A 144,179-nucleotide genomic window follows, 5' to 3' on the forward strand; every position below is an offset into this window, starting at 1 on the left:
CACCGCGCCATCATCCCTATTCGCTGTCGAAGTGGCGTAATAATCGGATTAACTACCATAGCAATAGATGAATACAATTTTTGAATAGACCGCCCTGCACTACAAGCAGATTGCACAAATCACCTTTGTATGTCTGCAAACATAGATTGAATACAATACCACTCTTTTCAAAGATACTAAATATTACAGGTGCGAGTGATCAGCCTTTCTTTGACATCTATGGTTCAATGCATAGGTACCGCGTGAACGTTGTAGTGCAGGGCGATCTATTAAAATGTATTCATCTATTGCTATAGTAATTAATCCGATTATTACATCACTTCGATGGCGAATATCTTCGTGTCAGACGCAGGCTAAGCACACCACGTGTACGATAGATACGTTTCTTTCCCACTACGAATGCGTGCGCCACTGCCATTTATCAGCTGAAATGACCCATTTTTACGATCTGCGCAAGCTAATTACGCATCTTCAACGCTGCCAAGTTGAGAAAATTCGATTTTTGTCAGTGTTTGTTTTCAATACACAGACGGGAGGTTCAATATAGACTGGAGCTTACCACATTCCTTCAACACATATATTCAACTGCAAGTCAATCAATAGGTTTTTACATATACCAAAAATAACGGGATATAACGCTGCTTACATATTTTTCTTTTTCCAATTATAGCTAGGAATAAAATATCTCTAGTGGCGGCCATTTCAAATCATCTCATTGCAACTTATTTATAAGCTTTTGTATGTATACGCCGTAGAAGTGACGTAGTTAATCGGATTAACTACCATAGCAATAGATGAATACAATTTTGACTATACCGCCCTGCACTACAACGTTCACGCGGTACCCATGCATTGAACCATAGATGTCAAAGAAAGGCTGATCACTCGCACCTGTAAGATAAGTATCTTTGAAAAGAGCGGTATTGTATTCAATCTATGTTTGCTGACATACACAGGTGATTAGTGTAATCTGCTTGTAGTGCAGGGCGGTCTATTCAAAAATTGTATTGATATTGATAAGTTAAATTCAAATGCCTTCTTCTTGACTTCATATAGAAAACCATGAATATATCCCGTTATTTTGGTTTCTATAAAACATATTGTACGACTTACACTTGAATATGTGTCCCAGCCTGTATATTGAAATCAAAGACTGACAAAAATTCGTATTTTTTAGAATTGTTAGCATAAAACATGCGAAATCATCATGCCTGAAACGTAAAAAAATGAGTCCGTAAGCTGATGAGTGGGTGTGGCGCATGCCCCTGCGTATGCGTAGTCGGAAAGAAAGTCTATCGAAACTATGAAACATGGCGAAACAAAATGGCCATGCGTGGCTGTCAAAGAACTAGTGGATTCGGTTTTATATTTACTATAATGGCGATTTCTCCCATGTAGATATCAGGGCGATAACGCTGTGCGATATTGCCTCTTATGAACTCTCACTCTCCTGAAATAATGTTAAATTTCTCTAGAATTACAATCCAGGTCTTTGTGCCTATTCTTTAATAATCTATGGTGCTCTACAGATGTACAGAGTACGTCTAGTACAAGGTGTATCAAAATGATTGGTACCCATCAGTTCTCAGTTATATAAGGTTTCAGCAAGTTTTACATTAAAATAGCTACAATACAGAATACAAAATAAAAGCAAAACTGAAAAATGTTTACATTTTTACAAGCAACATGATACAATGTATTATTTTATAAAACAAAAATTTTTAACAAACAGGATCAGGAAGTTAAATTTAGTACTGGTACAGTGGTGGAAAGATGTGAATTATATATTTATGCTGGATTGTAACATATTTACATTCATTGAAGAACAACAGAAGAAAGTTTGTTCCACACCGAGCCACTTTTGTAAGAAAAAGTTCGTTTGCCTGAATTATTATTCCAAGATGACAAAACAAGTGTATTGCAAGATTGACTTCTGGTACATTTAGAATGGATTGAAGTAAAAATAAATTGCCATGAAGGGTAAGATGCAGCATCATGATAAAGACATTTAAAAACAGCTGTTTATTCCATCTTTCATTTAATATGTACCAGGAAAGAGTGCTCATCATAATTATCAGAAATGGGTGTTCTAATATACGCAGACATAAGCAAGTTTGTTTTGAAGAATCTGAAGAGAATTGCAATGTTCAGAAATGCAGTTTGACCAAACAGGACTGCAATAATCAAAATGAAGGAAAACCAATGCATTGGTTAGTATATCTAATGTGACTGGAGGAAGATAGGACTTAACTCTGCGAATGACACCAATACGTTTAGAAAGACTGAGTCAAATAATGGCCCCAAAATACTTGAATTTATCAACCGTTTTGATAATCCTTACCATAGATGAGTGGAATGTCATCAAACTTGTTCAAAGTATGATTTGTTCTAAAAATCATGCACTTAGTTTTCTTAATGTTAAGAGCAAGTTTGTTGAGACTGAAGAGCATTAGGGTCTGATGATTTAAAAAGCGAAGTTGTATCATCAGCAAACACAACACATTTACAATTAATACAGCCAGGAAAAGAATTAACATAAATTACGGTCTAAACAACATTGTACCCAAGATCGAACCCTGTGGAATGCCCAGATTTACATAATAGAGTTAACATTAATTCAGCATTTCTTCTATACAACTCCAATTGAAACACTTACTGTATGGGACGTTTCAAGAGCTAAGGTCTGCTCTTTTCATCACACAGGTGCCTAATTATTCAATTAAGTAATACAATATGCATGAACTTGTGTAATATATTCAGTTTAGCGCTGATGGTTTAACTATATATAAATTTTTAAATTACAACCTTCTAAGGCAGTGAGTGTTTCTAAATATGAACATGTATTTCTCAAGATTATCTTGACCTGACAAAGATTATCTTGACCTGTCCAAGATTATCTTGACCTGCAAAGATTATCTTGACCTTTCCAAGATTATCTTGACCTGTCCAAGATTATCTTGACCTGTCCAAGATTATCTTGACCTGTCCAAGATTATCTTGACCTGTCCAAGATTATCTTGACCTGTCCAAGATTATCTTGACCTGACAAAGATTATCTTGACCTGCCCAAGATTATATTGACCTGCCCAAGATTATCTTGACCTGTCCAAGATTATCTTGACCTGTCCAAGATTATCTTGATCTGTCCAAGATTATCTTGATCTGTCCATATTACTAGTTCATACATACGCGCTATATAACAGCATGCGTGATTGGTCGATAGGCGGGCATAAACAACGTTTATGCCGGCGTTCCGGTCATAAACAAGCCGCGCGAGAACCGATGGACGCTCGCGAGTAGGATATTACGCGTCTATGTTCGCGTGCTGTTTACGCAAAGCGCGAGTGATGTACGCGATGTTCGCGAGCGTCCACGCACGATGGACTGAGCAAGTAAACGTTTTCTTACAATTAAGCTGAATTTATACTCGATCGCCGAGCGATTGCGATTAAACGCTTTTGAAAAGCGATGGGCAATCGCCGAATTTTGCGATACATCGCCCGTTGCTTTTGCATTTATACTTATCACGGCGATAGAGATTGCAGACGACAATTAAAATATTTTAAATGCCTCAAAATATTTTTAAAACATCAGTTGCTGTCAATAATTATTGTTTTGAAGTAATTCCTCACCAAAAATTATTAATCGAGAAAGGTAAATTAATTAGCAAAATAATATATCCATTTGGTTGTATATGATTGGTTGACGCATTCACGTGTCAAGCGATATCGCTGAGAAGTTGAGATTTCTTCAACTTGCAAAAGCGACGTCGTTTTTGCCTCGGCGATTTGAATCGATTGATCGGCTTGACGCTCTGGAAATGTAAGTAAACATTGAGCATGCGTGAGAATGTTGCGTATAATAATGTATGAACGGGGTTCATATAATGGATTGGATTATACAATGGATAATGCAACAAAAGAAGAGGGCTAGATGTATATCAATGGATAAAGGAGTCCTATGGCTAGGCTATTCATTTGTGTCAAATATTTAATGTAGAAATTCCGGTAGTTCTTGCTGTATATTATTCAGTACATCTATACATTGTATGAAATGAATGTTATAAACACTATTCATTCAGAATGTTGATGTGTCGATTAACAAAAATAGGATAATAAAACGCAAATTAAAGGGAGAGCAGGAGTAAAAAGAAAAAAAGAAAAGGAAAGAAAGAAAGAACGAAAGAAAGAACGAAAGAAAGAACAATAAAAGCGATAAAGAGAGAGAGAGAGGGTGAGAGAGAGTGAGAGAGATAGAGAGAAAGAAAGAAAGAAAGAAAGAAAGAAAGAAAGAAAGAAAGAAAGAAAGAAAGAAAAAAGAAAGAAAAAAAGAAAAGGAAATAATGCGGAAAATGACAAACAAATGAAAGACAAAAATGGATGAAGACAGAATGACAGAAGAAAAGAATGAAGAAAAGAATTTAGAAAGAAAAGAAGAAAAATGAAAGAAAGAAGAAAAAGCAAAAAATGAGGAAAAGGAGAAAACATACAATGAGAAAACACAGGGGAAATGAACAACAACTATCTGGCTGTTTGGATGCGGTATTAGAACGTGGTCCACGTCCTGCAGGTGGAAATTCGGTTCCTGTGTCAGATTGACCACGTGCAAACCACCGTTTCCACACATCACGGGTTTCCTTTGGACGCACACAGAGCAGCAAACAGATAAAGGATCCTTGCAGCGAATTGAAGATACAAAACAGGACTTGAAAGGTCAAATTGGACTCACGGTTTTCAATCATTGTAAGAAAACCAAAAACCCAAGTTAGTCCTAGGAGAGTTGATATACCTACTGCCCTAATACCTCGGGTAACAACTTGTTTTTTATCGCCACTAGCGGTTGATCTGCCAATATCCTTGCGACCACATGTCAGATTACAGATAATCAACACGAACATCACAAAGTTGAATATGAAGACGAGAAATATAATGAGGAGATCCGTGAAACAGAAGGCATAGCTTGGCTGCATGAAACAACTGTAAAAGGAAAGGATACATAACATGAATTAGAATAATAATGAATCTTAAGTTTTTATACTCACAACATATTCATTTGGTCTTCCAAACTAATGGAAATTGTGTTATAAAGCAGACACCAATAATGATTCCAGTTTTTTTCCAATAAAACAAAAGTTGTAACAAAAACGACAAATGAAATAATCCACTCAAAAGGTTCATTATTCCACGTTAAAGGTATAATCTTAGATAGAATTAAAAAGACTAGTTCTTGTCAATCAAACTCCACATGACCCTTGATTTGTTAGTAGAAGGAAGGTTGATTCATCTGGTGCCGATCGGAGAAAAGGAATTGTAGAGAATGGCGAAAAATTACAGTACGGCATTGTTGACATGGTACCTTCAGGGGAGAACCCTATTACCAGTCAAGATTAACAGGTAAATTTTCACGGGAAAATTTTCTGGACACGTGACTAATGCGAATCAATGTGAGTGTAACCTCGAGCCTGATCCCTGACCCCCGGCGGTGACCTCGCTATACAAGTCTTAGTTATTTTGGATTGGAATAGTATTTTTTGCTGCAGTTTCGATAGAAATTCGTGCATTGCAAAATTATTGAAAATGATGTAATCTTAATTTTTTCACAATATCATCAAAACGTAATTTCAAAAATATCTACCTGCGGAAAAAAATATTTATCTACGGAAACTCTTGTTATAACATTATCAACATGCGACAAGTAACTTATTTAGCACCCAAGGAGAAATGTTTCCTATTCAAATACATTGGAAGACTACCCGCTGTGCTCGGGGTCACGTTCCATAATGCTAATATGTCTGCGCCCATGGGTGTCACGTGTCCAGAAAATTTTCCCGTGAAAATTTTCCTATTAATCTTGACTGATTACTAAGAGGTCATTTAACAAAATGCTCTTTTTCTTTCGGTAATACTGAATGTACAATAAAGCATGTTAAAACAAAAATACAGGTTGTAGAACAAGCCACATATCGTGTAACATTACAGCATCCCGAACTCACCATTTCAGTAAAGTCTTTGAGGGTAGACCTGAGACGTTGTCATTTGACGTCATGCCGGTGTGCACATCGTGTAACGAACATCGCTACCGCGAATTTGAGGGTACAAACCACAAAATAGCTTTCCATATAGACTTTAAGTGTGGGTCGCGTTTTAGACCATAAGTCGAGTTACCTTGAACTTTGAATATTGATATAATCTTAATCAGCACAGAATTATTCATAATATATCTGATTTTCCCGTCTACTTTTTGAGAAAATTAGCGCTATATAAAAAGGCCAGATTTTTCCGTGTTTACATCCGACTGTTAACCGCGTTTTGACCTCGCGTCCTCAAGCACACATCATCATAAACATACAGTCACTTCAAATTTTCGCGTTTCCTTTCAAATTAGTAGAGACCACGTTCACAAGTACTAGTAAAACACGATTTTCAACACAAAAATGGCTAATATTGAACCGATTTTGCACAATTTTTAGTTGGGACTATAAACTTTTGCCGGAAACCGTTTGACGACATCAGAGGTTTACCCGCAAAGGGTTATGGGATTTACAAAAAAGTGAATCCCAAATATATAATCATGTGATAGTATTTTCCTTCCATAGGATGCCATATTGCAGAGGACATAATTACCAGCATCCTATTTTGGTTATTATGTATACTTACTGATGTTCATTGACATACTGTGTGTAATCGACGACAAGCACAATGGTAACAGGAATGAGAGGAAGACCTGTATCGAAGGCAAAATACATACATTTTAGATAGTAAAACAATTGAGGTACCAGTTACTCTTTACCCCTGTATATCCTAAACAAAGACAGATTATGTCATAATTAGAAACAGCAGCAAATAGATGCATTTTTAGCTCGGATTTAAACCTCATTTGTTAAAATTGTTTAATTTTTGGGCCGAACTTGTATCGGGGTGAAACGCCGTCTACGTCTACTACTACTACTACCACCACCACCACCACCACCACCACCGCCACCACCACAGCCACCACCACCACCACCACCACCACTACCACTACCACTACCACTACCACCACTACTACTACTACTACTACTACTACTACTACTACTACTACTACTACTACTACTACTACTACTACTACTACTACTACTATAGAGTGCACAACTTATAAGTTCCCCCTACTTACTTTTTAGAATAAATCGTAAAATACTTGACGAAATGCAACCATGTAAAAAGGTGTCGGTAGCCTTATTTGTTTTACACATGTGGGCCAAATTATAGCGTCACACATCATTGCGTTCAGTCACAATGGGTTATTATGTAAAAGAAAAGACCGTTTTAACAGTGTTAAAAGTTGCATCTGAGTCCATAGGAGTCAACTCTCAAACAATACAGTAGGCCAGGAATATTCATGTGTTTGTTAAAGAAAAACTCAATCTTTGGTTTTCAAAAGCCAAGCAGTTGTTTAAATCTTTTCTTTTTAAATGATAAATGGCTGAATTAGGCAGGATATGTACTGCAGTGAGAAAAGACCATACATCGCCAGTTCATCACTTAAGAAAAGTCACATTTTAATCATGCCACGTTTGTCCGATTTCCTTCGCGGTCGAGCAATATGTTTGCAGGATAAAAATGTACCAGTGAAAGAAATTGCTCGTCGTATGGGAGTTGTGCCTAATGCAATTCAAAAATTGAAAACAAAATTTCAGGTGACAGGAGAAGTAAAAAATCAGCCGAGAGAACCTCGTTGACGTGTCACGTCTGTTCGTCAGAAGATATCAATAGTAAATCTGGCTGAAACCAGCAACGGATCCGGACTTTCGTAGACAGCATGCGCTGACGTTGTAATGCACTTGTTAACAGTGTAGGAGGACACATTTCCTACTGCACATCTTAGACGTTAAGTTTTATTTCCATTACAAACTCATGAACAGGCCTGACATACTGTATTGTTTGAAATTTGACTCCTATGGACTCAGGTGCAACTTTTAAAACTGCCTATTTTTTTTACATAATGAACCATTGTGACCGAACGCAATCATGTGTGACACTACAAATTAGTCCAGATTTGTAAAACAAATAAGGTTACTCATATCTTTTTACAATTTTAAATTTCGTTAAACAATTTTCGATTTATTTCAAAAGTATTAGGGGGAACTTATAAGTTGTGCACTCTATATTACTACTACTGCTACTGCTAATACTAACCTAATGAGAAAATAAAAAAAATAATATAAGTTTCTTACCCCAGGCTGCAAGAGATGCCTTCCACATAAAATGTGAAACATGTGCATTGTATACTTTGACAAGCAGTAAGTACAGCATAACAGCCTCGACTCCCATCCACATGGCTGATGACAGAGTTAAATAGTGCAGTATTGCTGCTACTACTAAGCACCCTAAATATGATTCTGTGCGATCTATTCCGGCCACAAACACGATGTACAAACTCAGGAGAGTGAAGGACAGGCAAATTAATATTTGATGTGGAGTTTTCGTCCTCAGAGTCCTAAGGAAAAAAAGGTTGTGTTATTATTATTTGTATAAATTATATAAATTCGTATTCTAGGCTAGTCTTATATATCGTTATGATAATAAATCATAATTATTGTAAGATTTTTGTATTTTTAACAGCTCTATAACGAACAAATTTAGATCTACATTTATTGAACAAAACACAAGTATTAATTTTATCCGTATTTCTTTTCCTGCTGTATTAGCATGATTACGAGAAAGTATAATCAAAGACAGAATTAAAAGGCTAGTTTGCGTCTGACGTCACTGTCAATCATGATTGGTTAGTAGCGCGTAAAAGAAAGGCTGATTCATCTGGTGCCGATCGGAGAAAAGGAATCGCAGAAAATGGAGAGATATTACGGTACTGTTACAAGGCAAAAGGCATCATTTCTAGGCATTGTTGACATGGTGGCCTCAGGAAAGAAAATTTCCTACTATTAAGACGAAAGTTTTGAGACGGGTTGTATATTAATTTTGAAGGTGCAAAATTAACCATAAGCCACTCTGCTGCACCGCGTGCAGCAACTCATCATGACGACACTTGTAAACAAACCATGCCTGAATGTGGTTGACAGATGACGTCAGACGCAAACTAGTCTTTTTAATTCTGTTTTTTTTAATTAAAAGAGATACTTACTTGGTGGCCACATATGTAATCAGTGTGACAATCAAAGCTGCTATACTGATGCCACACCCTATTCTACTCAAGACATCAAGAACGAGGGTCGAGTACTTTTGACCGTAGACGTCCTAAAAAATTGAACAAGTGATGATTCGTTACAAAAGGACAAACTATTAGTTATTATGTAAATGATTTCGAAGTTGTTTTGGTTCGAAGGCGTGCCGACTGATTGGAGCTTGGTCCATTTAACCCTGGAACTACTGAGGCATATTTTGTAACACGGAATACAAAGGGGGGGGTATACCATTATATTTGGTCCCAATGTATGACTATGGGTCTCCTCTATTCAGTGATACCAAAATATATAAGTACAAATATGCCCCATATAATATCGCTATGATGCCCATGCAAATTTTGGCTATGTACAAAGTATAGGCAAAATTTATTTTCGGCTAAAAATTCTACGAACATGGGATTTTCAGCGAGTTTTCTCCTAAATATAAAATAAAATCACTATTTTAACCTAATTAACAAGTACAAAGTCAGTAGCTGTTGGAATTATTTTACAAGAGCGAAATTAAAATTACTGTAGAAACCAATGGTTAGCCTCACCAACACCTCAACTCCCTCTATGGTCATCTTTGATGGCCAGTCCTACCCCCGGGTTAGGTAAAATTTTATCAAGAAAATGAGCAAACAGGATGGAACTACGATTAGCAGAACCTCTAGTATTTGTAGCGCCTCGAGAATTCTACAGCGCCGCCAACGTTTTATCAAAAGCTGGACGACGGGCGGCTAAATAAATCATATGAAAATTTGAATACTTCCAAAACTTCAAACTTGTTTGCGAATGATACAAGAAGCAAATGGCCTTTACAATTCTTGGTTGGCGTGCTCTCTTATGTTTTTATATTTTATCTTATAATTCTTGGCAAGATAGTTAATGCAGTTTACTTCGCATAATTGTGAATCCCTTGTTCTGAAAACCTGGCTACGTGACTGCTCTCGCCCTCTCGCACATTTATCAGTGATTGTTTTGTGGCCAATAGAAACACTAAGGGTACGCTTAAACGACTTTATTTATATTTAGAACGCATATTTGAAAATGATAAATCAAGTGAATGTTACATCCTGACCCAGACAAACGAGAACCTAGACAACTGACTTTGTTGCGCGTATTGAAGTCAATACTGCATATAAACAATTTTGGCAATTACGCAAACAAGCAGACATATTCGTGTCCACGGAACATGTTGCACAGGCGCGTAGCAAGCGGGGGGACTGGGTGGACGAAGTCCATGGGCCCCGAGGGTTCAGGGGCCCCGAGCACAAAAGCAAAAATTAAATAAGGGCTGATAATGGAGAGCAGGGCCGGATTTTTATACCATTGGGCCAGATGGGCCTGGGTCACCAAAATTGCCCTATGCATCTTTCTTTTAACCCCAATAACAGCATGTTTTTGGTCAAAATAGGGCAAAATTGTAAACTTTTCCTCGCTTTGCGCGCATTCAAATACCAAAATTTATGTTGATCCGGGGCCAAAGTAGTCTGAAATTGAATTGAACAAAATATGTTAGTCCCCTTTAAGTTAAACCAAAACTTGGCCACTGACTTCCTCGGCACGTGAGTTCGGGGCCTACAAATTTTGGCCTGGTCCAGGGCCCATAAGGTAGGCTAAATCCCGCCCAGGTTAAAAGGGCCCGTACTTTTCCTTGTCCATGGCCCCTAACGCTCTTGCTACGCCCCTGATGTTGCATTTGAAGCGCCGGGCGTTAATGGCGCAACAATCACGCAAACAATCGCGTCTTTCTTTCAAGATATTGAACGCGATGTTTCTCAGCGCCTAGTAACTCGGTCAATTCGTCAAAATCACAATGGATAAATGGCTTCACCTCCCGCTGAAATAAGTGATAGGCGCTCCACAGTGTCATCACCCTGTATCATATTCATTTTTTCCCTGCAACTTAAGTTAATACTCCGTTGGTGAGCGACGGGCGATTGGTATGTCACGGAACGCAAGAAAAGGAGTCTCTTACACAACTCTAGGTGCTTAGTCTTTGCATCCTGAATAGACTACTGCCCTCATTCGTCAACTGTCTGGGATGAAGACTAAGTTATTCAGTTGTCACTACGAAGAATAACACAAATACATGCGCAGTGCAGACGACTGAGGGAGTTAGTCTACTTCCTAAAATACATAAATAAACCTGGTTGGTTCTTGAGCAGTTTCACCGTGCAATATTATCTGCGTGCGTAGTATTTATCATTTATGCTTTCTTTTGTTCTTATTCAATGCATATTTCACGTTTAAACCATGCTTTTTTTGCTCTCGATTGCTATCGCATTTTTTGTGCATTTCCCCCCGTGAAATATATGCATTGTAGGCCTAATGTGTTATTGTTTTGCCATTTGATGTATATTCCACAGTGCTGTTTTCTGTTCGTGCGAAACATTTGCCATACTGCATGGTGCAATATCCATTGATGTGCTTCATTCTCTCTGTATTTTAAATGCTAGAACGTATTTTTATTATTGTATATTCAAATATCTTTTAATGTGTTCATGTATAATGGTTCCCTGTGTTTTAAACATGTTAAATAAGCTTTGCTGTATAAATATATTTTGTTGTCAGTTAAAATTGATCTGTTTGGTTTTGAGCAGTTTCACCGTGCAATATTAACTGCGTGCATTGTATTTATCATTTATGCTTACATTTTTGTTATTATTCAATGCATATTTCACGTTTAAACCATGCTTTTTTGCTCTCGATTGCCATCGCATTTTTGTGCATTTCACCCGTGCAATATGCATTGTAATGTGTTATTGTTTTGCCATTTGATGTATATTCCACAGTGCTGTTTTCTGTTCGTGCGAAACATTTGCCATACTGCATGTGCAATATCCATTGATGTGCTTCATTCTCCATGTATTTTAAATGCTAAAACGTATTTTTATTATTGTATATTCAAAATATCTTTTAATGTGTTCATGTATTTTATGATTGTAAAATGTTCAGCGCCTTGAGATTTTAATGTAATGCGCTTTATAAGAATAAAATATTATTATTATTATTATAATACTTCATCGGTTGCAGAGTTTGATATATGGCCAGCACTGCAAACTGTACAGTATGCATACTGCTTAATGTAGGATTTCAGATGGATTTTGGAATTAATAGTGCATTCTTATTCCATTCAAGCGGAGATGTGAACTTTTTACAAACTGAATAATAAAATACTTACTATTAGTACAGCAAAACTGGTAAGATGGTCGCAATGACATACGCTCCTACCAGTGTCATTGGTTTCACGAGTATGCAGCCTTCATTGGACCAGTCACCTGTCCCATTCTCCAGATCAAAATCCCAAAATACGCATTGAAAATTTTCCAATATTGTATTTTCATCTTCAGACTGTAAGAGGTAGAAGATTTTTTTAGTCATAAAATCATAGTTATTACATTTAATTAGTTGCAATGCATTTGCATTTTATGATGATGTGTACGGCGCTTAAGGCCCAGCAAACACAAAACGTTTTCGACATCATTCGCAAAAGGTTATAAAAGGTTGTCAGAAAACGTTTAAATGTCGGGTTATATAAAGGGTACATTAATGGTATAAAACGTTTTCATAACATTAAATAACATTTGTTGGTAATTTACTGCACAGCAAACACAAATGTTTTACAGAAAACATTTAAATGTCGGGTTATATAAAGCGCATAAAAACGTTTTAATAACATTCAAAATGTTTTTTTGAAAACTTGGTACAAATCATTCTAAACGGAATGTTATTTTGGGGTTGAAAAAATATTTTGCAAAAAATGTTTGCCCAAAATATTTACAATAACGTTTTTAAAATGTTTTCACGACCTTTATATAACCCGACATTTAAATGTTATTATAACGTTTTGTAAAAAACATTTTAAGAACATTTCTGTGTTTGCTGGGTGCAAATATTTTAACGTAATGTTATTTAAGTGTTGACAAAATATTTGGCCAAAAATGTTTGCAAAAATAGTTTACAATGACATTTCGAAAACATTTTTAAAATATATTGTTGCAGTGTGTTTTCATACAAAACGTTTTAAAACGATTTCATGACCTTTATATAACCCGACATTTTAATGTTATTAAAACGTTTTTACCTAAACCAAAACCCAAAATATAACTTATTTAAAACGTATTAAAAACGTTTTTGTGTTTGCTGGGGGGTTAATTGATTTGTAATATTTGTTTAAGAAAATGTAAATTTGGTATTTTTGTCTTGATTAGAACATGAATGCTCTGCGTGATAGTCACATGATTCAACATAAAAAGTCCAAGTTAGCTAGTAGTATGCGTACATAATGTTCGTGAATGGTCCGGGTTCGTCAAAGTGAAATTTACCAGGGGCGGAGCGTCATAGGGACACGAGAGGCACGTGCCCCCCATCGATTGCAAAATTTAGAAAATACCATAGGAAAATTGCCAAAAAAACGGCTTGTGCCCCCTCAATCAGACCCGGTGCCCCCAATCATGGTCGGTGTCCCCCCTCCCCATATGATGACCCACGCTACGCCATTGAAATTTACCATGTTTACTGGACTTACTTTTGATTTGTAGTTGGGGTGTGACATTTGATCAGGAATGATACCCTGATATTGACTAGTATGGGTCATGTGACAAGAGTAATAATAGATACTCATTCACATTGATAAAGCTATCGATTACACAAATTAATAAAAAAAAGTACCTTATTAGTGAGTTGTGCTAATACTGAGTTGTTTAAGCTACAAAACAATCACTTAAATGACATCGTTGCACAGTGTCATCGCCCCGATATCTTCATAGCAGAAATCGGCATGGTAGGTTGAATCCACAGCCACGCATGGCCATTTTGTTCCGACCTGTTTAATAGTTTTGAGACGCATATAGTGAGCCGAGGGACATCCGACTAAGGCTACTGACAATAGCCTGGTAATTGACCTCTCTGTGTGAGTGAGCATGTATACGCCATGAGGTCGCCTGCTTTTAGACTGCCTTCACGCACGAGTGCAGCTAGCCTACGCTGCGCTATAGTTCGGCACATATAAAGTCAGAATTTTTGTCAGTTTTGAGTTCAAGACGCACGGTTCTTTCTCAAGACGCAAGCTAACGACTATCATATCCGTTCAACACATATATTCAAGTGCAAGGAACAAAATCTGGCGTCTTTAGAATAAATCAATTACGGGAGATATTCATTATTTCTATCCCGGTATCCAAAGATTTATCGTCTGAATATCAAATCGTACATAACACATTCACGTGTATCGATCCCGGGTATTGATTTTAGTATCTCTGCTGTGCCAAGTAATTATTAGCCAGGCGATGTCGGTGTGCGTTGATGAGATGTTTGGTATCATACAAAATAGCATACATTTTTCATTGCAATCCTGAAATTTGATGTTCCAAATCCGAAATCGTGGAAAAACCAGTGGTTTTGTTGTAACCAACTACAAAGACGTTTTCACACACTAATTGTGATGTGCATGAGTATTTATTCTTGTCACATGAGCCACACTAGTCAATATCATGGTATAATTCCTGATAAGATGTCACACTCCAACTACAAATCAAAAGTTAGTTAGCTAACCCTATGAGACCAAAACATTGGAGTGACCAAATACCTGTTTGTGAAGGTATGATGAAACTATTGATTGATTTGGAGCAAGGTCATACACTTGGAGTCCTTCAATGGTAGCAGAAATGACACGGGTGCCAACCAATCGTACTTTGTTAGTCGTAGGCTCGTTCCTAAGTCGTCTTGATTGGAATAACTTGCTATTCTGATACACAATGAAGGTAGCTGGTAACATTGCGGTTTCATTGACTATAAAAGAAAAGACACGTATGTTATTTTCATTGAAGTGAGTGCCCATCTCTCTTTCACTGGCGATTGGGACAGACTCCTCCATGAAATGGTGCTGTCAAGGGATCGTTACACATCCTCCGCAGTGAGTCTGTTACCATGGTTACCTTCCCAGCATTAAGGGATGTTGGTACCCATTTATACACCTGCGTGGAGAGGGGTAATCGAGAAAAAGTGCCTTACTCAAGGGCACAACACGATGGCGCACAGTGTCAACGCCCCGATATCTTCATGGTAGAAATCGCCATGGTAGGGTGAATCCACAGCCACGCATTATTTCGACCTTATGAGAGGCATAATTAGCCAAATGAGTGAGTGACCTGACTAAGGCTACTGACAATAGCCGGGGTAATCGATTTCTCGCTGTGTGTGTAAGCTTGTATACGACATTGCGGTCAATGGTCATACTGCCTTCATTGGATCAGTGAGTGTAGCTATAGCATGCGCACTGTACTCCATACAGGACCAACGCAATATTTTGGTCAGATTTTGAGTTCAAGACGCACAGCCTTTTGTCCCGGGCTTTTGTCAAGCCGCAAACTAACGACTATCATATCTGTTCAACACGTATTTTCAAGTGTATGAGACCACATCTGGTTTCTTGAGACGAAATCATTTACGGGAGATATTCATCATTTTCTGCCTCGGTGTCCGAAGATTTTCGTCTGATATCAAAATCGTGCATAGCAATTCACGTGTATCGATCCCGGGTATTATTTTAGTATCTCTGCTGCACCAAATAATTATTATTGAATAATGTAATTTACAATAATGTAAGGTACGGCAAAGTGGCGAACCTGTATATAAACAGTGAATGGAGTGCCAATTTCTCCTCCATGAAATTTATACACCTGGGCTGAGAGCAGCAACTGGGATAAAGCACACGCGTGGGTACGGCGGGGCTCGAACCCACAATCTCACGATCATGAGTCCTGTGCTCTACCGTTACACCACACATGCCCTCTTAATAGCACAATAAATTAATATGATATTAAAATCTAATGATATAGCATCAAATACTTGACCTTTTGATCCAAATTGTGAGATAACATCCGATGGCAACTGAATGGACGCATCTACTTCACCGTCTGGTATAGCCTCCGCATTGGTGAATATTTTAGTATTTCCTACATCAGCAGAACTCTGCATAATACTTGCAAATCCAATTCCATTTGGTAACCTCGCCTGTGGAATCTGAACAGCCTGAACATCAATATTTGTTCTGCTTCCTGTGAAATTCGTCCCTTGTTTTTGGATTATTGTCAACTGCTCCTCTAAGGAGCGCACAATACGAGATGGTGCATTGTGATCAACAGTTGCCTCAAAAACGTCTTCATCAATGTTGAGAATGTTGTCTATTGTTTCAACGACGGAAAGAGTAACCTGAAATAAAATACAGGGATAACATATTTTAATATTAAAATATGCTTCATTATAACCCCATAGGGCAATGGAAATCTTCAATTAGGGATTCAATCATGTTTCACTGTTGTTCATCACCGTTTAACAACGATGCGTTCGCGTCGTCTGCGTGGTTTACTTCGCGAGGGCAGCTTTAGCTGTCCGAGCGAAGTAAACCACGCAGACGCGCCGTATGCGAGTTTCAACAACGAAAACAAGCTAAAGATCGTATAATTCACATGATTATTTCATGCCAATTCATTGCCACTCAGCCTTACAAAAACGTCGATGATTTCTCTGTTGATATCAGCAATTAAACTACAATTTAAAACGTCAATGTTTTGTCGCTACCTGAAAAATACTAAATTCAACTTGTAAGCTTGCATACGCACACAGGTTCCAGGTATGACGAATTTTACGCGCTCTCGCGTAACGCGTAGTCTCGCTTGCGTTCGCGTATACGCTACAGTAAAAGTGTGGATTCATCACGGATTAACAATGGTACAAAGGTATTGGAAGAGTTGTTGAATATATAAGGTGCACAACTTATAAGTTCCCCTACATATTTTTTTTTAATAAATCGAAAACTATTTGACGAAATGCAAACCTGTAAATTGATATGGGTAGCCTTATTTGTTTTACACACGTGGACCAAATTTTAGCGTCACACGTCATTGCGTTCAGTCACAATGGTTCATTATGTAAAAAAAAGGAGACAGTTTTAAACAGTGTTAAAAGTTGCATCTGAGTCCATAGGACTCAATTCTCAAACAACACAGTAGGCCAGGGAGTGTTTGTAAAAGAAAACTTAATTTTTGGTATTCTTCTTCTTCGTTGGGGTATGGGATTAGCAGCAATGGAAGAACCGATCTGGTAGAAGTTCCAGGTCGACTTAATGCCGCTCGTTATGTTAATGAAATCATCTCACAACATGTTGGTCCCTACCATGGTGGTATTGGTGCAGATATCATATTCATGGATGATAATGCTACACCTCATCGTGCTATGATAACGAACGCATACCTGGAGAATCAGGGTATTGAAAGAATGGATTGGCCAGCAAAATGTCCTGGCATGAACCCCATTGAGCATCTTTGGGACCATGTTAAAAATGAGGTTGAAAAATCAATGAAAACACAACACTGCAAGAGCTAACCCGAGCAATCCAACATGTATGGAACAACATGGACCAGCAACGGGTCCGGAATTTAATAAACAGCATGCGGCGACGTTGCAATGCACTTGTCAACAGTGCAGGAGGACACATCCCCTACTAAACATCAACACTTTAAGTTTTATTTCCATTACAAACACATGGACAGGCCTAACATACTGTATTGTTTGACAATTGACTCCCTATTTTTTTACATAATGAACCATTGTGGCCAAACACAATGATGTGTGACACTACAAATTGGCCCAGATTTGTAAAACAAATAAGGTTACTCATAACTTTTTACAATTTTACATTTCAATAAATAATTTTCGATTTATTCCAAAAGGCATTAGGGGGAACTTATAAGTTGTGTACTGTATAATACATTCGAGATCACAATAAACAATATCTTAATAATCCCTAAAGTGCTTTGGGGGGATTCGCCGAGCGTGGAAGCGACCAAGTAAAAAATGGCTTTACACTATACTGCACCCTGAACGGTTGTTTCATGTGATCATTTTCAATTCTAGACCTTTACAATACCAAGAACTATCACACTAATAAACACATGTATTATTAAGCTATATTTGTGTGCAAATTGAGGGCGCTATTTACATAATTTTAAATTAAATTGAGCCCAATAATATGAGTTATTCCTTTTATTCCATGATAAAAAAAATCCTTGCTATATGGAGGGGGGTTTTGGCAGACATTCAAGGGGCACCATTAAATTAAACGCCATAAAAGGAAATGCTAACAGTACGGAAATGCTTAATATGCAAATTTTCCTGCTCTGTACATTCGCATTATATATAGATCTAGACCATTTAAGGCTTGCAAATTGATCAGATATTTATTATCACAATTCGAACACTACATGCTCAACACAGTTTTATGTTTATCCTAAACTGAGCTCTAAAAGAAACTTATAATTTTTCACAAGGTCATATCTTAAAATCCTGTCCATCAAAATGAACCAAAATTACACACAGGTTTACTCCAATACTCTACTCTAAACACATGTCAGTAACCAAGCAGTTATCCAACTGACACAACAACAAAATGCACTGACATGGAGCAGCTTCCTTGACCACATTCACAGCCCAACAATTGGCACCCAACACAAGAAATCTGCGAGAATGAGTACAAAATCGTTGCACATGTGATAAGTCCCAAAGGGTAAGTGGAATAGTGTTGAACAAGGCGCGTTTCTTGACGAAAGGGCGTGAAAAGTAGAAAGCAGCACCGTTTCATCATCTGTGCCAGGATCTTATATGCATTCTCACAGATTTCTTGTGCTGGGCTGTAAAAGTGGTCCAGGATACTGTTCCGCATCAGTGCGTTTTGGACAACTGCTTGGTGACTGACATGTGTTTTGAGTAGAGTATTGAAGTACTCCTGCACACCGACATCGCCTGGCTAATAATTACTTGGTGCAGCAGAGATACTAAAATAAATACCCGGGATCGATACACGTGAATTGCTATGCACGATTTTGATATCAGACGAAAATCTTTGGATACCGGGCTAGAAAATGATGAATATCTCCCGTAAATGATTCCTTACACTTGAAAATACGTGTTGAACAGATATGATAGTCGTTAGTTCGCGTCTTGAGAAAGAAGCGTGCGTCTTGAACTCAAAATCTGACAAAAAATTTGATTTTATATTGCGTTGGTCCTGTATGGACTACAGCGCGCAGGCTATAGCTGCACTCACTACTCCCGTGGAGGCAGTATAAAAGTCGATGATCATTGACCTCAATGTCGTATACAAGCTTACTCACACTCAGCAGAAATCAATTACCCGGCTATTGTCAGTAGCCTTAGTCAGGTCCCTCGAATCATTATGCGTCTCAAAGGTCGGAACAAAATGGCCATGCGTGGCTGTGGATTAAACCTACCATGGCGATTTCTGCCATGAAGATATCGGGCGATGACACTGTGTCCTGTGTGTATGAAGAATTACAAGTTTCTTTTTGAGCTCAGTTTATTAGTAAGTGTTTTAATTGTGAAATTGATTTAGGATTGTATTTCTCTGAATAAATGAGGCTTATGGCAAGATTACATATTGTCCCTTTAGTATCACTTACTTCTGGTGAAGGCAAATCTACGCCGATGATACTTTCTAAAGCCAGTGCAACTGCTTTTAAACCAGCGGCATTAATATCTTCCGTTATATTGGTTGCTTCTGCTAAATCATAGGAAAACTGGGTTACGTTCTCCTTCGTTACTGTATTCTGAAACGCGAACAAGTATAAAAGATAATAATGTTTTCTTAAAGGATATGCAAATATGTGACGAAAACAAAATTAAAAAACACCTTAATTATATTGGATTTTTCTTGTGCGATCTTGAATATTCGAAGGTGCGTTATCGAAGGAGCGTCATTCTCCTGAGTACATACTCAGCAAACGCAAAACGTTTTACAGAAAATGTTAAAATGTTGGGTTATATAAAGGGCATAAACCGTTTTAATAATACAAAAACAAAACAACAACAAAAAAACCCATTATTGCAGTGTTTTTTTTATATAAAACGTTTTAAAAGGGTTTTATAGCCATGATAGCCTTTGTATAACTCGACAATTAAGCAAAACACTTTGGGTGTATTCCTAATACATTTGTGTATATCCCTATTACACGTGGGTGTATTAAAGCATTGAGGTGTATTCCTTATACATTTGGGCGTATTCCTTATACATTTGGGTGTATTCCTAATATAACTCGACAACTAAGCAAAACATATACAAAAAAACATTAAGCAAAACACATACAAAAAAAATTATTGCAGTGCTTTTTTAAAAATATATAAACCGCTTTAAAAGGTTTTCATGACCTTTATATAACTCGACAATTAAACAAAACACTGGTGTATTCTTAATACATTTGTGTGTAATCCATATACATTTGGGTGTATTCCTATTACAATTGGATGTATTTCTAATATATTTGGGTGTATTCCTAGTACATTTAAGTGTATTTTTAGTACATTTGAGTGTATTCCTTATACTTACCTCAGATAATTCTGTGAGTACTGTGTTGATATCTTCCCCTGCATTAAGATTTAAAAATGACCAAAATATGCATGATTTTGGTTAAAATTTGGAAAAGTCATGATTAGCAGTGTCCAATCCTGCAAGTTTACCACGATGTGGTAGATTCTGGAAACCCCTGCCCTTTTTCTGTTTTCTGCCTAGAAACTCTAGCATGATTTTGAATAGAGAGTACGCCCCTGTTTGATATCTTACTTTAGACACATTTTGAAATTCGCCAGAACGTTGATGAGATAAAAACTCAAAATGTAACGTTTACATCCTAGTCATAATTGGAAATTGAAGTGAGCATTTCAAGTTTATATAAACCAATCAGAAATGCTGTTAGATGAACAGCAGTGTCTAGGGGGTTAAGAATCTGACCAGGAGAGAGGTATTTCCAAGATTGGATCCCATTCCAATTCCCTGTCCCATTCCAATTCCCTGTCTCATTGCCTATCCCACATAAACGGGATTGAGGGATTCGTTATTAATGCAATCTTTATTTGTTAGCATACTCATGTTACTTATTTCAACTCTCTCCACGTGGGTGTTGACAGCAGACAACAAGTTTACATACAAAAATTTCAGAATTGAACATTTTCATGACCATATTTGGAATCAACACGCAAAATACATTAAAATGAGTACAAACAAGCCTAGTATTTTGATAGCTTTTGATATTTTGATAAAATGTCTTAAAACTTGGACTTTTTATGCTGAAGCTTATTCGCCATTTGCACGGATCCGCCATCTTAATACCAAAACGATTTCCTCCTGCAAACGCATGCACAACATGTCCATTTGTATTTCTTACGCTTTTCTAGCACCGCACCAGAAGATCTTTGCAACGCGTATGCGGTAATTAAAGCACGCGTTTGACAGGCGTACGTACACACACTCAGTACGCACTTTGCGGGTAGAACCGCGTTTTGAGATGACCGTGCAATCGGCGAATGGCTAGCCATACGCAGTTCATTTAAGAATAGGTAGTCATACGCATATACTTACCTGCTACAATAGTTGTATAGGCGTAGGAAGATGCACAACCTTCACATATTGCATATACAGTAACAGAGAATTTTGCCATTGGGTCGCTATGAGATACGGTATGATACCCAATAGACACAATACTACGTAAACAACACATCGAGTTATCAGGTGTACTGAGTGTATCCGTGGTCTTCAAAGGTCTTTCATCCAAGAGAATGCCATCAATATAGTCACATTCTAGTATTATATTGATGTAATTTGTGTGCCCATTAGAGTCTGTGTATTCAATTACAGGGAATGTTACTTCAGCAGTGAACGCTGCGATTGGTGTGACGATAATCATAGATGGTTCACCACGACCAGGATTATTGGAATGCCAGCCCTTCATGTACTGTGCCACCATGACGGGTTGGTCTGATGTAAATGATAACACGGTGTTCCCTCTGACATCTTCTTCATGAAAGGATTCAGCTGCGATATGTGTAATGCTGCCGTCAGACATTTGCAATGTAGCTGAGTGGATCGTAGTAAATACTCTATACACGTAACCAGAATTCAAACTTAGAAATGGAGTCAAGGCAAAGTTGTACCCCCAATTACGTACTGGTGGCAGTTGTTCTATTAAGCCATCACCATACAACACACCTTCAGGTACTTGCGTGTACACACCCGATATCACTGCAATTGGCTTATTACTCTGTATAAAGGTTCCGGACAGATCTTCATCTTCACCTCCATCAAATCGGTAGCTCTCGTAGCGGTTTAGAGTAATTCGATGTGTTTGTCCCGCAGGTGTTGTGATTTTAACCCACGTATTTGAGTAGACTGATGAGATGCAAAAGCATGATGGGGTGGCTGTGCTGTAAGATTTGTAGGATGCTACATGGTACTGTGTCCCTAATCGCGAAGTTGGGGACACCAAATAAGCATCACCCCCTGCGTAGTCATTGTCTATAACAAACGGTAAAATCTCAGCAGATGATTGGATAATGATCGTTTTGTTATGTTGTTGATCTCCAGGGTTAACACGCACATCTCTACCAACCACGTCGATTGATAATTGGATATCAGCAGGATTGTATCGGTTAATTGTATTGTTGACTTCATATACGCCTGGGATTCTCAAAGTAGTCAGGATCGGTTCCCTTGACGTCGACGTAATAAACACGTGCGTAGGGTCAGCGATGTCCAAAGAGGGTATACTAAAAACATATTCTTGTGGTACAGCTGTGTCCGTACCACCTGTACCTGTTAAAAGAAAAAGGTAAAGAGAAAATGCAAAAAATTATATGAAAATGTTTGATTACAAAAACGATTCTCTTAGATGCATCTACCCACAGTTTCCACCTCGATACTACAGACCACGAACTCATCCGTTTATGCGACCTTTGATTCTCATCCTGACACTGACTATTAATCGCAGCAAGTTTAGTTTGGCCCTTGAACATGGATAAAGCCTTGTAGGAGTAGACTTTATATTGAAGAGGTTGCTTCTTCCATGTTCAAGGGCCAAAAGTACATGCAGGAGACACCCCATATTTACTTTTGGCCCTTGAAAATGGATAAAGCCTTGTAGGTGTAGAATTTATATTGAATGGTTTGCTTCATCCATGTTCAAAAGGGCAAAAAGTACATATCATGCATATTATGAGGTTTTTCGCACCCAGTGATGATATGATGATATGTCATTATGTGCTTTGCTGTTTTTGGAAGACGTGGCATTTGAAGGTATTTGTATACAGTCGCGTAGCCAGATTTTCGGAACAGGGGGAGGGGGCGGGGGGTTGGGCAGAACTTGTAAATGTACCGACGGAAATATTTTTGTTGACGGAAGTTGTGAATTGTTGACCCAATTTCTTTTTATCCAGTGCGGTGCTCAAGAATCTAAAAATGGAAGGGAGAGGGGGGAGGAGGTGGTAGGGGGAGGGTTATAGATAATAATTTCCCTAACAAATTTTTACACGCATTTAGGTTCATATATCAATATCATTAAATTTGGTCAGCAGGCAAAAAGGGAAAGGTTACATATCCAAAAGTTGAAGTATTTGGGCTACATGATTCTTATTGCCTTCACTCTGCATAAGAAGTGCACACTAAATTGTCCCGCCAACAAAAACGTTTTGTACCCTTTATAAGTCCATTATATAACCCGACATTTAAACGTTTTCTGGCAACCTTTTATAACTTTTTGCGAATTATGTCGAAAACGTTTTGTGTTTGCTGGAAAATTCATGTACACGCAACCTATAAAGTTAACTTGTTTCTCACAAGATGAGTTTGTGAGAATCCCATAACCCTTGCGGGTAGACCTATGATGTCGTCACGCCGATGCGAACATCGTTACAGCCATACCGCGGAAACATGGCATGTTGCCTCAGGGGATCGACACTAAGTCAGGTACCGCGTGAGCAAACTCAAAATAGCGCAAAGAGCGCGAGCGTACACAAAAGAAACTTCTCCCTTCAGCTGAATTCGAGTACGCTTAGAGGGCACAGGCATGGAAAATTCCAATATGTGTATTAATAATCTATAAGGTTACAGCCATATCGCGGAAAGTAGGCATGGGGGTCGACACTAAGTCAGGTTTGCGTGAGCGAACTCAAAAATAGCGCAAATAGCGCGAGAGTACACAAAAGAAACTTTGTGCGTATGATAAGCGATGTCTCAATATCTGAACGCTGTTCCGCTGAATTCGAGTACGCTTAGAGGGCACAGGCATGGACATTTCCAATCTGTGCGCTTATTAATTTATGGTTACTGCGAACATGGAAATAGCTGCGAACTTCACGGCTGTGAAATACGCAGTAGCGATGTGCGCATCGGCGTGACGTCAAATGACGAGATATCAGGTCTACTCGCAAAGGCTTCTGGGTTAACCGAGAAGGTAAATTGAATCACGCAAAGTTCGACGAAACGTGTGAACAAAATTCTGATTCAGTAATATTTTAACCAAATACTCTTAGAAATAGTTTCATTCAGAATAATGTAAGAATTGCAAACAAACTTTTCAACTTTGATTAAAACTAACCTTTGAAAATGGGAAAAGGTGTTTTAGACCACCTTGTAAAGTTGAACAACAGATTGAAGCGTGTAAGACCAGCAACTTTCAACTTTGACAATTTAGGCAAAATAAAATAAAATATTATAAAGGGGGTACCAAAAATATGCAGAACAAATGTTATTCATGGAACGCGCATTATTATTGATTCTTAGTCGTGTAACTATGTAGTATTCTTAAACACTTGAGAATGTTCTTGCAATCTTATTGGTTCTTACCCGTGTGGTATGACACGATATCATACACGTTTGCGCGTGTGCGTCGACGCGATACTCGTACTCGCTATTTGAACCAATCGGAGGTGCATAGTAACAACGGGACTAATCGATTTTAAGCCCAAGATAATTCCTTGTAAAATGTAGGATTTAATTTGATTAACATTTGGTATACTTATGATTAATATATTTATTTGAATGCAAGTGTTTAAGAATGAGAATAAAGGTATTGTTTTTAGCCGCTGTCGTGCATCTACCGTCTCATATAACACGCGGCATCATTATTTTTGGCGTAAAACAACTCGGCTTCGCCTCGTTGTTTTACTTAAAATAATGATGTCACCCGTGTTATATGAGTCGATAGATAAAATACCTTTTATTCTCTAAATATAGAACACCAGCGAAAGACATTACCACTTTGCCAACCATAAAAACGGTTCTTTAACTAAAGAGGAACCATTAATTCTTGAACAAATTCACCAGGACTGTTCATATAGAAGAATTATTAGTTGTGATTTCATACGACTAGTCCAATAAAAAATCGAAACGTCTGCAAGTAAGTGGATACGCCCATGCGTTTAAAATACATAATAAAGAAAATAATTACTTTATATAACTTACCTATTACGACAACACTGCTCAGAATCAACGCAATCCTCAGAAACATAATCCTCGTCATTTTCAATTTCATTAATTTCAATTTTTTCGTAAATATTGAGGAAGCTTTATTGACCCGTCCTTAATATTGTACAGCAACAGTGAAAATGGGCTAGTCCATTTACAACCCACACTACATTAGCAGCTCTGTTTGAAACTCACTCTCCCTCAGGGGAAGATTCAGGTTGAATCTTTCTCAGGGGGTGTATAAAATTCATATGGAGCAGCCTAATGTGCTAATTCCATCTGACATTCATACTCCCCCTGTGGCAGATATTTCCAAAATCTTCCACAGGGGTAGTGTGGGTTTTAAATGGAATTTCCAAATACAGTTACCTGTTGCATGGACGTAATTCAGTACGCATGCCCGTTCATATGTAAATCAGCAGCAACAATGAAGACAATGATTTTGGCCGGCGGGAATGTTTGTAAGTTCAAGTTTGTGTATTTTCATTCATCTTGATAGTATTGTATACTTTCCCTTATTCGCTGCTCACACAACTCCACTCAATAAGCTCGTGTATGGCAAGCTTGATGTACAATAATTCGACAAAAAAAATACTGTTTATCGTTGATAAACAGCTATAAACCGTGTTTGCGATAACTGCATGACAACTACTGTTTAAAGCGAAAAAAAGCACACAAAAAAACAACAACAACGTTTTTCGAGAAACTGTGTTTATAAAGTCTGCACAAAAACTAACGCAGCTATTATAAATATGCCCAGAGCTTCAGAACTAATAATTGTTTCCACAATATTTCTGCATAGAAAGACGGATGATTTATTTACGCGCATTTATATATCCCCATAATTTTGTCAAATGTCGTTCAATATTAACAACACAGTAGTGCTTTCAAAGAAAAATCCCCGAATTTAAAAGTTGCAGTTGCAGGGATCAATGGTTATTACGCAAGCATAAAACGCTCCATTATCTTCGCATAGACTTCAAATCATTACAAATAGCAGTGCAACTTTTAAATTCGGGTATTTTTCTTTAAAAACACCTCTGTGTTGTTAATATTGAACGAAATTGGGCAAATGGGGTATCAAAATGGGCGTAAATAAATCATCCTTCTTTGTATGTTGAAATAATGTGAACACAATTATTAGTTCTGACGCTATTGGCGTATTTATAAGAGCTGCGTTACTTTGTGTGCAGTCTTTATATCGCTCAATATGCCTTTGAACTAAATGATAGTCCAAACCTTCACGTTATCAGCACAGCACCAGCACATGCAATTTTCCGTTAGATGCCCCATTCCTTTTTAAAGGAAATTTTATTATTATTATTACTATTTCATCTGATTGTGGTTACAATTTCATTCTAAAATGCAGAAAGGAAAGCTGAAACCAGTAAATTTCCGTAACTCAATACTAGGTTCTCTAAAAGCAAAAGGTCCCTGTGTTATTTCAATACAAACACAATGTCAGTGACATAACATTCAGGAGAATGCCCGCCGAAACCTTTGTGGTAAACTCTTCATAGAGGCAGTCAATCAAGATTTTCTGACAATTTTTTGTTTTCAATCTTATTTTGTGTCAGAATTTGATTGAGTAAACTTAAATGATTCTGAACATGGAAGTACTTACAAGCGCAGACTGGTATATTATAATTGAATTGGTCTTTGGCAGATTTGGTAAACACTCACAGAGTGTAGGGGAGACCGGGGCAAAGTGGACCACGGGGCAAAGCCCATTAACTTCTTTGCTGCCCTCAATCTTCAAGCTCATGGATTTAGAACACGGCATGGGTCCAGCATTGTTTGTGATAGGGGGCAATCGAGTGAGTCTGGTATATGTGATTTTTACAGAAAATGTCTGTTTTTCATTATATTTAACCCGATAATTTATAGAAATATCATTATCTGCCAAATCACTGTGCTTTTGCTGAATTACGATAGCCATATTAATGATAGATGGGCTTAAGCCTAACTGTAAATAGTAACAGGAATAGCATAGGCCTACATTAGCGTACAAGATAGTGATGCATGTCGAGAAAAATCTCACCTGGTCGGGCAAAGCGGACCCGAGCAAAGTGGTCAATAGTCCAACGTGGATGGGGCAAAGTGGAACACCGGAAACAGACCTCACTCGGAACTATGCAATAGAAATTTATCCGGCCATAGTAAACTGATATACCAAGAGGTAGGCCCTAACTTAAGTAGTGTTGACAATGAAGACACACCTGGAGAGAGTGCATTTCTGTAATGCCCCGTCCACGTTTCACTCTACCCGGCCCAATGAACCTGGGGCAAAGCGGAACGACCTTTTTCAAGTTCACACCATTTAATAAAGCTGCATTTTTGATCTACTTCATTAATGTCATTTGTTAGTTGCAGTCCTAAGGTAAGATTATAAACCTTTTAAATCCTGTTTGGGCTAGACAAAAAAAAATTGGTCCACTTTGCCCCGGTCTCCCCTATATTGCATGTTGCTGATCGAAAATTAGGACCAATTAATAGGCTACACTTGAACGAATGACAACGATTTCCATTCTTAATGCTCCGATGGCGTAATATTTAATATAATAACTTAATATAATACAATGGGCAACATAATATGGACACATGGACGTGTCATGTCAAAAGGAGACACTTTTGGGCAGGTTATCAATTTTGAGGTTTTTACATATCTTAAATATAGAGATATTTTGCTCCACAACGCCGTTTTTCCAATGAAATCGGACATTCCTAAGCGAAGATAATTGAGTTCATAAGTTGTGGTATTTTAAAATTGGAAATTGAGATATCGGCCTTTAAAAGTATTATTGACAATGTTGAGAGTAGGAATTACCTTAAAAAATGTCTCAAAAAAGATGTCAGTTATATTCCGGTCTGAAACTATCAGACAATATTTTTAACATTAATAACATCACAAATTCGCAACAAACCCAAATTGTGAAAAATCACCCCTGGGTGCTATAAAATGTAAATCCAAGTGTACTGTTTATGGTTTCTGTAATACTTTTTAAACACTGCTATATGCGTTTAATTCTTCATTTACAGCCATTATAACATTTGCTGAGGAGAACGCCCTCAATTTTTTTTTTAAATTCTGGTTTGTAATGCACTTTAGTCAATAAAGATACTCTGCAAATATCAAGACTTTAGGTGCTGCAGTTTTGTCAAAATCCGAGATTTTGAATAAAACGATGGAACCGGCGTTTTATTATTACGATGGAAATATTAGTCGAACATGTATGCACAGTAAGTACACGGCGTGTGGGATACACATACACAAACGTGGGAGTAACATGCATGGGCGCTAGTAGTAAATTCCAATTTTGTGCTTTACCTCACTTGTTCGGCTCAAAATTAAAAGGGGACATATCTGACAGTAAAAGCTAACATTTTATGGAAAATAAATACTAATCTATTTTTACAGAAATGTTATAATATGGCTTTAAGGTATAGGACACCTAAACACCAACGGAAACACATAAAGACGAAGAGTAAACACATGAGAGTATTTAGATTCTAAACTTAACATTCAACTTGTTTACTTTCAAATCGTTTGGAAATGTTTACAAAAAGCATTTACTTTCCGAACAATATAAAGTAAACACGTTGTTATAATTTAAATACTCTCATGTGTTTCTGTCTGTCTTTATGTGTTTACTTTGGTGTTTAGGTATCCTATACCTTTAATGTGTAAATTACTGTCTTAATTACCACTGGACCAATTACTAGGCTTGTGCTCATTTTAATGCATTTTTCATGGTGATTCCAAATATGGTCATAAACATTTACAATTCTGTTATAGCGTTATTGTTGAAAATAAAGTCGTCTGCATGTGTAGTGAGTTAATACGAAATACCAAACGAAAGTTGCCACAATGTGTTTATTTTGAAAACATAAAACAAACAAAAACAGCACGTTTTGTCATTATCGGATATTTGTTTCATAATCTTTTGCACGCCACTCAAACTTTAATGTATATCGTCAGCCTACTACGATAATTGCCTAAGTAATTTTTTGTAATCTTGAGAACAAAGTACAAAATAAATTATGGTTCAAGCATGCATTTTTAAATTTTAATTAAACATATTTATTCACCAATCTTTGGACAAGAACAAAATGATAATGATACAAATTAAAAGGAATAATCCGAAATAATTTGGGTGATTTGAACCACATTTTGTACTTTGTTCTGAAAATTACAAAAAATGACTTTGGCAATTATGGTCTCATGTAGTAGTAGGGTGACGATATTGGACTGTCATTGTGTTTGGGCTATTTTGCTGTAATACCAGACATTTGAATTGGTTTTATATACAGTTTTAAAATATACATCTAACATAAATATCATCAACAAGCACTTTGAGGAGTTCAGATGCAAAAATCGATATAACTATTTGTCTGAATTTGAGATATAGGCAAATACAACTGGTGAAGTATTAAAAAAAATGTGTGCTGAGGCCTACTCTTGATCTTAGTTTCAAATATTTCCCTCTGAATTGTTAAACCTAACTCCCCTTAGCAAACGGAAAGGAAAGAAGGAAGAGAGAAGATGAACGAAGAAGTTGTTTGTTTCCTCTGATCACTCGCACCTGTAAGATAAGTATCTTTGAAAAGAGCGGTATTGTATTAACTCTATGATTGCAGACATACATAGGTGATGAGTGCTACCTGCTTGTAGTCCAGGGCGATACAGTCAAAATTGTATTCGTCTATAGCTATGGTAGTTAATCCGATTTATTCGACAGTGAATAACTTAGGGTGATTTAAGTGCATCATTTGTGATGCATACTAGCGCAGTTGCTTCGTGCTGTTTGATTTTGTTGGATCAGAGAAGGTGAGAGCTAGAGTAAGGTGTCAATATAACGCTAGCATAATAGGCAGATGTTTGTGTCCTTAGGCACCACACTCAATTTGGTCCTATAGAACTATCGGTGCCCGGTTAGGTACCGATGACTCTTAACATCACTCCCTGGAGATGTAATGAATTGTAACAAGCATAATAATTAACAGTTGTAAATGATGCATAGTGTTATTGTTTTTCATTTAAATAAAACACGAATGCACTGTACAAATGTTCAGGGTAGGATAAAAAGTACCAGCAGTACTTCTTCGGGCGCCGAGAGCGCTATAGGACCAAAACAGATGTTGTGCCTTATTTCAAAATGTTTTGATAATTTATCGCTTTTTGCATGTGAACTCTTCAGTTACCATGGCTACAAATATAATATATACATTATTTAATATATACACTTATTTAATTTAGTACCATAACGACATCATTGGCTATTTAAAATAAAAAACAAAAGTGTGAGTGCAGTATAAGTTGTGATCATAGCAGACGGTGAACGGCATGATAAACAAAGACGGCAACACGTACTGCGCAGTCGTATGACACGTATTTTGCGCAACTTAAAAAAGAGAAACTGGTTTACTTGGGTGTCTTGAGCAAAAAGTTAATTTTGCAACTGATGTGATCCTTGGCACACGCCGTGCAATGTTCAAGCCGAGTTATCGGAACCTTGACAACACGGTGTATTTAAGACTCGACCACCAATATTTAAGTTTGTACTGATTAATTTGAAGGTAAGTTAGTGGGTTCATTGTCGAACCCAAACGGTTAAATTTTAGTAGCCCCCCCGCCAATATTACTTATAAATATACTCCCATTCAATACACGCCCGACAAAAGGGCAATCCCTCAATTTAGTAAATTCGTTACGACACCACCTGGATCAGATCATATAGCCAAATAACGCCCTCTACATACAAACATGGTTAACCACGTGTATTGCATTCCGTCAACAGAGGGGATAGACGTCACCGATATTTTTTACAGTGAAAACTTGTTTTTGCCTAGGTCGCTATTAGGTCCTATGTCACATGGGAAAACACGGTAAATCGCCCAAAAACCGACAATTGCTGGAAATTGCAAGAAATTATGCTTAACTGTGACTGATCGCTATGAATCGCGTTAAATTTTGACAAATCACAGCAAATTGAGGTCAATTTGACAGAATTGTTTCAAACTTTTGTCAAAATCACCATTGAATCTCCTAAGAAAGCTTAAAATCTGCAAAATGGCTGGAAATCACAGTAAATTGCTGAAAATGATGCTAAATTGTTCTAAATTTTGATCTACACAGCAAACTGAGGTAATTTACAAAATTGTTTCAAATCTGGATAGATCGACTGAAATCACCAACAAATTCAAAGTCCAACAGAAAGCTTAAAATCCCCAAAATGGCGATAAATTTAGCAAAAATAATGTGCGATTTACCGCGTTTTCCTAGTGACACGTGGCCTGCTATTGGCGCTAAACGATTCGCGTGGAGCACTATATATAATACGTGTTGGATAGGGATACTTTACAATCATGACAATAATCTGTTATTTGGCTTCATGCAAAATCACATAACAAGAATCTGGCTCAAGAATTTTCCATAATTATCACCATGAGCTCCAAAAGTGGAAACAAGTGAACACTCTTTGATTAATTTAGACATCTTGAGATGTATGTATGAACAATTGCATATCGTCAGCCTGCTACGCTTTTTGTCTAAGTCATTATATTGTAATTTTGAGAACGAAGTACAAAATATGGTTCAAATCAAGCATACATTTAAACATATTTATTCACCAATCTTTGAACATGAACAAATGATAATGATACAAATGAAAGGTAATAATCCGAAATAATTAGGGTGATTATGTAACTGATGCATGCTTGAACCCCATTTTTTTTTTCTTTTTCTCAAAATTACAAAAATGATTTAGGCAATTAGCGTAGCAGGCTGACGATATGTGTACAGATCTCTACAAGTCATGTTGAAAGGGGCTCATGATGATATATAAAAAGGTGGCTGTCTGTAATAAAGATGTCAATATTTGCTAGTCCGAAAAATGTTCGATAGTCCGAAAAATAAAAAGGGGTCGATCGCGAGTCCGAAAGGTTAGGGTTAGGTTTAGGGTCAGGGTCATGATTATGGTCATGGGTAGGTTTAGGGGTACGGTTACGGTGCTACTGCTAGCGACCTCTTTTTAGTGTTCGCACTATAGCGAACATTAGGACTAGCGCACCTTTGTAGGACTAACCCACCCGTCCAGATGATAAAAAGAACTTTGATTGACATTCGGTCATTTCAAAGTTATGGGTTTTAAGATTGGTTTTGGTTTCGGTCACGTGATTTCCTATTTTCTTGTCTAAACTCTTGACTGACGTTATTACCGATATCTTTATCCGTACCCTTTGATAGAAACTTGTAGGAAGCAGAAAGCAGTTTCGGTTTTCATTTCAGTTCGTTACATAATCGTGTGACCGCAGAATATGTTGGTTTGAAGTTAACTTAATCAAAGTATACAAAAGAAGTGATTAGGAATAAAGATCTGGATCGTAATTCTAAGGAAATTTCACATCAATGTCCGTTTCATTTACGCCTGAACGATTGTGTTTTCGAAAAGAGCGGTATTGTATTCAATCTATGAGTGCACAACATGTAATGAGTGCAGCCTACTTATATAGTGCAGGGCAATACATTGTTTTCACCTATTGCTATGGTAATTAATCCTGTTACATCACTACCTCTACGGCAAATACATACAAAGATGTTTTAACCTAAGACCCTTGACTACAATAAGCATATCGTGTCATGAAAAACACTGGGCCTCTAATCCACTGTGTAAGCAGCCGAGATTCCTTGGGCATATCCTCCATCTGTCAGAGGAAGAGTCTGCTGAAAGATACTACAGTCAGGACATAAAGCCAAAGTGAGGGTCGATTTCAAAAATCCAGATTTTGTTTTAATTAGAGAAATCAGTGACGGCAAATGATGCAGAAATCACCATTGAAACTAAAACCAGGTACAGATTCAAAACTTGCAACCCTATTGTGCAAAGGACAATAACCTTATTCATTCATGGTATCATTTTTAAACGCCGCAAACAATGGGCTTTGGTATGGTAAACGTTGATGGAAAGTGAAAATTGCAACTTTTGAATTTGTACCAGCCATCGGTTTTAGTTTCATAACTTGGTTTTATTCTGCATCATTTGCTGTCATTAATATCTCAAATGAAAGAACACATCCTTGCGGTCAATTGGTCACCTTGAATTTCACTTTGCCTATAATGTCATGATTCATGAACTTTATATATTGTGTTGAATACTGTTGACTGCAGTATGCTCTCTAAATACCAACTCATGGTAAAATAAGACATGGACATCCACTATGTCCACGCATTTCCTTTACCGCAAAACCTTGTCTACAAGCATATCCTTCTAAACGAGGGTTTTTTGACGAAAGAGACGACGAGAGGCAGACACTCTTCACAAAAACATAATTTGGAATTTGAACTACTATATTACTGATACAGGTAGCTGTACAAACATGTATTATTGTAAGACCAATCTATTGTAATATGTTTGTGGATGGTAATTGCCTTTCGTCTCTTTCATCAAAACAACCCTCGTTTGGAGGCATTATGCTTGTAGATAGAATTGGTCTGTTTCAGAAAAGAGATGCACATTTATAGAGGAGTTCGGATTTCAAGATTTTTTGCCCAGTCGTGATTGCTGGAAATCCAGACTTTTAAAGTGTCCAAACTAAGGCGAAAAACAAATCCAGCAGAAAATAGTCCAAAGTCAGAAATCCTGAATTTGAGAGCTCATTTTAGGCATTTCCGTGATTTTCCCTTCATTTGATTGGATTTCCAAGCTTTTTCAAGGGACATTGGCAACAGGAATTTCAGTCGTTTTCAGAAAGCAGACTTGGAAATCCAGATATTTCTTTGATTAAAAAAAGTTATTCCTCTATAGGGGGTGTGCATAATCGTTTGTTTCCAAAAGGCGCTAAATCCAATAGCTGCCTTGTGTCACATTTTTATGGTATATTTTAACATTTTTAAAGTTTAAATGACATTTAACAATTGGAATGGATATGTTAGTAACTCTAGCTTATTTTCTAACTATTTTCAAAGTCATTTTGTCCCCTAAAAATTCTCCAATGCAACGTTTAAAAATAGCTGCCATTGGATTTAACGCCTTTTGGAACAAAAAAATTATTTTCTTTTATATTTATTGTTTTTGTCTTCGCACGCGGGAGGTTAAAGAGATTTGCAATTATTTTTTAAAGATATCCAAAGAATTGTTAGAACTATTCTAGTGGTCCAATGTTATTAGATTTGCAAGGTAACTGCTACTCTTAGGAATATCTGCAATTGAATTTTACACAAAGCAGCCGTTGGATTTAGCGCCTTTTGGAAACAAACTCTTCTTATATTTTCTGGAATAGCCCATTCTATGGTATCTAACTTAATTTCAACGTGCGATATAGCTTGTATGATCATGATGATGAAGGCTTGAATCAAGCAAAACCCGATATTGAGTCACTCTTGCCAAAGATCGCAGTGCATTGAGAAATTTTGTAGTCGCACCGCCTGCTCCGAGCTGAAGAATGATGATGACGATGATGATGACGATGATGATAATGATGATGATGACGATGATGACGACGACGACTACGACGACGACGACGACGATGATGATGATGATGAATAATTCTCTTGCACTCACACTTTTATAAAAACTAAAAATCGAAATCAATTTGCTATTGTTTGGTGCAGCCATCCATAGAATGGCCTAACATCAATAATTTTAGTCTCCTCCGGTAGTGTATCCGTTACCACGCCAACCACAAACCACGAATCTGAGATATGAGTTACAAGTGGCGCCCCCAAGTTAGCATCCACGGCATATCTGATGTTCCTATGGGTAGTTGCCTCAGTACATACATAGTCTCGATATGTAAGATGTTCTTCACATACTGGCGCTGAGGTGAAGTTAAAACTTACAAATCTATAGGGAGTTCTTCTTGCATAAGACGCCCAACCTGTTACAGTCGTTTCTGTGATCGGTACATCTTGATCTGCAGGACATATTGGTATCACGTAAGAACTGACAGACGCTAATGAGCTGAGTTCCATCAGGATCGGTCGATCCCAGTCACCATGTGTCTGATCTCCTGGGGGAATATGAACATGTATGACGCTGTATATCTGCTCGTGAGCTTCAAAATTATTCAGGTTTTTGCTTTTACCAAGTTTGATAACCCAGTGTCTTGGGACAATTATGGTGCCTTTTAAGTGACCGGCTCCTTGGTGTGTTTCGTTGACTCTACCAAATGACGTGTGAGGTTCCAAACAACGAAGACTTGATAAGACCCAGTTGGGACCAATGAGGGCGCCGTTACACATCGCTTTGCCGGATATAGTATTCCACAGTACTGCATGCCATGGCCATACACCAGCTTCTGAGGGCAGTCTGTGGAAGAGACAAAGGGGGAAAAAGTTACTTTTTGTTGCTTGAAATGTTTCCACAGTAGAAGCACTTACCAGTCAAAATTCTGTCTGTACATGTATCACTATGGACCACAATGACCTCATCCCAATGGCATAGTACAATAACCTAAATTAAACAATCATAGTGTAAAATTTGACCTCAATTTGCAGAGTATGAGTGTTTGTACCCACATTTTCAGGTCATTTAATGAATGTACAATTGTATTGGTGTTAAAGAACTGTGGCCTGATAGATGAGCATGTTGTGGATCCTAGTGTATGTGGTGGATGCAGGGCATGCGTTCTCGAGTATCGTTTCATATAAGTAGGCCTAAATAATGTCATTTTGGTTCACTTTTTGGGACAGCCATCAGGGTTTAACAAATCAGGAATTTTAATATTAATTTATCCGAAATAAAGCTAAATATGAATATCTTTCTTTATTCCATAATCATTCTCGTATAACATTTAAATATCAAAGTCCAACATACAAGCCAGAGATTCAAGGTTCCTGAGTATCTCTTCATTAAAGTAAACAATGTCATTTGGTTCAATTTTGGGACAGCTATCAATTTTAAACAAATCATGAATTTTTAATATAAATTTATCAGGAATAAAGCTAAATATATGACTATTTTTCTTTATTACATAATCATTCTTATAAATTTGCATTAGTTATTTGCATTATTGCATACTTTACACACTTTATTCACGTAACAAGTCTGAGTATTGATAAATATCCTGAAATCCACACGAAGACCTGAGCGCAAGAAGACCGTAAGTCCACTTGGCCCCTCACTAAAGTTACGTAAAGTTTCTTAGGCTTTTATAATGTTTAATACATGTTCCAGGGTGAAAACATCATGAAAGGTTGTGAAAGATTTGTGTTGGCCCCTGAACATTTATAAAACATTACCAAACTATACGAAACTATACGTAACTTTAGTGTATACATGTTGAGGCGCCAAGTGGACTTACGGTCTTCTTGCGCTCAGGTCTTCACATACATAGTGGATTTCACATCAATACCCAAACCATGTCAGGATATTGAATAATGTGAGGACTTTTTGAGGAGCGTCCTCGTATTTGTTTAGTGAATAGAGTGGTAAAATATGCAAATAATTAATGCAAATTTATAAGAATGATCATGGAATAAAGAAATATATTTATATCTCGCCTATATATAAATTAATATCAGAAATTCCTGATTTGTTCAACCCTAATGACTGTCCCAAAAAGTGAATTTTTCGAAAGCATCGATCTATCACATAAAACTCGCTAGAAAATCAGGAAATCGGTGTTTATTTTTAATTTGTTGACCCCTACAGTGCTTATAAAATAGTGACCAATGATTTACTCAAGTTTCCTTTCTCTCTCATATTGTTTAATTATTAAAATCGCTTCTAAACATTTTAATACATCTTTTTAAATCACAGAAACAAAGGAAAATAATATTAGGAGTCTTGTTTAGCGGTTTGTAACATGAGAAAATAACTTTTAAATGATTTTTTTTCTCTAATTGAACGAGGTTTGGGTCAAAAGAAGTTTGTTTTGACAAAAAATGGATGCCCTTAGCTATCATGCATTGCATATCTTCGGGTCAAAAGTATTTTAATATTTCGTAATTGTATTATAGTGTGCATGTTATTTCCTGCAAAAAATTGCCACATTTCATATCCCAACATTCTACTAGACTCTTAAAACAACGTGGTCAAAATTGACTACGTAGTAGTTAACTATGCACCTTACGCCTAAATTGTGCTCAAATTTTGACACTTTTTGGGGTTAAAATTTGACCACAATTTAGGGGCAAGGTGCATAGTTACCTATTATCTGGTCAATTTTGACCACGTAGTTTTAAGAGTGTAATGAATTCGAAGGTAAGGTGATTACCTGTATGTTGTTTGACATGGAGTGTGCGTTGTCTCTTCGTCTGGTGTTACTTCTGCTGCATCTGTATGATCCGTTGGGGTATCCTGGTCAGAGCATAACTCGTCAGTTGGCTTTAATGTATACAACTGAGAACAAAAAATGCATTTTTTTAAGAACAATATTAAACACGAGAAATATCCATGAGCAATGAGAAAAAGGTTAAGGGGGCGCAACACTAAATAAGCGTCCCATAAGATAACGTGTGATTTTGGCCTACTTCGAGCGCCATTCCTGGCGTCCCTGCAATACTTGGCAAAATAAATTTGGTATCAAATTAAAGCTCTGTTTCTGTAGATTCCAAAACTTTTGTCGGCATATATCGATGACCGTTGACTTTTTTTCGCTATTTCGCGGTGCAAAAAATATGGCCTAAAAATTTACTAAATTCACCACTCACATTTCAAAATCGGAAGTTGTCTTCATCCGCCACAGAGATTTGCTTTTGAGATAAAATGTCAGTTTTTTTCTACATGTTATCATTGAAGACACTTGTCGAAATCATAAGAGCTGATATTGAGTGATTTAAAATGAACATGTCGGTAGCTATGGTCGCTACAATCTCATACTCACTATGGACTATATTAGCCGAATTTCGTTCTTACATAAAATGCGTAGTGATTTAGTGTTGCGCCCCTTAATGTTTGAAGGGTCAGTAAAACCATAAACATGATAGACATCATATACAAGAAACAAAAACAAAGAAACCAACAAAACCACGATTTTAGCACATGGCTACCCGAACCCTGCGGGGCTCAAAAGAGGTGTTTGTATGGTCGGACACTAGGCGTAAATCGCAACCTCGGAGGTACATCTCTAACCAAACCCTGCGGGGCTCAGGAGGGGTGTTTGTATAGTTGGACATGCGTAAATCGCAACCTCGGAGGCACATCGCTACCCAAAACCTGCGTGGCTCAGGTTTTTAAGACAGTCAAGGATATAGAACATACGAAGGAAAGTCTACTTTATTATTATGATCCTTTTTGTTTGTAACAAATCATTATAATAAAGCTACAGACTACAGCGATGTGTTAAAAATTGACTTCATTTATACGCGTTGTTCATACGCAGAGATTGTCCATTGAAATGTGTGTGATACTTTCCGTATAAAAATGACATTGCGCGCGATTTCACATTTTGGACACCAACGTCGTATAAAACACACGTGCTACGTTGAAATACGGTATGCGGATTTTTAAAACAAGTCGAGGTTCATGCAACGCGCCTAATTTCCACCAAGAAAAAGTCTCATTTTGAAAGTAAAGACATGATATCGATGCATCGGTCTTTAATCTTGTAACTTGTTTTTTAGCAACTATAATACATTTATTTGGGAAGCACTGAAATACAATTAATTTTAAGCATCATGTTAACCTTGGTTTTTAATCAAAATCAAAAGCGACCAGATCAGATGTTAGTCTTTGTTCCAGCCGTCTTGTTCTACTTCGTGACGAATAAGCACAATCCAGTTTGGAACCGAGACTAGCAATATTTAACACCGTTTTGAACGGCATCACGTATGTAACATCGCAATCTCTATAATATCTTCCATGCGGGATGTTTGAATCTCAAATGGAACAACCCAATGGTCATAAAGATGAAGAAAATTAACGTTTTTGTGACTTTGGTTAACACGCGTGCTTTAAACTGCATTCCGGTATTACTACACTAGCAAAACGTTGAGCAAAATTGGCGCAGCGAGTAAGGGTCGAATACCAACATGACCAACGATCATACAGTGTTCGAATTGAGGAAACATAAATGGTTTTCCCACGACAACCAGGTTACAATTTCTGGTTGTCCGTCTAAGTTTTTGGTTGTCCGTACTAGTTTTTGCTATTGTACTTGAATATCAGTGTATAGGTAGGTGAGGTGAGTTTTGGCTACAGATTTATGGTTGTCCGGAGGACAACCGAATCAGTATTTTTAGTTGTCCGGCGACTTTTTTAGTTGTCCCGGACGCTGCCAACGATCTATATGCATATAAATAAAAATCTCTTAAAGATCGAAACAATTGTTAATAATATACTAATTTCTTACCAAGCTATATTGATCACTTCGTGGTGTTGAACACGTGGTCTCGGCAGCATTTTGAAAAGTCACCCGCCAAGCAGACTTTAACTCATTCACTACCGTCGCCAGTGCGCAGTCGCAGTTCCATGGATTATAGGATAAATCGAGTTTACTCCCCGGCTGTAAAAGACGCTGTATATCCTGATCAAATCCGCGTATTTCATTGCTAGCCACCGATAACTTGGAGAGTCGTACCCGGGATTGTAGGGGAACGTCTATCCGTTCGATCCCATTTTGTGCTAAAGTTAACGTTCTTAAATTATTCAAGTTTAAAAACACTTCTGTTGGAATTCTTCTCATGGCGTTTTTGTTCAGATTTAAAGCCTGCAGTGATTGCAACTGTTCTGTCCAATCAAAGCTGTTGCCGTTGAGGTAGTTATCTTCTAAGTTCAACTCTCTCAGTTTATTATTCAGTCTTTGGAATGACCCGGATGTAATTGTTTCTATACCATTCTCAGATAAATCTAACGTTTCCAATCGAGTTAACAAATGAAAGTATCCATTATCGATTAATCGTAAGTTATTCCTGTTTAACATCAGCGATTTTAAACTTAGCAGTCCATGAAATGAGTTCTTATCAATCATATTAATATGGTTATTAACTAGATTAAGGACTTTGACGTTAGGGGCGCCGTAGAATGCGTGCGGCTCTAGGAACGACAGTTCATTACTTTCAAGATTCAACCAAGTTAGTTTCGAGGTGAAACTAAAAGTGCTGACTTTAAAAGCTTCTGGAGATAATGTTTTAATCATGTTATCGGAAAGATGCAAATCGGCGAGTTCTTCCAATCCATAAAAAGTATGCGCCTCTATTGTTTCAAGATTATTAAATGATAAATCCAACACTTGTAGCAGTTTTAACCCTTGCAATGACCCAGGTGCAATGGTGGTGATATTATTTCGCGTCAAATTTAATTTTCGTAATTTTGGCAGCTCATCAAGCGTGTCAACATCAATAACATCCAGTGTGTTATAACTAAGATTCAATTCCGTCAGATTTTCTATTCTCGCAAAGGCCCCGTCTTCAATATTTGAGATATTATTATAAGACAAATCCATCCATAACATTGCTTGAGAACCTGCGAATATAGTGTTTGGTATTTGCTCAATCTGATTTCCCGAAAGATCTAATCTACGAAGTTGGTTCTGATAGTAGAAAGCGAATTCTTCAAGAGTACGAATGTCATTGTTTTTCAAAGATAGTACTTCAATTTTGTTGTTTTTACGAAACATGTCGTATCCTAACACTCTAATCTTGTTATCATTCAGGTGAATATCCCGTAGATCGATCAAATCGATAAGTAATCGATTCGGTATATCCAGTAGACGATTGTGAGATATATTCAATCTCTGTAGATATACTAACCAGTGCAACGAACGCTCAGGAAGATAATTCAATAAATTATCGCTCAAATCTAAATCAACCAAATTTGTGCTGTTTCTGAATAAATCCGCCGATACATGCCGGATGTTATTTCCGGACAAATCAAGGGTTGTCAATTTTGACAAATCCTGGAAAACACCCTTTGGTAGCTTCTTTAATCGATTGTGACGCAGTGATAGCGCCTCCAAACCTCGCATTTGATGGAAACTATTTGAATTCAGATACGTCACTTTGTTTCCACTCAAATCCAACTGGACAAGATTGCGCATGCTCTGAAACGATTCGTCAGCAACGGTTTTAATTTGGCGCCATTTACGTTGTGGTTGGGAATCCACTGGACTGTTGCCTTGTATTGACTGGATGGTTCCCGATTCCTTTTTGTCTTCTTTGCTTTTATCTCGTCGTTTAACTTTGCCGTTGCCAAGAAGTAATAAATACTGGGTATCTGAAATGAAATAAACGAAGTAGGTACAATTTAAAACGTTTAAAATTACAACATCAATTATTATTACAATATTATTATTAACAATTAATGGTAAGCGGATTTAATGTGTATTTCAAGGCAGGGTTCCAGCATACGGAAAGCACAGTTGCTTATATGGTTAGGGCGCGAGCTTCATAATCGAAAGGTTGCGGGTTCGAGCCCCACCACGGCCAGTATGTTGCGTCCTTGAGCAAAACAGCTTAATTCCCAATTGCTTCACTCCATGCACCCAGGTGTAAAATGGGGAGCTGCTGGTGGTAATCACAATCTAAGTCGGCCTACCTGCGCATCAGTTACAGACTTGGTGAAGCGGAAATGATTCTCATAATATCATAATGGCAGCAAAATAATTGGTGAAGTGTGCTGATACTTAGGTGAAGCGCAGGTTAAATCACCAATATTTATTTTATTGTTTTTATTTTTATTTTTTACTTCAGCTATTTCTTTCGCTGACACATCAGAGTCACCGATTCACCACAGCTGCACTTCGCACTGATAGTGCACTTATCCCATAACAGCTCCCAGTTACACCTGTGTAAGATGAGGCAAGTGAGGTGAAGCGCTTGGCTGAAGTCCACATCTCGCTACGGGGATTCGAACCAATGACCACACTTCGCACTGTTAGTGTAATTATCCCATAACAGCTCCCCATTACAACTGGATAGGATGAGGCAAGTGAGGTGAAGTGCTTGGCTCAAGTGAACATCTCAGCTCATCTCGTTGGTGCTGCAAGGATTCGAACCAATGACCACACGTCGAGCTACCATGGTATTGAGCCAAAACCATTGCCGCTGCGTCAGATAAACTTTTATGCAAGTTGCCTATTGTTTTAAACGAATTAATGTTGTTACTGTATAGTACTGAGCACTAGGTTCTTAATAATATTTGTACAGTTTTACAATATATACGCAACCCTTATTTATAACAGTGATATGTCAGTGCGTACTGAAAACTACTTTAGGAAAACTATATTTCAACTCACAATTCACCTTCTGAACTTCACTGGATCAAACTCGTGTCCTCTTTTTACCTGAACATGTGTGGTTTCATTTAAGATTTTATATTACATGTATGCTATGATCATATTCGTGTATGAGTAGTTGAACACGTTTCAAACTATCATTTACTGATAATGAATGTGATATTGATTGGTCGATCGGTCAGTGAACCGACATTGAGGCCTAAATTTCATTTTAAAATCCACACTCTCACTGTAGAAGATTTAGCAAAGGTCTTCCACATGGAGCATGGGTTTCAATTATAATTGACAGGGCCGGATTTACCTTTTGGAGGGCCCTGGGCCAGGCAAAATTTGGAGGCCCCACACACACCATGAGGAAGGTATGTGCACGCAAGTGGCCAAGTTTTGGTTTAGGTAATAGATCGACAGTGGCGGCAGGAGCGTTACAATATACATGATATAGAGGCAGACGAGCTTAGATTTTACTAGGACATTTGCCCGCGAAGCGCGCTAAAATAATTATTTCAATGTCAGACTATTTTAGCCCATAATGAAGGTGATCTTTGCTACATCGCGGGCTATCACGCAAGCAAAAATTTGCAATTGTTTTACCCTGTTTTGTGGCCTAAAGAAGGATGCCGGCACAGGTCAATTTTAAGTTGTTTGATGTATATAGAATTGGCTTCATTATTAACTAAATGCAAACTATAGATGGCGCTATTTATCCTAAATCATATTTCTTTATTTGCAAGGGGTAGGTGAATAATACTGCCATTAAAACAGCTGGAAATGTGAAACAAGCAACAAGGAAATTGTATAAACATATTTTATCAAACTATAAAAGGAGTTGTTTGTATTAAAAGCTTGAAAGAGCAATTTCCAGTAACTAAATAGCGCCACCAATTTTGTCATTAATAGATACATGTTATATCCGAAAAAGCTATAAAAATGCTATAAAAGTGAATAATTTTGTGAATGAGGGAAAATTTAAGTTGAGAATGACTCAAAAGCATCTGTATACATTAGCATGATATCACATTTAGCTGTTCAGGACTAACATGTTTTGTTTGAAAAACTAATAAATGATCCAATCAAACAACCGTGCGCGGGAGCCCCCGAAATTTGGGGCCCTAGGCTTGGGCCCATCTTCGATAATTTCAGCTCCAAAAGACCCCTAAATGGCTCATTCCTAATATTTCTGCTTTTTAAAGACGTTTCTCAACCAGAAAGCCAAGAAAAACCCTTGATTTTAACCGTTCACAGCCCCTAAATGTCTAAAGACATCCGGTACGCCGTCAGCTCCCAAAGACCCACCTCCTTGGATTGCATTGTAACATCATCATGTCTAATGAAACGCCCTTGCCTAACCCCTTCCCTGATCCCTATCGTACAGGTCTAATAACACACCCTTGTCTAAGGGATGCCTAAATGGTGAGTTGTGCATTGGCGAGTTGTGCTTGGGCGAGTTGTGACGCGAGTTGTAGGGCGAGTTGTATAGCGAGGTTTTGTTTTTTGAAATTGTATCTATTGTAGCCATTGCACTATGGATCACAATAGCCTCATCTCAATGGCATACTCCAATAACCTTAATTAAACAATCGTGCAAAATTTGACCTCAAGTTGCAGAGTATGAGTTTTTGTAGCCAAATTTTCGAAGGTCATTCAATTAATGTACAAATAATGTATTGGGGTTAAATAACTGTGCCCTTGATAGATGAACATGTTGTGTATCCTAGTGTTGCCTGCATTAAAAATCACATACACAACTCGCTACTAAGGCAATCCCCCTTGTCTAACCCCTTCCCTGATCCATAATATCCTATAGTAACGCCGGTGAAGGCACTCAATTCACGCCGTATTGCATGAATGACACCGTTGTTCGAGGGTTGGGTGGGATTAAACGGGTCACCTCCCGGGTCACCTACGGGGTACATTATAAACTATTGACTTTTCCTTTTTACCCCACAAAAGCGAACACGCGAAGCGCTCTTGACTCTTCAAATTAGATTATGATTTATTAATATTTATTTAGGCTTCAGATCAGGCTTAATAAATAAAAATGGTTTGTTTCCTGGGAGATGGCTAGGAAAACAAGTGCAAGTTTATTTTAATTTTTGTTTATTTTTAGTTAATTATGCCTTAACTTTATGCCTCAAAATATAAAAAAATATCAAATTTGTATAATTTGCCATAAAATTTATGTTATATCGCGAATTTCGAAAAATCTAAATTATTTGATATCAGAAGGCCATTCCTCGTTTTCAAAATGCAATTCGACATGTCTGATGTGCTCTCATGTCCCATAATAAATACGTGAAAAACGTCGCTATCCCAGCCCTATAAAGAGATAGCATAGACAACGTAACACAGACATCTATAGATTAACCTTTAACGTATTTTTGAACACGTGATTTTTAGGCGTAGAAACGGGGAATAATACTGAGCTCTTGATTCCCTTAAGGGGGTACTACACCCATGTGGTAAATTTGTGACTATTTTTGCATTTTTCTCAAAAAATTATTACACACTGGTAACAAAAGTTATGTATATTATTGGGGCAAGGAATCCAATTACTACACTGAAATTTCAGTGACTCAAGACAAGCGGTACCTTATTTCTGATCATAAATAACAAACCGCTTGTTCCTGGGTCACAGAAATTCCAGTGTAGTAATCGGATTCCTTGCCCCAATAATATACATAACTTTTGTTACCACTGTGTTATTAGTATTTGAGAAAAATGCAAAAATAGACACAAATTTATCGAGGGGTGTAGTACCCCCTTAACGTACGTCAACGACCGACTTGAATGCTAATATACCGAAATTCCCACATTTTTTTTCATGTTATTATTTTGAGTAGATTATCCTATCCCTGCAAGCAAGGCAAGCGAAAGAATCAAATTAGCTCCAATCTTTCACAAACACACTGTACAGCCGTGTTTCCCATGCGTAGGCATGTATGGCCTAAAAGCTTATTTAGTAGCTAAAATAATTATTACCCGCTATATTTTGTGATTGAGTAGACCTATAATAGTTATCAAAATGTCAGTCAAATGTCATAGTCACAGCCTTTTAAAGCATGGTCAATTTGATACATCCAAACATATCCTGTTATTCAATAATATTGCAACTTTAAACGTGGTGATGATCGCATCCATGGTGATCACATCCAAACAAAACAAAACTTAGGTTAGCAAGTATTTTAAACTGTTGCGATGTGGTAGTTCACAGCATCTTGCGAGTGGTAGTGAGTTTTGGCAAAAATTGCATTGATCATTGATCGTGTACCCTTAAGGGTAGACTATGTATTGTTGGTCGAAGCAACAAAAAAAAAAATCGATTTTCATTATCTAAATCAATATATTATTGACAAATAACACTTTGATGTTTTGCAAAAGATCATTCTACAAATCATGTACTTTGAAAACTTGCTTGATTTATTGTTGTTAATTTTTAATAAGTTACGTACGTTCTACAAAAGTGTTATTGTTTCAGCCCTCTTTACAGCATTTATAACTCAGGAACCAGGACCCACAAAAGTATCTGTGATATTTGAATTCATCTGAATACTCGTTATGAAACAATCAATGCAATTTTTGCCAATGCTCACTTACCATTTGCAAGATGCTGTTTACTACCAAATCGCAATAGTTTAAAATACTTGCTAACCTGCATCCCGGACCTACATGTAATTACCATGATTACGCCATCTAGGTGACGTGACGTCATTATTTTTCCTGACAAATTAAAGTTTCCTTCAAAAGAGAATGCCTTGCCACAAGATAAGATCATCTGCAAATGCAAGTTTGACCATAAATTGTTTAAACAGGAAGCCCCGCTTGCCCAGTTCTCCACAGAAGAACTGACAATACACCTGTTACTTTGATGACAGACAGAACAGAATTTACATGGATAAATTTTAACCTTGACTAATTCCCTAAGGAACTTGAACCAAAAGTGGGGCTTCCACTTTAAAGCCTACTGACAATATAAAATGAGCATTTCAAGCTATCAACCAATCAGAAATGCTGTTAGATGACCAGTAGTGACCAGAGGGTTAAGCATATTCTTCTTGACAGCTTTGTAAGCTCACAAAGGAATTATTTTCTATCCCTAAAGATGACCACCAGTTTGTATTACAAAAACTATGCCCGGTTTTTATTTAATTTTAAATTTGATATATTATTGTAATACACAGTAACAGAATGGTGAATTTCTTTTCAGTGATAGTGAAAGTGTTGCTCATGTAATTTTTTTTCTTTAATAATCTTCGATCCCCTGGAAATCTAAAAGTGCGTCCCTGAGCAGGATGAGGGTTAAATTCAAATCTATTTCATCACCCGTTCAATTATTATTAAGTTCTAGTGCTTATCCATAATAGTGACATATGGGTGTCAAAGCTCTGTGTCAAAGCTATAGCGTTAAGGAAAATGAATTCAGACTAATTAATTACTTCATGCATGCACTATTAACACATGTCAACCCATTAGCTTATCGTGGTTATTAGCAGATGTGATGATAGGACATTATAACGTTAAATTAATTATCAATCATAATCAATTAGTTATAATTTGGACGGTGTCAACATTGATGTTATTATAACATTTAAATTATAGTTTGCTTAAGGATATAGGCCTGCGAGTGTAAACCGATTCCATCTGGTGACATACATTTGCACGCACGCTCGGGACGCGTTTTTTTTTTCTGTAACCATATTATATACATGTAACGGGACACAAAATTCTGTAATCATGTAACCCTATAGGCCTAACGCTAACGCTAACCCTAACCCTAATGCCTTTCCTAGGGTTTGGATAATGTGCGAGTTGCGAGTGCGAGTTGTGAGTTGCGAGTTGCGAGTGCGAGTTGCGAGATGCGAGTTGCGAGTTCGAGTTGCGCGTTGCGAGATGCGAGTTGAAATCTGCGAGTTGCGAGTTGAAATTTGCGAGTTGTCAAAGGAAGTTGCGAGTTGGATTGCGAGTTGCGAGTTGACATTTGCGAGTTGAAATTTGCGAGTTGCGAGTTGAAATTTGCGAGTTGTGAGTTGAAATTTTGTGAGTTGCTAAGAGGAGTTGTGAGTTGAATTGCGAGTTGTTCACAAATTCAACACATGTCAACATAATATTCTTTACATTCAAAGCCATAATGTGTGATTTGCTTACAACTCAGTTTTTATAAAAAAATCTACATGGCATGGTTAACACTTGGACTACATTGAAAATTAAGTATACAGGAATATGCAAAGGGTAAAGCAGGGCAAGCATTGAATCTGGGTGTCACAATTGATGCTCACCAGTAATTGTTTATGAATTGCACACATCCCACAATACATTGTACTGTACTTCAGAAATGAAATCACCTAAATTTGACTATTTATATGGGCATAAGACGACTATACATATGAGAGTATTGACAGTTGCTTTGAAAATATTTCTCCTTAATCCTTATGATATAAGACCTATATCTTTAAAGTAAAAATTGCAGCTGACTTTGGATGTTAAAAGTACACGTACATTGTGTAGCACTACTTTCAGGCTCTGTGAATATACTATCAAGCGGGGATGCATTCATCGCGGTTGCTCGCGACACACACTTGCTACTTGTGTGAGGGCCACAGACTGTGGCTAACATTGTGGAGCTTGAAACTAGTCAATTCCACTGCATAATGGGATGAACAATGTATTTACTGTGACCAGGTTTATGCCATGTGTGGTGGCATGACAGAGCTCTAAGAGCTGCTCAAAGAACACCATAATAGGCCTATAACATAGGAAAGAGTTCTAGTGGGGTTATGGATCATTGATTCTCCCACTTCTGCACAAACAGGTTATAAATTAGCTAGACTTGTACCCGAGTCTATACCTCATCTGAGTCAAACCGACTTGAGTATACCTCGTCTAAGTCAAGCCGAGTCCTTTTGTGTCTGAGTCCGGACTCAAGAACAGGGTGCCGATCGAGTCTGAGCTAAATCCGAGTCCAGCAAAACTAAATGAAATGAGTCCGGCTCAAGTCCTGACTTACTTTGAGTTTATGTTCAAAATAAAAGTTATGAACATTTAATATAGGCCCTATCAAGGATTCCAAAATCCAAATAGAGATGAATATGAACCAATCCCATTTATGTATATTGTACACAGCTACAATGTGTGCAAGTGTTATTCCCAGTGTTATTATCTCTTGATTTCAGCTCTTTGACTAGAATAATAAGGGTTGTGCAAAAATAAATTAAAAAAGGAAAGTGGAAAAATTGAGTGAAGCACTGGTTTGGAATGAGGAATAGGTTACATCATGGATTCGGATAGGGGCCCTAAATTTTAGCCTTTAGCCTGGCCAAGGGCCCGGAAAAAGGGTAAATCTGGGCCTGACTGCAAAGGTGTACAATTTGTTACATCCTACATTTTACATGTACATGTAACAGTATGAAACCTGTGTGCTATTTGTGCTACCTGCTACATGTCCCATTCACACCCTAACTGATACACATTGTCATGTATTTTCCGTGTTCACATTTCATCTAGATTTTCATGTGGCTGGGTCTAGTTCAGAGATGTTGTTTGAATGTGGAATTCAACAGGACCTTATTCATAAAAATAATTTGAAGTGTTAATGCAACACATCTCCAATATTTTGCAAAATTGTCGGAAATTATGCTAATTTGTGACCAATCGCTATGAATCATGTTAAATTTTGATAAATCACAGCAACTTGAGGTAAATTTTACAAAATTATTTCAAATTTTGATCAATCGGTAAAATTGCCAAAATTCTGCTAATTAGAAAGCTTAAAATCTACAAATTGCTGGAACTTATGCTAAATTGTGACCGATCACTATGAATCGTTCAAAATTTTCATAAACCACAGCAAATTCAGGTAACTTTTACAAAATAGTTCCAAATTTTGATCAAATGGCTAACATCGCCCAAAATCGCTTAAAATCTACAAAATGGAGATTAATGAGCAGAGATTATGCAAATATATTGTGCGATTTACCACGTTTTCCCATGTGACATGGGGTCTCTTACATTGCGATAAGCCGGATGATTTTGTATGTAAAACTCACACATATGTATGTTAAAATGATCTGGTTTTAATGGGTAATGAAGGTCTAATTCTAATAGGGGATAAAATAGGGGGGGGGGGGGGGAAAACAAGGTCTGTATATTTTGACAAATTTGAAAAATAAGCAACTCGCAACTCAGAAGAACTCACAAATGTTAACTCACAACTCGCAAATTTCAACTCGCAACTCGCAAATTTCAACTCGCAAATTTCAACTCGCAAATGCCAACTCGCAACTCGCAAATCAACTCGCAACTACCATTGGCAACTCGCAAATTTCAACTCGCAACTCGCAGATTTCCAACTCGCATCTCGCAACTCGCAACTCGAACTCGCAACTTGCAACTCGCAAAATACCTTTACCCCTTTCCTATGGGTTATATATGATTATAGCCCGGGATTATAGCATTTTTGCGTCCCGTCATGGTTGCAGAAAAAAAATTAAGCGCCCGGGACGCACACACAAGTTAACATGTTAAGGTTTGACACTATTTTAAAGTATTGCGATTTGGTAGTTCACAGCATCTTGCGAATGGTAGTCAGCTTTGGCAAAAATCGCATTGCTCATTTCATAGCAAGCGAAGGTGTAGAAGAATTCAAATATCACATATATACTTTTGTAGGTCATGTGGTTCCTGTAGGTGGAATGGTCCCGAAACTGCAACTAAACCGAACTGCAATAAATGAAACCACAGTTTGAACAACTGACATAGCAGCCTATAAAACATATAAAATAAAGTAAATCGCTCATTCGTCCGCCTTCCGGCAGCCTAAAAACAATTGGCGAACTGAAACTCATGAACTGGTGGTGTAATCGTGATCTATGAATTCGAGCATCTAATCCAATAACCAGATGGTGTTCGCTAAGCAGTAATCCATCATGTCCACAGGCAATACCAAGGTGGCATTAAAGTATGTTTATATAGCCACATATGTGCTGGTATCGAGTGCATAAAATATCATTCGAATGATTTTTGCTTTTATTCAATAAAAGTTTAGAGTTTTGAATAATATTGCATAAAAGCATTGAAACAAAATTGAATTTGCACAATGTGTTAACTATTGGTTAGAATATGTAGAAGGTAGCTGCGATCTGTGAGATATATTTGAAAATATAACGACAATGTTATTTATTTTCAAGACCGCGCTACTTTTCAACTCACCGTTTCGGTATTTCCCAGAATCCTTTGCAAAAAACCCGAATCTACGTCATCCTCGATGCGCACATCGGCATAATTAATTGCGCACATTAGTCGAGCGAGCGCAGTATTAATTCGATGACGTGTTTTCGGTGTCATTTTCATAGGTTTACGGGATATTCCGATATGATCATAATTTTTGTTAATGCTCTGCGTGCCAGCCCAGAGGATGATTTAAGCACTTCCCAGCCAGTCTTGCGGTTAGCACAGCTGTGTGAGTGAACATGACACCACTGCCCGCCCACTGCATACACACGTGCATGGTGAAATTTGAATTTGGACAGATATATTTACAATAAATACACCTTCAAAAGGTTGGTCGATTTCACATTTTATGTTATCTACAGAAGGTGTGAATTATCCTTCATGCATACATCACTTTAGATCTGAAATCGACCAGGTAATAATGACACACGGGCAATTCTAAAACAACATCTTTTGCACAGAGTTCAATGGGATTTGAAAAGTAAAGTGGCAGTTGAAACTCTAGTGATAACACTTTTACAATGCATGATGGGGCTTCCTTAAATCATCCTCTGGTGCCAGCCATAAGGCTTCAACATAAAAACCCAAGTTTGAGACATTTTCTAAAGATATTATGAGCTATCTTAAGAACAACTGAACCAGTGCTAGGCTTGTTTGTACTCATTTTAATGCATTTTTCATGCTGATTCCAAATATGGTCATGAAAATTTAAAATTCTAAAATTTTTGAAGTTTGATTTTTTAAAAACTTGTCGTCTGCAGTCAACACCCACGTGGAGAGAGTTAAGCATTCAATCTTGTCATTCTTGTAGCAGTATTCCATCAATGTATTAAGTGACATAAATAAAGTGACATATGTTGCCCATCTTTCCTAAATGATGTGGTTATTAATTATGGTCATGGAGAAATTGATAAGAGGAAATGATTTGACATATGGGATATAGTGTTGTGATTCAATTGCATTCCTAAGGTAGACTGGTAGTCACGTTCAGAGAACTGTTGGCTGGTATGCATAAACATGATGAACTACGAAATAAAATCATGATACTATCCCAGCAAACACAAATACGTTTTAAAAACGTTTTAAATAAGTTTATATTTTGGCTTTTGGTTTAGGTAAAAACGTTTTGATAACATTAAAATGTCGGGTTATATAAAGGTCATGATATCTTTTTAAAACGTTTTGTATGAAAACACACTAGGCCTACAACAATATTTTGAAATGTTTTCAAAAAATGTTATTGTAAACTATTTTTGCAAACATTTTGGCCAAATATTGTGTCAATACTTAAATAACATTATGTTAAAATATTTGAACCCAGCAAACACAGAAATGTTCTTAAAATGTTTTTTTTTTTTTTTTTTAATAACATTTAAATGTCGGGTTATATAAAGGTCATGAAAGCGTTTTTAAAACGTTATTGAAAAGATTTTGGGCAAACATTTTTCGCAAAATATTTTTTCAACCCCAAAATAACATTCTGTTTAGAATGTTTTGTATCAAGTTTTCAAGAATGTTTTTGGAATGTTATTAAAACATTTTTATACCCTTTATATTACCCGACATTTAAACGTTTTCTGTAAAACATTTTTAACGGTTATATAAAGGTCAGGAAACCGTTTTTCAAACGTTATTGAAAATATTTTGGGCAAACATTTTCGCAAAATATTTTTTCAACCCCAAAATAACATTCTGTTTAGAATGTGTTGTATCAAGTTTTCAAGAATGTTTTTGGAATGTTATTAAAACATTTTTATACCCATGCGCGTATTTGGGGGGGGGCTTTGGGGCGCCAGCCCCCCGGGATAAAAGCAGGGGGGCGGCCAAAACGAAGGGGCGGCGGAAGAAGAAGGGGCGGCAAAAACAGGGGCGGCAAAAACGAAGGGGGCGGCAAAACGAATTAGCAAAGAAAAAAGGGCGCCAAAAATTGAAAAAGCATAAAAAATTTTAGAAAAAGGTTGCTTTTGGGACGCTAGCGCCTAAAATCCTTGTTTGCTGAGCAGTAGATTATCAAAAAATGTTTTTAAGGTTATGAAAACGTTTTATACTCTTAATATACCCTTTATATAAGCCGACATTTAAACGTTTTCTGACAACCATTTATAACCTTTTTTGAAAACGTTTTGTGTTTGCTGGTATACCATTCTAAACATAAACATCAACAAATCAACTCGACATGTGTTTTTAAAATTCGACGTGGTTTTTTTTGACTCGACGTATGTTTTTTAAACACGACGTGCGTTTTTGTAAACTCGACGTGCATTTTAAAACTCGGTGTGTTTTTAAAACGCGATGCAATTTGAACGTTGTGGCGTGCCATATAAATCGCATTTTCTGCATTCGGGTATGTGGATTTACCTTTTGAACATGTTGAGGTAATCCCAGGTCAAGCTGCGTCTTATTTTATAAATCTACATTGCAAATTGTATGCAATTCGTTTGTATTTGTGAAGATCAAGTTGTATTACTAAGTTTAGTAAGCTGGAATACTCAAACTTGGGTCTCACTCTGCACCCGTCCTCCACCCCTGGATATAATATGCGGGTATACCGCTATAATAGTTTATGGGTCGCGGTCTATATTAAGTCGGGCAAAAAGTGGGTCGCGTGTGGTTAACAACAAGAAGATACATCTAAATAAAACGTAGTTGTAAAAGGAGCCGTTTCAATGCCGGGTTTCAAGGTAGAGTCGTGTCATTTCTAGCAATAATTATGCCTATAGCTCGAGTCTTATCGAGTCCATAGTGCACTTACGTCCACGGCGAATTCACCGTGACCTTTCCAGCCATAAACCCGCTTATTGAAGATTAAACCGATACATGCAGTACTAAACCATTATATAGTAATCTATTGTCCAATGCAAATTTATTACCACCTGATAATATTGATCCAATGAGCGACCGAATTGTCCGCTACGGACGACTAATCCAATCGATAATGACTCTATTGAATTGACATGTACGAACGGAGCCCCACTGACCAAGTTTTGGGATATTGTTCACTGGTTTGCAGCTGTTTGCTGTCATTTACTCATCAAGGCGGAGTACCGTTATTATAAGGACTATGCCAATTATTTAAAGATTGACATGTAGAGAATAAGCCATAATTGATTGACAGAAAGTACTAAATTTGTACCTATGACGGTTTTATGACGCCAATCTTCAAAATACGATCAAAAAATGGCTGCCCGGTGAAGTAAAATGTGTATTGGAATAACACGGCGAGTTTGGATAGATGGTAGGATTTCTTTTTAATAAAAATGTATGTTCCCCCGTTATTAAAGCTTGTACCGGGTTGAAGATTCAGATATTTGGAAATGAATAAGTAATTGAAACAGAGAGAAAGTACTAAAATCACAGCTTTTATACTTTTTGATATATGATACTAACTAGTTCATCCCCAATAGCTACGATACAGCGCTACCAGTAGGGTTCAATTGCCTATTGTGAGTGCCCCTGTGTTGTGTGCATACATGTAGTTAACAATAACTGCATGATGCAGAAGACTTGAGCATTGTTGAGTCACCGTATATCTGGATTGAGTCATTTCATTTTTGAAGAGTCGAGTCGAGTCTTAAGGGGTATTGAGTCCTTAGTACAATTCTTAAATGAAGTTGTTCATTAGGCTATTCCAGTTGAAATCCATACTAATGAAAGAGATGGCTTTAATATTCCACAGAGGGGGTGTGAATTTCAAATAGGGTCAGGCATTCAGGTAATTCCATTTGAAATTTAAACACCCTGTTTATTTGTTCATAAATACTCACTTGATGATACAGTGGGTGTATTTGGGAGCTATTTGGGTGTATTTGGGAGCCATTTGGGTGTATTTGTTCGTAGATAGGCCTACTGCATTTTTACATTGGGCGGGAAAATACTCACATGGTGATACATTGGGTGTATTTGGGAGCTATTTGGGTGTATTTGGGAGCCATTTGGGTGTATTTTTCGTAGATAGGCTTACTGCATTTTGATTTGGGCGGGAAAATACTCACCTGGTGATATAATGGGTGTATTTGGGAGCTATCTGGCAGTGTATTTGTAAGCTATTTGGGTGTATTTGGAAGCTATTTGGGTATATTTGGGTGTATTTGATGATACAGTGGGTGTATTTGGGAGCTATCTGGGTGTATTTGTAAGCTATTGGGTGTATTTGGAAGCTGTTTGGGTGTATTTGGAAGCAATTTGGGTATATTTCGGGGCTATTTGGGTGTATTTGGAAGCCATTTGGGTGTTTTTGTTCAATCATAGATACTGACCTGGCGACACATTCTGTGGTATTTTGCCTCGTCCCCAGCAACCGACCACCTGTGCTCCTTCTTCCCATTCATACTGGTACATGTACTGTTTGAGTTGCCTATTCTGTGGCGGAGAACTGTACGATACTGTGAAACATTCGCAATGTCTCGGACAAAATGATGATGACGTCACAAGTTTATCTTCTGATGATGAGAGCGCAACGAAAGCTACGCATAGTACAGATGTTAGCAGTACCGCGGAATGGATGGATGGTAAATGATGATTGGTTTGGTGCATTTTGAAAAATCTGGAATGATAGTGAAAGAACATAATAATCAAAAATTTTGATGGGGGGGGGGGGAAGATTTGCACATATTTGCCCAGAAATACATTGCAAAATAACGGTTCTGTGTTAAGTTGATTTATTTCGTATAGACCGTTGTTTTTTAAAAAAATTTGACCAAAATCGCACATAGGCTTATGAGGCTAAGGTAGGCTACGTGCTACTGGGGTCCACATATTGCAAATATAATGCCTTTTTTTCTCATTGGTACGTGGTAGAACTTACCACAGTCTATGCATGCAAGAGTCAAATTACACGCACAGTGAGTGGAAAGTGACCAAGCACACAGGCAACGCACACTGGAATACCAAAGTCGATCTAATTCAGAAATTTAACTTTTGCTTCTCCTAAATGATGATTGATCACCAAAGTTCTGTGTTATTCCCAAAGCTAACATCTTATATCTGTAAATACAAACCGAACCAGGTCAATACCCCATTTCTTTGCCAAGTTCTGACCTTGTAAAGAGTGAAAAATGAGAAAAATTATGACTTTTGACTCCTTCCTCCATAGAAAGTATTTCACACATGTTGTGTTTAAATCCAAATTTGCTACTCTTGAACTTTTGAGTATTTTTATCTAGCTAAAAGTACTGAATGTAAACATAACAAATTATCATTTATCGAGCAAACCAGATTGTTACCTCAAGATTTAAGAAAGATACGGCAGTTTTGGCACAGTATGAACGCGTTTTGGAGTGTCTGGTACCGTGCTAAGTAGGCGCTGGAAAAAGTCTAAGAGGCAAATGAGAAGGTATTTCCTTAGCAATTTGCAAAATTGCTAAGGTCTGTTTCTGTCAAGTTCTTTGTTTCTTTCTTTCTTTCTTTCTTTCTTTCTGTCAATCTTATAATGAGCCACCGTAGCCATATGCTTTGAGCCATGTTGACCATAGTTGGTCATTAGGACCATTGGGTGGGGGACAAATGAAACATGGTCAACTTCAGGTCAAAGGTCATCCACTTCCGGTCAATGGCCAAAAACGTGATTTCACTAAAATGCTACTTCTTCCACAAATTATACAGCACGATGATGGCACTTGGGTACATGCATCAGCTATACCCAGTGTCTAAAAGTTATTGTCCAGAATTGGGGTCAAAGGTCATTAAGGGATACTTCCGGTATATGACCAAATACCATAAAATGCTGCTGCTGTCGCAAATATATATGGTACAACAATGTTACTTGGTCATCAGGACCAATAGCTGGTGGCACAAATGTCACGTGACCAACTCAAGGTCAAAGGTTATGGAAAGGTCATTATGGCCGAAAATGTTATTTCCTGTTATTACTAAAACTGCTACTCCTTACACGAATTACACAGCAAGATGATGTCACTTGACACATGCATTAGCCTTGAGGTCAACCGTCAAAGGTCATACGAAGGTCATTATGGCTGATGTGATTTTCTGTTTTGTTACTAAAAATGCTAAGTCATTCCACAAATTATAATATAGTATGATAACATTACACATTGTATTCATCCATTGGGGTCAAAGGTCATTGGGGTCAAAGGTCATGCAGATATTACTTCCGGTATGTAGAAAAATACCTTAGAAAGTCGCACTCTAATAGCGCATGACCAAAGTTGCACAGAAATATTTACATGAATATTGAATAATTTTGGTTAACAAAATGATTTCACAACTATGGAAAATAATTATGTAATATAATTAATAATTATAAGGCCAAATAAAAAAATAAACATGTTTCATGTACCCTCCCACTTCCTTTTTGAGGTTTCTTCAATCGTATATTTATTCAGTTATAACTTTAAAAAAGATATATCTAGGAAGCAGAAATATTTCTATAGCCTTGCTAATATACAAGAAACACTTTTGGAAGGTTTTATGAAAATTAGAGGTGCCGGCCTATATCCTCAGAACAAAAATAAAAAGAGGCCTCCTCCTTTTTCCAGGCATTATTGTGTATGCTAAAACAGCTCAAATTATGGGTATTCACACCGATTTTGCCATGAAAATATAAAATAAAAAGCCCCTCTTCCTCCTTTTTTTTTTACAAAACCTGTTTTTTATTTTACTTGGCCTAATTATATGATACTACAAACTTCTGTTGTAGTTATACATGTATATTCCAATGAATTACACCAAACTGCTGTACCTTTTGAACTCACATATGCTATAGGTGAGCTAACAAATTAACCTTGCTCCCATTGTCCCTATGGTCAATTTCAAATTACAGTGCATTTCAAAAAGACCTCTCAGTAAAATCAGCATATTATACTACTGCTGGCTGTTTATGCCTTAATACATCCATGCATGCTAGATAGCTAGCTGGGCTAATTAGCCATAGGCCTAGTTAATTAGCTATTGCTAAGGTCGCGTATATGTGTATGCGCAATTAGCTCTAGTTGCAATATGTTTTTACATAGGGATTCGGAATTATATGTGACGTTTTTTGTAAGGCCAAAGAAAAAAGAGTGATAATTTCAAGCTTTGAATAGAAGTGGAATTATTAACATGAACTTCAATTCCATGATGAAAAGTGTTCAAGTATAGACATTCTATCATTTTGTAAATCGTTGAGAATAAAGTTGACCATAATTCATTTCATTTTTATTAAAGGCATGACATTTCACTCTTTTTTCACTCTCTTCTCTCAGATCACTCCAAAAGAGAGAATTTATTTTCACTCTCTTTTCTTAATCATGTTTGGCTCCCTGGGCTGGCTTTTTTTCTCTTTCTCTAAGTATAACAAAACTGAAGGTTTGTGTTGACCATAATTTACCAAGCTCATCGCCTGCATATGATGAGGTCAAAATTGAAAATTGAAAATCGAAGAAGAAATAAAGATGAGCTGTCCAGTCAACTAATAAAATCAATGAAATTTAATTAAGATCACCCGAAATGAACATAAGTCAATAGGCTAGGCCGGACAAACGACCTGTAGTATACGTTATGTCATTGTTTTAAATTAATTAATTTCGACTTGAAATCTATATGGTTTTAGTACATGCACGCTATATAATGTATAATTATTGATTTTACTTATGAAAAGAAACGATGTAAATAAATAAATAAAAAAAAAAAAAAAAATAATTAAAAAAAAAAAAAAAAAATAAATAAATAAAAAAAATAAATAAATAAATAAATAAATAAATAAATAAATAAATAAATAAATAAATAAATAAATAAATAAATAAATAAATAAATAAATAAATAAATTTGTAAGCGCTCTTTAGCAAAGTCATAGTTCATTGAATTTACAAAAATTCTGATAGGATGAAGGGAACAATTGAGGTTTCGACAAAAACCAACCACAGAGGCCCAGTTGAGTTTCCAGCTAGAAGCTCCACAGCTCTTACGATGCTATGCACTCAACCGTGTAGTATAATCAAAGACTGTGTGGAGACAATTCACTGCTTGCTTAGAAACTCTTGGAATGTGCGGTCAGGTGTATCGAGAAAGAAAGAAAGAAAGAAAGAAAGTATAAGAAAGACTGAAGGACTGAAAGAAAGACCGAAAGAAAGAAAGAAAGAAAGAAAGAAAAAAAAAAGAAAGAAAGAAAGAAAGAAAGAAAGAAGGAAAGGAGGGAAGAAAGAAGGGAAGAAAGAAAGGAGGAAAGAAGGAAAGAAAGAAAGAAAAAAGAAAGCAAAAGAAAGAAAGAAAGAAAGAAAGAAAGAAAGAAAGAAAGAAAGAAAGAAAGAAAGAAAGAAAGAAAGAAAGAAAGAAAGAAAGAAAGAAAGAAAGAAAGAAAGAAAGAGAGAGAGAGAAAAAAAAAAAAATGTTGCTGGAAAAAGCTTATGAATGAAAGGTAATGGAATTGTCAAAATGAGCCTCCCTAATTGGACATTTATGATTGTGAAATATTTTTCTGTTGGATTTTGTCGCCGTATAGACACATTAAAGTGTGGATTTCAAAAAATCAAGACTTGACAAAAGGTCCGGAAATCCGAACTCCTCTTTAACCCCCTGAGCACTACCTGCCGATCTAACATTGGCTCTGATTGGTCAATTATACGTGTTATCTTCATTTTAATCACCAATCAGAATACCGTAGAAACCCGTCTATAAGGAATAGAAGCGACTGTGATGATAGCATATTTCACGCTAGCGCCCTCCACAATATTATATCATTATGGAATTTGAGCAAATCATTTACCGACACAAGCAGGTATACAATGTATTATTTTATCTTTATTTCGCATCTCACGAGCATAGCTCACTTGGCAAGGCATAAGACTTTGGTTCTTTAGATCGGAAGATGGTGAGTTCGAGCCTCATCACGGTCACACAAACTTTTGTAAACAAAATATTGTTCAAACTTTTCATTTATATTTTCTTGCATTTTCTAAAGACTCCTTTCGTGATCATTTTTTTTTTTTCATATTTAGTTTAATTTATTCTATTGTTTTTCTTTTATTGTTTCTTTTCTTTGTCTTTTTTTTTCTTGTTTAATTTTATTTTTCTTTATTTTTCTTTGATTCATATAATATTGGCAGGATAAGGAGAGGAGGAACTAAAGACCCATTCAGTGATTTGCTCATCCGGACGATCGTAAAAATCATCAAAATTCACCTTTGTCATTGTCATAGATGTGGTAACATAGCCTGTTAGTGGTTCAGCAGAAAACCGTGTGACACATAATATACATTTGGCTACATTTTATTATACGATAAATACGAATTTATTAAACATGGTAACAAATATTCTCTAGCAGATCGGTTATACGATGGAACTGGTAGGCATAGGCCTATTATAAATTCGGGATATTAAATATCTTCCTGACGAGACAGATCTGCGCATGTGGTCAAAGACGATTCCTTACTAGCCACAGACCGTCCGCTGGAATTAGTTGAACATGAACCATTCGCTATGGCTGTTGGTCGGACCTCTCATCTCTCCACATCGATTGTGACCTATAATCCCCGACATTGCCCTTATGAACTCACATCCTCCTGTTTTATTCAATACGCTGGCGAAGTTACGTAATAATCGGATTAACTACCATAGCAATAGGTGAAAACAATTTTGAATATACCGCGTTATACACTGATACGTTCAGGCGGTACCTCTTCATTGAACCATATCATGCTGCACCTGTAAGATCTTTGAAAAGACCAGTATTGTATTCAATCTATGATTGCAGACATACACAGTACAGGTGATGAGTGTAACCTGCTTGTAGCGCAGCGCGATATGTTCAAAATTGTTTTCACCTATTGCTATGGTAATTAATCCGATTAATTACGCAACTTCACCAGCGTATAATGGCCGAATAAATTCTGACCATCACTTGGCTTGTTGGATTCGTCTATACTACAATTCGCTGTCGAAGTGACGTAATAATCGCAATAACTACCATCAAGCAGATTGCACTAATCACCCGCGTATGTCACCAAACATAGATTGAATACCACTCTTTTCATAAATACTAATCTTACATGGCGAGTGATTAGCATTTCTTTGACAACTATGGTTTAATGCATAGGTGCCACGTGAACGATGAAGTGCAGGGCTATATATTCGAAATTGTATTCATCAATTGCTATGGTAGTTAATCCGATTAATTACGTCACATCGACAGCGAATAGCCTATAGTATGGGTTCAAGTGGAACAAAAAATAGTGTATGTCCATTGCTAGCTATGGTAATTAATCATGTTAGTGTTTACATCACTACTTCGGTGAAGACAAGAGAAGTGTGCCTTCTCTACCAACGCCTGTGATATAACAGGTGCAAGCGAAACAAAATTGAATGACCAGAATAGTTTCCTTTGTCAGATGAATTGATTGAAGTTTTTGAAGACACTCTATTCTTGATGGGACAATAGATATCTATTAATTATTATTCCTCATCTATTTTTTTTTATTGAAAAAACTGCAAATGTGGCAACAGAACAATATTTGAACAAAGAATTGGGATGGCACAAAGGTGCAACATAGGTTTTTATTGCAAAGACGAGGACAGACAAGTAGTTACAACACATCTGTCTAACATGGGTTTCGCTATTATTTAGAATAAATGCTTTTACTAGTTTCTATAAAACCACAAAATTACTAAAAAAAACTATAAAAAAAACTAAAAAACAACAACAAAAACACACACCTAAAATTAAACGTAGAAAGGTAGATTTGAAGAAAGATAAAAAGAACATGTCAAAAAGTTAAAATTAACGAGAATGAAAAACGGAACCGGTGCCCGGACCATGCTCTCTTCAGCATGTCTTCAGTTCCAAAGTCTGACGCTCTATCAATTGAGCTATACGATCCTGATATACGAAACAGTCGTTATTATGTCAATACAATTGATTGGTGTTACAACATACTTAGATGGAATGCATAGCCACCCAGTGCCAGTATATATTTGCTCAAACTCCAAATACAACAAGCAACCAATTTTATTGAGGGCGTTTCTTAGGTATATCCTTGTAGACGGGGTTTTACGGTAGAGCATTGCAAATAATTCACCCCAATTTTTTTGCGTGGTGGAATTATTCTAACAAGGTTGCTGATTGGTCCAATTAATAATAAAAACTTCTTTTTGACCAATCGGCAGGTAGTTCTCACGGGGTTAAGGGGTGGGTTTATTTTCTGGAATAGCCCATTGGTCGAAGTTGGTGTGAATCCTGTAAGAAATGCATCGTTTTGAAGCTAATATGCATTATGGTCATATCTGACAATAAACTGCAACAAAATGTGCAAAAAATTGCAATATTTAAACATAAAATGACAAAATATGAGGTTAGTTTACATAAAATTAGGAGAGGGATGATTACATTGACCATCCGCGTCTCTCCAAATAGTGTGGAATTTACCCGCCCATCATGTTTATGCGTTCAACGCGACTGCACAGCAGAGAATGTTCACTGACGTTGATGACGTAGTCTCGCTTTCATTTGCAAAGGATTTTGGGATACTGATCAATTGACAAAGCGTTGACAATAAAAAGACATACGAAAGATAGCACTGGAAAGACTGATTAATAATAAAAGGAAAATCTTGTAATATTACAAAAAATTTCGGGGCCCCCCTTTTTCAGACCTGAAAAATTTCAGGCCCCCCTTTTTTTTTTGACATGAAAATTATATGGGTCAACTCCATAGAAAAACATATAAACTCAATTTTCCCAGGGAAATTTGTGGTCATTTTTTCAGGGCCCCCCTTAGGAGGGGCAAAACTTTTAAAGGTCCCCTTTTTGTTTCAGGCCCCTAACAAGTGTTTGTTAACGGTCCCTAGATTCATTCATTTGATATTTTGCAGTCAGACCCGTTGGCATGGTTTATTATTGGGGGGGGGGGGGGGTCAAAAGTGGACCTTTTGTGTTATTTTACTTCAAAAAGGGACGGATTTCTATTAAAGGTGTTTTTTTTTTCAGAAAAAGGTGTACTTTTTTATTTATTAGGATTGGCATGGGGGAGGGTCGCACACCCTAACTCGTCTGGTTTTGAAGGTGCTTTTAATAATTAGGGGCCTAAGTCAAATTTAGTCACCACGATATCTGCATGTAAACTAAAAATATTTGCAAGACCAAATTTTGCCATTTTTGTGTGACCGCAGGTTACTATTAGTGCGTTCTTCCGTGGATCAATTTTTCTTTCTTTATTAAAAAATCAGATAATATTTGTAAGAAGTAATAAACAATCTAAAAGATTATTATTTAATTTATTTTGCACTTTTTTTAGTTTTATAGTGAAAGACCACAATTATATTTATAAATTAGATTTGTTTAAAGTGACGCATCCGACCTGAACGAATTCAACACAATATGTTTGCTATCACGTTATAGCGTGTTGCTGTAAATTTAACCAACTTTATTCATAATAACGTACATAATTTCAAAATCACTGATAAAATAAACTCAGTATAAGCTTAATAGTGATTTTATTGTTCTGTACAAGAAGTGTTTAATATTTTAAAAAGTGTAATAAAACTACTCATTTGCCCTTAAACATTTAAAGACTTATTCAGTGATCATGGTGATCCCAGCGAAAGGGTTTGTAAAGGATGATTTATTAAAATTGTTATTAGATTTTTTTGAAATTAAAATTCGGCAGAAAGAGAAACAGCAAGTTAAGGGGGTACTACACCCCCTGGCCAATTTTGTGCATATTTTTACATTGGTGACAAGTAAGATATGTATATTATAGGGGCAAGGACTACAACTACTGCACTGAAAATTCAGCAACTCAATTAAGGCAAGTAGTTATTGATTTATTGATCAAATATTGGTTTTCCCTCATTTTTGACTGTAATACTGTTGTCTGTGCTGAAATACAATTTCCAGTGCAGTAGTTGTAGTCCTTGCCCCTATAATATACATATCTTACTTGTCATCAATGCGCTATAATTTGTGAGAAAAATGCAAAAATAGGCACAAAATTGGGCAGGGGTGTAGTACCCCCTTAAATGTAGACTTATTTAGCACACATTTTTCAATTCAGCTTTCAACATGAAAATTCTTGAGTTGAGTATTTCCCAATATGTCATTGGTGGTATTAATCAATAAATACCGATAGGCCTATTTTCTTTCTAGTTGTGCCACACACAAAATATGCAAGCGCTTTGAACACTCCGTGATCTGTGGTAAGGCGCTATATAAATACCGAAATTTATTATTATTTATTTATGAAACATGATCTTCATCCATGGCATTTTAAAGACAGTTCTTGTTTAAACATAAAATAAAAGGGACGTTATGTGGCTTTCTATTAACACATTGTATTCCAATGAATATCACCTTTAAGCCCTTGGGGTAAGTTCATGAGTTGAAATTGAATCTTTTCATGTTTTCAACAAAATTCATGTTAAAAAACCTGTTAATCCTTATTCACCTGGTCACCTTTAAACCTGTATCACCATAATCCATAGATACAGCCTAATACAATTTGACGGTCCATTCAGGTAGTACCTGGGGGCACTCGCATTATCTTGGCACGCGTCATGTGCCCGTCAATAGACCCACCTTTTCAGCAAATCTGCCACCCAACGACCCCCTTGTTTCATCAGCTTACACCCGATGATCCCCCCTTTTTTTTAGAAATTTACACTGAAACAGGAATTTTTGGCGTGCAAATTGTACAATTTTTACATTTTATAGCAAATACTGTCCAGTGTCCAAACGTTCATACCCCAATCTTAAGGTGTGGAAATATTGTACTCTGCAAGTTAGGCAGCAAGAACCATGCAAACAATGCCCCCCACACACACCTACACACCCCATTCCACACACACAAAGTGCTTTTAAAACATTAGAAACGTGTTATGTTACATGTCAAAAAAAAACCACCGTTAAAACAATTTGTAAATGATCAAATTTATTCAAATCATTTTGTCAAAACTAAAATAACTTTACATTAGAGAATGAATTTGGAGAAAACCTTCTGATACTTACAAACACTCGCTGAGCAGCAAGACCTTCCCTCTAAGCTTTTGATCCGATAAACTGATTATCTTCATGAATTGGAAGATATTCTTTGATGTATTACTCAGCTCAATCATCTGAAATTACTGGAGCGTGAACCACCCAGGCTGGTTGCTCAGCATATTATTTTATTAACAGAAGGTTTTCTCCAAATTCGTTTCCTAATGATGTTTTAAAAAACGTTTTACGCCAAGTTTTCAAAAATGTTTTTGAATTTTATTAAAACATTTTAAACATTTATGCCATATAACCTGACATTTAAACGTTTTCTGTCAAACGTTCTGTGCATGTTGCTGGGCATTTTTATATTTCAGTCAATATAATATTGGTGTTGCCGTGTGCAAGCATTATACTTTATCGGATACTTTAGGAAAGAGTGGAGAGAGGAAGAGTGGATAGGGGGGGAGAAGGAGCTAGAGGGGAGGGATAGAGCTAGAGGAGGAGGGATAGAGTACATAATTGATTGGTAAATAGAGATGGTAAATAAAGATGAGCTTGAATCAAATTTGACTTGATATTTGAAACACGGTGGAGCACGTTGCTGAAAGGATAATGGATTTATGACATGACATCTGTCTTTATTTTATTTGTCCTATAAAACAATAATCAATCAAATTCTGTCAATTTTTAAGCACCTACAAAGAATCATGCATCGTAATGATTATTTTGTTTACCCAAAACGTATTAAAGGTACTTAAGTAGATTTTCAAGTAAATAGATAACTTGAAAATAGCTAGTTTATTGATAGGGACTCGGTAATGAGTTGATTTTGTCCAATTATTACCTGCACAAGTAGAAATAGACACATCATCACGCTCGGTGCAAGATGATTTATTGCATACTTTATGGTCGGATGAGTCGATATTTCAACTGTCACTTTAAGACCATAGTAGGCCTATTCTTGCTTTAAAGTTGACTATTCTATTTCACCGTTGAACTATCTCGTGCTAGTAAAAGTACGTGCATGCAATAGCCTCATCCCAATGGCACACTCCAATAACCTTAATTAAACAATCATAGTGCAAAAAATTGCCTCAAGTTGCAAAGTATGAGTTTTTGTACCCAAATTTTCAAATGTCATTCAATGAATATACAAATGTATTGGGGTTAAAGAACTGTGCCAATAGTGCCCCTGATAGATGAGCATGTTGTGGATCCTAGTGTATGCCTATTACAACTGTAATAGAATTTAAATACAACTCTGCCAACAAAGATTAAATAATATTATATTCTGCTAAATTTCTCCCCATAATAAGTTGTCGCTCTCCTCTGGCATTTTGTGATCCACAGCCTCATCCCCCCACTTTTCTCAAAGATGTTTATAGCACTGGAAACCTCGAGCTACATTATGTTTAATTATGTACAAAAAAAAATTCTTTCAGATTATTTAGCAAAAATATCTCCAAATTTCAACACAGTGGCCTATGTAGCAGTGTAATACACATAATCATGCGTAACTCACAAACTCAAAATCGGAATCAACTGAAATTTTGGGAATAAGCCTTTTGTATATCTATTGAAAAAATGGCATAAAAAGAAAATGTTAGGATCACGAAATATTCCTTTAATTGAGCGCTCTTCATTAATTCGGTTCCATAACATTTTAATAGGTCTGCAATCTTCCATAACTTTACAATTTCACAGAATTACTTCAAATATGTCAAAAGCTGGGACGATCTTGACCAAATCTATATGTCTTGACATAGGCCTACATGTATTCGAAAAGAGTGCACGGATATTACATGTATGCATCGGGGTCTTCATTCAGGCCTGTGATAAATGTTTTGTTTAACCCCAAACACTTTTTAAAAAACCGTCGTTATAAAGGTGTTATAAATGTGTTTTGGTTTAGACCATAACGTCAAAACGTTTCAATAACATTTACATTTCGGGTCATATTATGAAAGAACAGTACACGAACATTTTAGAAACTTTATCAAACTGTATATTGCAAACTATTTTTGAGCACTGAAACATGCGGCAATATATTTTGTGAATAACTAAACATCACAATAGATTATTTATTTAGTTTGCAACAAGTTTTCAAAAATATCTTTGAATGTCCTTAAAATTTGTAGCCTATATCCTTTATTTGCCCTGCATGGATAAAAACCGAAACTTGCAATAGGCCTGCGATGACTGTCAAAGATTTTGAGCATAGCTGGCCACAAGTACTACGGTTGCAAAGTCGGTAACCAGTTTATCGACATATTCAAAACATTGAAAACATACCTTATCTCAGATATTTTGTTTTCCAGTCAAATAATATATATATATCCAGAGCAACTTCCAGAATAACTCCTTTATGGTGTATTCCTAGCTATTCCTTTTGCATTTTGCAAGGGCCTTTTGACTTTTTACCAGCCAGTGTGGTGTGTAGTGGTGTCAATGCCAATACAGCGTTGGTATTGAACGCAGTTCACCACACGGCCAACGCATCAGAGGCTTCAGGGTATCAGTGTTTCTAGAATAAATCTCTTGAAATTGTTTTAACCGGTGTGATATCCTATCATGTTTCGGAACGTAATCTTCGTAATTACGTAATGTAAATTGCCACATGTTTATTAGACACAAAACAGAATACCAAAACAAAAATAAACAACATGTCGTATGCCACCCACCCATTCGTCAGGGCTGGATTATAAAAATGCTGATACATTTATACCAGTCTCCATTGGGTATAAAAAATGAAAATAGAGGGTCATTGCGCATAAAAGTTTGAAGGGGGGGGGGGTATTTGGAAAATTGTGAAAAAATTTAAAATTGAGAAAAATTGGGGTTATCGGATGGAAAAATTCGAAAAATAAAAATTGCCAAATTCTATTTGTATTCAAAATTTACCTAGTAGGCCCTACAATATAATTTGCTGAAATAAGACAATTTGAATATGTCTACATTATCTAATGGCATTTTGATGATAAAAGTCTAGAAAAAAGGGGTTCATTGAGAAGCCACATAGAAAAGGGGAGTCATTGGGAAAGGCTATAAAAAGAGTTATAAAATAATTATATTGACAAATGAAAATAAATATACATGAAATAAAAAGGAGGACTCTACCTGGGGTTAAATAACAAATGACCCTCCCTTTCCTAGGATCTCCAAATATTCTTTTTTCTATACACATACAAAACAATCAACAATAAAAATAATCTAAGAGGTGTTTTTACGAAATGTCACTTACAAAGTCTGCTAATTTCCCTCAATCATAACACTGTAGTCATCATTCAGGTGTATAAGTGAACTATCATAACTCAAGGCACATTAAGTATCAGCGTTTAGCGTAACGGAAGACTAATTTCCCATTTTAAAGAGCGGATCCTTCAAACAGGTAAATTTAGTCTATAATAACATTACTGACATCAGCGATATTTCACTAAGGCCGTTAATAAACATGATATACAAATACAAATGACCATAAAACTGATCTAGTATGAATTGCAATTTTTGAAAATCTTGCCTTTAAACTTAATTCCATTAGTATGCAATAAACATGATCAAGAAGATACCATGTAGTCTTGTTCTTGGGGAAAATGCCTTAGCAATATCAGTATATCGTGTGTTCATTATTTTGACTTTGCAAAATAAAAATAAATTATATATAACTCATTGCAACGATTTCTACCGCTGCTTGAGATATTTTTGAAATACTCCAATACCCATGATGAACCAACTCGGAGTAAAGAGCCTCCAGGACTAGGCTGCCTTAGATACCATCAGAACATGCTCGTCCGTCAATGCGCAGTTCTTACTTCAATACCCAAGATGAGCCAACTCGGAGTAAAAAGCCTCCAGGACCAGGCTGCCATCGATACCATCTCAACATGCTCGTCCGTCAATGCGCAGTTCGTACTCCAATACCCAAGGTGAACCAACTCAGAGTAACGAGCCTCCAGGACCAGGGGGGGGGGGATAAATCCCCCAATATTTTGCCAGGGAGGATGGTCCATACAATCATCCCCCAATGTTGACTATGACGAAGCTGGACGCAACTTTAGTGTAGGCCTATACATGTTGAGGGGCCAAGTGGACTTACGTTCTTCTTGCGCTCCGGTCTTCATTTCCAATACCTATGTTTGTACTCTGTGAACATGGTGAGCCTGTGGCACAGACTAATGGATACAGTGACTTGGCAGAAGATTTGACATAATTATGATTATCAAAATATTGTTTGAAATTATGGCGGGAACTTATGTCGGGAAATTATGTCAAAAAATGTCAGTGTTTTAAGATTGAGTAGAAGAACTGTGAAAATAATTATTGTTGCGTGATGTTTTTATTGGCTCAATTTAAATTCAACTTTAAATGTGTATATAAATCAGTTGGAGTGTACTCAATTATTTAATGCGGCAGCAGCCAATATCGTAAGCAAAACAATATGACGGCAACACTGATGGACGTGATGGACGTTGGACGCAATTATTTCCCCCGAGTCGAGGTGCGTTTTGAACTGTATTGATCCCGTTACAGAAAAAAAAGTGCACAACATATACTTCCCAGTGCAATGTATACATTTTCGCATGAAAATAGATGGATTCAAATTGGATGTGAAGAAAAAGTTGACTTCGCTTGGGATCGAACGCGGACCGCCTGGGCGGCAGGCGAATCTGTTCACCACTACATCACACGGGCGATTTTTTTCAGTATATAATAATAACATGTCGTTGCCACACATGGGAAAAAAAAAAAAAAAAACAGTACTTACAATGAGGTTCACTGTCGAACCTCAATGGATTTGGACTGATAAAATATTGCTTGATATCATACATACACTTTTGGAATTATTTGAGACATTTTCATGTTTAATCCAATGACGACGTCAAAATTGAGTCAATCTTGGCCTCCCCCTGGTGTAAACTACCACATGTTCTTGCACAAAAACACATAATACAAAATAACGTGTTTCGTTAGTCGTGAAGTCATTATTATAACTTTATAAAATAACATCGGGTTATTACAATATTAGATAACACAGTCTGGTTTTTAAGTAATCTGTTATTTTTTTCTCGCAAAATGCTTTTATTTTTTCAAAGATTACGATTTAACATATCTATTGCTATCATTTAATATTATTTTAAATGGTTTGTGGTAATTTTTAGAATGTTTTAAGCATGTTATAAAAACGGTGAATATGTGCAGCCTTTTGGAAACGTCTAAAATTTGCAAGTCTTTTGGGAGAAAAGTATATCTTCAATACGAATGGTCAATATTTTCTAATGATGGACGGCTATTCCTCCCAGCTACATACACTTTAAGTAACTATCTTACTTCGAGGACGTTTAAGTGTCAAAAATATCAATTTTTAATTTGCTATAAAATTTGTATTATAAAGCGATTTTCAAAAAAAAAAGAAAAAAAAAAAGATATCATCAGGACATTCTCGTATTCAGAATGCAATTTGGTGGGTCTGATGTGCTCTCGGGTCCCACAAAAATACTGTGTATTGCTATTTGATTCCTTAATAACTGTGACAATTTTGTCACCCTTGACATCAGTTTTTCCTAGTCCGAGATGGAGCATTTTTTTTTTGCCCGGGTTGGAGCAATCGTTTTTATTCTTATTCCCGAAAAGCTACCCAGTCCCCTCGATACAAGCAGCATCAAAATGATTGGTATACACATCAGTTTTCATTGATAATGGATGAGCCTGACATATTCAACATAACATCCAAATAATTTGTAGAAATTGTAAAACATGTTATAAACTGTACATTCTGGAAATTTCAAAAGTATCAATGTTGCATTAGGTAGAAGCAGGTTTTTCAATGCCAAATTGACGGGTACCAATCATTTTGATACACTCTGTCTCTGTAGGCTTAATGTTGGGTAAAAAAAACCATAAAAAGGTCCTAGCGTGTATGAAAATCCAGAATAGTTGCTCCATGCTAGCACTTGTTCAGTGCGTAGGGGACCATGACAAGCCCTTTCTGACATTACAAAATCCACCATTTTGGCTATTTTTTCCTTTTTGTCCTCAAAAGAACAAAATCTGCATACAATTTGGCGCCTTTTATAGTTTAAAGCCATATTATAACATTTTCATACAAAATAGATCAGTATTTCTTTGCCATGAATATTAGCTTTTACTGTCAAATATATCCCCTTTATTTTGAGCCGAACAGCTAACGCAAAGCAAAGAAAAATGGAATTTACTACCAACGCCGATGTCGCCAATATGTATCACTCCTTCGGTCGTGTTGCGGTATACGACGCTTTGTTGTGTAGATCACCGTGTACGTGCTAAGTTATGAATATCGCGTATGCGTTCGACTAATATTTCCATCGTAATAATAAAACGACGGTTCCTGCGTTTTATTCAAAATCTCAGATTTTGACAAAAGAAAAGAAAGAAAGAAAGAAGAAGAAGAAGAAGAAGAAGAAGAAAACAAAACAAAACAAAAACAACAACAAACCAAACAAAACAAAAAAAAAACAAAAAAAAACAAAAAACAACAACAAAAAACAAAACAAAAAAACAAACAAAACAAAACACCAGAAACCTCATTGCGTCCTGTTGTTCAAATATATTTTAGTATGTTAAGAAACCTTTATTCGTTAGCTTTAATAAACCGAACAAAATATTTCAATCGGCTCACAACTTGAGATAATATGCTCTTTCAAATATATTGAGTTTATTTGGGACACAACTCCCCTTTTTTTTTTGGCCCTTAGGGGATTTCGATTATCATTTCATTCAGGATTATTGATATCAGGTAGGTGAGTGACAGGTGACACAGACCAATGACAGGTTGCCGTTTCCGATCGAGGGCGTGGTCAGTTACTAACAATCTAAGGGTGTCGGTGTCAAATTATGTGTTTCCATGCTTATGACAGTTTACTCATTTAAGAGCTCGGATATCACGGTTTTTTGTGGGACCTGAGAGTACATCAGATATATCGAATGAATTTTTTTCTGATATCAAATAATTTGGATTTTTTTGAAATTCGCGATATGATATACATTTTATGACAATGATTTTAAAAATTGACATTTTTGATATTTACCAGTCCTCGAAATAAACTTTATAAATCTAATGATATGTACTTTAAGTGTATAGCTGGGATGAAAAGCCGACGATCAATTGAAAATTTTAAACTTTCCTATAGAAGATATATATTTTTCCCCAAAAACCTAAAAACTTAAAGTTTAAGTCTTTTTGGGAAAAAGTGCTTCAGTTAAGAGAGTTATGTGCATTTGAATACAACACGACGGTTTGGGCATTTAAATGACAAAAACATTTAGCCTTTTACTAAAAGCAAATCCTGTGTAATTTAATCGGACAATCGGCAATGGATTTGGATAATTTGCGCCGTGGAATAAACATGACCGACTTTGAGCATCAACTTGACGTTTGTCCGTATCAGAGTTAATACAAGTTGATCATGGATCTACTAAAGGTGTAAACTCTATTTATAACATCAATCCTACAATGATCTGATAAGTACGCAGGATGAAGGTAACGATATGGTTTAACCTAAGGCAGTAAGGCTGATTCTTGTTATAAACCGACCGGCGCCTTACCTATGTGATGAAAAACTGAGTTATCATGAGGATGGTAAGGGAAGGGGAACACAAGGCTCTTGGGAAGATATACTTCCATGCATCAACCCATCAGTTTGGGTACTTTGTTACCTAGTTATAAATTTGAGATCTTTCGAATTTGTAAAAAATAATATTTAAATCACATTTTAATGGAATTTAAAAAGTTAAAACTCTTTTAACATTGAATTCTAACGACAGCGAAATAAATGTAAAGCATACTTGTGAAAGGAAAGGCGATGTTGCCGCTGTATAAATGTTAACATTATTATTATATTTATCTTTCGGGCATACATAATAATACCGCGTTATTTTACATGCAGAGGCTGTTACCTGTCAACGGTCAAGCCTTCGAGTTTCCGAACAAAACTTCATTGGGACAATGTGTGTGCGTAGCGCGAAAAAAAAAAGTATTTTACACATGATCATTTTTGCCCATGATCGGGGTGAAAGTAGCTTATTGGGTAAAATAAAACCTCTTTCACCCTTTGTGGAACTATTTTGTATAATGTTACACTATTTCGGTCCATTTAATGGGGGTATTGGAATATCATACCATTGTCAATGATATCATAACACATAGTGTACGAATGCAAGACCTAAGTATTATTTTGGCATTATTATTTAAAATAAACATAATTATAATACTGAAAGAGTTTAAACATGAGATTATAAAAAATCGTCCTAAATTATGTCGATTCGCTGAGTGCTATTAGAGCACTAGACGAATACCATGGCGTAGTATTTTTCCCGTGGATATCCCAGTAGTTCCCAGCCTAGAGATCTAGGGATGGTCGGTATCCGGTCCCAATAGAGCAGTCTAGAGATCTAGGGATGGTCGGTACCCGGACATCAAAGTCTTCTGCCTCTATCCGTGAAATTGAAACCCCAATAATGTTACTCTTTGTATCTCTTCCCACCACATTTGTAATAGCTTTGCTTAAAAATATGGTTTTTCGTTATATCGTACGTTAAAGCGATTTCGAATTATGAGGAAATTCGAAAGTCTTTGAATTTTAAGACTGTATATTATTACTAAATCATTTTTCTATTTTCCCGCATGATATTTTTGTAATCAACTTTCATTCCAATCATACTGTGCCGCTTGCCGCGCATGATCGACAGTATGACGGGGCAAAAACCAACGATATAGATTAGAGCTTCATTTCACAAATGATCATAATGAGATATGTATTATAAAAACTTACAATGTATATACGTTTTACATACATTTTGGGACATTATCCTTTTCCTCGAAAAAAACTAATTTTATTTTGTTCACCACAAGTGCATTATCATTATATTACTCTTGTACATTTGGCAAAAGTCAGATTATAATCAGGTAATGTTGCATATCAGTAAACATGTCATATTTGAAGCTTTTTGACATCTCACATGCCCACTCTATAACAAGCCTGAGGAGGAAACAGAACAAGACCCCGAAACCTCAATCACATTCCGCTCTCAAGTATGTACACTATTCATGTTTCCTTGTCAAAGATATGTAACATTGCCCTTCATTTGACAAGAAAAAAAAGTAAGAAAAAAGAAAGAAAAAAAAGTGCAAAAAAAAATGCAGTATCTCCAATAGCTGCCCTATATACATTTGACTTTTCTTTCATTCTGTAGTCAACACATTAAAAACAAAATATGACACCTGGCAGCTATTTTGTCGATTAGGAGCACATACGTTATTTTATTCTGGGAACAGTAACCACGGTAACAGTATTTCGTCGCTTAAAGATGAAAGACCTTATACTGTAATTTCAACATGGGTCAAATTCTATGTAATTTTATATAAAAAGTGGAACCTGGTACATAAACCTCATTATTATGCATTACATTCCCTGAGTACATTAATGTGATCTTAAGTTCGCACCAAATAGTCGTGCGATCGACTCTTTTCATGCTCATTCACCTGTGTAGGAACGGCCTTCAGCAATGAGCACATAAAATAGGGAAAGGTTTTATCATAACAAAGTGCAAGCTCCGAAATCTCAGTGTAAAAGCAATGGAGCGTAAAATGTCTCATTTGCATAACAAAGAACAACTTTTGAACAATTTAGTTGATACCACGTTTCTCATGTGTCATTTTTGTCAAATTCGTTTATGTCATGAGACAACTTTAAGAAAATCCCCTAAAAACCTATTGATACATCCCTTTAACGTATACTTTGCTCAATGTTTGTTAAATTTTACAAAATTTACTGTTGCATAATATGCTACTTATAATGTATCAATTATCTGAGAAAAGATGACATTTTGCACATTTTACTAAAGTCTCAAATTCAACAGCGATACAAACATGACGAAAATAGGTTTCGATTGGTTTATACAATCCATTGGAGAAGTTCTGTTGAAAGCACTTAATGCTCGTTTATATTGCATGGCAAGATCACCTAATAATGTATTGCTTGACGTAGTAGTTGGTTAATGCCTCCTCTCTCTAAACCTTATCAACATAATGTCTCGAATCTGTGATAAAAGATGCCCATATCCTAGGTAGCGGAATCCATCTGGGCGACATGAACATCCACAACATGCTCATCTATCAGGGGAACAGTTCTTAAACCCCAATACATTTGTACATTTATTGAATGACCTTTGAAGATTTGGGTACAAAAACTGCATACTCTGCAACTTGAGGTCAAATTTTGCACTATGATTATGTAATTGAGGTTATTGTACTATGCCATTGGGATGAGGCTCCCGCATGGACCTTGCATTAGAAAACAAAATTTTCACCAATGAATTGGCAAAAGCTTGTAGTATCCGAAAGGATGAAAATCGACCCACAAAAATGAAAGATCATGTCCAAAGACCCACGAGACATCATACTTGACAACATAGCAATTGACAAATTGGAAAAACTTTGTCATTCTGGGAAGCAGTAGAGACGGATGTCAAATGGCGTATCAGCTGGGCATTTGAGCCTATTTGGTCAAGCTAAGTCATGAAGGTCACTGAAATGAGGACACAAAGGCGTTTCCCTCTCCAGTACCAGATCGACTTTACTGCTATAAAGACCACTAGGTCCTACAGATGGAAAGACCAACTGCAACACAACATAGGATGTAGCTGCAGCTATGCAGGATACTGAATAGCAGATAGGATCCATCCAGACTAGAGTGGAGGAGCAATACTCGGAGAAAGCTGAAGGACTCTCCAATACCAGATCGACTTTACTGCTATAGACCACTAGGTCCCCTGCCTACCAGATGGAAAGGCCAACTGCAACACAACATAGGATGTTGCTGCAGTTACTGAATAGTAGCTAGGATACATCCAGACTAGAGTGGAGGAGCAATACTCGGAGGAAGCAGAAGGGCCACACACCGGACTTTGTACAGAAGTCAAGACATTATCATTTTCCGATTTTGTATCGGACAACGGCGTGATTTAAAAAATGCGAACATTTTTATTGCAATAACTCGCATCGTTCCAATTGCTTATTTTACCAACGGGTATGATGATCGCATGCAATACGTGTCGTCTGTTCAGAAGATCATGTCACTTGAATAATTAATAGGAAATTAATCTGCTACATTGGTGGCAGCGGTGGGATCTTGTTTTATGTTTGAGTTGGAGTAGTTGTACAGTAGAAGCAGTTAGATGCAAAAGAAGTAGAAGATAAAACACAAAAATGAACATTAGAGCAGATGAAGAAGCAGGAAAAAAGAAGAAGAGGAGGTAGCTGTTGATTATTATTTTTGAAAGCTCTTCAGCATAAGAACTTTCACGCTGACTCGTAAAATGAAGCGGTACAATGTTACAAGCTGTATCAAAATGATTCAGTACATCAGTTTCATCGATAATGGATGATCCTCACACATCAAAATTCAACATATAAGATCCAAATAATTTGTCATAAACTATGTGTTGTATTTGGAAGAGGCAGGCTTTTCAATAAACATCAAAATTGATGGGTACCATTACCAATCATTCTGATACCCCTGTATTACCAACCAGGCCGTAGCAAGGTTGAAAAATGTGGGGCGGCCATCACAAATGTGGGGCGGCCAAATTACAAATATATGCCCAAATTGAAATAAAGATATAAAGAAAAACATAACACATTTCTCAAAAAAGTGGGGCGGCCATGGCATCCCCGGCCGCCCCGCTTGCTACGGCCCTGAGTTACATAATATTATATAGTATCACACAAATAGATAGGTCTTAAAGTTACCTTATTTTCCTAAGGAAATCGCTGAGATTAATTCTTTGAGTTTGCGGAAGAACACTGTTTGTTCAGCACTCCGATTCGTTCCTATTAGGATGATTAGTAGCATGTCTAAAATATCTAAAATTACATGATTTGGTGAACCATTACGGTTTGAGAGATAAACAATGATATGCGGCCTAGGCTTAATTCTCTTCACGCAGGTGGCAACTGCAGACGACATGTTTCAAATTTTTTTAAAATTCAAAACTTTCAGAAATGTAAATTTCCATGACCATATTTTGAATCAGTATGAAAGATGCATTAAAATGAGTACAAACAAGCCTAGTATTGGTTCAGTAGTTCTTAAGATATAGCTTTTGATATTTTGAGAAAATATTTCAAAACTTGAACTTTTTCTGTTGAAGCGCATGGCTAGCACGCAGAGCATTAATATTCGTTGCAGTGCCTGCCGTATAGTATTTGTATAGGTTGGGGGTGGATGGGGGGGTTATAATGTTGCCCGATGTGCAGTGCATGTGTGAATATAATTGTGTGACCGAATGGTGTGAGCAAAAAGGTTTTTCCTTTGTATGTCGTCCTGTCTGTCAGTCTGTCTGGGTATCTCTCTTTTCTTCTTTCTTACTGCCTCGTTTCTCGTGGATGTGGCTGGCGAAGTCAAGGCATTGTGGGGCGGAAGGTTACCGTACGTGCAGTTTCTCTATGTAGTTCACCTTGCCCCATTACCATGATTACCTCCCATGTCAGTCTGAAGATATCATGGCAACTCTATTGGATCTCATAAGATCGCGAGAAGCTTACACATGAGATTACAAGTTAGTACCCATATGAGAGATCATACTGCTGTTACTGTTCATTTTCCTATACAAAATACACAGTGCTCTCACCATTGACGCGTGACCTCTACAAATAATGTAGACAACAAGGTATAGTGCATTGTCTAGTTAACGTCATTGTGTCAAAATAACCGGCCAATATATTTTGTACTCTCTGAAATTCTAGAAAATATAGTTTTGTAACATGTCCTAAATTTTTAGCTAATCAAGATGTTTGGAAATATTCGCACTTTGGTGATTTAGTATAAGGAAGGGCATGCATGGCTGAAACTGAGTAGGTGGGGCATTTGCAAATGTTCGTACCTCCCTGATATGTTAGTGAAAAATAACAGCAAAAACAACTCCCATATCTGTCCATAACTTTGGTCAGTGCAGCGAGCCACGGGATTTCAATTGGGTGATTATTGATTGGCAAGTGACATATTTGGGCATAAGTACAGTCCACCAATGTGGAGGATGGGCTAGACTTTATCGATTGATTTTGCTGGAGTAATTTCCTGTTAACCAGGTTTAAGTACTGCAAAGGTCGATTCCATGTTTGCTGTGCAGAATAACTGCACTATGTACAGGGTCAGTCCCCTGTTTATTGAGGGTGTTCTGACTATGTCCACGTTTAGGTAGTACACTTGGGTCCACATTTGTGATGAAACGTCGGTGCCTATATGTGAAATATCCCAATACAAACATACAGACTTAAATAAGTTCTGTCATGAAGCCCGGTCATGAAGTGAACAAGAACATACGCACGCACATTGCAATGTAGCTTTAAACATGTTTTCTTTGTACACATATGATATCTATAGATACGAACGAGATTCAATACTTAATATGAAGACAGAATGCTTATTGTTCGATTTTGTTATAAGGAAGCAAACCTTTCTAATTTAGTCTTGTAGGATGTGGACATGATTGCAAGATGCAAGATAGGAGCGGGCTTAATATCATCTGTCAAATTATATGTTCTGATAATGTTATCTGTTCGCAATTTTGTAAGAACTTTTGGTCTTTAATACCAGGACAACCAAAAATGAACGGGTAACCACGGTGCCATGACAACACTTTCAGCACCGTTAGAAAGGAGAGATAACTTTGAATCTTTTTCATTCGACGGGAGCTATAATTGCAAAAAGTAATATGAGAGAGGATCCACAACATGCTCATCTACTAACGCACAGTTCTCTAACCCCAATACATTTTTACATTAATTGAATGACCTTTGAAAATTTGGGTACAAAAACTCATACTCTGTAACTTAAGGTCAAATGTTGCCATATTATAGTTTAATTGAGCTTATTGAACTATGCCATGGGTATGAGGCCATTGTGGTCCATAGTATGTTGACACAAACTGTGTATATGTAAGCACTTATAACTTTTATCAAAACATTAAGGCCCGCTTTTCTGGACAACTTTAAAACTGCTGTTGTACGTATTATAGAAAGATTGAAAGTAAATTAATGGTTGAATGAGAAAATAATATGGTGGTATTGACAGGATTATGAAATAAATTTGCTTGAGTTAAATTTATATAGAATCGTTGTGTGGGATTATTATCAAAGAAGCAGATCGTTTTACAAATTTCAACAACATATTTATAATTAACAGCACTGTTTTAAATTTTAAGCAACTAGCTCACAACAACATACATTTTGTGCAACAATATGGTATAATAAGCTGCGTAGGGGTTAAACAATAACATTATACAACAGTTGTTTAAAAGTTGATTATTTATTTAAACAACCATGTGTTTACAAATTAAGTTGTTTAATTTCTAAACAAGGTTGAGCGATGTACCTGATAAATAGCAGTTGTTTAAAATTGTCAACAACTTGTTTTGTTTTGTTCTAACAATGTTGAATAAAATCAACGACGATAGCAAGAAACTGCAACTGAAATCAGCAATAGCAGGAATCGAAGCATAGGTATCCTCCAATACCTATGATCGAAGTATATAGATTTGTAGACTGCATGAAGTCTATGCAGGGTTTATGGTCGGTGAAGAAGAAAGGAATCAGGAAAATTTTGAAATTGACGCCTATTAATATGCTTATTAATTTAACACATGTGTTTAGTTGCAAAAGTATTGTACTTGTTTCGATAAGATCACCATATATATCATCGCTCAGTACATTACATTTTCGAGTTGCCATGGTTACCACAGTCATGATCTACTAATCTTTATAACTAAGCGATTTTACATTAATAGGATAGCCAACCATTATCTCTTGGCATGATTTTGTTAACATTATCAGCAATATTGTCAGCAATACAATGTACGTTTTATTAATAATGTTACACATAGTCATGATCTAACTAAGCTATTTGACATAAATAGGATAGCCAACCAGATATTCCTTGTCATGATTTTGTTAGCATTATCAGCAATATTGTTAACGCGCCAATACATAATCATGATATTATACGTCTTATTAAGAATGTATCCGTAATGTTCCAAATTCACGCACCTGTTTTGCGTGAACGTCTTTGCAAAATATTGATGTGTACAGATTACACAAAAACTTCTATTCGAGTTGATATTTATATAGCATGTATAGTATGTACTTTTTCGATACTTCGCATTCAAAATTATCAGACTACGAGTACTTGACTATAGACAAATAAAAAGTATATACGAAGAGAAAGAAATTAACAGGTACAAGAAAAAAAAGAAAAGAGGAGGATGTTGATTTAAATGCTCCTCATAAGTACTGCCTCGTAAAATGAGATATTACATGCAGAAAGGATGTTATCATCAACAAAATATCATATCACACAAAAAGGTCTCATGTTACTTTATTTTCTTAAGGAAATCTGCATGACTAATTCTTTGAGTTTGCGGAAGAACACTGTTTGTTCAGCACTCCGATTTGTTCCGTTCCTATTCATGTATTGGGATGATTAGTAGCATGTCTAAAATATCTAAAATTACATGATTTGGTGAACCGTTAAGGGCTGGGGTATGAACGTTTGGACAGTATTTATTGTGGGACATTAGAGCACATCAGACATATCGAATTGCATTCTGAATACGAAGAATGTCATTCTGATATCAAATAATTTTGATTTTTGAAATTCGCAATTTAATACACATTTTATGGCAAATCATTAAAATTGATATTTTTGATATTTAACAGTACTTGAAGTAAACTTTATAAATCTGATGATTTATACTTAAAGTGTATGTAGGTGGGATAAAAAGCCGACGATCAATTGAAAATTCTGACCTTTCGTATTGAAGATATGGATTTTTTTCCCCAAAACACCAAAAAAAATTAGGTCTTTTGGGGGGGAAAATCCATATCTTCAATATGAAAGATCAAAATTTTCAATTGACCGTCGGCTTTTTCCTCCTGCTACATACACTTTAAGAATATGTCATTAGATTTATATAATTTACTTCGAGGACTGTTATATATCAAAATTTTGAAAAATATCAAATTTTTATAATTTGTCATAAAATTTGTATTATATTGTGATTTTCAAAAATGAAAATTATTTGATATCAGAAAGACATGCTTCGTATTCAGAATGCAATTCGATAGGTCTGAGGTGCTCTCATGTCCCACAAAAAATACTGTCGAAACACAATAAACGCTCATTTTAGATTCCTTAAGCTGAATTTATACTCGATCGCAGAGCGATTGCGATTAAACGCTTTTGAAAAGCGATGGGCAATCGCCGAATTTTGCGATGCATCGCTCGTCGCTTTTGCATTTATACTTATCACGGCGATAGCGATTGCAGACGACAATTAAAATATTCTAAATGCCACAAAATACATTTTTAAAACATCAGTTGCTGTCAATAATTATTGCTTTGAATTAATTCATCACCAAAATTTAATAATCGAGAAAGGTAAATTAATTAGCAAAATAATAGATCCAGATGGTATATGATTGGTTGACGCATTCACGTGTCAAGTGATATCGCGGGGAAGTTGAGATTTCTTCAACTTGCAAAAGCGACGTCGTTTTTGCCTCGGCGATTTGAATCGATTGATCGGCTTGACGCTCTGGAAATGTAAGTAAACATTGAGCATGCGTGAAAATCGCTTTTCTGCAAAAGCGATCGGTTTGAGAGATAAGTGCCAGAAACAAGTATGTTCGATCTTTGGATCGATCATCGATGCTGGTTCGATGCTTGTTATCAATGAACTATCAACTAATTAATCAGAATTAACGCTAAATTTATATTAGTCAAAATCTCGAAGATCGATCTAATTTGTTTTCATTGCCTAATCAATGTGATATGCTACCTGTTCCTGGCTGGCCAGTGAGGGTTTGTGTAGGTTCGGGAGGGGGTTTATGTGTGTGGTGCTTGTGTGAATATAATGATGTGAACGAAAAATGAATGCAGAAGTTTTTTTTTCTTTATCTGTCGCTCTGTCTATCTTTCTCTCTTTTCATCTTTCTCACTGCATCCTGCCTCGTGAGTGTGGCTGGCTTACGCGTATAGCTAAGGCATGGTCGGAGCGTAGCTAGGGGTACCGTACAGCTTCCCCATGTGGGGCACCTTGCTCCATTACCTCCCCGTATGAAAATAACATGGCTCACGCCAATGTGTGGGATGTACTCACAAGATCGCTAAACATGATTACCAGTGAGTCTCCTATTGGGGTACAGGATAGTCCCCTGTTCGCTGACTGTGTCCTGAGTAGGTCCACAGTTCGATACGAAATTTGGGTCCACGTTTGTGACGAAACGTCGGTATCTACGAGAATATATCCCAATACAGATATACAGACTTGAAAAACTGTTCTGTCATGAATTGAACATCCCCCCACACACCCCCTACACCCGCGCCCAACCCACCTATGGGTGATCGCCTCCAGTTAACGTGAACAAAGTTCAAGTTAGGACTATGCAAACGCGGACGTCTGAATTCGTAGTCAAACGACATACCGAGGACGTTTTTCGCCATATTTTGTGTGTATGTGCATATAGATGCAATTTTGACCTAGAAACCGCGGACGGTATATCTAATGTACAATAGAGGGCGTATCTCGCAAATATATTATACCTACTTGTGGCCGTTTGTAGATCTCCGAAGCCGCGGACGGTCCCCCTTTGCAGGGTAGTCCCCGGTTTAATTGTGAAACGTCATTTGCGTGTTTTCGTTTGTCGGTAAACACACCCCCACACACCCCTATTGCAATGTGAGATTTAGTCATGTTTTCTTACACAGATGATATCTATTATAGATACGAACATTATCGAGATTCAATACTTAACATGAAGACAGAATGCTTATTGTTCGATTTTGTTATAAGGAAACAATCCTTCCTAATTTAGTCTTGTAGGATGTAGTCATGATTGCAAGATAGGAGCAGGCTTTATATCATCTGCCAAATTAAATGTTATCTTTCATTCATCTAGTTTATTTCATTCAAATATAAGATATAACAGCACAACAATTATACACATTATTTGTTCGCAGTTGTACTTTAAGGGTAGACGAGGTATTGTTGGTCGAAGCAACCTAAAAATCGATTTTTATTATCTAGATCAATATATTATTGAAAATTAACACCTGGATGTTTTGCAAAACTTAGTTCTACAAATCGTATACTTAACAAACTTGCTTAATTTATTGTTGTTAATGAGTTATGTACGTTTTACAAAAGTGGTGTTGTTTCATCCCTCTTTACAACGTAACTCAAGAACCGCAGCACCTATAAAAGTATATCTGTGATATTTTAATTCTTCTACAAGCTCGCTATGAATTGAGCAATGCAGTTTTTGCCAAAGCTCACTACCATTCGTAAGATGCTGTGAACTACCAAATCACAACAGTTTAAAATAATTAATAACCTTAAGAACTGTTGGTCTTATTTGGCTGGAATACATCATTCTTATGCCAGGACAACGTGTATCACGGTGATATGACAACAATATATACAGGGTGTCCCAGAAAAAATTACCGGGCGAATGAATTTGGACGTAAGTCGAGAAATAGACATTAGAATCAAAAAATCTAAAAATCAGCGTGTAGCCCACCTGATTTTGCATCTTATACGCTAATTTTACTGAAATCGTGTGACTGGTTGCGAAGAAATTAACGATTACACAACGCATACGTCAATTCACTTCATTCCAAGTTTGAAAGAAAGATCATTCAACACAATGCGCACTAGTGGTTAACTGTCAATGTGCTTCATATTTGGTTCGGTGAAATCATTTTCGTTGTTTTTAAACAATCTTTCAAAACATTTAATTAGGTTTTGTTCAAATTTGCAAACCTGCACAATATTGAAAATGAAAGCTTGCATGTAAGATGATGCTCGGTACTTGTAAATATTTTTTATCGTTCATGATGATATAAATGTTGCATAAATAATTATTGCATAAAGAATTCTAGCTGGCTTAAAAATTTCTCAGACACATAGAAATTGTAATGCAAAGTTCAAATCTGTATAAACTTCAACATTAATGTTCATTGGTATCAAAAATCACACGTAAAGCTGTAAGCACTTGATTATTGTCATTCTTGGCTCAAATGTTCTCTGCAAAGTTAAATATAACATATTTGCACAACCTAAGGGGTCATGTCACAAAATGCACGCAGTTCCTGTGTGCAATTTTGCTGGCTAGAGTGCAAAATTGCACACACGGATAATGCTACATGCACGGGCAATAACATGTTGCACTGGAAATTGCGACCTAGCACTGGCACGCTGGAGGAGGTTGACCTGTTGATGACTGTGAACTGGTCTCTCCCCTAATCATGCTAATAGCGTAGTAATTACCTCAGGGAGTTCACAGTCAGTGCAACACAAGCCAGTGATATTTGACACATGCTTGTGGTGATGTTGTCATTCTCATAATTGTCTTCTGCCATTCCATTTTATTACATATTTATGTGAATATGCCTCTACTAATTAGCACTTTTTCAATGCCTATTATATATGGGACCATAACAACCCCTCTCTGACATTACAATATCCACCAGTCCTATCTGGCGCGCCTCGCTGGCCGCTTTGAATTTTTATCCAGAAAACAAAAATCATATTGAGTAAGTTTTGATTAAACTAGAGGAAACATATTTGCATAATGCTAAACGGCAAAAATGTTTTGGTATTTTGTTAACAGTTTTTTAATATTTGAAATGTAGTTTCGTAATGTTTTTCTTGATTTGTGTTCAGTCATTTCAAAATAATAAGGCACGAATGGCATTAAACTTATTCCAAAACCATGATATGTCCAGATATTGGTACTTTGGCAGCAATTTGGTTCCATACAGTATCATACTTGACCTACTATAGTTCCCAATAAAACTAATGATGGATAATATTTGGCACTCAAATTTTTGCACAGCTCTCTATACTGTACAATAGACCCTGTCCTATTTTATATTTATGAAATTGTTTCCTTGATATTTTATATAGCATTTTGTGTTATTATCCATTACGTAATGCAATGGTTTTAATACCAAGACAATGGGGTATTGTACGAATTTCCAAACAACGGTTCCTATGCTCACGATGATTAAGCTTTTGATATCAAATTTGGTATCAACCTTAGAAGGAAAGTGTATAGAAAATTATTATATAAATCATTTTGCCATAAACTCATCAGACTCTGTTTGAAATGGGGATGGAACTAGTGGTGATTTTTTTAATTTGGCTGTATTTAGGGAACTGTAAGTTAGCCGTCAGTATTTGAAATAAAATATTAATCAACAGAGAACACATATTGCTTGACAATCATAAATGGGATGTTGAAGTGTTTCAGTGCCCGTGCCTCTATAATTATAACCTATTAATTGAAAACTTAAATTAATTAAATGCTGCCTCTGTTGACTTTAAAGAATACACTTATTTTGTTGATACATTAAAATTTACCTAAATATAATATACTATTGTCTTACCTTCGAAGAGTGGAAGACTCTTGTTTATTTTTGTGTATCACTTGTGCATTAAAATAACATTTTCATCATTCTCAAATTCATGTTATTGAATGCATTGCTATTATAATAAGATATAGTTAATGTCCAAGTGCAATACATATAAGGAATACCTAACTCAAAAAGTCTGTTTAGGTGGGATAATATAAAGAATAAAATGGATAATTCACACATTTTCTATTTTGTAACAAAATTTATATAATAACATTATATCATATCTGTGGTAAAATCATAGACCCTGTAATATTATTGTAAAACATAGGCAAACTGTTTATAAACTTTGCCAGCCAAATCTGAGAATGTGCACTGGGAATATATTTTTATGGGGAGGGTTAAGTATAAGGTCAAGTTCCTCCTCCAACTCCAGATTACCTTTGGGAAAAGGACCATACTGGGCCAGATAATTGCAGCCTACAGTGGGTTTGATACAAAGCCCAATTGCACGCGGATATTTTTATCAGTGCTTGCAGGCTGTGTGCAATATTGCCAACAGAATTGCACACAGATTTGCGTGCATTTTGTGACATGATCCCTAAAGAATTAAAGTTGGGCTGAAGCTTCCAATTGCAGAAACCAAAGTTTTCTCGGACAAACTGTTATTTATCTGCAGTGAAAGCATGCATAACATAACACCGTCGAATTATAAAATAGATAATGTGGACTAAATTTAATGAGATGCACAATCTTTAGGAAGCGGTAAGCTAATATAAAAAAGCGCCTGTTGATTAAACTTGGAATGAACTGCATTGATGCGCGCATTATGTAATCGTTAATTTCCTCGCAACCAGTCAACCGAATCAAATAAAAGTTTCGTATGTGATGCACAATACAATAGGCTATACGCTACATTTTAAATTTTTTGATTCTGATGTCTATTTCTCGACTTACGTTCAATTTTATTCACTCGGTAATTTTTTCTGGGACACCCTGTACATCACCCTCATCAGAAAGGAGGGATAACCCGCCGAAACCAAAATGTATTTTGCTATGCATATAAAAGAGAAAAGATGTTTGCCCTTATTAAATCTCAGAAGTCAGGGTCATAATGACTTAAAAGTTGTGAAACTGGTTTTTTAAATATATTAGATTTGTGTCCTTCGAATTACAAAAGGCAATACATTTTGCGAATTTTATACCAAATTATATGAAAAGTCAAAAATGTAATAAGATCGGCGGGCTAATACACACATTGTAGGCGCTGGAATGAAATTGCGATTACCTCATTTGCTTGTCTCGAAATTAAAAGGGGACAATGTGATCAGTGACAAATAACATTTAACTACTATTCTTTGTGCAAATCACACATTATAATGTGCGAATTTTCTTGACACTTGATTTCAATGTAACTTTGCATCTTTTATTTATAATTCAACGGATGATTGCAAAAAGTAATATGAGAGGGGCTGCTGTTGACAAGTGGGTATGTGTAAGCACTTATAACTTTTATCAAATCATTGAGGCCCACTTTTCTTTTCACATGTATCGTAACACAATGAATACAATCAACGCCATACACTATGGACCACAATGGCCTCATCCCAATGGCATAGTCCAATAACCTTAATTAAAAAATCATAGTGCTAAATTTGACTTCAAGTTTCAGAGTATGAGTTTTTGTACCCAAATTTTCAAAGGTTATTAAATGAATGTGCAAATGTATTGGGGTTAAAGAACTGTGCCTTGATAGATGAGCATGTTGTGGATCCTAGTAATAGCAAAAAACAAACAAAAACAAACTAGTGGCAAATGGTGGTCATAGACCACAAACCTAGCTGGGGCATGTTGGTGTTGTGGAGGTATCTGACCCCTACAAAATGTTCCAAAAATGCTCCCCTGGTCATGGGGTTTGTTTTCACCGAGTTTGAGTCCCGTACTCCTAACAGATGTCCAAAAAATTCAATTCTAAGATTCGACCCCAGATGACCTTTGACCTGACCTATGCATGATGTTCCATAATGTTCCCCTGGTCTTGAGGTTTGTTGTCACCATGTTTGAGCCCCGTACCTCTTACAGATATCCAGAAAATGAAATTCTACGATTTGACCCCAGATGACCTTTGACATGACCCTTGCACAGTGTTCCAAAAGGTTCCCCAGGTCAGTAAGTTTGCTGTTGTGGAGTTTGAGCCCCGTACCCCTAACAGATGTCCAGAAAATGCATTTAGAAAATTTGACCTCTACATGACCTTTGACCTGACCCCTGCAAAATGTTCCCCTGGTCATGAGATTTGTTGTCACTGAGTTTGAGCCCCATACCCCTTGCAGATATCCAGAAAATGAAGTTATAAAGATTTGACCCCAGATAACCTTTGACCTGACCCCTGCAAAGTGTTCCAACATGTTCCCCTGATCATTAAGTTTGTTGTCACCAAGTTTGAGCCACGTACCCCTTACAGATGTCCAGGAAATGCGTTTCTAAAATTTGACCTCTGCATGACCTTTGACCTGACCCCGTAATATGTTGCCCTGGTCATGAGATTTATTGTATTGAGTTTGAGCCCCATACTCCTTACAGATGTCAGATAATGCAATTGTAAGATTTTACCCCCTTAATGACCTTTGACCCCAATTCTGTGTGCAAGGTATGGGCACTGGGTAAAGCCGATGCACATGTGTAAGTAACGTCATTGTAATATGTAATATGTGGCAGAAAAAGCATTTTGAAGATATTTGGTTATATACCGAAAATGCCCCTTTAATGACCTTTGATCCCAATTCTGTTTGCACCATATGGGCACTGGATATAGGCGATACATATATGCAAGTTACGTAATTGTAGGGTGTAACATGTAGGAGGAGAAGCATTTTGAAGTTTGTTGCCAGAAGAAGAAGAAGAAGAAAGAACTAGACTTAGCTGTGGTCTAAGACCACGAACACAGCCGTGTTGTGACCCCTTAATGACCTTTGACCCTAAAATATATGAAAACCCCATAGACATTGGCTAATGTCAATGTATGTGTGCACGTGGCATAACTTTGCCATGTTTTTTTTGCAGAAAGGGCATTTTGAAGGTTTTTGTCTCAGACCGGAAGTGACCCTTTAATGACCTTTGACCCCAAATCTGTGTACACCCCATAGACACTTGGTAATAACAATGCATGTGTGCAAGTGGCATCACTGTCCTACGTAATTTGTGGGAGAAGATGCATTTTAAAGGTATTTCGTTTTATACCGGAAATGACCCCTTAATGACCTTTGACCCTAAATAAAAAATACCATATATACATTGGGTAAGCACAATTCATGTATGAACATACCATCACTCTCCTATGTTTTTCTTAGCTAATAAAATTTTTTGAAGATATTTCGATTTATACCGGAAGTGGCCCCTTAATGACCTTTGACCCCAAATCTGTGTACACCCCATAAACACTGAGTAATAACAATGCATGTGTACAAGTGGCATCACTGTCCTACGTAATTTGTGGGAGAAGATGCATTTTAAAGGTATTTCATTTTATACCGGAAATGACCCCTTAATGACCTTTGACCCCAATTAAAAAAATACCATATATACATTGGGTAAACACAATTCATGTGTGAACATACCATTACTCTCCTATGTTTTTCTTAGCTAATAAAAATGTTTGAAGGTATTTCGTTTTATACCGGAAGTGACCCGTTAATGACCTTTGACCCCAAATCTGTGTACACCACATGGACACTGGTTAATAACAATTCATGTGTGCAAGTGGCGTCGCTGTCATACGTAAGTTGTGGGAAAAGATGCATGTTTAGTTGAAATCACGTTTTTGACCCCTATGACCCCTGCGTGACCTTTGACCTCACAAGTTTCATGTGACATGTAGGGGCACGGTCAATGATCATTGTGACCAAGTTAGGTCAAAATCGATGTAAGCATGTGAGTGCTAGAGCAAATGCAATGGTTGACAGAAAGAAAGAAGAAAGAAGAAAGAAAGAAGAACCTGTAAGAAAAAAGACACAGCCGTGACTAATGTCACGGCTGTGTAAAGAACTAGTGGTAAATGGTGGTCATAGACCACAAACCTAGCTGGGGCATGTTGGTGTTGTGGAGGTATCTGACCCTACAAAATGTTCCAAAATGCTCCCCTGGTCATGGGGTTTGTTTTCACCGAGTTTGAGTCCCGTACTCCTAACAGATGTCCAAAAAATTCAATCCTAAGATTTGACCCCAGATGACCTTTGACCTGACCTATGCATGATGTTCCATAATGTTCCCCTGGTCTTGAGGTTTGTTGTCACCATGTTTGAGCCCCGTACCTCTTACAGATATCCAGAAAATGAAATTCTACGATTTGACCCCAGATGACCTTTGACATGACCCTTGCACAGTGTTCCAAAATGTTCCCCAGGTCAGTAAGTTTGTTGTTGTGGAGTTTGAGTCCCGTACCCCTAACAGATGTCCAGAAAATGCATTTAGAAAATTTGACCTCTACATGACCTTTGACCTGACCCCTGCAAAATGTTCCCCTGGTCATGAGATTTGTTGTCACTGAGTTTGAGCCCCATACCCCTTGCAGATATCCAGAAAATGAAGTTATAAAGATTTGACCCCAGATAACCTTTGACCTGACCCCTGCAAAGTGTTCCAACGTGTTCCCCTGATCATTAAGTTTGTTGTCACCAAGTTTGAGCCCCGTACCCCTTACAGATGTCCAGGAAATGCGTTTCTAAAATTTGACCTCTGCATGACCTTTGACCTGACCCCGCAAAATGTTCCCCTGTTCATGAGATTTATTGTATCGAGTTTGAGCCCCATACTCCTTACAGATGTCCAGATAATGCAATTGTAAGATTTTACCCCTTAATGACCTTTGACCCCAATTCTGTGTGCAAGGTATGGGCACTGGGTAAAGCCGATGCACATGTGTAAGTGACGTCATTGTGCTATATAATATGTGGCAGAAGAAGCATTTTGAAGATATTTGGTTATATACCGAAAATGCCCCTTTAATGACCTTTGATCCCAATTCTGTTTGCACCATATGGGCACTGGATATAGGCGATACATATGTGCAAGTTACGTAATTGTAGGGTGTAACATGTAGGAGGAGAAGCATTTTGAAATTACCTAGTTTTTGTTGCCAGAAGAAAGCAGAATCGGATAGCATTAGAATACCTAGCTGGGGGGTGTAAACCCCCCAGCTAGGTAAGAATCGGAGAGCATTACAGTACCTAGCTGGGGGGGTGTAAACCCCCCAGCTAGGTAAAAAACATGACTGAAATCAACGATAGCAGGACACGAAGTATATTTGGAAGCGAAGTCTATGCAGAGTTTATGGTCGGTGAAGAAGAAAGGAATACGGATAATTTTGAAAGAGACGCCTATTATGCTTATTAAATTTAACATCTGTATTTAGTTGCAAAAGTGTTGTACTTGTTTCGATAAAAACACCATAAATCATCGCTTAAGTACATTCACTATGGACCACAATGGCCTCATCCTAATGGTTTAGTCCAATAACCTCTATTAAATAATCATAATGAAAAATTTGACCTCAAGTTGCAGAGTATGAGTTTTAGTACCCAAATTTTCAAAGGTCATTCAATGAAATGTATAAATGTATTGGGGTTAAAGAACTGTGCCCCTGATAGATGAGCATGTTGTGGATCTAGTGATTACATTTTCGAGTTTACACATAGGTATCATGATCTAGCAATCTTTAACTAAGCGAATTGACATAAATAGGACATAGCCAACCAGATATCCCTTGTTATGATTTTGTTGGCATTATCAGTAATATTAACAGCAATACATATTGCGTCTTATTAAGAATGCTATTAACATAATTAACGTATCCGTAATGTGTCAAATTCACGCACCTGCTTTACGTTACATCTTGCTAAATAGATGTGTACATATGCGAAATAAAATCTTACATTGTAATTGATTCAATTTAGATACATTTAACCAAGGAGGATATATAGAAAGGAGAAGAAATATATTACGTAATGCTTTGTTCCTTTGATGCCGATTAGAGATTGCGACAGGTTATTCATAAAAGTGGTACCATTGTTTCGAACAAAGGGGTACCGCCATTAAATTGGTCACTGATCCGGCATCATATTAACGTTTTACTCAACAGGCGAGTATAAGTAAGTGATTCTCCCCTGTGAGAAGTCTTGAGAGGGGATATGAGGGAGAAAAGGGGGAGGAGGGATATGGAGAATGAGGGCGTCTACAGGAAGGGAGAAAGAGGACAAATGAAGAGAAAGAAATAATGAGAAGTAAATAAAATAATAGAAAGATAAGGACATATTTATATTGGAATGACAGGGAGAGTGAGAGAGGACAAAAAGAAAAGAAAGAGGGGGAAGAAGGCAAGAGAGAGAAGGATAGCGAGGGAGTGGTAAAGTTAGTGTAGGCCTAGGAAAGAATAAGTACAGAGAAAGAAAAGAAATGAAAAGAAATGTAATGTAATAATAATTATTATGAAACTTAACACATAACAGCACTAAGCAGCCATTCGATGACATCAATGCCGTTGTGCGTTATGTATTTAAAGGGCCCAGTCAGATGTATTTCGCACCTGCCAAGCACAAGTCACCCAATTTCGAAAACTGCACGTTGAATGTACACTCTCATGAAAATTGATTGGCAACATTTTGCAATATGTCAGCGCTCTAATAAGACACAAGAGACATTGCGATTTCCAAACGTAGACATCAGACGTACGTTGATCTATTTAAAACCACTCTCCTGTATCGATGCGAGGTCACGTATTTAGCTATTTTTGAAGATATTCCACGTGCGAAATCGACGTAGATACATCGTTCAAATTTCACAAAATGTGTCCATTTCCCAATATATTAAAGAACTATGCCCCCTATCGACCTAGATTAGAAGCTGTTAGATATTGAGCAAATATTATAGTCTTTATTCTGACTTTCTTATTCTCCATCGTGACGAATGAGCACAATCCAGTCTGGAACAGAGACTAGCCATATTCAACACCGTATTAACGTACGCGAAAACGTACGCGAAAACGTACGTGCCACGTGCTGCGTTTGAAAAATCGCAATGTCTCTACAATAGAACAATGAACGTTGCAGCCCGCTGCATTTAACATTACAAGTAACGAATTATGGTTAAAATATAAAGTAGGTCAAACTCTTGGTTCCACGTGACCAACTCTACCCTGTCCAAGGCACAATACACAAGTACCAATAAACATGCGCGGGATTTGAACTCCTCCCTAGACTATTGAGATTTGAACTCCTCCCTACAAGAAACTTTTGCATACTTATTTGTTTGACAATCCGTTGTAAATATTTTTGCTACTTTTGTTTATAATTTTGTGGTTTTTAATCGGTAGTTTTTAAAATGTACTTTTTAGATTGTAGTTGCAAGTTGTGTATCTTTTGTAAAGCGCATAGAGGCCTTTTTGGTGTTGTGCGCTATATAAGTGCGTTGTTGTTGCTTTGTTTGGACGAAGTTTCATGAACCCTTCATACGGAAATAATGTTGATATGTGTTAATAGCAGCCTAATTTTCTTACATGTCCTCAAGGTTTTCTTTAACGCACAAAACACGCGTATTTACGCGTTCAGGCACTTTGCTGACTCCTTCAAATCCAAAGTCCCAAAGTCCAACGCGTACAAAATCTTGAAAACGTACGCATTCATATATTGCAAGATTTGAATAGAGAAACACCCGATATTGTGCATTTATTCTCGGCTTTTGACACTTAGGACCTACTCCCGATATGTAGGGCTCATCACATCGATCCATGCATGTTTTAGTGATTGCGAGTCTCTAAAATTGTAGAGTGTCAGTTTGAAATCTTGCAAATTGAGTTCGGGTCCTTTTTTCTGTTTAAATGATGCACCAAATGTCTTGAATTGGACTTTAATTTTGCAAAATATTCCCTCTCATGGGGGAACATCCCTCAGACACCCCCATGCCTAGTGGATAAACAAGTGACCATTTTCGCAACGGCTTTCGACATTTGCCAATTTAGGCCCTATGTTTAACACAATTTATAGGCCTAATAGGGAAAACGTAACAACGAAGGCTTTATGGACCGTCATTTCACAATTTTCGGCTTTTCAACTTAAATTTTACACAGTAATAGTGCCAAAATGGTCCACCAAATCACTTCAATTAGGTCTTCATTTTGCAAATTTTCCAAGTTCTGATGGGGAAACATCACCCTGCGTAGTTATGCTATTATTTTCTTTTAAAATTGCACCCACCCCCTTCTGACTGCTCTAGATCCGCCACTGCTCCAAACAGTGGCGTGTATTTTATTGACTTGGGGGGAGGGGTTGAACATTTTTTTACCCTTTTGAAGCTAAACAGTTGAAATATGGTGCAAAAGTGGAATATTTTCCACTAAGCGCGCAACAATTTGCACTTTTGGAACTAAAATGACCAAATATGAGGTTAATTTGGTCAGAAACCCACATACAGGCGTTAACTTGGGGGGGATGATTGTATGGACCATCCCCTGGCAAAATATTGGGGAGATTTCTCCCCCGAACTACATCTATGCCTCCAAAAACACACATATTGTTAAAAATGTCTTCAAAAATAGTATTATAAAAATACCCCTTGGGCAATGTTTTTGACTCCTTCAGAGGAAAAATTCACAATTGAAAGGGTCAAAATTTTGAAAATACCCTTTCAGCAAAATGCTTAAAGAAAACCCTGCATGTCCTATAGAGGAATCCAAATACACGCATCCCTACACCTGACTAGCAGCCTTTAGTTGGGTCCCCGCCGGCTACAATGCATCCAAAATGTGAAATGATTCGGCCTTGGTGGAAATTTTAAACTGCATTCCATCACCCGTTTTACACCTTCCGCGAAAACACAGGTAGACAAAAGATTGATTTAAATTTACAACACAATACAGTTCCAACAGTTGTGCAAATAAAAGCCGCCTTACACCTAGATAAGGTCGAGGAGGGTTAATAGAATAATACTATAGAGATAATTCCGCAGGTAATCCCGTCGCATGTATTCATAGATGTACAAATGGATGAATAAATGGACTATATGTATGAATAGATGCGACAGGATTACCTCTATTGTATATATTATTATATTAACCCTCCTCGTCTTTGCATCTTCTCCAGGTGTTAGGCGGCTTTTATTGGCACAATCGGGAGCTCAATACCCCAGGTTGGTGCTAGCGGGAAACCAAAGATGGCCGACCAAATCCTGACCATGACTTGGCTCGTTGGATTCGTCTATAGACGAATCCAAGGAGCCAAGTCATGGTCAGGATTTGGTCGGACATCTTTGGGTAGCCGCTAGCACCAACCTGGTGTTTTGAGCGTCCAATTGTGCAAATAAAAGCCGCCTAACACCTAGAGAAGATGCAAGGACGAGGAGGGTTAATAGAATAATAGCTAATAATATATATAATGGAGATAATTCCGCAGGTAATCCCGTCTCATCTATCCATACGTAGTCCTTTTGTTCGCAAGTACATCAATGCATAGATACCGCGTGTAGTTAATCCGATTATTATCTCACTTCAACAGCGAATAGACCATGCTGTGTGTTTTGTCAAAGGGAACTGTATTGTGTTATTCTTTTGTCTATACCTGTATTTTCGCGGAAGGTGTAAAGCGGGTGATGGAATGCAGTTTAAAATGTCCGCCTAGGCCGAATCATTTCACATTTTGAGTGCATTGTAGCCGACGGCTACCCAACTAAAGGCTGCTAGTCAGGTGTAGGAATGCGTGAATTTGGATTCCTCTATAGACGAATCCAAGGAGCCAAGTCATGGTCAGGATTTGGTCGGACATCTTTGGGTAGCCGCTAGCACCAACCTGGTGTTTTGAGCGTCCAATTGTGCAAATAAAAGCCGCCTAACAGCTAGAGAAGATGCAAGGACGAGGAGCTAGGGTTAATATAATAATATATATAATAGAGATAATTCCGCAGGTAATCCCATCGCATCTATTCATACATAGTCCTTTTGTTCGCAAGTACATCAATGCATTAATCCGATTATTATGTATTAAGGTGTAAATGGATGATGGAATGCAGTTTAAAATTTCCGCCAAGGCCGAATAATTTCACATTTTGAGTGCATTGTAGCCGACGGCTACCCAACTAAAGGCTGCTAGTCAGGTGTAGGAATGCGTGAATTTAGATTCGTCTATAAGAAAGAACCTTGTAAACAATATCAACAGACAATGACTGAAATCAAAACAGTTATTACCAGTTATATTCCTGCATAACAATTCGCGTGAAATAACATCCACCTGTCAAATGTCTAACGTTGGATATGAAAGTCCACCGCTATAAATGTTGCGCTGTGAATGTATTGTGTAGCTCTATAATGCAACAGTAATTATGATTGAAACTAAACACATAACAGCACTTGGTAGCCATAGATGATGTCAAAGCCTTATAAGTTACGTAATTAAAACGCCTAGTCAGATGTATTTCACACCTGCCAAACACAAGTCACCCAATTTCGAAAAATGGACGTTAACTTAAATATACACTCTTACATGTCTTATGAATATTGTTTGGCAAAATTTCCAAACATGTCAGCGCTCTAATCGGACACAATAGATGAAAAAAAGATGCTGCAGTCAATTCGTTGCGGCATTAAAACTGATAATCTTAACTTCTAATGAATACATTGTTGGATATATTTTCATGATTTTCTTGAAATAACCTGATTTTTTCTACCATACATCACCTTTAAAGAATAATATTTATCGTGTAGGCGTAGATGGTAATTGGTTCCCTTCACCACATATGCCTACATTTCTCATTTTCTTGAAAGGCGTACGTCGTTCACGTCATCATTTGCCACTCTCTTAGAATCGCTTTCCCAACTTTAATTAAGGGTACTTCCTTACATTAGTACACGCGTTGATGTTCACATATTAATGATCATGTTTTCCCATCATGCACTACTGCATTTTTCTATAAACCAGTTTATAACATTAAATATTCAACTATTAAGACAATTGCTTCGACTTGGGTAAGTTTGATATATTATGTGATGTGATAACAAAATATACATAGTTAATTGATATAAAGTGACTCGGTCATATAGACGAATCCAAATACACGCATTCCTACACCTGACTAGCAGCCTTTAGTTGGGTCCCCGTCATCTACAATGCATCCAAAATGTGAAATGATTCGGCTTTGGCGGAAATTTTAAACTGCATTCCATCACCCGTTTTACACCTTCCGCGAAAACACAGGTAGACAAAAGAATGATTTAACAACACAATATAGTTCCAACAGTTGTGCACATAAAAGCCGCCTAACACCTACAGAATGTTGAGGAGGGTTAATAGAATAATACAATAGAGATAATTCCGCAGGTAATCCCGTCGCATCTATTCATAGATGTACAAATGGATGAACAAAAGGACTATGTATGAATAGATGCGACAGGATTACCTCTATTGTATATATTATTCTATTAACCCTCCTCGTCTTTGCATCTTCTCTAGGTGTTAGGCGGCTATTATTTGCACAATCGGGCGCTCAAAACCCCAGGTTGGTGCTCGCGGGAAACCAAAGATGGCCGACCAAATCCTGACCATGACTTGGCTCCTTGGATTCGTCTATAGGACATGTATACCCGGCAGCCACGCATCTCTGTTACGGATTATCGATCAGCAACTCTATTTAATTTATTTGAATGGTGCACCTGAAATAATGTGGGTGGAAAATAAATATACATCGACGCGTGGCTAAAGTGTGCCTTTTGTGCTTTCGGCTACTCAATCATACCCATGGGCTGTGTAAGAACAAAAAGTACCTCGCTCAAGTAAGCGCTTTCGCGTGACTTTCGTTTATTCACATAATTATTGACAGCAGCCTTCTTGGTAAAACGTTAATACGCTGTCAGGTTAGTTACCGATTTATGGCTGAACCCTTTAATTTGTCATGAATAAAAGGTATCTATGGTTATAGGCTTATTCAAAAAAGTCAAATGGATTTCTTTTTATGCCAGGGGAAAGTGAAGGAGTGAAAGAGGGACGGTGAAAAGAGGAGAAAGGCAATTGAGAGAGGAAAGGGAAGACAAAAAGAAATAGTAAGAAAAAAAGAAGGGAGGGAGAGAGAGGGGTAAGTGGAGGAGAAGGTGACAGAGGAAGTGACAAAATGTTAGACCTAAGGAAGAATAAGTGTAAAGAAAGGAAAATCATTTAATTAATTATTATTATCATATAAACTAAACATATAACAGAACTAGGCAGGCATTCGATGATGCAAAAACCTTTAAGTATTACGTAATTAAAACGCCCATTGAGATGTTTTTCACACCTGCCAAACACGCGCCCAATTTTGAAAACTGGACGCTTAATGTACGCTGTCATGAATATATATTGATTGGCAAGATTTTCCAATATGTTTGCACTCTAATCAGACACAATAGAACAATAAACCCAACATGACCAGAGGCCTAGCTTGGGTCATCCAATGGGGGGGGGGGGGGTTAGGGGGCACAAGCCGTTGTTTGGCAATTTGCCTATGGGATTTTTAAATTTTGCAGTCGATTGGAGGGCACTGGCTATATGACTGTGTCGAATGGGCTTATCGAACTATGCCATATCGGGTATTCGACTATGTCGACCCATGTATGTCAACATCGAATTAGCCATGTTTAGACGCCATAATAATTTAAGCGCCAAAAAGCTGGTCGTCTGCAGCGTAGCAAGACAATAATAATATTTGTGATGTTGTTTTGAACTTCGCCGGAAATATGCGGTACGGATAAACATTAACCCCATGAGAACTACCTGCCGATTGGCCCAAAAGAAGTTTTCATTATCAATTGGACCAATCAGCAACATTGTTAGAATAATTTCACCACACAAAAAATTGGGTGAATTATTTGCAAAGCTCCATTCTGATTGGTGATTCAAGTGAAACTATTATGTAACTGACCAATCAGAGGCAATGTTAGATCGGCAGGTAGTGCTCAGGAGGTTAATTCTTCTTTAGGGACCGTTCATTACTCCAAGAGTGGGAGTTTGTGAGTGGGGAATCCGATATTTTTTGGGTCTTGTGGGGGAATTTGAATTTTTTTATTTAAACCATGATTTGGATGATGAAAGGGAAAGCACGGGGCTATACGAAAATTTTGATTTTCACCCTGGCCTGGAGTAAGTTTTCACCCTGGCCATTCCACCCTGGCCTGGAGTAAGTATCGAACGGTCCCCGATTACAAATGTTTGGCAGTTGCTCTCAAAAGGGTTTTTGTAGAAGGGTATGCTAGGGAAACTCTTGTCCCAAGATGTTTTGAAAAATTTCTACAAAATTTGAATTATATCCACACCCAGGAAGAATGTTATAGAAAGACATTTTAATAATTTGCACCCCATAGGCCTATATATATATACAGTATTTAATAAGTGTCGCGCCGCCGTAAGCCACTTATGATTCCTACTTTCTCACTATGGGCCACAATGGCTTCGTCCCAATGGCATAGTTCAATAACCTCAATTAAACACTGGTAGGGCAAAATTGGTCCTCATGTTGCAGAGTATAAGTTTTTGTACCCAAATTTTCAAATGTCATTCAATGAATGTACAAATGTATTGGGGTTAAAGAACTATACTCTGATAGATGAGGATGTTGTGGATCCTAGTGTCTAGCTGCTCAAGACCTGAGAATACACCTTCTTTAACAGAACAACTTTCTGGCAACCCGGCACCAAGCCATATAATAATGGGCTATTCCAGATGAAATCCATTTGAAATTCACACTCCCTCTGTGGATGACTAAGGTCATGTCTTCCATAGGGGGTGTATGGAGTTTAACTGGAATAGTTCTGTGAGAGACCAATGAGACATCCTGGGTTTACATGCACCCTCCTTAAGCTGCGACGCCCATTGTGAAATGATCTACTAAGTCATGCAGGCTGTAAATGGGTGTATTTTTTAAGAAAAACGGAAAAGTTACACCCATTTATATGTGCTAGATGGGTCTATATTAGCGCCAAAGTAATTTCCATCGCATCGCAAAGTTTTTCTGGGCTATAAATTTTAAAGACCCGAAAACGTCGTCTACATGCTGTGTTATCTGATCAATACAACCATGATCTTGTTTGTAATGTTCCAGGGCGTGATCATCAGATATCATGGTAATAAATATTACATACGTGAGAAGAGACACAATTATTGACAATGAATATAGTTGTTTTTACGATTCAAAAAGTTTTTTCATAATCTACAACACATTGTATATAGAGCATTGTAATACACATAATCATGCATTACTCGCAAACGCAAAATCGGAATCAACTGACATTTTAGAAATAAGTTTTATTTTCGTGGATATCTACTGAAAAATGTCATAAAAAGAGAATGACGGGATCGCGAAATACTCATTTAAAACATAACAACATTATATTAACAAATAAGCAAACAAACAAACAAGCAAACATGTATAACATTTTGTCCTAATCTAAGAAGAGCTAGCCGGTGATGGTGTCTTGGTCTGTCAATATAAATCATGGTCAACAGTAGTCATTGACAAAATCTACAGTTTATCTACAATGTAGCAACACTGCATTGTACAGGAGACATGCGACGTGTTCCGAGGCGGTGGGGGGGTGGATGAGGGGTTCGCACAAAAGCCATGATATTGATGATTTTGTCCCGAATAGATATTAAACAGCATCCCGACACTAAAAATAAAATGTTTAAAAGTGTGAGAAGTAAAACAGAAAATTCGATCGTATTTTGGAACGCACATGTGCATAAAATCTGCATCTTCTGGTTCAAACGGAAGAGACTATGAGAGAGAACATCCTGACATGGGTTGAGTTCATATCTGATGATTTCAGGGCAGATATTAAAGGAGTATTTCGTGATCCTAGCATCCTCTATTTATGTCATTTTTCATTAGATATCCACGAAAAAAACCTATTCCCAAAATTTCAGTTGATTCCGATTTTGCGTTCGCGAGTTATGCATGATTATGTGTATTACACTGCTCCATAGACAATGCGTTGTAATTTCGTTCTGGTGCACCACAACGGAATTCAAATTTCACGATATCTTTGCTAAACGAATTAATCTGATAAAAATCTCAACTTTTTTTTGAGAAAAGTGGGGGGATGAGGCTGTGGATCACGAAATGCCCTTTTAAGATGGGCGTACTGTTGTAGTCGTTGGATATATATCCTGACCATTTTCATGGTTAGTGCTCAAATTGGATGATTTCAGGTTAGTTCAATGTGTTCCCAGCATGTTCCCAACAACAAATAAAAAGAGGCCTCCTCCCTTTTCAGGCATTATTGTATATACGCTAAAACAGCTGTAATTATGGGTATTTAGATATGGTAATATGCCCGGTTCGGACTCATTTTGCCAGAACCCCTCACAAAATAACCAGATATTACGATACATTCCCGGGGGGTCACTCCCATTGTGGCCTTGTACACCATCCGCGATAATGAAAACGCGTAAAAAGGGTCGTTTTTCGTGGGTATGCACGATACGCGCGTATCATGTTTAGGGTGTCAAAAACATGAAAAATTGGAAGAAAGGGTAGCAAAATTGCAATAATGCTAAATACGCGGAAATAAAATTTAGGGTATGAAATTTTATGTTAGGAATGAAATCCCTGTTTAGGGTGTCGTTTTAGCCAAGGGTTAAATCCTTGTTTAGGGTGCTTTTCAAAAGTTGATTATCGCGGATGGTGTACAGGCCATAAATGGGAGTGACTCCCCGGGGATACATTGCTCTATAGGGCCTATATTTACATCCAAGAACTTCAGTGGTGGCGCGCTGGCCCAGGAGAGACCCATGTTTTTCCCGGATGTTTTTAGACTACGCGCTACGCAACTCTTTACTAAAACAGAGCGCTGAATGATCCTTTATTTTCGATAAGTTTTATTTAATAGCTCTTAAAGACCACACTCCCCTCCATGCGATTTGCAACCAGAAAGCCAAAAGAGACCTTATTTCAACTGTTCGCATAATATCTTATGTCCCCGGTCCCCGCACTCCGTGCATCCGCGGGTATTCATGCTTGTCGGTGAACTTTAAAACACCCCTTTTGCATCTCATTTCGCGAAGTTTTTAGGGAAAAACACCCCTTTTTAGCGATTTCGCGAATTATTTGCCCTTCGACAATACCCTATTTTCGCTAAAACGCGAACGATATTTCTAACATACCCTTTTCTGACAGAAACACATAGGCTGCTCCATGAAAATACCCTTTTTTCAATTTCGCGAACACGTGGTTTGAAAACACACCCCTTTTTGTGTATTTCGCGAATCGCATTTCTTCATCTGAAAACACCCCCTATTTCGCGAAATTTTCGACGAGCATGAATACCCATGGATGCACGGAGTGCGGGGACCGGGCTTATGTCACACATTCCCAGAAACATTTTCAAAGCCTCTGGCCAACAAGGTTACTTATTGTGTTTAATAATAATTATCACACAATTCCTTAGGCCATTGAGTATTGCATTTCGACCAATTATGTATGGAACAATAGCAGCGTTATACTTGACGGCAGATGACTTTAACCGTGAAAGTGACTAACTTTCAGCCACAGGGTGCGGATAGCACTTAGATCCATAACATGCTCATTTATCAGGGGCACAGTTCTTTATCCCACTGAATACCATAAATACAGTTGCACATTCATTGAATGACCTTTGCAAATTTGGGTAGGCCTACACACTCTCATACTCCGCAACTTAAGGTCAAATTTTGCTGTATGATTGTTTAATTAAAGTTGTTGGACTATGTCATAGGGATGAGGCCATAGTGGTCCATAGTGTAAACTTGAACTTGACCTCCTCTTTGTGTCTTAAACTATTGTTAGTGTTACATGTGTTAAGTTGACCAACTTATGAGTTGTGGCGATATGGATGGTCTTGATTGGGATTTGATGATAATTATGTGGCAACCATCAGGGCCAGGGCAGCAGCAGCATTGAGCAAAATGGCTTCCTTAAAATGTTCCAAAAGGGAACTAGTTGTTTATAGACTCATTGTGTGTTAAACACGGGTTTAAACAGCGCAAGTATTATCCAATCTGATCACGGAGATTTGCCAACGATCAGGGCGGATTTATCCATGCAAGTAATACGATAAACCACCTTTTCTGTTTAGTGCATAATATCAAATTCATTATTGTAACTTTTGACAGATTGGAGGCAATTAGTATAATATTTTGGGATCATATTCCATAGTGTTCCGATAAACCACACCATGTTATTTTGCAGGGGATTGTAAGCGTCAGGTATAGCGACTTCCGAGTGAGTGTCATTGAAAAGTCATTTGAAAGAAAGAAAAAGAGCCCGGAAAGAAAGAGAGCCCGGAAAGAACGAAGGCCTGGAAAGAAAGAAAGAATGAATAAATAAATAAATAAATAAACAAACCAGTATAGTTTAATAATGTTTTCGGGTAAACTCACTAAAATTGGGTTATTATGGTCATTTCCATAGGGGTGTATGGATTTCAACTGGAATAGCCGCAATGCATGGTTGTGCATGTGCCCCCCTAAAAATATGCAAAATATGCCTATTATAGGTCTACCACATTGTAAGAATAATAAGTGGCGTAGCCAGCACTTTCTTAGAGGGGGAGGGGACCAGACAACTTATAATGCGGGGGGAAAGAGGCCTAAAATCTTAAATATCGCGACTGCCAGCATGGGGGGGGGGCAAGGCTTCCCACAAGGGGAAGCTGCCCCTTTGCCCCCTGACTACTTTACTGCTAATTACAGATATGGTTCGTGATCAAGTTTAAACCGTGCACCATGATTATAATAAAGCGATTCACATTTAACCTATATAATCCGATTAGCCAAGGACGTGTTGAAATCCTAACGGATACCATGCCTAAGTTGTCTGGGGTATATTGCTGCATGCGATGCCCCGATAACCTAGGGTAAGACACTCACCTGGATATACAGGTGAAGTGAAGCTTCGAGAAATAATGAGATATTCGTTGAGTGATCAATCTTTGCTAAAAACATTCTTAATACTATGAATATTTTTTCTAGTAAAAAACACTGCTTTAACAGAAACGAGCGGTTTGAGATGATCGAGCACTGCACTGCCAAATGAAAAAGGCAAATAATTATCATGGACTTAGTTAAAGAGAGCTAAATGTAAATTGGTAATAACCGTCATGTAACACTCAATACAACGCAGGACAGGGCTCTCAAAAAAGTGTTACCCCCGGGAATGCCAATATTCTTGCAAAGCTTCCTATCTGAAATTCGTACATGAAAAATAAAGCCATAATGCACGATCTTATAATATGAAATTGGGTACTTTTTTCAAACCTGATATTTTTCCATATTTCAAAAACTAGAATACTATATATACCTACACATGTCCCAACTAGTACCTAAATGGAATCAGCCAAATTTGTTGTGTTTGTAGGTCAACAGAACAGTTTTCGTCATAAATTAATTTTTATTATGACTTTATGTCATTAAATGGCAAAAAAAACCATTGGGGATTTCCTTCACTTTACATTTGCATGTTAATTCAGCTTAAAATGGGTAGCAAACCCGGGCAGCAACCATTCCCTGCAGTTATTACCCTGGTTTTTATTAACATTATTTCAACATTTTGAATAAAGAATAACACAATTAAAATTTGACGGAAATCGTACATTATGACTTTAAAACTGAAGCTGGAAATGAAAAAAAATCGCGACTAGAGCGTAAATAGGTCGAGGGAAACCTAAAGTTCACGATATAATTGGCTACACGATGAGCTGTAATGAACGCATCCTCAACGACATAGTTTAATGACCGCCATTCAACAACCATAGCTCACAATTTGACCTCAAGTAATGAAGTATGAGTTTTGCACCCAACTCATGCACACAAAAAGTTCATTCTGTACATGTACAAGTCTATTGGGACTAAAGAACTGTTATAGAGGAGAAGGCTGGAAGACCAAAGAGGCCTGTAAAAAGCCTTCCCCAATAGGAGTAAAAACAAAAACAAACAAAAAATTAAAACAGTCACAGAAAACAATAACCCAACAAATGGACGAAAACAATAACGCAACAGATGAATCAATAACCCAACAAATGGCCGAAATCTACCCAATAATGTGGTAAAATATTGCCCAGCACCTTTAGGAAATTACACAATACCATTGGGTAAAGGCAATAAATTACCCAACAAATGGAAAAAAGTACCCAATAATATGCCATTTGTAAACTTATATTACCCAACAAATTTATAAGTTTTTTACCATCATTCTGGGTAACCTTTACCTAACCATGGCCGGGTTTGGGTAACATGTTGACCCAGAAAAATGGTTGTTCATATAGCACCTATTGGTAAAACCTTACCCAAGTTGGGTACAAATTTACTCAACCATTCTAACAGTGTATGTACGCACAAGCTGATTTTGCCTTGTACGTTGAACCAGATGCCTTCCCAGCAAACACAAAAACGTTTTAAAAACGTTTTCAAAGTTATATTTTGGCTTTTGGTTTAGGTAAAACGTTTTAATAACATTAAAATGTCGGGTTATATAAAGGTCATGATAACGTTTTAAAACGTTTTGTATGAAAACACACTACAACAATATTTTTTTAATGTTTTCAAAAAATGTTATTTTAAACTATTTTTGCAAACATTTTTGCAAAATATTTTGTCAATACTTAAATAACATTATGTTAAAATATTTGAACCCAGCAAACACAGAAATGTTCTTAAAATATTTTTTTCAAAACCTTTTAATAACATTTAAATGTCGGGTTATATATAGGTCATGAAAACGTTTTTAAAACGTTATTGCAAATATTTTGGGCAAACATTTTTCGCAAAATATTTTTCCAACCCCAAAATAACATTCTGTTTAGAATGTTTAGTATCAAGTTTTCAAGAATGTTTTTGGAATGTTATTAAAACGTTTTTATACCCTTTATATAACCCGACATTTAAATGTTTTCTGTAAAACATTTTTGTTTGCTGAGCAGTAGATTATCAACAAATGTTTTTTAAGGTTCTGAAAACGTTTTATACTCTTAATATACCCTTTATATAACCCGACATTTAAACGTTTTCTGACAACCTTTTATAACCTTTTGCGAATGACGTCGAAAACGTTTTGTGTTTGCTGGGTTACGCAGTTTAGTGCAGACGCTTCCAGTTACACCCAAGTTACACATTGTAAATATTCCTGGATAACGCTTTGTTAAAACTTCAACGTGTTATTTTCATATAGGCGTAGATCGAGGGGGGTTAAATCCTCCAAATATTTTGCCAGGGGATGGTCCATCATCCCCCAATGTTGACGCCTGTATGTAGGTTTCTGACAAAATTACCCTCATATTTGGTCATTTTAGCCTCCAAAGCCCAAATTGTTTTGAGTTACGCGCGAATTTATTCCAATTTTGATATAAAATTGGATCGGTTGAGCCCATATTTATTGGTCGAGCTATGAGTTTTAAAATATTGGACGAGACGTAGTCGAGTCCAATATTTTACAACTCATAGCGAGACCAATAAATATTGGGCGTAAAACATCCAATTTTATCATTATTATGTTTTGGATCCAATATTATCACAACTTGGATCCATCAAAACATAATAATGCACAATATTCCACCAATAAGCTTCAAAATGGCCAAATTTTTCGCGCGCATTTGTACCATAAACTTATTCTGTCGCCAAAAGGTGCCGGATTCACTATATTTCTAGATTTTTTCTAACACCACCACCCCAAAAGAAATCTACGTCACTGCCACTGGTTATTTACGTACGGTGTCTGATCTCCACCAAATGCCCCTTTTATTATTCATTCCTCTTTTTACAAATAGTTCCCCCTTTTTACTTTACATGTACGATTTTTTTTTCAAATCTGAAATGATTCTACATAGTACAGGACAGGCTCAAGAATTTGATAACATTATTTAGTTTATATTGATGGATTTTTTCTGAGAGTGTATGTTGTTTGCAGAGAATGGATATACCATGCTAACTCCGTCAGGCCGTATCGTGGGAGGGCAGAGAATGATACTTGCGTATACTAATTGGAGGCCATAAGGTTTATCCAATTTTCATCGCCTTTTAGTTTTGATCTTTTTCTCAGATATACTTTTAACTTTTCCAATATAATGGATATAGGTATCAACAGATTCTTCAAATGCGGTCATATAAATGTTGTGCTTCTTTCGATGGACATAAATGTTTAAGAGGGACTCTAGCTATGCAACAATAGGCTACTCGTAGACTCGTCAAAAGTTTTGGGACGCTTTATAGGGTAATGTAAATAAGCCCCTCACATTGCCACGAACAATATTGAATCATGTAATCATGTAGCGAAGGGTTTATAGCCTCAACACCAAACTAAGCGGTAGGCCTATTTCAGCACGTTTAAAATAACGGAAATAAGCCTACTGAAGACCATAACTACATAGTACAGTTTTTCACCGGTGTCCTAACAAATTTTGACAAGAACTGTAAGATTTCTATGTCATCATCAAATTCAAATACGCAATGAAAAAAAGTAACATGTACGCTCATAGTTATAGGTGCATGTTCGTATTTAGACCATCCAGGATTTGAATCCGGTCCTTTGGATCACCGGACCGATGTTCTACCAAGTGAGCTAAAGAGTCAGACGGAGAAGAGCATAAAAACGAACATCCGTCTCTCAACACCCGGGCTCAACACGCGATATTCAAAATTCCCGGGCGGCGATATTGTCGAGTGCAATGACGTCCCAGTAATACCAGGGCCGTGACACTCGTATTCAATCCCTGTACAAAAAGTGAAGTCACTTTACGGCAGTTTGATTGACATATCGGCAGTTTGAGTGACGGTTGCTAAGGAGTTTGGTACCAAACTCGGTACCAAAGTAATTGATTGACAGTTTTGGTAGTTTGGTACCCTAAATTATGTTGATTGACAGTTTCTGGGTAGTTTGGTACCCTAAATTTTTCCAAGATGGCGCCCATCGACTGCCAATTATTCGGACTCTTTCCAGCAAAAATACAGCTTATTTAGCCAGTCTCGTCATGGGGTCATCGAAGAAAATATTTTCCTAGCATATTGAGCTAACTCCTCAGCTATTTGGTTTTTCACGATATGATAGTAATGGAAAGATTCGACCAAATGTTCGCCGTTTTTTTCGCCATTAATTTTTTTTTGAAACGATGACGTAAACATGCATCATCTCTTCCACAGGTGATACACTCCTACACGTACAGGGGTACTATGCTATCACATGCATATCGCGCATATAGGCTGAATGACTGACTTCATTTGCGCAAACGAGTGGCTTATTAGTGTGGTCGTTGAAGAGGAAAAACAGTGGCTACCCGGAAAAAATTGGTAAAAAGCTGATTTTTGCACCAGACAAGCAGAATATATCATAGAACATCATATCCAAAATCCCCAGAAATCCCCCTTGGGGAATTCGTTTTATCCAAGATGGCCGCCAAAATGGCCGCCACAGCATATACTTAGCTGTATCTTAGCTTCCAAAGCAGATATGATGATGATTTTAGTGTCTTTGAATAGGTTTAATAGGTCAGAGAATTCAAATTTGTACAAATCTAACACACTGATGTCTTCAATGACACTGAAATCCAAGATGGCCGCCAAAATGGCCGCCACAACATATAATTAGCTGTATCTTAGCTTCTAAAGCAGATAAGATGATGATTTTAGTGTCTTTGAATAGGTTTAAGAGGTCAGAGAATTCAAATTTGTACAAATCTAACACACTGATGTTTTCAATCACACTGAAATCCAAGATGGCCGCCAAAATCCCACCACCACATATGATTAGATATATCTCCACTTCTGAAGCAGATATGATGATGATTTTAGTGTCCTTGAATATATTTCAGAGGTCAAAGAATTCAAATTTGTACGTATCTAAAACACTGAAGTCTTCATTCACACTGGAATCAAGATGGCCGCCAAAATGGCCGCCACCACCATGTGTTATGTTTAGGTATATTTTGGCTTATGAAGCAGATATGATAATGATTTTAGTGTCTTTGAATAGGTTTTAGGTGACGCAGAAGTCAATTTTGTATTTATCATCGTAAGCATATGTCTTTACTGACACTGCAATCCAACATGGCCCTCAATATTGCTAAAATCAAACATGATTAGCTAAATATCTCAGCTTCTGAAGCCAATATAATTGTGATTTTAATCTTTGAATAGGTTTTTAAGAGAATGTAGGTTTTAAGGGTCATAAAATTGTTGCAATTACTTAAAACCCGGGCTTAAAACACTGAAGTGCAAGTCGCAATAGAATCCCAAATAGCTGCCACCACATGTGAATATATATCTCAGCTTCTGAAGCAAAAGTAGCTGTCTTCGTTCTCATCTACAGGTATAATCGCCTGAAGCAAAAGTAGCTGTCTTCGTACTCATCTACAGGTATAATCGCCTCAGCGTTTTGGCAATGTTCTCCTGTGTAATCTTCACAAGCTGTGACACATTGAAGTCCATTTTTGCAACAGGATCATCCGTTATTTACACAAGAATTCCTGGAGGAAAGTTTACAATTTAGGGCTGTCAACTTATTGGAATTGCTTGGCGTGAGACAGAGGCGTACCGGGATTTGCTGACTTCATTGTTCATTTTGACCCATGATTATTTGAGCCACGGCGCTCGAGAATGTGAAAAGCGGAGGGGGGGGTGTTAGGAACAACAATTTATGCATGGCGATGCGTGACATTTTACTCAATTTTCAGATTTTTGCGTGAGATTTACTTTTAGGCGTGAGATTATACTACCTTGGCGTGAGACAGTGAGAAAGTGACCCTAGACTCACGGCCAATACGTGAGAGTTGACAGCCCTGCAATTGTATCATACAAGCTTAACAAGGTATGTGGTACTGCATCTAAATTCCTAAGGACCAGTGCTAGTACGATGTCAGAGTGTTTCCAGCCCATTGCTTTAAATTGGAGTCAAGTCATTGTTTGTTAGCTTTCTCCAAAGTATAACCTGTAAAACAACCCCCAGAATGTGAAAATATGCTGCTCTTTCAGTAGGTGAAAGCTTTTGTCGATAGCTGTGGATCAAATGATGCTTTATTTGATGATACCATCGCCATGGATTAAGCGAACCGTAGACCGTTTAAAAAATCTTCTTCTCTGCCACCATATAAGACAACAAATAATCTGATGCCAGCTGTACCGATCTGTTCTAATGTCGCCTCAGGATCGCTCATCTAGGATGATATCTGCTGCAGTGCAATTCTTTTATCTTCTACAACAAACTTGTCTTTCCATGTCTATGAGTCGCAACCACTCCAGGCATGGATAAACAGGAGATGGGATGTCACTACTTCACCAGCTTTGTTAACAAGGTCTTGAACTTTCCAAACCACCAACCCTTTCTTCTCTGAATGGAAGTAGATACCAGCCATAGTCTGGTCTCAGTGGTATATCAAAATGACAAGTATTTCTGTGTCATCTGCTACTACAGGTACTTCTCTTCCTTGTCTTGCAAATTGAAGGGTACCTTCCACTTTCAAAGTGTCAGCATGATACAGCATTGATAGTGGAATGTACCCTTCAAGACTCCTTCAATGTTCAAGACAAGGAAGAGAAGTGCCACTGGGGACCAGAATATAACTGATATCGGTGGGTTGGAAAGTTCAAGACCTTATTAACAACGTTGGTGAAGTATTGACATTCCATTTCAGGTCCTGTTTATCCATGCATGGAGTGGTTGTGACTCCCCTTCTGCAACATTTGGACATGGAAAGACAACTTTTAAGAAGAATTGCAGCAGATATCATCCTAGATGCGTGATCCTGAGGCGACATTAGAACAGATTGGTACAAATGGCATCAGAGTATTTGTTGTCTTATGTGGTGGCAGAGAAGAAGATTCTTTAAACGGTCTGCGGTTCGCTTAATTCATGGCGATGGTATCATCAAATAAAGCATCACTTGATCCACAAAAGCATCCACCTAGTTAAAAAAGAGCAGCGTATTTTCACAGTCTGAGTGTTCTTTTGCAGGTCATATTTTGGAGAAAGCTCACAAACAATAACTTTGATCCAAATCAATGGGGTTGGAAACTCTCTGACACCGTACTAGCACCGGTCCTTACGGATGTAGATACAGCACCACAAGGTTTGCAGAGGAGAAAATTGCCAAAACGCTGAGGCGATTATACTTGCAGATGAGGTCGAAGATAGCTACTTTTGCTTCAGAAACTGAGATATAGAAAATCATGTGGTGGCAGCTCTTTTGGATTCTATTGTTACTGAGTACTTACTTCCATGTTTTAAGTAATTGCAACATTGAAATCTGCAACCCCTAAAACCTACATTCTCTTAAAAGCCTATTTAAAGGTTAAAATCATCATTACATTGGTTTTATAAGCTGAGATATACAGTTAAGCATGTTTGATTTTAGCCATATTGAGGATCATCTTGGATTACAGTGTGAGTGAAGAATTGACTTAGTACTTTAGATAAATACAAAATTGACAACTGCGTCACCTAAAACATATTCAAAGACACTAAAATTATTATCATATCTGCTTCATAAGCCAAAATATACCTAAACATAACACGTGGTGGTGGTGGTGGCGGCCATTTTGGCGGCCATCTTGGATTCGAGTGTGAATGAAGACTTAAGTGTTTTAGATACGGTCAAATTGGAATTCTTTGACCTCTGAAATATATTCAAGGATCATCATCATATCTGCTTCAGAAGCGGAGATATATCTAATCATATGTGGTGGTGGCCATTTTGGCGGCCATCTTGGATTTCAGTGTAATTGAAGACATCAGTGTGTTAGATTTGTACAAATTTGAATTCTCTGACCTCTTACACCTATTCAAAGACATTAAAATCATCATCATATCTGCTTTAGAAGCTAAGATACAGCTAATTATATGTTGTGGCTGCCATTTTGGCGGCCATCTTGAATTTCAGTGGGATTGAAGACATCAGTGTGTTAGATTTGTACAAATTTGAATTCTCTGACCTCTTAAACCTATTCAAAGACACTTAAATCATCATCATATCTGCTTTAGAAGCTAAGATACAGCTAATTATATGTTGTGGCGGCCATTTTGGCGGCCATCTTGGATAAAACGAATTCCCCAAGGGGGATTTCTGGGGATTTTGGATATGATGTTCTATGATATATTCTGCTTGTCTGGTGCAAAAATCAGCTTTTTACCAATTTTTTCCAGGTCAAAATGTCCAACGACCATACTATATCCTATAGTATATTAGTACTCGAGAATCCTTGGTAATACACTGAAGGTTGTCGCGACAATTGACCACATAACCATTACGTCGTTGCACTTAGACAATTTCAGCGCGGGAAATGTGAATATCGCGTGTTGAGAGCCGACTGTAAGTTCAATTATTTTATGGTTAATATGAGTTTGTTTTAAATAAAACCATGAGATTCGTGCTTGATAATTATTTTTCATAAAATAAATGTTATGATTGCCGGAGACTCCTTTAAGGTTAGCACTTTGAAAAAAAAAATTAATAAAAACAGGACGACAAAATAAGTAGGCCTATAATGGACTTAATAATTGATTAAATGTATACTCAATTTGAGTACAATTAATTAACATTGAGTTCTATTCACTCATTTTGTTGATGTGTTCCCTTTTTATCCAACATTGAGTCATTTTATACTTGCTGTATTGAGATGATAAGAAAGTTAGTGTAGAATACATAAATTTTATGAAGACCTGAGCCCAAGAAGACCCTAAGTCCACTTGGCCCCTCAACATGTATACACTAAAGTTACGTATAGTTTCTTAGGGTTTTATAATGTTTAATACATCTTCCAGGGTGAAAACATGAAAGGTTGTGAAAGATTGTTTTGGCCTCTGAACATGTATAAAACATCATCAAACTATACGAAACTATACGCAACTTTACAATGTTGAGGGGCCAAGTGGACTTACGGTGTTCTTGCGCTCCTGTGTTCATATGACTTGCCAAAACATCTTGTATTCCCATTAATTTTAATGAATGAGAAGACAAGATGTATTGCCAAGTCATTTAAACACCTTAAGGCTACACGATCTACTAAAGTATTGATGGTCGAAGCAGCAAAAAAATGATTTTAATTATTAAAATAATATATTATTGAAAAAATAACACTTTCATGTTTTGCAAAAGTTCATTCTACAAATCATGTACTTTGAAAACTTGCTTGATTTTATTTTGTGAATAAGCAACATAACTCAAGAACCACAGGACCTACAAGAGTATATCTGTGATATTTAAATTCTTCTATACACTCGATATGAAAGGATGAATACGATTCTCACTACCATTCGCAAGATGCTGTGAACTACCAAATCGCAACAGTTGAAAAAAAGTTGCTAACCTTAACACAGATGGTGCACATTCACACAAAGCAGGACAGCTTGAGATATAAGAAAGTATAGAACAGATATGACTTACCAAACCGCTTGTCTCCTCATTCATCAACACAGATGTTGCACATTTTAATCCTCAGATTGCAAGAATCACAGGGATAAGTTGAATCCAATTAATTAATGTTATTGTCCGTGCTCCTTTAAAAAGTTTACTCTCGATGCCTCACTGTATGATCCAAGCGCCTTAGGTTTCAGGAATACAGAACGGTTCATACATCTAAGCTATGTGCAATATTATACTGGAAGTAATTGGAGTTTTCCGCGATTGGCTGACTTCAGTATAAAACAACATTTCAAGTTTGTGAAAGTCGAGGGCGCTCTTATGATTTCTGTATAATGTCAGGCGGTGTGCGGCAGGAATTTATTAAATGTGCCTTTGTCGACCGTGGAATTGAATGGGATTATTTTGAAATTTTAAAACGCTAAAATTAAAGCCATATTATAACATTTCTATAAACATATCAAAACCTTTAGTAACATTTCAGAATCAGTGAATCCACGACAGACTTGGCCATTCAAAACGCAACAGAAAAATGGCCAAATTTTTCTTTAAATCGCCGTCAATTTCGAACTAGTGAACTCAGAATTCTATTCCCACGTTATATTACCTCGAGATATTCCTTAAGCCTAAAATTATTTTTTTGAAGCTGTAGGTGCTTCCATGAACCCGTCTGATTTTTTATTTATTCCATGTTTTCACTAAATTGTGTTCCTTTCCCTGCGTGGAATCAAGTTTTTCTGGGTTTTCCTGTCAAACCTGCCCTGTTCCAACAGTCACTCTACGAAATAGCGCTACGCTATTAAAAATGTCCTTGGGTTAATCGACTGTATAGACATTTTCCCTAATGGTCATCTAAAATGGTTATGATAGACCTGAATTTAGTCTCGCCGCATACAAAAAACTATGGGTACCCCCTTATCAGAAGTCAATTCTAGTCCCTTCGATAACTCGCTGGGTCTGCTAGTAGCTGCTAGTCTTAGTCACAGTCTATATGGCACAGCATAATTCGCATTACAGTGAAATGCGACCAAGCGTAGACTTTGCGTAGACTATACGATCTATTTTTAGCATGACTCCACATAGTCTCCTACACAGCCAGTTTGCGTCGGTCTGACACTCGTCGATCCTCCTAACAAACAGTCTGCAAAAGAGCACATATAACGACTCTTCTGATTGGTTCCCCATATTTCGGGGAAACGGAAGTGACTGTTGACCTGATCAATTTGATTTGACCTTTGAACAGCTGATTGATTTCGTTCGCCGCAGCACGATCTGTCAACGCGAGCAGATTTGATTGAAAATTGAACGAATTTTCAACATCTATTTGGTAATTTTGAGCACGAAAGAAAATCTCAAGACGAGAAAGTAAGTACCGGGTACTTAACGAACTGATTTCTGTTGATTTTATTGATACAGCTCGACAGGCGCAGGCTAGGTCCATAGTCCCGTCTAAAATTCCAGCATGATACATCTGTACTGTACATTTAAATACAATGTTTACATCATTTCACATTTGTACATGGCACACACCGGGGGCACACATGCACATACTATTACACTGGAATATTATAAATATATTATAATACTAGCCCGATTGCATGCATGCATGATACTCTACATACTGATTCTGTCTGATGGCATGGCGTTTGGAGTACATGACTTATGAGTAAACCTTTGACGAGAGTGTACATCACAAAATTTACTCAGTCATTTGTTGGAACACACTTGTCTGATTGTTGTCTGCAGAGGTGATCTGCTGATGTGGAGTCAGTGGAAATTTACAAATTAACTTTGTGCCGTACATAACACATTGTTAGCTCTGACTTTGCAACATCACGGTACGTACGGGCTCATCAAAGGTTTACTACAACATATTATACCTAGGGATTCTTCGGGGTTCGGGATGTGGTGCGAGGTGACTGCGGCCTTCAAACAGTGTTAATTTATAAACGTTTGATTGTGTGTAATTACACAATACACATGAACGCTTGTACGAGAAGTCTAGCTTCGAATTTGTCACAGATAGCTTCACACTATTTAAAGACGAGTCCTGAGCTATCAAAATCTAGTACTTAGAAATCAATGGCTAGGGAAGCTGTAAGTAAATACAGCCGATCACTGCTGGAGATCGTATCAAAAATGTTGCTAAAATTGCAGTTTGCACTTCAACTAAATATTAGACTGTTAAAAATAGGCAGCATTTCCTTAAAATACACAGTTGACTCAATCAAATTTTAACTTGCATCAAAATCAGCAGAAATATTACATGTCAGTGCTGATTGGTAGATCCACTGAAATAATGATAGCAAATGGACTCGAGCATGATAGCATCGAATGCCGGGATCGAATGCGTACAAAGCTGTACATGTAAAACTATTGTGTACAAATTTGAAGCTAGAGTTCTCAAGTAAGTAGTAAGCAAACGTTACTGTCTCGATTCTCGAATGGTACAAATCCTGGTCCCATGGGAGTATGGTGGGAATTTTTTTTTCACTTGTGAAGTCCCCGATTTTGGCATTCTGAATCTAACTCAAAATTAGTAACAATTTTATCTCAGTATCATTAAATCGGATATTGTACCGTTACGTCGGCCAGATATTTTCGATATTGGGGGGCTGGCATTTTCTTCGGAAGGGGGGGGGGGTCACAAATATGTCGGTGACCGGAGTCAATTTTGTTATGACCCCCCCATCGCGGGCAAAAATTTTTTATGACCCCCCCTATCGCGGGTCGAAAAATTTTATGACCCCCCGCTTCCAACTACACAGACTCAAGAAAAATTATTCATTGCCGGAACTAAGGCGCGGAGCGCGTCAAAACTTAAAAGTGAAGAAAGTGTGTGGAGCGCGGTAAAATTTTTATTGTAAGTGTAAAGAAGGCGCGCGGAGCGCGTAAAAATTTTGCATAGATTGTACGCACATTTCGACTGAAAATTTTAAGTCACCAGCCCTTAATAATTCTATAACCCCCCCTATTTTGGGTGTTAAAAAATTATAACCCCCCCTATTTTTGGTCTGAAAATTCTATGACCCCCAGTATTTTTGGGACCCCCCTTCCGAAGAAAATGCCAGCCCCCTTGGTATTGGATCGGATATCAGTCCAAAAAAAATTTTAATTATTTTTTTTGCAAAGTTTTCTGCAACTTTGAAGAACCACTGGACCTATTCTGAGGTGCTAGCATAGTTAATTTGAAGAAAAAAAATTGGAAAAAAAATTACGAAAACATTACAGTTTGTTATCCAATATGCAAACTATCAACAAATGTTTACCTCTTAGCTCTTCATCTATTAGGCCTACATAATTATTATAAATGCATGGAAAATTGTAATTGTTTCTGATCTTAGCACCTCAGAATAGGTCCAGTGGTTCTTCAAAGTCGCTGGAAACTTTACCCAATCGGTAGACAGTTCTGCCATATCGGTTGAGGCCTAGAGATAAATCAGGTTTAGCTAGCTCAAGTTGAGTGCCGGTTAATATACCATATCCAATTAGAGCGCCAGCTCAGGGCACAATTTTCTAGCAAACAAGAGGAATTGGTAAATGGAGATATACCCTAAAAAGTTTTTACTCATTTTATGATGAAAACATCATTTGTGAGAAAAAACCCTGCTATTTATTAAATCATTAATTTGTGTATTTGGTTTGCAGTTGACCAAGATGACATCTGATGAACAACAGTAATGGAGATGGCTTGATGCAACACGATCTTGGGTTTCTGACAGACAGTGACCTGTTACTTTGTAAGTAAAAACATTCTTAATGTCAACTCATTTTTTCCTTTAGAATCATGCCAACAGCAAAACACCATAGAGTATAATGGTGAAATTAAGAATGGTGGAATATAAATAAGCCTAGATAAGACAAGCAACTAAAAAACTGGAAGAGGCTACATTACGCTAAACAATCACAGAAAGGCTTGAAAATGTGAAAAACATAATCTATGGCAGCACATTAAAATGGCTCTTTTACTTGTTTTTGATTTGAAAGAAAAATACTAAATCCCCATAATGTCACTGATTCAATGATACGTAATGAGACGTCTCAGCACTCACTTTATTGGTGAATAAATCTCCATGCAGACATTTATCAGACCCATTTAATATATTATGTTTAATTGTTATTATTGTCTTACAGGAGCATGCATGATGATTTGGAAATTGGACCTTGTGATGGCCACCTTGAACTTGAACAACTGATTTTTGAATCAACAGACAGAACAGAACTATTATTGCTGATTATTCAGTAGATTATGTAGCCTACTGATTTGTCACATACTTCTCAAATAGCAATTAGATGTAAAGTTACAGCATTCAGCAGTTGAGAAAAATCAGACAAAAACACTTGTTTGGCCTGTATGAAAATGAATTGTGCAGAAACACAGAACACAAAATGATTGTGTTCATGGAGAACAAAACTAAAAGGGCTCCAGTATTACTCTAAAAATTACATAAACAATGTACACATGTATAACACTCAAAGATTATGACACAGGAATTTGATTTAATACAGGGCCTCTGAAAGAACTGCAGTCAGAAAATTTAATTTTTGAGTACCGTAATTAATTTTGCTACAAAGAAATTAAAAAGGTGTACCGGTATGTTGTTACGTGGTAAAGCATCTGTCACTTACTTTTTAATTTTGAAAATCAACGGTTTGGTTCAGGAACCAAACTAGGAACAATAATTAAAGTTCAGAGAGTACAGTTCTGTATTTAAGGTTTTTTTTTGTTTTTATTGTTTTGGTTTTGGAGTGTCCCTGTACTAGAGCTAAATGCTAGGATCAGTCTTCATTGACATTTAAAACAAAAGATAAGAAAAATAAGGCCCCAGTGTTTTTGCAAAGCTATAATTCGGTGTGTTCATGAGATACTCTATTAATGATTTCAAAATGCATTTGTATCCATTTTGAAATCATTAATAGAGTATGACATGAGCACATTATATATAACTATTTGCATATTAAAAACACTAGGGCCTATTATTTGTTTCTTCTTCTTTTTTAAATATCAACCATGAATGATCCTAGCATTTAGGCCTAAAAAATTGTTTGATTGACATTTGAAAAATTAGGGTAGGTCGGTCAGCATTTTTTCCCCTTTTTTTTCTTCGTTTTTGCACCCGCTTTTTAAGCTGTAAATTGCGTATGATAAAGGCCTTGGAACTTTAAAAAAAAGGTTTTTTATTATTATTTTTTTAGGGTGTTTAAGTTTAGGGTCGCTCGGGTTACGCCAATCAAACAATTTTTTAAGGCCTTAGCTCTAGGGTCCAGGGACACTCCAAAACCGAAAAAATAAATAACTAAATAAATTAATTAAATGTTTTTTAAATAGCCCGACGGGCCACATGGAGATAAAACCCAATAGCCCAATGAAAAATTTGGTAGGCATGGCTATCGGGCTATCGCTTATTCCAACCCCTTCAACTTGCAGTTTCTTGTATTCACAGTTTCAAACATTTACAGCCTACGGGACAAAAACATTTTTGCAGGCAAAAATAAAACCCATGATCTTTCATGATTTTTATTTTTGCCTGCAAAAATATTTTTGTCCCATAGGTTTGTAGGATTGTATATTAAATTGCAGACCGCGATGATGCATGAAAAGAGTACCCTTTCCTGCAGATTGTTGCTCGATGATGACAACACATTTATTCTGGGTGGTTCCCCAGGTATTAACACTGAAGCAAATTCAAACAAACTAAAATAATTATGCTTGTAATTATTATTCTTTCTTTCCATTGTTACACATACAAAGTCATGAAATACAAAGTCATGATTGTTATTAAATGCCATCTGTAATTACCAACAGTATTACCAGTACTTGTGTTATCAAATATAATTATAGTTTCTTTCAATAGTGTATGAAAAGTAAATCTTCAGATACCATGAAAAGAGGTTGAATAAAATGTACTTTTCGCCAGCCCATTCAGGGCTGGTACCTGTTTCAGGTTTGGGGTCAGTTTACTCAAGAGATTATATTTTAGTGGTATTGGAATGATTTTTTTTTTTACTTTTTGTGGTTAAATTTTTTTAAAGGTGAACCTCATTGAAAATAAAGTTATATATCAATGGAAAGCTTATGATGTCAGGATACTAAAATTATTTTTCCGATTTTTTGATGGCCAATAAAGCTGAAAAATTAAAAAAATGAATGAATTGTTGGTCTTTTTTAAGGCGCCCAAAAAGCACCCAAATCAATCGTCTATGACCTTGAGAATGCTCGTGACGTAAGCTCAGGGTTCGCAGTCACGTGATCCTACTCGGAAACATGTAAACAAGACTTGCTTCCTGTACTTTGCAAGCTGCCCGGCAAGTCTGATTTTCACAATAAAGCTTGAAATTAGAGGAATCTTCAAGTTGCTGGTTCCTTCTATATTCTATATATATTACAAATAATAGAATTATTGTCAGCACATAAATTTTCCGTAAATTTTTGACAAAATCAGTCATAACTCGCTCGGTATAATTGGGTAATTGAGTTTGAATTTCGCGCTGGGATCAATTCCATGCGCAAATGCTTGCTACCGCTCATGTCATGGACTGAATAAACATGATCGAAAAACAAATTACATACTTGTTTGTGACATTCCTATTCTTGATTCATTTGAAAATATCTGATATTTAAAAATATCGTCTTGCAGTATAATCAAAAAATTAATAAAAAAACCCGCCGATTTCATCAAATCCAGCCCATAAAGTTTTCATATTCAGCGCATCGCGGTAAATACATTCTTTCCACGCAATCACGATTGAAAGAAACATACTTTATTATAAAATAAATACAATTTAGGCTTAGTAGATGGAATTCTGAAATCTGAATAAAATTAAAATATTGTCACTTGTGTCACGATTCTTTAATGATAGTACAATCAGTGTACGGTATTGAAAAGGTGAAACATTCATGTTTTATGGATTACCGAACACGATGCGTAAATTGCTGAAGAAATAGCAGGCACCCGACCAAGGTGGACATGCGCAAACACAGCGAGTCGCCAAGTTCGTCCTCTGGTAGCACTTGCGGTCCGGTGTGTGTTGCAGCAGATTTGATCTCAGGGATTTGATCAAGTCTGCTTGTATGCATTTTCGCAATTAAGCTTGAAATTAGAGGAATATTCAAGTTGCAAATAATAGAATTATTGTCAACACATACATTTTCCGTAAATTTTGGACAAAATCAGTCGAAACTGGCTGGGTATAATTGGTTATTGAGTTCGAATTTCGCGCTGTGATCAATTCCATGCGCAAATGCTTGCTGCGACCGGTGACCGGTCATGGCATAATAATATAAACATCAAATTAAATACTTGCTTATCAAGTAACATTCCCTGTTCTTGATTCATTTTAAAATATCTGATTTCTAAACAATATTGTCTTGCAGTAATCAAAAAAAGATTTCATTATAAAATCCAGCTCATAAAAAGGTTTTCATATCCAGCGCCGTGATCATTCCCCGATCGGATATCATCCATTGCGGAAAATATTCTTGCCATGAATTCACAATTGAAAGAAACAAATACTTTATAAATACAATTTAGGCTTGGTAGACCGTTATTTGATGGAATTCTGAAATCTAAATTATAATATTGTCATTTCTGTCACAGTTCTTGATGATAGCACAATCGGTGTAGCCCTACTGAAAAAGAACTCTATGTAATTGTTGTATGGATGATAGCGAAATACTGAAGAAATTGCAAGGAGCTGGTGTCTGCGAGGCGGATATTCCCAAACAGCGCTAGCGCTTCTCGTCTTCCGGGAGCACTGTGTATTAGCTGATTTGATCAATCGTTCCTTGATATTTGGAACATTTACAGGAATAAATTTTGCTGGCGAAGTAGCAATAAGTTGGAAATATCAGAATGTGAATATCAAATCGGTCATTTTGTCTGCAAGCAGTACAGTCGCGGATACCGAACACTCGGCGACTGAGACTCATACTCAGTCATGAGTTCATCCCGTATGCCCCGGTCCGTATGTATCTACGAGTTCGCCTATCATACATGACCGGTTGTAAAACTAAGAAATAATTAAAAAATCCTGTACATGTACCTTATTCTATTCCTTCATTTTCTCATTGTGATAAGTTCATCTCTCAACTTGGTGTGACGATCTGAACTGGTAGCACTAGCAGTTATTTTTTGCAATCTGTTTTCATTCCGGTTCTTCGGCGAATCTTCGCTCTTGCTTTACTGTAATATTCCCTATGCATATCGTGGATGGTTTGGCCTATCCCAAATCACCCCGGCCAGCACTTTTTCCATTTTTATCCACACCCTTTATTCAGGAACTTCATTCTTGATTTGATCATGATGTTTCCTTCATGTTATTCTTATTTTATTGAAGATATTTTTCATGTAAAGTAAGTTGACAATGACTGAATTCGTACATTGGCCCGATGCATGCCACAGTAATGCATGGACATTGTGTGTTTACAATCAAACCCGGAAGTAACTTTTTGTCCCCGAGCTGACGTCATCAACGAAAGCGCCCAATTTGAACGATTTCGTTTTGTAATTTAGGGGGGGTGCCAATATCAAATCTTTGCATTGAGATTGTGTCTAGCCTGGTACGTTTGGCAAATAAAAAATATTCTTTTCTGCTTCCTGACATCATAAGCTTTCCATTGATATATAACTTTATTTTCAATGAGGTTCACCTTTAAATATTTTAATTCGATTTGTTAGGAAAAGTAAGTATGTTTTGCCGTTTCAACGAACGAAAACGAGTGAGTATTACCAAAGTTATGTTTGAACTAATTAATTAGGACTTTAAAAGTTTAAAGGCCTAAGTGCAACAATAATAGTTAATATATATAGCATCATATGGTCAGCAGAAGAAAATCTGACATCACCTATGATGTCATATCAGTGTCCTTGACCGGGGGTCCTTACTCCTTGACCACTGAACAGCGTGATATCATGTTGATAACAGATCTATAGAATCAAAATCTTCATCATATCCCCGGATCATATCACAGATTCTCAACAATCTGTGATCATATCGACCATATTGATGTGAAAGTAGTTATCTATCATATCCTGTGTCGTTTTATGGATAAAAATGACTCAAAATGTTATTGATGAAATGGTTGCTATCATAAACATCAGTTTTGTCTTTTCAAAAAAAAAAATCCGATGCAAAATAAAGTTTTTAGGGCCTAGCTATAATATGGGCATAATTTATGCATATAGTATTGAACAATGTACCCCATTTGACATGCACTTATAGATAAATAAATTGTCTTACTTTATTAATTTAATAACTTCTTTATTATAAATAAAATGACACATAACTATTTGATTCATAAAATTACATTCAACAAAATGATTGAAGAGAAAACACACAAGGCACTAGGCAGACTGTTATAGAATGGAGTATGTAAGATGCCATGTCCATAGCTTCGCAGGAGTTTCCGACTAGCAATCAACATGATCAGCACATTCAGAAAAACACAGTTTAAGAGTGAAGATTGTAGTGAGTAACCAGTCCTTTATAAATGTGCTGGCCACTATCTATTATAATATAGTAGGCTTAAACTATACATTGCGAATTAATTAAGTTATTTTAAAATAAAATGTACATGTAAGTTAACTCAAACCGGCAGTGTATATATCGAAAGCAGTGAAATCGGACATTCCTAAGCGAAGATATTGAGTTCGTAAGTTCTGGTATTACAAAATTGGAAATTGAGATATCGTGGGTAAAAAGCTGAAAAGACAAAAAAACCCAACGACAACAACAACAACCACAACAACAAAACAAACAGACCAGAACAATTTGGAGTACATGTAATGAATTAAAAGAGTTGACATGAGATTAGGAATTAATGTTTTCTGCTGTTTCAGTGTGCATGTTCTCATCGTTGATGGTTTGGTGGACTGTCATGTAGATGTAAGCGTGATCCTAAAAATGCCTTTCACATTGACCAAAACTAATTACAAGACCTCTTCTACATTGAGGCTGGCTTTCCTTTTAAAGGAATTTTATTATATACCATGGTCATTTATAAGTCAGATTATAGTCATTCATCTCTCATCAATGTCCTTACTAGTTCCTGACAGACCTCAACAGCATGTACATACTGTGATCACAATTCACTATAAAATATTTGGCTGACCAACTGAGAGTTAATTCCAGGACCTATGTTACCAGAAACACATAAACACATTTAAAGTCTAAATGAAACAAGTGAACCTTGACCCTTTTAAAAGAGATGAAACTAAATTTCCTATCAAGAGGTGGAAATTACACATTTCATGTAGACCTCAAGGCCATCTATTGCCACACAATGAGTTAGTGGAAGTATTTCATAGGGTATGAAAATACTTGCATTTTTCTGACAATAAGTTGAGCTGTGAACAGATGTAAGAATGGCCATATGATTTCGCTGTGAATTTTGTACCAATTACATGCTATTAAGGTGCACTGAAAGTGGTACTATGGTGTAATTTAAAGAGTTCACAGTGGTGCACTCATTGGAGATTTGAGAATCACTGAATAAACATGATTCTCAGCTTCTGTCTATCCAGTCTAACAAAGCTTCATAATATCAATCCTTATTCATTTGTTGCCACAGTTCACTGCATAAATTTAGTTTCTAAATTGGAATGTGTTAAATTAAAAGTTGTTTGTGGAGTGCTTGTTGCCACACCAGTGTACATCGGACTAATAACGCAGAATGTGGAACCTCATATTGCTGACTCCCAGGTGGCTTCTGTAAGTTTCCCAGGCTTGGTCCCCGGGGGTACTCAGTACAAATGACCATACGGGGACGTGCCGCAAACATGGGTAGCATTTTCAGCCTTCTGGTATATCAATGACCCCTTTTCAAAGCCTATTTTGGTATATGAATGGGTCCTTTTTCAAAATTTTCTCAATTTTTTCGGAAAACAGCCCAATTTTTCCTTAATCTAGCCAAAATTTTCCCAAAATTTTGGGAAAATTTGTAAAAACTAAGACAATTTTGGGTAACTTCGGCCGAAAATTTTGACTTTTGGTATATCAATGGGTCCAAATTTCTTGAAAAATTGGTATATTTATGGGTCTACTTCCAAAATCTCAGCGGCACGTCCCTACCAAAACCAAACTTGAGTACCCCCCCCGGGGCTTGGTCAACCACTCGGCTTACCACCTCAACCTGTAAATTTTAAAGGAAAAAGAATAAAATATTTTTATTGTTTAAAATCAAACAATTTTTTGGTAAATTGAAAATGATACACTGTGACTGGTCACATACTGGTTGCAGATCAGGTGGACTGTAGGTACATTTTTATAGCTAGTCAAACTTTAAAAATTACCCTCCCAACATTTGGTTTACTCAGTGGCATTCATTTGTAAACTTAAATTGTTTCCCAATTTTTGAAAAATCTCAGTAGGTCAGCCCCATAGAACAGGGTTTTATTTTTTCGTCACCTATTTTAAAATCAAACCTCCCTTTGGCCTACCAAAAAACTTTGCCCCCCCCAATTCACCACCCTGCGGTACATATAAGGGGCTGTGCAATAATTATGAGCCCTGGAGGAGGGTAAAATTGGGGGTGCTAGGAATTTTTGGCACACATTCATGTGGCGCCTTTTAAATAAAACGCTCTAAAAAGGCTCAGGAAAACAGTACGGAAATGCTTAAATACGCAAATATTCCTGCTTGCTGCGCTCGCAACATGTATCTTGTAAATTAGGATCCCAAAAATTTGGCATGCGGCCATGCGCAAGGGGGGGGCAAATAATTTTTGGCAGGTTGAGAGCGGGTGGGGCAAGCAATTTTTGGCGAACCGTTCGGAAATTTTACCCTCTCCCGGCTCATAATTATTGCACAGCCCCTAATTATTGCACGGAAGGTCATCAGTTCAAATCATCCTCCAGACATGCTCCAGAAGACATGCAAATGCATTTGCATGTCTTCTGGAGCGCCGGTCTGGAGGTCAGTGGAGGATGATTTGAACTAATGACCTTCCATGCAAGCACCTTACACCCATCGAATGTGTGTCATCGGCCCTCAGACTGTAGGATTCAATTCATGTAAAGCACCTAGTATAAGGGGCTGGCATTTTTTTATGACCCCCTATCGCGGCCAAAACTTTTAACAACCCCTTATCTTGGGTCAAAATTTTTATGACCAACCCCACCCCTTCCACCTACACGCACTCAAGACAAATCATTCATTGCCGGAACTAAAGCGGAGTGCGCCAAAGGCTAAGAGCGATGAAGACGCGTGAAGTGCATACAAAATTTGCATTAGATAGCTATATATTGTATGCACATTTTGATTGTGAAGTTAAAGAATGCGCACGCAGCACGTGAAAATTTTTAGTCGCCAGCCCTTAATAATTCTACAAACCCCTATTTTGGGTGTTAAAAAAATTATAACCCCCCCTATTTTTGGTCTAAAAATTGTATCACCCCCCAAGTATATTTGAGACCCACCCTCCTTCCGAAGAAAATGCCAGCCACCTAATTATTTAATTAAATATAAATATACTCACGTCACTTTTAAGCTTTCTTAGATCAGCACAAAACTGCCCTAGCTGTCTCTGTCGCGATCGTGCTTCAGCTGTCTGCCGCGCCGGTCACGGTAAATCCATACAAATTGTATCCATAAAGTGTCACTCGGATCGCCACACAGCATTTTAATTATACTTTCTTTTGTTCATGTTTAACACCTTGTTTGTTTACATAAAATCCTCGTAAACATAACCGTAAACAGTTCCCGTGAAATCCCCGTAATACACTGCAGCCAGCTGACGAACGGCTTCCGGGGTTAAATTACGTCATGGTATCTTGACCAATTGCGAACGATGTTATATCAATTGCGTGACTTGACACTCAGAATCGACTGTCCAATCACAATCACGTAGATCCTTCAGTTTCCCAGACTGTATGTTCGTGATAGCCACATACAGTCTGGCCGCGAGACTAGACTCCACATAGCTCGCGTTCATCAAGGTCACTTTCGTTTTTCATTGCGCAGTGAATATTATTTTGGGTAAAAAACATGTTACTTTTCACATAGAAAGGTTTTGATATGAATAGATTAATATTTATTTTCCATAAAATGTTAGCTTTTACTGTCAGATATGTCCTATTTTAATTTTGAGCCGAACAATGGAGGTAAAGCATAGAAAATTTGAATTTACTACTAGCGCCCATGCATGTTACTCCCGCGGTTGTAATACAGTATGATCCTCTGGGTGTGTGGGTATGTGTATCCCGCACGCCGTGTACGTACTGTGCATACGTGTTAATAATTAAACGCCGGTTCCATCGTTTTATTCAAAATCTCGGATTTTGACAAAACTACAGCACCTAAAGTCTTGATTTTTGCAGAGTATCTTTATTGACTAAAGTACATTACAATCGTGTAAAAATCAGAATTTAAAATTTTTTGAGCGCGTTCTTTTCAGCAAATGTTATAATATGGCTTTAATCACGCCTGTAATGTTACGCTACAAATTATTTTGTAGACTAGTTATCTCTAGTTACGTGCTTCACCGAGAAAATATTTGGCAAACAACTATATCTATGAGTTGACTCTGCCATAGGCCTATAAAGGAGAGGAAATAACTTAATAAATATAGAATCCGCCAAATGTTTAAAAAAATAGAACGCGTACTGTTGTTGGATTTATTTGGCAAAACACAAAATGACGTGTATCTTTTGCAAAATGTATTTATTTTATTAACTAGTAAATTAAACGAGAAAGACAAAAATGATGTACATGTCTAAATTCATGTCAACAGCGTTAATGAAAATTTGTACAAAACCTCAAAACATCATCATCATCATCATCATCATTACCACTACAACCACACCAACAGAAATCATATATTAACTGCAACTCATCAGAAAAAATAAAATATTTAAAACAAATTATTGTTTTATTACTGCGCGCACAGATTGCAACAACAAAATCAACTGCTAGATTATGCTCAAATGAAAAAAAAGACTATTTAAAGTCTGTTATGAAAAAATACCTTGTATTCTATTGTATTGACTCGCAAAATAACAAAACAGGTATTTTGCAGTTTACCTACCCTAAGAAAGTAAAGCTTCATATGCCCTGCTCTATCTCGCTCTCTCTGTGTCAGGCAAAGCTATATAGCGCTGCTGTGGTCCTGGTCTTCACAAGAGTACGCAATCTCACACGATCTGATGCCAAGTGCGTTGCACCTTGCATTCCTTGGTTAGAAACCAGTTTCACGTCATTAATCTCGGCCGCCTTCCATAGCTCCTTGAAAACTTTATTTTGCTACACCTCCATGTTTCTGACAATAATGGCCAAAGTACTTCAGGTTTCTCTCCATTATGTCGTTTCTGATGGTTAGACTTGTACCAATATTGTCTAGGATCCAGGAATTTGTTCTCCTGTCTTTCCATGTCACTTGCCATGCTTGCAGAAGCCTCCTGTAACACCACATCTCAAAAGCATCAAATCCCTTCCCGTCACTCTTGGTCATAGCCCAAGACTCGCATCCGCAATTAGCAGTGGAAAACACAGTTGCACGAAGTAGTGGTACATTGAGGTCAATGGATAGGCCTCGGCTTTTCCATGTGCTTGACATACGTTGCACAGTAAGTTGTCCTTGCAATTAATAGTCAGTCTTCTCTCAATTTCAGTTGTGCTTTTACCGATATTGTTAATCATTGAACCCAGGTATTCAAATAATATTGCTTCACCCCTCAATCTGCTGTCCATCAAACTCATCACTTTGTCGCTCTCTGTCTACAACCATTATTTTTGTCTTCTTTGTGTTCAGGAGAAGGCTTTTTCATTCGCTGGCCTCTTTGATGCGTTTCAAAAGATCAATCAGCTCTACTCTGCTGCTACAAGCCTCTTCCAATCTTGAACCAATCTGTGTCTCCACTACTGACTGTAGATTCGCGGTCCTCATAATAAGCGGCTAATCAGGTCCGCAACATGACTTGGGAAACCCATCTTCTTCATAATTTCCCACATCTGATGATGGCTAAACACCGTCAAAGCTTTATTGTAATCTATGAAGCAGGAAAGTCTATGCTTTCTGCATTCTTCAATCACACTTCTTATGTTGACAATTTGGTCCCTAGTCCCCCTTCCTTCACGAAATCCTGCCTGCTCATCAGATATTTCTTGCTCCATTTTGGTCTTCATTCTCTTGATGATGATCTTCAGAAGCACTTTACTTGCATGACAAATCAGGCTGATGGTCCGGTGATTGGCGCACTCTTTCAAATGTCCCTTCTTTGGCAGTAGAATAATTACTGCTCTGTACCAGTCTCTCGGCCATTTCTTCTTTTTCCTGATGATACAACATAAACGCCACATGAGGTATATACCTTTTTTCCTAGTTGCCTTCCACAACTCAGAAGCTTCATTATCAATGCCAGGTGACTTTGCATTTCATTTGTTCCATAAGAAGCTCAACTTCAGACCTCAATGGTTAAGGTTCTTCCTCACTCTTTTCATATTCACACTGTACATGCGCCCTGTCATCTTGTGCCTCAGACAGCTGGGAATCCGTCGCCTTTGATGTCTTCACTTTCGATAAGAGTGTTACCTTTCTCGTCATTTATAACATCAATCATAGAGATCCACTTCTTAGTACGTTCTTTGGCAATACCAGAAGCCATTTCTGAGTCACACTTCCCATTTCCATACACTTCCTTTCGATGTAGTTTCTTTTGTCCTGGAGACCTCTTTGTTTAAGCGTTCCCGTTCTTCCTTTCCTCCATCTGCCTTTGCTCTCTTTCTGTCATCACCTAGGTTAAGGTCAGCTGAGAGATCCACGGCTGTTTCCGTTTCGTCTTACTGGGTATGTTCCTCTTTGCTTTTGCTCTGGATTGCTTCTTTCATGTCTTCCCACAATACATTTGGAGTCTCTTCGTTAACTTTCAGTAACTTGTTCTGCACATCTACTGAATATTGAGTGGTGATGTTGTCAACATCATACCTGGTCGGTGGTGCATTGTCTCTCTCTCTGCACTTTAAGTAGGCATATCACATCAAAAATAAGCGCAACAGAGACAAGGGGCGCCACCACCTTCCCCCCACCTATGACTCGGTCATCCATTCATCTGACCGTCGGAGGTCAACATCAGTTGCTACTTCCGGTCAGATGACCCAATTTCCCGCTACCAACCAAAACATCAGTCGGCATTGAAGACCAGTGGATGCTGGTCGCAGGCCACCAACCTCCACAACGTAAGTCGTGAGAACTTTGTTTAAATTTGTACTTTCTCGATACGTTATTTAATGTTTCTACATGAATGAGCTTTATTAAAGCATCAAAAATAAAAAAAAAAGGAATTGAAATCGGTCAATGCATTGTGATATAGTGTCAATTTAAAGATGCTCGTAAATGGAATAAAAACCTGCCACAAAATGGCTGCAATGACAAAATTGACGGTTTATTTGGACGCTTGCTTGAAAAAGCAGCGATAATTTAAGTATCACAGGTTAAATGCCTATCTTTCATGACTTCCTTTAAGAAAACAAAATTAAAAAAATGATCATTGAATAATTATAATAAATTAACCAAATGTACTATTTTAGCAATTTCGGCCAATCTGCAGACAAATTAAAGCTGAAAAAATGACTATGTTCAGCTAATTAATATGCAAAATTGATGCCAGTGGAAAACCGTACATGATATCAGGGTGCGGTTTTTTTTGCACACATATGTATACGAAGTTCTTTCAATTGATAACAAAAAATACACAAAAAGTAATTAATTATGCAAAGTAGCTAATTACAGCTAATTATGTATTCATGATATTATTATGTAAATTAGGCATGAGTAATTTTGGTGTTTTTTAATATTTAATGAAAGTCTATTAATTCACCATAAATTTGTCAAGTATGAACCTGTTATGATGTTGAATAAAGAAACTGCAGTTAATTACTTAAAAATAATACAAAAAATACAAAGTTTGACATTTTGATGGTGTCTGGAATAGAATTTTCTTTTTTACTGTCAACATGGTATGTGTCCCCATTACTCAAAGGCAAATCCGAAAAGTAAAAATAAAAATTCATTTGCAATGAGACTTAAAATTAACATTTAGTTATCTGGATTAACGTAGGAGGGCAAATGGTAAAAGGAACCGCCATTTCACTCTAGCGCGTATACAAAACTAGTATGGCTTTGGACACACACAATGGCTTTAAGCTATTGTGGTTTGGAAAACTACTCCCTATGGAATATCTTTGATAATATTTAGGGATTCAATCATGTTTCACCGTTGTTCATCACCGTTTAACAACGATGCGGCCGCGTCGTCTGAGTGGTTTACTTCGCGAGGGCAGCTAACTGCCCGAGCGAAGTAAACCACGCAGACGCGCCGGACGCGAGTTGTTAAACGGTGATGAACAACGGTGAAACATGATTGAATCCTTTCAACAACGAAAAGAAGCTAAAGATCGTATAATTCACATGATTATTTCATGAGGAATGTTAGTTAATCATTGCCCTCAGCCTTACAAAACTTCGATGATTTCTCTGTTGATATCGGCAATAAAACTACAGAATAAAACTGCATTTAGCCGCTGCCTGAAAAAATATTGAATTCAACTTGTAAAGCTTGAATACGCACACATGTTCCAGGCATGACGAATTTTACGCGCTCTAGCGTAACGCGTAGTCTCGCTCGCGTTCGCGTATACGCTACAGTAAAAGTGTGGATTCATCATGGATTAACAACGGTTGGCTCCTGTACAAAGGTATAGGAAGAGTTGTTGAATATGTTTTAACTAGTGTTCCTCAAGTGCTTCATTTAATGTAGACGGAAATAATTTACATGCTAAGAAAGATTAGTATTTTAGCTAAATGGTGGTAGATCAGACTATTTCAATAGGCCTTTATTTACTGATTTATGAGCGATCGTCAAAAAATCCATTAAACAGGCATTAATTCTTGAACAAAGCAAAATTTAATTTTGTCGGATTCAATGGTAGCTTCAGAAAGGTTTCGCATACCATACATTAAAATTTCAAACAATTGGGATAAATGGAACATACTAAGGAAATTCATTTTTGACATTGATGTTTTCCAAAAATCAGCCGACTTTGATGCGCGCGCTTTTTAATTCACTGTTATGCTTGCATGCACAGTGTGACAGAATTATTGCGCAGCCACTGTGACATACCTACTTTAAGTTACTTAGTATTATACGCTTATGTTACATAAAGAATACCCTGAAATATACACTGATGAAAAAAAACCCTTCTTGCTTGCGTTTATTTTCCGTTATATTTTTCATACCCTAAACACATATTCCAGCTTTGTCAATATACCTATTTGTTCCAATTTGTGTTTTTTATGCCCTAAAGCGTAACGAGTATATCCAAGTACATTGCATAATGCTGATTTCATACTGTCGTGCCGCTTGCCGCCAGAGGATGTTTAAAGGCATTCCCAATTTCCCATAACCCAATGGGGTTTCTGACCTTGGTATGTCTGGCTTTTGTACATATGTGGCACAGTTGACCATACCTTGCATTGAGATTGTGTGCAAATATCTGGTGTTTTCATCCTTTTATTTAACATTCAAAACATTGAGACGTATGAATAAAATTAATGAAGTGGGACAAAATGAATGTTTCCTGTAAAAAAATCAAATACAAGTCATAAGTCTGAACTATTAGCTCGTTGGCATCAGTTTTAAAATTATATTGATCAAATTTCCCATTCATAGTGCATTGTATGAATGCCTTTAAGGGTAGACGAGGTATTGTTGGTCGAAGCAGCGAAAAAAAATCGATTTTCATTATCTGAATCATTATATTATTGAAAAATTACACTTTGGTGTTTTGCAAAGTTTATTCTACAAATCATATACTTTGAAAACTTGCTTAATTTATTGTTGTTAATGAGTTATGTATGTTTTACAAAAGTGTTGTTGTTTCAGCCCTCTTTACAACATAACTCAGGAACCACAGGACCTACAGAAATATATATGTGATATTTGAATTGTTCTACACGCTCGCTATGAATTGAGCAATGCAATATTTGCTAAAGCTCACTACCATTTGCAAGATGCTGTGAACTACATGTTTGTTTGCTGCTTTGACCCCCGCTTTGACCAACAACACATCGTTTACCCTTAAGGATACGATACATGAGTTACCGACAAGTGACTCATTTCGGAATGCGATCATGAATTTTGAAGAAAAAAAGTTTCCGCAGGCTTCGTTGGGACTCGAACCAGCGATTCTAAACTTCCTTCGATTACGCTTCTAGCGCTTTACCGCTCGGCCACCGTGGCAGTTGAGCAGATGAGTGTAATGATAAAAGATAAATATCATAATGCCATCTTTAGCCTTTTGTTTACTAAAAAAAGACGCGTTTTGTAAAGATAGATTAGCCGTTTTAAGCACGAACGTTTGGGAAAGGTTTCAAACAAATAATAAAGACACTGATGTGATGATGAAATTGCATAAGTTGGGAATGTTTTGTTTTGGTTTTAGGAATTTGACCTTAAAATTTACAACTTCATGACATTATCATTCGAAATCAACAAAAGATATTTCAACACTATATGTCCTCATTCTTTCCATAGAATGTTTTGTACATGTATGTGAAATAGCTTCAACAATGGTTCGCTGCATAATGGTAAAAATAGCCTTGACCTAAAAAAGGGCGAGAGGTACCATATTTACGGATTCAGGCTAAATTTAAAATTGATATAAAACGTTTGTTTTTGATCGATTACAAAAATTTATTTTTGTCGTATAAAGAAATTGTATCTGGCGTGAATTACACTACAGTTTTTATTCCTAGGGCTCTTTGACTTCTTCAAATAATTTTTTAATGATAGAGTGAATCCCCTGGCCCTCTATAATTACGCACAAAAGATCCCCTTAAGCCTCCTCTGGCCTGCCGCTTAATAGCGGCGAGACGCAGGCGCATTGCCGAAAAACGAACACAATCAAGCTTGTCATTGGCTGATACGTCGTATATGCTAAATACGCATCAATGGGTATATGACCTTGAGTAATTCGTTCCAAGATTCATTCAACGGGAAATACTAATAATTGTTGAGTCATTGAGTTGAGCTTTACTGGCTGCCTTCAAGTTTCCTACGCTACGCCATTACTGGACTTGCATTAATTTTCATAACACTGCAGTTCGCGGCCTTCAACGCAACTGTTAGTATATTCGTGTAGCCAACTACCAGTAAAACTTGTATGTATACACAGAATGAATAACTTCAACAGACTAATGCAACAGTGGCTAATGATATATTTTACATGTCAAGTATGTGCTCAAGTACCAATACCAAATCGACCATTGGGTTTCCCGTACGGTTCAGAAGGCCAGTCACTGATTCAACTCGACGCATTTATGGATCTTGCCTGTCCAGACTCTAAGGTGGCATTCCCGACATTGAAGGAGGTTGCAGATCACTACGGGGTTTCAAATCTTCGCTTTAATGTTGTTATGTTCCCGCCACCGTACCATAGAAGTGCGTGGTTAGCTACACAGGTAGGCAGTGCATATGCAGATGCGATATTAATTTGTAAGCTTTATCGATCAGCCAGAAAAATTATTATTTGCTTTTGCTCTTGCCTCGGTTTTCGAACTGGAGTCACCTGATCAGGAGTCGAACGCCCTAACCACGAGGCCATGGGACTCTGAGGGTAAATAGATGCGTCGTCCGGAAAGAATAAAAAGAAAACTTGATTATTTGCCGAGTGGGGTTCATAATATTTGTATGATCGGGTATCAAAAGAAATGCTATTATATATTTGAAAGTGAATCTGAAAAGCCAGTGCAAAAGTGATTCGCAGCTAGGACCATAGCAGTGTTCAAAACCTGTTGATATCATATATCAGTATTATTTTCCAATAATTTTGGCTATGAAATACCGCTTGAAATGAAGCAAGAATATTTGTTAAAACAAAAACTCGTATTATGTAAGCTGAACTAAGCTTTTGTTTAGTAGGACCACTAGTTTCCCCTGGTAAACTAGTTTTTAATGTCGGACTAAACGTCCACCTAGTATGCTTGGCTAGTACAGCATGCAGTGAGGGAAATTGTTAGTACGGACATTCCGAACTATGCCAAATGATGGTACTTTACTAATAAGTGAAAATTAGTTGCACCGCAAAAGTTGGTCTAACTAACTTTTCTGGCTTTACGAATTGGTAGAACGAATCATGGTTGTGGACCGTACCAAGGGTTGTACTAAAGTTGAATTTACCGCCCTTTTGATCACATGACATGACTCTTATGACAAATTAAGCTAGTAGAGCTAGTCTCTACTAGCTTATAGACGACATTTCATACATGCAGCTGTAGACATAGCACATCTAGCGTCTTGAGATGGACATTTTAGCCCCGATTCTAGCCCGTTAGAAATGGTCGAAGAAATGGAAAGGTATGTTTTATTGACATTTTCCCAAGCTTGTTTTTGAATAACTTACAAACCGTTAGAATTTGAAATGAGATTGTAAATCGGAACACAAATGTCATAGTTCTTGTCATGATCATGGACCGTGGGTTTGTGCATGCATGGTTGAGGCTGCCATGGCTGCCGAATTCGTGGAAACCTTCATCATGCCGTGTGTAGTAGAAACCAGGGCTCAAAAAACGGGGCCAAATATGTTTTTCAAATTCTAACCATGCTAAAACGGTTTGTAAGTTATTAAAAAATACAAGGTTGGGAAAAAGGTCAATAAAACGTAAGTTTCCATATCTTCGACCACTTCGACCACGGGCTAGAATTGAGCTAGTTCCACAGACTAGTTCAGTCAGCTGAACTAGTCGAACATTAGTACAGAATGCCCTATTAAAAAAAGTAGTCGTACTTGACATCGTTTTTGATAGTAGAGCCCATTAGTAGAACACCCCAATATATTAGTAGAGTCCCTAGTAAGCTCTAGTAGGTCTCAGTTGAACTAATTTATTATATTAGTAGGTCAAGGTTGAACTAGTATTTTGATAGTTAAGTCCCTAGTGTATCCTGACCTAATAACATATAGTTTAGTCCAGTCCAGCCGTATTAGTTACAGGTTAGTCTTACTTGACATTGTTTTAACTAACTTTTCCTTAGTTAGTCACCCCAAGTTTCGTTTTCAGTGGATTATGGTTGCCCATGATTAACTGTAATATTGGTGCCACTTTTTGAATTGGTGAGATGTTAAAATTATTGGAACGGTACATAACATTGATCACGGTTTTAGATATTATTTTGAAACCAGCGAAAAATATCATGGAACAATAGAACTCAGGTGATTTAGTGTTTCGTGTAAATATATTCTTGCGGAGCATATGTTTAGCCTTCTTTATCAGTCGTTTATTTTTAAAACTTGCTGGTCACGGCTACCGCGTGTACGTGTCTCGTGTCTCGTGTCTCGTCTCAAGTTGAGAGTAACACCATGTCGGATTTTGCAGTGGCAGATTCGAATCAGCGCGTTTACGCGGTAGTGCCGCCAGCGCATGCACAGGTCGCCCTTCTACCACAGTGATACGCCCTGCGGGATTAGTTAGCGTTCGCGGGTCGAATCTGCCAAAAATCCAACATGGCGTTACTCTCAACTTGAGACGAGACTGACTATAGGGCAGTAGCGTCTGACATGATCTTTTCGTCTATTTTATAAACAGAGTACTTTCATCGTACAGGACATGGATTCGTCAGTAACATTTAAATGGATGGCGCACTTTTTCGCTGTTCAAAAAAAGTTCTTCAACGACCCAACACGGAACAAAAGTAACAGTGAAATAATGAGGTATAACCAATAATACAATGAAAGCATGAATGAACGCATGAATGAATAAACGGTAGGATGGTTGGAGGAACGAGCGAATGATTGAATGAATAACAAAATTGATGAATGAATGAACGAAAAAAAAAAAAAAAAAAGAATGATTAAATAAATTAATGTACGAATTAATGAATGGATAAATGGACGGATGATTGAAGGAATGAATCACTTAATTGATGAACGAATGAACGAACGAAAGAAAGCCATAGTAAATGAATGAATGAATGAATGAACGAATTAATGAATGAGTGAACGAATGAATGAACGAACAAATGAATGAATGAATGAATGTGAATGAATGAATGAATGAATGAATGAATGAATGAATGAATGAATGAATGAATGAATGAATGAATGAATGAATGAATGAAAGCCGAGAGTTTTACTACGTGATTTGAAATGGCAGGTGCATTGTTCAGTCCTTGGAAGATCTAAGGTTCCCATGAGAAATCCGCTCTCAACTACATTATGGCTCTTACTAACGTTGTTCCTTGTTATGCAAATGAGACAGTTTACGCTTCCGTAGCTTACACACAGAGAACAATTTCAAGAAATGTCGGTGTCATGAATAAATTGAAACATTTTGTTCCAAATCGTATTTTATTTACACTTTATTGTACGTTAATATTGCCTTATTTGAATTATGGAGTACTTTTATGGGGAAATATATGTAAAACTTACTTAAATAAAATTGTAAAAATTCAAAAATGGGCTATTAGAACGGTGGCAAACGGTCACTACAGAGACCACACAGCGCCATTGTTTGCTAATTATAAAATATTAAAAGTTGAAGATATGCACACACTGGAATTAGGTACATTCATGTACAGGTGCTCTATAAATGAGCTGCCCTGTTCATTTGATAATTATTTTACCAAACGTTCTGACATACATAACTACAAGACACGATATGTAAATGACCTAAATCTAACCAAAATTAAGAAAGTCTTTTCTGATCAAGCCATACGTTCAAGAAATCCCATTCTTTGGAATTCTTTAGATAAAAATCTGAAAGCTTCAAAATCTGTTAAACATATCCGTAATCAATTCAAAACAAAACTGATCTCCAAATATAAATATAATCTTTTTCGTGAGCACCCCCCTTCCCTTGTCTTTTGGTTATGTTATGTGATGTTGATTTCTTTTGTTAATTTCATTTGATTTCAGGGAAAGGCTAACTTTCAGACCTTTTTGGTCTTCCAGCCTTTTCCTCCATATGTACCGTGTTTATATATATATATTTTTTAATGTAATGTCTTTGATTTTTATGGAAATAAAATATGAATGAATGAATGAATGAATGATTACAGAGCTATCTGCATCAAGGCCGTTTCTAGACAGTTGAATAAACATGAAAAGAATATTCCGCACGACTTTACAGTGCGAAGTAAATATCGTATTTGCATACTCATGAAATGTAATTTAGTGCAAGAAGGCCCATCTGCAACAGCTACCATGTGCCATGTGTGTGCAATATAGAAAACGTACAAATTGTCAAATGTTTATAGGGCAGCTATTATACTAACCACATAACATTTCTTTGTTTCAGTATGATAGCCGACGTAGCTGGTAAAGTAGTAGACAGGTCAACATTTCTATCAAAACTTGAAGAAGATGAAGGTGATAGTGACGCAAGAATTATGTGGAAATACTCCTGTTCAAGTAAGTCAAGGGCGTTAATCCGAAGTTGATTGTGGAGGAGGAGGAGGGGGGGGGGGGAAGGGGCACACTATTTGTGAAATATGCTCGGCAAGCGGGCTTGTACGACGCATTGTGGTGTGCGAGGCACCAGTCGTTGGAAATTTCTTTTTAAATGAGCACCAAATTATCGACATTTGGTGGACACTATTTTTTACACTATTATTGTGTAAAATGTCAGCTGGAAAATCTTGAAAAATGTTCAGTATGAAGGCTCAGTTGAAGTAGTTTGCAGTTCATTTCCAGTGGCGTGCCATTACTTTTATCCCCCGAAATTTTCAGCGTCATACTATTTGAAGTAAAAGTTGTTAAACATTGGTTTTATACCCAAATCAAGGTGTTAACTGAACGTATGCGTATTTAAACAAAACTAAGAACAAGGAATATTTCTTTTACCTTTTTTCTTTGAGTTGGCGGCATTGTAAAAAAAAAAGAACTTTAAGAAATTGGCTTTGTCATGTGTATCTGCGTCTTGTTCACTATCTCCAATCTTCAACTTTTTCCTGTCTCCCGAAAGCCCTCAGTTGACTGCTCAATGCCAGATGTGAGTATGTGCAATAGCTGCCCTGTGAACATTCGGCAATTTACACAGAGTATGTTGTACTCATCTACATATGACAGCTAAAGGTAGCAGCTATTTACTTCTACAGCACTTCTACCACTAAGCACTCGGCTTTTTCCTTTCTGTCGTGGCGTACCAGATCATGTATTAGGGATAAGACACCTGGGTTAAGACACTCAGAATCAGCTATGTGATATGGTTATGCCGTCAAAACAAAGCATTCCAACAGATAGACCTGATTCAAATTGCTGGTAACCAATTGAAGATAAAGAAGACGTACCAGCACAATACACTCAGACCTAAACATGCTAAATGACACTCCAACTGATAGTGAGACCAGGTTCCTGTGATGAGTCATTGTCCTTTCAAAATGACATTTCACATCCCAGTTCCAGCAGTGCAAGCTCTGCGTAGCTGACTTTAGTTCAAGGGTCTGCTGGTAATTACAATTGGTATTCATATCGCGAATTAAAAAAATAAAATCGAAATTTTTTGATATCAGAAGTCACATTCTTCGTATTCAGAATGCAATTCGATATGTCTGATGTGCTCTCATGTCCCACAAAAATACTGTCCAAACGTTCATACCCCATCCATTAACGTTTCTTTGCATTATTCTTAGAGGATACATGAGTGGAACACCCCAGTTCCTTGTTAATGGTGTCAACGTGGCAGCAAGTTCCTCATGGACATTAGATGATTGGAAATCGATTATCGATCCATTACTAGGAGTGGGCGTCAGTAGCAGGGAACAACCTACCGAAGAGGTAGGGAACTCAGTTATACCATAGTGTTGTTATAAACGGGGTTCAGCTACCTATATCGAACCATTGGTACATGGTACTCGACATTGCTAGGGTCCTTGTCAATAACGTCACGGTGGCAGCAAGTTCCTCATGGACAGTAGATGATTGTAAATCGATTATCGATCCATTACTAGGAGTGGGCGTTGGTAGCAGGGAACAACATACCGAAGAGACAGGGAACTCTGTTGATGTTATTAACGGGGCTCAACTACCATTGGTACTTTAATTCTATTATCCTGCTTGAACATCGCATTTTGTATTTGTATTAATTTTAGTTAATGGGTGGGGCTTAAGGGGTATAATCCACGCGTCTAGTTCGCACTCGTTTCTAACTGAAATTTCTGTGAAATCTTGTCCGCGCAGTTCTTGCCTTCACGCGCGCGTCAAACTAAAAACTGCGTGGAGTGTGCGCCAGGCGCTGGTAAGAAGTTCAGCTACGCAAGAGTACCGTGTTTTCATCGCCATTTACCAATGATTTTTGTAAAAGAAAGAAAGATAAACAAAGAATAAAAGAAGGAAAGAAATAACTAAAGAAATAAAGAAAGAAAGAAAAAGTTCAGGAGTGAAAGAAAGAAAGAAAGAAAGAAAGAAAGAAAGAAAGAAAGAAAGAAAGAAAGAAAGAAAGAGAAAGAAAGAAAGAAAAATAATAAAAGGAAGAAAATGAAGAATGAAAAGAGAAGGAATAAAAGGAAGATAAACAAAGAAAGACAGAGTGAAATAACAGAAAATTTAAGAATAAAGGATACTGAAAAAATTAATGTAATCAATCAAATAAATAACAACGACAGAAAGTGAGAAAGAATAAAAAGAAGAAAGGAAGCGAAAACAAAACAAAGACATGCAGAAGAAGGAAAGGTAAGTAAGAAGGAAGACAGAATTAAATAATGAGGTAAAGGAAAGATAAAATAATAATCAAGATAACAAAATAATAGACCTAGGCTATCAAAGGGCCTTTTTTATTTGTCTTATAAGTAGTTTCTTATTTTACTGATTATTAATATAATGAAATTATTTCAATAGTATTTTAAGGTAAAATTCTGTAATTTGAAATACATATCACGTGAAGTCAATTTTATTTTTTTAATAAAATGTCTATTTTCACATCTGACTTACTTCGCGTGTAACTGACTTTATAACTTCATGATAAAACGAGAACCATGTTTCCCAGCAAACACAAAAAACGTTAAAACGTTTTAAACATTTGGGTTTTGATTTAAGTAAATTAAATGTCGGGTTATATAAAGGTTGTGAAAACGTTTTAATACGTTTTGTATGAAAACACACTACAATAATATTCCTAAAATGTTTTCAAAGTGTTATTGTAAAAAATATGTTTTGCAAATAGTTTTTGCCACATATGTTGTCAACACTGAAATAACTTTAGGTTAGAATGTTTACAGTATAACGTTTTTGAGTGTTTTGAAAACGTTTTATAACCTTTAAATAACCCGACATTTAAACGTTTGCAACCTTTTCTAACCTTTGCGAATGATGTCGAAAATGTTTTGTGTTTGCTGGGTACATGCCTAAAATGAGTAATATAATATCATTCTAAACATGATAAATACATTGTAACGGGATCCGCTAATAAAGGCCTATTCAGCATGTTCAGTTCAAAAAATGAACATTGTTTATAAATTCCATAAGAGTGAAGGATAAGTAATTAAAGTTGTCACAGGTAGGCCTACCAGTATTTTTGCTATATGCAAAACAACGAGAAAAACGGCAGTATTGACAAAGTTCAAATTCAATTCAATTTGAAATTACAGAAGAACTTCATATTGAGTGAAACTATATAACCTAATGATTACTTTGGAATCAAGAGGGTTAATAAAACCGAAGAAAATCACCCCACTGTCATGTTGCAGGTGTTTGCGATATCACCTACAATACGCGGACAATTTAGCGCGTATGAGCTGCGACAAGTTTTTGCGAGTGGCGCGCTATGATATCGTACTGGTATTTTGAAAAAAAAAATATGCCATTTATGCTCAAATTGCGAAAAAAGTAACTCCGTGACCCCTATTTTTTATTAGCTTTAATGAAATATCCTATCAGTGCGCATATTATGTCAAAAAATAAGCAAAATTGTTCGGGTAGATTTTTTGTTATAATCGAAAACATGTCTAAAATTTCCATTTTCCCATAGACGCCTGTACTAATTTTTCCCCAAAACAGCCTTTTTAAAATGGTTATTTCTCGAAAACTAACTCCGTGACCCCTCTTTTTTATTTTAGATTTTCGAAGTATACCGATGAAATTTAATTGGTACGAAGTTTAAGAAAAATCGTTCGGCAGGATCTTGTATGGATTATACCCCTTAACGCAACTAAATAAAAGACTTTTTCACCCATCAGCTTCGGCATACTATCGTATCAGTTTTGAATGTTTGACATACTTGCGTATAGTTCGTTAAAGACAGTTTTTTCCCACCTCTATGAGGCACATCGAGTGGGTCTATATAATGTTTTTTCTCAGAATATCTATTTTGATTTCACCCTTTTTCACTTGAGACCTGCCTAAATGTCCAACTCAGCTCAGCAATTCTTTTCTAAAATAGCCAGCAGAACTAATCGCTATTTCTATAGTGGCTTGCAAATTTATCCATCCATGGGTACATTCGCAAGTTGATTTTTACAAAATTGGTAGTCGGAATTGAAAACAAAATGGTGGAATCAAAACCGAAATTCTGACAAAAATTATATATGATATACAACACTCTATGATGTGCTTTAGAAAGTTGTGAAATATCTTTTATTAGCGAATCGTGTTACTTTGAAAAGCAAAAACGTTGAGACATATGATTTACGTCTCTTCTGCATTAAATTCAAACCACTAACTCATATGAATTTTGTTACTTGCTAATTGCATTTTTAACGCCGAGTCATGTGTTTTTCGTTACTTACTCTAAACACCGAGTTATATTGTGATGTGCCCTGAGTAATTTAATTTAATTATTTAGCTTTGTTTGCAAGCTGAAAGTATTTCATGAGATGGGAAACCCCCTTGCACTTGCAAGAGTTGGAGTGTAAAGTCATTTTGGGATTTCCCCCAAATTACTGTAAACAAAGTCAGATCTATGGTTGAAACTTGGAAATCCCCAGTTCAGTGGATTGCACCATAGGTAAACCCCCCAGGAAGTGATGTAATGTGAAAGGTTAATGTGTATAATTAGTCTTGGGAAATCCCAAGGTTTATTAATGGATGATGGGTTTTGCATGAGTACTGGTATAAATGCTGGAGGCTTGAGTTTGGACTTTACAGAATGTCATGGGAGATTGTAAAACTCCGCATGTGTGTGTTTGTCTTCGTGCTTCAAAAAAGAAGTACATTTTAATCAGTTTACTTTCAACAAAGGAGATTTATGAGTACGCGAATGTGGTCCTCCTCATCAAAGGATTAAAGTTCTTCTGTCGACTTGCTGGAGTCTGGTATTTTAAAAACAACACATCTGTCAAATACAGTGGAGCAATGCAGAAAAAGTCTGTTCCCTGGAGAAAGAGTGTTTGGTGAAAGAAACACCATTTTTGGAGAGAACAGCGCAAGGAGATAAATGTTTGGCGAAAGCAGCACAAGGAGATTATTATTATTTGGAGTAAGCAACACCAATTTTGTGTGAGGGTTTTATACGCAAGGATATTTATAAGTGCAAGTGTACAAATGACTTCGCTGATTTTCGCAGGACAAGAGAATAAGGAGTATGTAGAAGAATTCAAATATCACAGATATACTTTTGTAGGTCCTGTGCTTCTTGAGTTATGTTGTAAAGAGAGCTGAAACAACAACACTTTTGTAAAACGTACATAACTCATTAACAACAAAGTATTATGATTTGTAGAATGAACTTTAGCAAAAAAACAAAGTGTTATTTTTCAATAATAATTATATTGATTCAGATAATGAAAATCGACTATTTGGTTGCTTCGACCAACAATACCTCGTATACCCTTAAATGTAACCACATTTGTTGGAACCCGGTTTATATGGGACACCATGTAGATATAAACATCCCATTCTTAACGGTCATTTATATGACTGGGTTACTTATACATTTAATCTTTAACATTAAGCCAAGATGCGTTCTTTAATCATTCCATTCTTATATTAACACAGAGTAACATTATTTGAGTAACGTAATCATACAGCCCATTCAAATTTTGCAAAATGTAGGTCACAAAGACCCATTTTCCATCTTACTTCACCTAGGATTATTGGGGGGGGGGGCTTAAAGGTTTTCCAGCCCTAGCATCAAAATTATTGAGGGACTGAGCCCCCCCAAACCCCGGTTCCTAAGCCTATGTTACCACTGAGTTACGCGATGACCTATGCATTCCATTCTGAACACTGAGTAATATGCGTTACATTACTTACACATTAATTTCTTAACTCTTAGTGATATACAGCAAGAAAAATATTTAAGGTAGCAGTTGTGCCACCCATAGTGGGTAGGAGAACATGAAAACTAATATGAGATACTGTATTAGGATCACATATTAAGTATCATGTGAGAGTATACTCTTGTACTCCAGAAGACAGGATCACATATTAAAGAAAAAGCGCCCTCTGTTGTTATTAATCGTATTTAATGCGTATTTACAACGTTGTGAATAAAAATTTGACACCATAGAATATAAAAACTAGTAATCTGATAAGTTAAAATAAGATTTTTAACGGAATAAATCTAAATAATATGATTATGCAGTTTATTCCGTTAAATATTTACCCCATAATTTCCCTCATTCTTCAGGCCCTGCTCTCTACCGGGTGCTAATTTAAAGTTTAAGCTTGATTGCTATTGTTTCTTTGTAAGCCTGCGGCGCAACCTTGAACAATATTGTCCTTGAGATAATATGTGATCCTAATACAGTATCTCATATTAGTTTTCATGTTCTCCTACCCACTATGGGTGGTTGTGCTAACCCCTGTATATCCTAAATGAAGACAAATGTGTCAAAATTAAAACAAGCAGCCTATGTCCGTACTCCATAGCTCTAATTTAAGACCTTATTTGTTGAAATTGGTTAAATAAAGAAACGGTGATCTAAAAACCTCATGAAGATACGAAATAAAAAGTTGCACTTTTGTGTTCGAGTCAATGAAAGCACGACGCTAGTTTTTTTCTTGCTAATCAATGCAAGCACGGTGCTAGTTCTCTTGTTCGCGAACACTTTGTGTACAAAGCAATAGGGCATGCAATGTGGCAAACTGCAACTTTGAAAGTTGCATCTTTTTTGTGTTTTTGGATCGTCGTGTCTTATTTCTTGAACAATTTCAACGAATGAAGTCTTAAATTTGAGCTAAAAGATGCAGCTATTGGCTGTTGGTTCCAATTATGACATTATCTGCCTTTGTTTAGGATATACAGGGGGTGAAAGTAACTGGTACCTTAATATTTGGCTAGACAAACGAGTAACTAGACAACTGACTTCGCTGCGAGTATTAAAGTCGACACTGCATTCCAAAAATTTGCTAATGACACAAACGAGCGCGTCTTTCTTTCCAGACAATGTGCTCGATATTTATCCGCGCATAAAAACTCCGGTGATCCAGAGTTTTTCGGAACTAGAGATAGATGCCGTTGGTGGCGTCTGGCCAGATGAAGGGGGCTATACCCGGCACTTTTTTGGCCCAGATCTATGCTGTTTCGTATATTTATCACCGTTTACAACCCTTTTGAAACCATCCTAAGGCATTCCATGCGCTAAAATGTCCAAATCGTGGCTACATCACATATATCTGGGCCATCTCAGAGCATTACCTGGTCTTCGCATATGAAAGTAA

The 144,179-nt window shown here is 37.0% G+C and overlaps 4 protein-coding genes and 2 long non-coding RNA genes across 6 annotated transcripts; 2 read left to right on the forward strand and 4 right to left on the reverse strand.

Annotated features, from left to right (window-relative positions):
- Nucleotides 1-4,382: 4,382 nt before the first annotated feature.
- On the reverse strand, nt 4,383-9,227 carry LOC140168464 (uncharacterized). The gene is made up of 4 exons (XR_011861207.1): nt 9,121-9,227; nt 8,213-8,475; nt 6,657-6,723; nt 4,383-4,976 (listed from the first exon to the last, which is right to left on the reverse strand). It is a non-coding gene; the product is annotated as an uncharacterized lncRNA (long non-coding RNA).
- Nucleotides 9,228-15,851: 6,624 nt separating this feature from the next.
- Nucleotides 15,852-21,683, reverse strand: LOC140168461 (uncharacterized). The gene is made up of 4 exons (XM_072191859.1): nt 21,597-21,683; nt 20,568-20,605; nt 19,645-19,791; nt 15,852-16,378 (listed from the first exon to the last, which is right to left on the reverse strand). The coding sequence occupies exons 1-4, from the start codon at nt 21,673-21,675 to the stop codon at nt 15,941-15,943; spliced, it is 702 nt and encodes a 233-aa protein (XP_072047960.1). The 5' UTR covers nt 21,676-21,683; the 3' UTR covers nt 15,852-15,940.
- Nucleotides 21,683-25,530, reverse strand: LOC140167724 (uncharacterized). The gene is made up of 3 exons (XM_072191019.1): nt 25,473-25,530; nt 21,871-22,826; nt 21,683-21,718 (listed from the first exon to the last, which is right to left on the reverse strand). The coding sequence occupies exons 1-3, from the start codon at nt 25,528-25,530 to the stop codon at nt 21,683-21,685; spliced, it is 1,050 nt and encodes a 349-aa protein (XP_072047120.1).
- A 9,433-nt stretch (nt 25,531-34,963) lies between these two features.
- LOC140168459 (uncharacterized) lies at nt 34,964-67,218 on the reverse strand. The gene is made up of 5 exons (XM_072191855.1): nt 67,065-67,218; nt 55,130-55,416; nt 39,768-41,629; nt 37,692-37,816; nt 34,964-35,782 (listed from the first exon to the last, which is right to left on the reverse strand). Exons 2-5 carry the CDS (start codon nt 55,404-55,406, stop codon nt 35,062-35,064), a joined length of 2,985 nt encoding a protein of 994 aa, XP_072047956.1. The 5' UTR covers nt 55,407-55,416; nt 67,065-67,218; the 3' UTR covers nt 34,964-35,061.
- Nucleotides 67,219-113,703: 46,485 nt separating this feature from the next.
- Nucleotides 113,704-117,184, forward strand: LOC140168463 (uncharacterized). The gene is made up of 3 exons (XR_011861206.1): nt 113,704-113,963; nt 116,247-116,338; nt 116,733-117,184. It is a non-coding gene; the product is annotated as an uncharacterized lncRNA (long non-coding RNA).
- Nucleotides 117,185-132,626: 15,442 nt separating this feature from the next.
- LOC140168462 (uncharacterized) lies at nt 132,627-138,688 on the forward strand. The gene is made up of 4 exons (XM_072191860.1): nt 132,627-133,050; nt 135,172-135,296; nt 136,882-136,994; nt 138,217-138,688. Exons 1-4 carry the CDS (start codon nt 132,766-132,768, stop codon nt 138,381-138,383), a joined length of 690 nt encoding a protein of 229 aa, XP_072047961.1. The 5' UTR covers nt 132,627-132,765; the 3' UTR covers nt 138,384-138,688.
- The last annotated feature ends 5,491 nt before the right edge of the window (nt 138,689-144,179 follow it).

Source organism: Amphiura filiformis, chromosome 13, assembly GCF_039555335.1.
Source record: "Amphiura filiformis chromosome 13, Afil_fr2py, whole genome shotgun sequence".
Taxonomy (NCBI): domain Eukaryota; kingdom Metazoa; phylum Echinodermata; class Ophiuroidea; order Amphilepidida; family Amphiuridae; genus Amphiura; species Amphiura filiformis.

Excerpts from the sequence above, each read along its gene's own strand:
- LOC140168461 (XM_072191859.1), bottom strand. The coding sequence starts at position 21,675 with ATGGCAAAATTCTCTGTTACTGTATATGCAATATGTGAAGGTTGTGCA. Across the intron at positions 20,606-21,596 it reads CTATACAACTATTGTAGCAG|GGGAAGATATCAACACAGTA; the intron begins GTAAGTATATGC and ends ATCTTAATGCAG. Across the intron at positions 16,379-19,644 it reads TAGATTTGCCTTCACCAGAA|GTTACTCTTTCCGTCGTTGA; the intron begins GTAAGTGATACT and ends ATTTTATTTCAG.
- LOC140167724 (XM_072191019.1), bottom strand. The coding sequence starts at position 25,530 with ATGACGAGGATTATGTTTCTGAGGATTGCGTTGATTCTGAGCAGTGTT. Across the intron at positions 22,827-25,472 it reads GAGCAGTGTTGTCGTAATAG|GTACAGGTGGTACGGACACA; the intron begins GTAAGTTATATA and ends TTCTTTTAACAG. Across the intron at positions 21,719-21,870 it reads CTGCTGAAGTAACATTCCCT|TATTGTGTCTATTGGGTATC; the intron begins GTAATTGAATAC and ends TTGTTTACGTAG.
- LOC140168459 (XM_072191855.1), bottom strand. The coding sequence starts at position 55,406 with ATGCACCAAACCAATCATCATTTACCATCCATCCATTCCGCGGTACTG. Across the intron at positions 41,630-55,129 it reads ACCACAGAATGTGTCGCCAG|ATACCCAGTATTTATTACTT; the intron begins GTCAGTATCTAT and ends ATTTCATTTCAG. Across the intron at positions 37,817-39,767 it reads GAAGTGATCAATATAGCTTG|TTGTATACATTAAAGCCAAC; the intron begins GTAAGAAATTAG and ends TTTTGTTCTCAG.
- LOC140168462 (XM_072191860.1), top strand. The coding sequence starts at position 132,766 with ATGAATAACTTCAACAGACTAATGCAACAGTGGCTAATGATATATTTT. Across the intron at positions 133,051-135,171 it reads GTGCGTGGTTAGCTACACAG|AGTACTTTCATCGTACAGGA; the intron begins GTAGGCAGTGCA and ends TTTTATAAACAG. Across the intron at positions 136,995-138,216 it reads GTGGAAATACTCCTGTTCAA|GATACATGAGTGGAACACCC; the intron begins GTAAGTCAAGGG and ends TTATTCTTAGAG.